Source organism: Phocoena phocoena, chromosome X (genome assembly GCF_963924675.1).
Source record: "Phocoena phocoena chromosome X, mPhoPho1.1, whole genome shotgun sequence".
NCBI classification, from domain to species: Eukaryota; Metazoa; Chordata; class Mammalia; order Artiodactyla; family Phocoenidae; genus Phocoena; species Phocoena phocoena.
The window spans coordinates 60,950,036-61,091,239 of NC_089240.1; the positions used below are offsets into that span (position 1 = coordinate 60,950,036).

The 141,204-nt window shown below is 49.3% G+C and overlaps 8 protein-coding genes across 8 annotated transcripts; all 8 read right to left on the reverse strand.

Moving 5' to 3' along the window:
• Window positions 1-9,536: 9,536 nt before the first annotated feature.
• Window positions 9,537-13,386, reverse strand: LOC136142137 (uncharacterized protein CXorf49 homolog). Its single transcript, XM_065900185.1, is given in 5 exon segments — window positions 9,537-9,632; window positions 9,769-9,778; window positions 10,686-10,741; window positions 12,104-12,330; window positions 12,333-13,386. Coding segments are annotated over 5 exon segments (1,443 nt in total).
• Window positions 13,387-22,647: 9,261 nt separating this feature from the next.
• LOC136142138 (uncharacterized protein CXorf49 homolog) lies at window positions 22,648-28,603 on the reverse strand. Its single transcript, XM_065900186.1, has 7 exons — window positions 28,579-28,603; window positions 26,405-26,772; window positions 24,842-25,819; window positions 24,179-24,335; window positions 23,574-23,650; window positions 23,271-23,316; window positions 22,648-22,688 (listed from the first exon to the last, which is right to left on the reverse strand). The coding sequence occupies exons 1-7, from the start codon at window positions 28,601-28,603 to the stop codon at window positions 22,648-22,650; spliced, it is 1,692 nt and encodes a 563-aa protein (XP_065756258.1).
• Window positions 28,604-36,015: 7,412 nt separating this feature from the next.
• On the reverse strand, window positions 36,016-39,860 carry LOC136142139 (uncharacterized protein CXorf49 homolog). Its single transcript, XM_065900187.1, has 5 exons — window positions 38,373-39,860; window positions 37,557-37,713; window positions 36,951-37,027; window positions 36,639-36,684; window positions 36,016-36,056 (listed from the first exon to the last, which is right to left on the reverse strand). The coding sequence occupies exons 1-5, from the start codon at window positions 39,858-39,860 to the stop codon at window positions 36,016-36,018; spliced, it is 1,809 nt and encodes a 602-aa protein (XP_065756259.1).
• A 9,065-nt stretch (window positions 39,861-48,925) lies between these two features.
• LOC136142140 (uncharacterized protein CXorf49 homolog) lies at window positions 48,926-52,975 on the reverse strand. The gene is made up of 4 exons (XM_065900188.1): window positions 51,488-52,975; window positions 50,668-50,824; window positions 50,062-50,138; window positions 48,926-49,021 (listed from the first exon to the last, which is right to left on the reverse strand). The coding sequence occupies exons 1-4, from the start codon at window positions 52,973-52,975 to the stop codon at window positions 48,926-48,928; spliced, it is 1,818 nt and encodes a 605-aa protein (XP_065756260.1).
• A 10,819-nt stretch (window positions 52,976-63,794) lies between these two features.
• On the reverse strand, window positions 63,795-67,645 carry LOC136142142 (uncharacterized protein CXorf49 homolog). The gene is made up of 5 exons (XM_065900189.1): window positions 66,167-67,645; window positions 65,332-65,488; window positions 64,727-64,803; window positions 64,415-64,460; window positions 63,795-63,835 (listed from the first exon to the last, which is right to left on the reverse strand). The coding sequence occupies exons 1-5, from the start codon at window positions 67,643-67,645 to the stop codon at window positions 63,795-63,797; spliced, it is 1,800 nt and encodes a 599-aa protein (XP_065756261.1).
• A 10,630-nt stretch (window positions 67,646-78,275) lies between these two features.
• Window positions 78,276-84,214, reverse strand: LOC136142143 (uncharacterized protein CXorf49 homolog). The gene is made up of 6 exons (XM_065900190.1): window positions 84,190-84,214; window positions 80,830-82,388; window positions 80,018-80,174; window positions 79,412-79,488; window positions 78,476-78,517; window positions 78,276-78,371 (listed from the first exon to the last, which is right to left on the reverse strand). The coding sequence occupies exons 1-6, from the start codon at window positions 84,212-84,214 to the stop codon at window positions 78,276-78,278; spliced, it is 1,956 nt and encodes a 651-aa protein (XP_065756262.1).
• Window positions 84,215-92,922: 8,708 nt separating this feature from the next.
• LOC136142144 (uncharacterized protein CXorf49 homolog) lies at window positions 92,923-98,890 on the reverse strand. The gene is made up of 6 exons (XM_065900191.1): window positions 98,866-98,890; window positions 95,505-97,063; window positions 94,665-94,821; window positions 94,059-94,135; window positions 93,123-93,164; window positions 92,923-93,018 (listed from the first exon to the last, which is right to left on the reverse strand). Exons 1-6 carry the CDS (start codon window positions 98,888-98,890, stop codon window positions 92,923-92,925), a joined length of 1,956 nt encoding a protein of 651 aa, XP_065756263.1.
• An 8,772-nt stretch (window positions 98,891-107,662) lies between these two features.
• Window positions 107,663-111,532, reverse strand: LOC136142145 (uncharacterized protein CXorf49 homolog). The gene is given in 5 exon segments (XM_065900193.1): window positions 107,663-107,758; window positions 107,863-107,904; window positions 108,794-108,870; window positions 109,399-109,555; window positions 110,243-111,532. Coding segments are annotated over 5 exon segments (1,662 nt in total).
• Window positions 111,533-141,204: the final 29,672 nt, after the last annotated feature.

Here is a 141,204-nt window from a genome sequence, read left to right on the forward strand (position 1 = left end):
TAGTTTTGGAAGTCTTAGCCACAGCAATCAGAGAAGAAAAAGAAATAAAAGGAATCCAAATTGGAAACGAAGAGGTAAAACTGTCACTGTTTGCAGATGACATAATACTATACATAGGAAATCCTAAAGATGCCACCAGAAAACTACTAGAGCTAATCAATGAATTTGGTAAAGTTGCAGGATATAAAATTAATGCACAGAAATCTTTTGCATTCCTATACACTAACAATAATAGGTCAGAAAGAGAAATGAATGAAACAATCCCATTCATCACTGCAACAAAAAGAACAAAATACCGAGGAATAAACCTACCTTAGGAGGTATAAGACATATACTCAGGGCATCCCTGGTGGCGCAGTGGTTAAGAATCCACCTGCTAATGCAGGGGACATGGGTTCGAGCCCTGATACGGGAAGATCCCACATGCCACGGAGCAACTAAGCCTGTGCACCACAACTACTGAGCCTGCACTCTTGAGCCTGCATGCCACACTACTGAAGCCCGCGCACCTACAACCCATGATCCACAAGAAGAGAAGCCCCGCTCTCAGCAACTAGAGAAAACCCACATGCAGCACCGAAGACCAAATGCAGCCAAAAATTAAATAAATGAATAAATAAATAAATTTATTTAACAAAACAAACAAGACATATACTCAGAAAACTATAAGACACTGTTGAAAGAAATCACAGATGACACAAACAGATGGAGTGACATACCATGTTCCTGGATTGGAAGAATCAATATTGTGAAAACGACTATTCTAATCAAAGCAATCTACAGATTCAATGCAATCCCTGTCAAATTACCAGTGACAATTTTTTACAGAACTAGAACCAAAAACTTTAAAGTTTGTATGGAGACAAAAAAAAATCGCAAATAGCCAAAGCAATCTTCAGGGAAAAAAATAAAAAAGTAGCTGGAGGAATCGGACTCCCTGACTTCAGACTATATTGCAAAGCTACAGTAATCAAGACAATATGGTACTGGCACAAAAACAGAAATATAGATGAATGCAACAGGATAGAAAGCCCAGAGATAAACCCACGCACCTATGGTCAACTAATCTATCACAAAGGAGGCAAGGATATACAATGGAGAAAAGACATTCTCTTCAATAAGTGGTGCTGGGAAAACTGGACAGCCACATGTAAGAGAATGAAATTAGAATACTCCTTAACACCATACACAGAAATAAACTCAAAATGGATTAAAGACCTAAATGTAAGACTGGGCTTTATAAAACTCTTAGAGGAAAATATAGGAAGAACACTCTTTGACATAAGTCACAGCAAGATCTTTTTTGACCCACTTCCTACAGTAATGGAAAGAAAAACAAAAATAAACAAATGGGGGCTTTCCTGGTGGCGCAGTGGTTGAGAGTCCACCTGCCAATGCAGGGGACACAGGTTTATGCCTCGGTCCGGGAAGATCCCACATTCTGCTGAGGGGCTGGGCCCGTGAGCCATGACTGCTGGGCCTGCGTGTCCAGAGCCTGTGCTCTGCAATGGGAGAGGCCACAACAGTGAGAGGCCCATGTACCACAAAATAATAATAATAATAAATAAATAAATAAACAAATGGGACCTAATGAAACGTAAAGCCTTTTGCACAGCAAAGGAACTATAAACAAGACCAAAAGACAACCCTCAGAATGGGAGAAAATATTTGCAAAGGAATCAACAGACAAACGATTAATCTCCAAAATATAAACAGCTCATGCAGCTCAATATAATAAATAAAATCCAGTCAAAAAATGGGCAGAAGACCCAAATAGACATTTCTCCAAAGAAGACATACAGATGGCCAAGAAGCACATAAAAGCTGCTCAGGGGCTTCCCTGGTGGCGCAGTGGCTGAGGCTCTGCCTGCCGATGCAGGGGACACGGGTTCGTGCCCTGGTCCGGGAAGATCCCACGTGCCATGGAGTAGCTGGGCCTGTGGGCCATGGCCACTGGGCCTGTGCATCCAGAGCCTGTGCTCCATGGTGGGAGAGGCCACAACAGTGAGAGGCCTGCGTACCACAAAAAAAAAAAAAAAAAAAAGCTGCTCAACATCACTAATTATTAGGTAAATGCAAATCAAAACTACAATGAGATATCACCTCACAGTGGTTAGAATGGGCATCATCAGAAAATCTACAAACAATAAATTCTGGAGAGGGTGTGGGAAAAGAGAACCCTCTTGCACTGTTGGTGGGAATATAAATTGATACAACCACTATGGAGAACAGTATGGAGGTTCCTTAAAAAACTAAAAATAGAATTACCATATGACCCAGCAATCCCACCACTGGGCATATACTCAAAGAAAACCATAATTCAAAAAGACACATGCACCCCAATGTTCATTGCAGCACTATTTACAATAGCCAGGTAATGGAAACAACCTAAATGTCCATCGACAGATGAATGGATAAAGAAGTTGTGGTACATATATACAATGGAATATTACTCAACCATAAAAAGGAATGAATTGGGTCATTTGTAGAGTTAGATGGCCATAGAGACTGTCACACAGAGTGGAGTAAGTCAGAAAGAGAAAAAAGATATTATATATTAAGGCATATATGTGGAATCTAGAAAAATGGTATAGATGAACCAGTTTACAAGGCAGAAATAGACACAGAGATGTAGGGAACAAATGTATGGACAGCAAGGGGGGAAAGTGGGGGTGGGGGTGGGGGATGGGATGAATTGGGAGATTGGGATTGACATATATACACTAATATGTATAAAATAGATACCTAACAAGAACCTGCTGTATAGCACAGGGAACTCCACTTCACTGTACAGTAGAAACTAACACAACATTGTAAAACAACTATACCCCAATAAAAAAATAAGAAAGAAAAAATAAAGAAGCAGTGAAAACCACAAAAAAATGTCAGTGGACAAAATCCTCCAATCAAAAGACATCAGGTTGGATTGGATTTTAAAAATAAGTAAATAGAAACAAGACCCATCTTTATGCTGCCTATAAGAGACTCAACTCAGAATGAGAGACACACACAGACTAAATGTGAGGGGATCGAAAAAAATATTCCATGCAAATGGCCACAACAAGAAAGCTGTGGTAGAAATACACATATCAAAGTAGACTTTAAAACAATGTCTATAATAAAAGACAAAGAAAGGCATCATATAATGATAAAGGTGTCAATAGAAGAAGAGGTTACAACATTCATAAACACATATGCACCTAATATAAGAGCACATAAATATATAAAGCAGGCCTTCCCTGGTGGCGCAGTGGTTGACAGTCCACCTGCCGATGCAGGGGACACGGGTTTGTGCCCCGGTCCGGGAGGATCCCACATGCCGCAGAGCGGCTGGGTCCATGAGCCATGGCGGCTGAGCCTGCGCGTCCGGAACCTGTGCTCCGCAACGGGAGGGGCCACAGCAGTGAGAGGCCCACGTACCGGAAAAAAAAAAAAAAAAAATATATATATATATATACACATATATATAAAGCAAATATTAACAGAAATAAAGGGAGAAATTGACAATAATACAATAATAACAGCGGACGTAAACAACACACATACATCAGTGGACAGATCATCCACACAGAAAATCATTAAAGAAACAGTGGCCTTAAATGACACATTTGATCAGTGAACTTAATAAATATCTATAGGACATCGCATCCAAAAACAGCAGAATACACATTCCTTTCAAGTGCACATGGATTATTCTCCAGGATAGAGCACATACTAGGCCACAAAAGAAGTCTCAACAAATTTAAGAAGATAGAAATTATATCTAGCACTTTTTCTGATCACGATGGTATAAAACTAGAAATCAATTACAGGAAGAAAAATTGGAAAAACACAAACACATAGAGACTAAACAACATACTGCTAAAAAAAAACAATTGGTCAATGAAAAACTCAAAGAGGAAATCAGAAAATACCTTGAGAAAAATGAAAATTAAAAACACCTTTCCAAAATCCACGGGATGCAGCAAAAGCAGTTCTAAGAGGGAAGTTTATAGAGATACATACATGCCTCAAGAAACAAGAAAAATCTCAAATAAACAACCTAACTTCCATCTAAAGGAATTAGAAAAAGAACAAACAAAGCCCAGCAGAAGGAATGAAGTAATAAATTTCAGAGCAGAAATAAATAAAATAGATACCAAAAAAAAAAAAAGAAACAATCAATGAAACCAAGAGTTGGGGTCTTTTTTTAAGGTAAACAAAATTGATAGGACTTTAGCCAGACTCCTTAAGAAAAAAAGAGAGAGGACCCAAATAAAGAAAATAAGAAATGAAATAGGAGAAATTGCAACCAACATCAGAGAAATACAAATGATCATAAGAGAACAGTATGAAAACTTATATGCCACGAAATTGGACAACCTAGAAGAAATGGATAAATTCCTAGAAACATACAATCTTCCAAGACTTAATCGGGAAAAAATAGATAATCTGAACAAACTGATTACTACTACTGAAATTGAATCAGTAATCAAAAAGCACCCAGCAAACAAAATTCGAGGACCAGACAGCTGCACAGGGAAATTTTACCAAGCATACAAAAAGGGAACCCTCCTGCACTGTTGGTGGGAATGTAAATTAATACAGCCACTATGGAGAACAGTATGGAGGTTCCTTAAGAAACTAAAAATAGAACTACTGTATGACCCAGCCATCCCACTATTGGGCATACACCCTGAGAAAACCATAGTTCAAAAAGAGACACATACCACAATGTTCATTGCAGCACTATTTACAATAGCCAGGACATAGAAGCATCCTAAATGTCCATTGACAGATGAATGGATAAAGAAGATGTGGCACATATATACAATGCAATATTACTCAGCCATAAAAGGAAACGAAATTGAGTTTTTTGTAGTGAGGTAGATAGACCTAGAGTCTGTCATACAGAGTGAAGTAAGTCAGAAAGAGAAAAATAAATACCGTATGCTAACACATGTATATGGAATCTAAATATATATATATATATATATATATATATATATATATATATATATAGTACTGATGAACCTAGTGACAGGGCAGGAATAAAGACGTAGACATAGAGAATGGACTTGAGGACACAGCGGGAGGGAGAATCTGGGGCAAAGTGAGAGTAGCATCAACATATATACACTACCAAATATAAGATACTTAGCTAGTGGGAAGCAGTGTCATAGCACAGTGAGATCAGCTTGGTGCTTTGTGACCACCTAGAGGGGTGGGATAAGGATGATTGGAGGGATGCTTAAGAGGGAGCAGATATGGGGATGTATGTGTGCATGTGGCTGATTCACTCTGTTGTGTGACAAAGGCTAGTGCAGTATTGTGAACTAGTTATACTCCAATAAAAGTCTATTTAAAAAAAGAGTTAATAACTATCCTTCTCCAACTACTCCAAATAATTGAAAGGAGGGAACACTCCCAAATTCATTCTACAAGACCAAGATTACCCTGACATGAAAACTAGACAAGGACTCTACAAGAAAAGAAAATTTTAGGCCAATATGATGAATACAGATGCCAAAATCCTCAACAAAATATTAGCAAACTGAATTCACAATATATAAAAAGGATGATACACTATATGATCAAGTACAATTTATTCCAGGAATGCAAGGATGGTTCAATACTCACAAATCAATCAGTGTAGTATACCACATTAACAAAATGAAAGATAAAGTCACATCACCTCAATAGATGCAGAAAAAAACATTTGACAAAATTCAACACCCACTCGTGATAAAAACTCTCAACAAAGTTGGTATAGATGGAACATATCTCAGCACAATAAGGGCCATTTATGACAAGCCCACAAATGACATTGTATACAATGGAGAAAAACTGAAAGCTTTTCCTCTAAAGTCAGGAACAATACAATGATGCCCACTCTCAAATTTCTATTTAATATAGTATTGTCCTAGACACAGTAATCAACAAGAAAAATAAATTAATGGCATCAAATTTTGAAGGGAAGAAGTAAAACTGTCACTATTTGCAGGTGACATAATACTATATATGGAATACCCTAAAGTCTGCACCAAAGGGAAAAAAAACTATTAGAAGTGATAACTGAATTCAGTAAAGTTACAGGATACAAGATTAATATACAGAAATCTGCTGCTTTTCTATACATAATAATGAACTATCAGAGAGAGAAAGCAAGAAAACAATCCCATTTACAATCGCATCAGAAAGCATAAAATACCTAAAAATAAACTTAACCATGGAACCACCAATACAACCAAAATAAAAAACATTTTCACCAGCCTCAGAATTGCTTCATGCTCTTTGGTAGTTTAACCCCTTGTCTAAACCCCCAGACCCAGGCAACCACCAATCTGTTTTCTGTCCCTGTAGTTTGGCCTTCTCAAGAATGTGAAGTAAATGGGATCAGGCAGTATGTGGACTTATCCATTTGGATTCCTACACAGAAAAAGACATATAGGGGACTTCTGGATGTGCAATGTAATTTTCTATCACCTGGGTATAATTACATGGGTTGTTCCGTTCATAATTACTTGTCAGATTGACAGCCTATGCTCTCTATGATGTGTATATGTATAGTGTCTTTTATCTTTGGAAGGGTTATTTTATTAAATAGCAAATGGAAATCCTTTAACAGAAAGTGAATGATCGTCGTAAAAGTCAGGGTGGCAGATACCTCAAGAGGACTAGGGAGGGGGAAGTGATTGGCTTTGAACCAAAGGGAGGTCCAAAACTACTGGTCTGTCCTCCATCTGCATCTGAGCGGTACTTACCAGGACTTCAACACTGCACAAGCACAGGAGGCACCAAGCACACTGCAGTCATTTGAATGCCGCACACTGGAATCATGCAGGGACAGCCCACATGGCAACCCAGGCAGCCCCAATGTGCCTGGCCGGACCCGGCCAATGCAGGTGAGAGTCTTCCCACCTTAATTCAGCTGAGTATCAGCCTTTACCCCCTGTTGCCATGCAAGGTAACATATAAGCCAACAGCAGAAATTAGGATTAGGACACCTTTGGGCATGATTACTCTGCCCACCACACCCAGCTCCTTCCCCAGGGCACACCTACACCTAACTTCTTTGGTTTCTTTTGTTGTTTTGTTTGGGTTTTTCTTGCAGTACGTGGGCCTCTCACTGTCGTGGCCTCTCCCGTTGCAGAGCACAGGCTCCGGACACGCAGGCTCAGCAGCCATGGCTCACAGGCCCAGCCGCTCCGCGGCATGTGGGATCTTCCCGGACTGGGGCACGAACCCGTGTCCCCTGCATCGGCAGGTGGACTCTCAACCACTGCGCCACCAGGGAAGCCCCCACCTACCTTCTTTGTTTGTGTCAGTTTCCCCCAAGAGTCCAGAGAGAGCAGTGGGACTCTGGTTGGGATGGCGCTGGTGCGGAGTGGGTGGGGTGGGGAGGGGGCATCTTCCCAGTAATTGGGCAGGGAGCAGAATCAGGCAGGATGGGGCCTAGGGCTCTCCAGGTCAGCTGCCACTGTCTCCCAGGCTGGAGAAGGGGCTTAAGGGGAAAGGCAAATGGGGTGAACTGAATGAGGGCGGGGTTCTGACCTCCTCCTACCCACGGGGGCCCAGATGTATGACCTGCCACTATTCCCTCTGGAACTGGAAAGCTCAGGGCCAAGCCACAGCCTGTGATATACATGTTTCCAGCAACATTTTTCTGCGGTAGTTGGTCAGAACACGGAACAGGGAGATTGTGTGCTCAGTGGAGGGAAGGGAGGCAGGGAAAACCAAGGGTTGAGGTCACGCCCTCCCATGTCACCTCCCTTTCAACAAGCTTCTCTATTTCCTCACCCTGGTGACCACATCCCCGTGACACCCTCTGCTGACAGGTGGCGCTGGTGCTGGTGCTGGACTTCCCCCGGGACACAAGTTGCCTGCACATCTCGGTGGGCAGAAACCTCAGCTGGAATGTCTCTGCCAAACTTTGTCACTCAGACAGCAGCGAGATGTCCTACACCACCAAGCAATAACCACTGGATCAGGTTCAGGCTCAAAGCTGTAAACTAAGCAGTCAAGCCCACCTTCTCCAGGGAAGGGTGTGAGTGGAAGGATAGAGTCACAGGACGTTCTTTTCTGACCCTGCGGTCTGTGACTGTCCCATCCCACATGTCGACCTGAGCTCATGCCATGGACTCTGGAAGGGAGTCGGTGAGAATATGGGGGAAAGGTGGACCCAAGTGCTCCCCATTGTCCAGGTGCAGTCACTCCTTACTTCCCATCCCCACTGCACCCATCCTGCCCCTGTCCCGGATAGCTCATGTTGGGTGGCCTCATATATGGGTCCCCTGATTCTAAGATGAGCTACTCTGAGGAGCCACCCTTCCCAATCTCATTCCAGCCACACCCACAGGAGTTGTCAGACATCATAGGATCACAGAGTAGGATCGAGAGCCACCTCCAGCGAATCCAGCATTTCGAGCATCCCGACACCCTGTCGTGGGGTTTGGTGACTTCTGCATCATCCCCCTCCCATGTTTTGGGAATTTAACGACAACCCTTGAACAAAACAGATCCGACCCTTGCTTTTGCTCATTCAATGCCTTCCAGAACCTGGACCAGCCTCTACTCCCTTTACTCCCTGAATCACATCTTTCTCCCTCAAGGGAGATTACCCCTGATTACATTTATTCACACACAGGGACACACAGTCACCAACCTTGAATGGCCAATCTACCATCATACCCCCTTTTGTGTAGTAAAACACCGGTCTTTCGGGAAGGGTGTCAGGCAGAACCACCCTTGCCTCACTCAAACACAAATCTGTCCCTCTGAGTCTCAGGCTGGTACAGCCCTGGGTCCTGGCTGAGGGAAGGAAGTGCTCCCCAACCTCGAGTGAGGGGGAAATCGAACATGGAGTTCAGACTCAATCTCGTGTGTCCTAAAGAGGCGGTCTGGGAGATTGAGCTGGGACACGGAAATATCATTTCCAGGAAAATCTGTGTCATGGGGCTGGTGGAAGAGTATTTGACGGGGACCATGCAACAACACACACCGACTAACCACACTTGCCATAGAACCTGACGGGCCAATTTCCACTCAAGGGTGTACAGACGACCTGGCTGGAGGAGGGTGGTCAGCTGGCTACGGCAGGCAGGATGTGAATGCTTCCAGATTGGAGCTCCGGAAGGGGGTCATGAGTTCCTGCTGATGGGGAGGGTGAATGGCAGAGATGAATGGGAACCGCCAGACCCCAGAGGAGGAGGGGTGTTTGGAGAGAACTAGAAGAGGGCCTTCGGGGGAAACGGAGGACGTGCCAATGTGGCCAGGCAGAGCACACACAGGACCCAGACCTGTGGCACTCCGCTGGCTTGTCTGCAGGGATGGTAGCAGAGGCTGGCTCAGAGTCCCCACCACAGGATGTCAGAGATACCACTCTGGAAAAGGATCTGACCTGGAGCAGTGCCCTGCCCCAGACCCCTACCCCGACCCCGACCCCGACCGCGACCCCTCCAGAGAGAAGGGAGAACACAGAATATGAGAGGTACTTTAATTGTAAACAGCTGTGAAACTAGGGGGCAGAGGAGGCAAAACAAGGGGGAGAGGAAGTCCTAGCTGAGGCAGAACAGGAGGGAACGAGCTTGGCCACAGCTCCAGGGCCCCAAAGGTACCAGCTGCTCCTCTTGCAGGAGGACGCTGGGCTCAACCTGTGAAACAGCAGAGTCAGGGAAGAGCCTCAAGCCAGGGCCAGCCCGCAGCCCTGCTGAACAGCCAGGACTGTGGGAAGGGGTACGGTGTGTGTAACACTCACTTCAAAGGGTCTGCGACTTGTCAGCCAGGTACTGCATGGCGGCTGCAACAGGGACAGGCATTACCAGGCGCTCCAGACACAGGGATATAGAAGCCTGTCCCCCATCCCCCTGAGGAACCGCCTAGCCCTGAAACCTGAAACCCCTCCAGACCTGATGCAAAGAGCTCTGGGCCTGATCACTCCCTACCACCCAAATTGAATGTGGAACCGGTTCCTAAAGGGAAACAAAGTGTGCCAGCAGCTCTCATGCTGTGGGCCATGCCACAACCACTCAGAACTTGTCACACACACAAACAAACAATCCAACAAGAACCTTAGAAGCCACACCAAGCAGCAGTTCAACGGAAAACTCAACGAGGCATCTCTAAAAGTCCTATCAGAAGGACATTCCCTAGGACTGGTCTGGTTGTCAAAGTGTGCCTGCAGTCCAGACAGTACTTTGCTATTTGTACACACGCCCAGCTGTACATGCACAACCAGCTCCAGGGGGAGGCCTGAGAGGTTCTCCTCCCCACAGGGATGATCGTCCCTGCCAGGCCCACTGCACCTGCAGCCCACCCCCACGGCAGGTGCCCACCCGGTTTCTGCACTAAGACACCACTCTCCGGCCCTGGTTCCTCATACCAAGTTGCTCCTTAAGTTCGTCTACTTCTCTCTTTAGCTCGAGACACTAGGCCAGCAGACAGAGGAGGAAGAGAAATGATAAGTATACTCTGGCCTCCTCTCTCCTCCACCTTCTCCTCTGCCCCGGGCTCTCCACCCCAAAGCCGGGTGGTTAGACTGGCCTCAGCAGAAAGGAGGTGGGCTCCCTCCGTGGGGTACGTGATGGGGGCAGGGGAGGCGGAGCCCACACATGTCAGCTGAACTTGGACCCAGATCCCACCCTCGAGTTTGGGCCTGCATTTCCAGGATGCAGAGGAAGCATTATCCAAGGACAGCAGGGCATTACCAGTGGCTGCTGCTGCGTTTCCGGTCTTGGGGGATGGTCAAGTGGCTCCCGGTCACCTGAGAGGGAAAGGACACACAATCCAGCTTCCCAGGCTCCCAGTGAGGTGGAAAGGTCCAAGCGGGCTCTAAAGTGAGGTGAGGCAGCACCACCCTCTGCTGGCAACCAGCCGCCCCTGCTCTCCCCAGCGGCCGGAGCCTTGTCTCTGGGCCTGCCTCCCCTGTTCCCCGGGGGCAGCCATTTCGCCATTGTGGTCCCCAAACAATGGGGCTCTGGATTCGACCCTCCCAGAGATGAAGCCACAGCCAGCACGTGGGAGAGCAATGTGGCCGAACAGGACTTAACAGAAAACGCTGTTCCCCTGCAAGTCTACAACCAGAACAGCTGTTTGGGGCACTGCCACCGATCACCCTGGTCACACAAACCCCATACAGAGGATGATGTGGCTCAAGGCCAGCCCTGCCAGCACACCGTCTCCTGTGGGGGAAGCTGCCTGGGAGCAAGGCTGTGCCCCCAGCCGAGACAGAGGCAGAGGTTTCTGTCCTCAACCCCTCTTCCCTCCCCTCATATCGAACCCACGACACTAACCTGAGGGGGCAGGACCCCTGGGCATGACTTCTTCCCGGTTCAGGGCCAAGGGTTCTGAGTTTCCTGGATCTTGGGGGTTTCGGGTGTTGACGTCGCCACTGCTGGCTTTTTTACGATGAATGCGCAGACAAGATGTCCCTGGCCTGTGAGTTAGCAGCTGAAACAAAAATTTCTCACCGATTTGGACTAAGGAAGTGTGTGTGTGTGTGTGTGTGTGTGTGTGAGAGAGAGAGAGAGAGAGAGAGAGAGGGAGAGAGATGGAGAGAGAGAGACAGAGAGAGACAGAGAGAGAGACAGAGAATTGTGTGATTCGGGCAAGGGTGAGGCAGGGAATTTGGAAGGGAATTGAAAGGCTGATCTCATTAGCACTTTCTCCCTCTGTCAGACCCAGGCCAGCAGGCAGAGCTGATCTAGGCACAACAGTGGGACACTGAGAAAGCCCAGGCCCCCTGCAAGGAAGGTCTGCGGAACAGCTAGGAAGTAGGATTCGGGAAGCTGGTGAGTCTAAATACTGAGGGTTTCCGGGGAAGCTTTTAAGGGATCCCCCGACCCAATTCAGCTACCAGCCCTCCCTTCCATCCCAGCCCAAGTCTCTCAGAGGAGGCTGGAAAGAGGCCAAGGATGGAGAACCGGGCCCAGGACACCCGAAGTGCTACCTTAATGTTTGTCCCTAGGAAAAGGAGCCCGATGTGGCATCGTAATGACCCAGTGACCGAGGGGCACCCAATGCTGACCTCTGAGGAGTGGACAGAGGCAGCATGGGTGAAGACGTCTGCCCTGGGTGCTGTGGGGGGAGGAAGAGTGGGGAGAGAGGAGGAGCATGGCCTTTTCACCGGGCCCTTTGGGGCTGGGTCTCTATTTGGGTCCTTATCTTCTCCCGCCACCGCCTCAGACTCCCTTGTCCACCTGACCACGGATTTCTTCCCAGCGCCGCTGTGCTTGGACTGTTTGGTTTCCGAAAGGACTAAGGTATAACTCTTGGGTCTCCCAGGCTGTGGAATACCAGAGATTGGGGGGAAGGTGGCCGGTTCCACGGGAGTTGCACAGATTCGTGCCCCCGGGAACGGAAGGTTCCCCCCAGGGCAAGTTTGGATGCTCCCCCGACGGATTTCTTCTCCTGGGCTCCGTTCTTCCTAGGAGTGACCCACGGCAAGCCACCTGCAGCAGCAGCAGAAGCAGAAGCAGCAGCAGCAGCAGCAGCAGCTCCCGGGTAGCTGGGCTTGCTGCCCCCCTTCCCCCACAGCACGCTCTGCATTTTCTTAGGGGAAGAGATGCCCTGCTCCCCCACGCCCTGCCTTTCCACAACCGAAGAGAGTCCTCGCGGAGCCGACGACAGGGAAGAGCCTGTCACGTGAAGGAAATTCTCCCTGGCTTGGAACTTCGAGTGTCTGGGAGTGTCCCTGGGATCCTCGGGTCTGCCGGGCTTGGCCTGGCCTCCCCCTCTGGGGTAAGTGCTCACCGTCATCAGCTGTGTCTCACAGAATTCATCTGAGGACTCGGAGTCGGATAGCAGCCAGGCCAGGCCTTCTGCGGAGCGCCGCTGGCGATCCGCATCCATGTTTAACCTACGCTTAGTACCTCTCTTAGGGTTCCCCAAGTCCCGGCCCGCTTCTGGCCCACCGAGGTAAAAAGGGCTGGCTAGAGCCGTTGGTGCCTTCCCATAGCTCTGGTCGGGCGCTCCTCGACCGTCGGGAACCTCCACGAGGTGCAGTGTCCACACGGTGGACACTTTGAAGGCACTGGAGCTCCACGGGGACGGGTACCTGCGGACGCCCGGCACGTCCTGGTCGGTCAGCTGCTGCAGGTTGGCCTCCTCGGCCTCCTCAGACTCCTCGATCAGGTCCAGGAGGTCCCTCATGTGGTCATCTGGGGAGCCAGGTCCGCCTTCGCGGCCCCACAGCACCGGCCCTCGCGCTTCCAGCATCTCCTGCTTCGACTGGAAGCCCTCGGGGTCAGGGAAGCTGCCTCCGCCCTCGCCGCTCCGAGGCTCCCCAGGCTCGGGCCCTGGGTCGGGTCCCCGCGGGATTGCGGGGCTGGCCACGCGGACGCTGGCCCGCTCCCTGACCTTTGGGCGGACACGCCTTCTCCACACAGGCACCTCATCCGGGGAGCTCATGTCGCGACCTGGGCGGCCCCGGAACCGGGTCGACGGTCTATGGCCCGAGTCGCGGTTGCGGTCACGGTGGGATAGGCGTGCGGCGCTCAGAAGGCAGCGTCAGCCACCTCACGCGCCGCACTAGCTCGCCTCAAAAGAAAGGTCGTGCCACTTTCAGCGCACCTCCCACGCCCGCGCAGCAGCCTCCTCATTGGTCCGGCCCCCGCCAACCAGCGGGTGCCTTGTTCGCCCGTCCCCTTGAGGCCTAACCAATGGGGTCGAGGGCCTCCGCTCCATTCCTCCCATACCTTCCTTCTGCTCCTTCCCATTCATACTCCTCTGTCTTCAGTCACCTCTCTCTCCTGCATCCTGCTCTGGCTGACGCCCTGGAGAGTCCTGGGGTGTCTGCACCCCTCTTGCCTGCGGAACTCAAAGGCCCAGTTTTCTGGGTCTGCACCTGAGAAGCTGGCCATGCTGGAGAAGTTTCAGAGCAGGGGAGATTGGGTGCACTGTAAATCTGCAATCCTCCTCCTCGAGCCGGCCCGCGATGGTGCCTGCCCGTTTGTGGATACCGCCCTCTTCCACTTCTCCCAGTGACATTTTAAGTCATGGTGTGCTATTTCAAATATGTTAAAATGGATAAGGAAGGATATAGCAAAATCTCCTGCATGCACCATCACCCTAGGAAACATTACCAGTGGATTCAGTGGAAGCCTCCGTCTTCCCTCTCACCATTTCCATTCCCTTCCTCCCTCCCCCAGAGAGAGACTCCCAGAACAACTTCTCACCTTCTCCACTCTCTTCGTCCCTGTGGCTCTCCAACCTCCTCTTCCTCTGCATCCCATACGTCTCCAATGATGTCACTAATCTCTGCTTTAGCCCCCTACGTTCACCAGAATCCAATACTGGTTTTGACCTACTCTCTTGGCCTGGGGTGGGAGCCAGTGTCAGAGGTTTCTCTTGGCTTTCCCCACCGTGATAGCTCTTATCCCACAGAGCAGTGACCCAATGTGGAAGTCGTTGCTCCAACTGCCAAGTGTATCACTTATCATTATCACCTTGGGGACTGCAGTAATGACCGTTATTTTGGTCCAGGGACCCATTCAGCTCACTGTGAACCGGTCTCCATTCCCAACTCCTTTTAATATCAGGGCCTCATAAGCCCCATTCTAATGAGGCCCCATCACGACACTTTGGGCCTCCTGGATCAATGTCAGCTCAGATCCTGTGTCCAGTAGTAGTAGAAGTGTCTGGGTCTTTTTCTAGCCTCGGGGTACAGTCACCTGAGAAATGGCAGTCATTCTCTTTAGGGACGGTCATAACCCACTGCCTTTTTTCTTGATCCTTCCTCCTCAGGACTCATCCACCTCTTCAGTGGGGCCAGTCTCTGAATTGGCTCAGGACCGGGAACTGAGCAGGAGACTGTGGCTTTGTAGCGGGATGATGGCCCTCCTTCTCTTGCATTCTTGCCTTTTGCTGGCTGTAGTTGCCCCTAGGGAGCCATGCTATCTGAGCCATCTTCTCAGCTTTCTGCCGGTCAAGCAGGCACTCTTGACTGCCCTTCTGACCTTGCTGGTCGTTACTGGAAATGTGGTCTGCTGGCATCTCTTGGTTAAGAGCTGCCCTCTGCCCTCTATTATGTCAGAATTCGTTGGCTCCCATGGGTGGTAATGAGCCCAGGTCGGGACCACTTTCCTTCCATCATTGGCATTGGCCTCCAGAGGGGACTAACCACCAAATTTCTAGTGATACTGGGGCCCCTCTCACCAGAACACTCCTGATGGCTTTGGTGTCCTCTCAGCCCTACAGTGGGACATGTGTCCTACAGTGGGATGTGTCCTCTCAGCCCTACAGTGGGACATAACCATGAGGCCATGTGACTGGCCTCACCTTTTCTGTCCGTACTAGCATGTTTGCATCACTCAAACTTTTTGTTCCTTCCTCTGCCATCTGCCAATCCAAGGCAGGCATTTCCACTTCTCTGCTTATGGGCCATAACTTTCTCAAAGTTTCAAAGGGCCAGTCTGGCAGTGAATTTCCTCCATCTCCGGGAGTCCTTGCCCGTGTGTTAAATCCCATGGCATGAGAAAGTGCCTCCGCTCTGTAAAACTTGCTTATCCTCTCTTATATTCCTGTCCACTTGATCCAGCACCCTCAAAATCCAATCCCAGGGATACTGCCCTGCTCCTGCCAGTACAGGCTTGTTATTTCTTGGTGTATAATTTCTTTTTCCCCTTATCAGGCTCGGCATATCCCAGTGAGTTTATGGAGAAGAGATGAGGGTTTCCCTGGGAGAGGCATCTGTCACTTTGTGGGGGAGCGGACTCTGTAGCATCTACCAGCACAGGGCATGTGTTAGCTGTTGCTGGGGAAGGAAGGGCCACCCTGCAAGCTTTGAGGCCTCAGGACGTTTGGATCTGATAAGCCAACGTTTGGAGACATCCATGCCAATATACCCGGCCTACATTTCAGAGTCTGAAGTTTCTCCACAAAGGGCCCTGACCTTCCCATAACAGGCCTGTGTTTGTCAAGGATGTATACATCTCTGGAGTTCTGCACTTATTGTTATCGCATAATGTGTGAGCTACTCAGCTGTCTCTGCAGGAGGCAAGGGCATTTTGTAAGCCACCAAGAAAACCCCATGAATCTTACTCTTGGCCCTTAACTGTTTGGTAATGTCCCTTAGTTTCTCATTATGTCTTTGCAGGGCGCCAGTATAACAGTGATGAACAGCCGCCTCTGCCCTCCCTATAGACATAGTGCCCTCCCTACCCTTCAAAAGCCTGAATCATCTCACAGGCCAGAAGTAGGACCCTCCACTGGGATATTTTTCAAGGTACGTATGGATAAAACCTTAAGGAATCAGGAGGTAACCTTGTGCTAGAGATTATCCATGCCCCACATAACACTCAAAATGGTACACTCTTTGTCATTTGCGCAGTGAGTGAGCTGGTCCATAAACCCCGTCTTATAGCTAACTTCTCAGACCACTCCTGGTACCACTTTTGTTAGTTTGGGTCCTCCAAAAATACGGACACCGAGGCACGATTGGACATGGACGAACATGATGGGAGAATGGCATGTGAAGGATAAAGGAGAAGGAGCAGGATTGAGTCTTCTTCTTCAGGGTGCGATGCGGGTCTGACGTCTGTAAGAGAGACGTGGGGGAAAGGAGGGTCAGATAAGAAGAATCTCTGATGCAGTTTCGTTCTAACACTAAACTTTCGTTCAGTTTAGTTTGGTTTGTTCAGGCTCATGTGGAGTCCCCAACCTACAGCTGCCATTTAGAGGAGTCCCTGTCCTGCAGCAGTATGCCCCTGCCATGCTCAGTCACTGGCTGGGAGCTACCCAGAGGATGTGGGATCTTGGCACAAACAATAGTGGTGCCAGAGAAGTGGCAGCTGGCACTTGCCAATCTACTATGTTCCCTGCAGTGGATCGGAGGGGCATGTTTCTATGGCCACCACGAGGAAGCAGAAGTCCAAGATGACTAACATTTCCGTTTTGAGTGACTTTGTGGTGGGGAGCATAAGGACACAGGAAGTAAAGAAAGATTGGGAGGGAAATGATGGGATTTTGGATACATTAAGGTTGTGTTTCTTATAGGACATGCAGGTGGAATGCACTTAGAAATTTGGTTCTGGAACACCAGTGAGGGGTCAAAGCTAGAGAGAGATACAGATTTGGGAGTCATTCATTCCCTCAGTAAACTTTTATAGCAGTGTTTTTTCAAATGTCACCATAACCTTAGAAGTTCCTTGCATGGAAGCTCCAATTCCTTTCCCTTCACCCTCCTCAGAAGTAACCTCTATCCTTTGTCTTCATCATTCCCTTCCTTTTCTTTAGTTATTTTCTACATAGGTTCATATTCCTAGCAACGTTGGTTTAGCTGCATCCTTTATGGTCTTTATGTAAATGGAATCATTTGTGTTGTTTCTGACTTCTCCCGTGTGATACTGTGTAACTGAGATTCATCCCTGTTGTCGCATGTGGCAGGCAATTGTTCATTTTCATTGCTGTACACTCTTCCACCAAATGAATATACAGTAGACTCTCATTATCATGATAGTTATTTGCAGTCTATAAAGTTGCCATGAACACTGAATTAGGCAATCCTGAAACGTTGCTCCTAAGGGAAATATAATTTCAAGTTCCTACCATCCGCTGGTCACAACATTTTCATCGACTGATCGCTGTGTAATCGTTTCATGTGTGTTTCTGTCTAATGGCACTCTATTTAATACAAATATTATTGATTCATTCACATTGACCTCACAGCCAACAGCATTCTAAATCATGCCTGAGCAAGGTTTATGTAACACACATATTTTCTTGAGTGTACGTCATAGTCATTTTGCACTCAAGAACACTAGACGATACTTCAGCACTAAGCTTGGAGGCCATCTTTAATTATGAAATCACCAACAAAGAAGCACAAAAATGCAAACTATGTGGCACCAAATAAATCATGAAAAGGACACTTGCTTGCAGTCTGAGACTGAAACCAGAAGGCAGAGCGTCACCTTGTTTGACCTCAGTTGGAGCATATTCCACCAACTCAAATTTTTCACAGCTCTCTCAAAGGAGGAGGAAAGCACTCTGGTACTGATTTGTGGTTAAAAATGAATTTCAGCAAATAGGGGAATTTGCATGTACGGAATCTACAAATAACAAGAATCAACTGTATCTCAACCTATGTATGCATTCTGCTGTCAATGGGTAATTTGGGTTGTTTCTATTTGGGCACATACTATTCATAGTGCTAGTATAAACACTCTGGCGCATGTTTCCTGGTGCCCACGTACAAGAGCCTTCCAGGGCAGAGCTTTCCAACTTTTGGACCTGGGACTTTGAGGCCTTCATCTCCAGAGACAGCCAGACAGCAGCCCCTGGACCGCTTGGTTCTGGCCCTGAACAACTTTGTCATCTGACTCCTGTATGCCATACAATCATCATTTTCTGTGTGAGCCATAGAATAAAATGGCTGGGAAGCTGTGTTCCAGTGCTCATACTTAGGACTGAACTTGTCATCTCATAGGGAAAGAAGATTTCCAACGTTACTAGATCATGCCAGATTTTTTACAATGCGGTCATGCTAATTTCTACTCCTATCAACAGTGTTTAAGTGTTCCACATCCTCATCAACATTTGATATTTACAAAGTACAAAATTGTTGTCAATCTTGTGATAGTGAAATGGTGTCTCATTGTAGATTTAATTTGCAATTTCTTGATTAGTAATAATATTGAGCAGCTTTTCATATGCTTGGCCTTGGGGATTTTCTTGTCTATGAGGTGTTCATTTAGTGTCTTTTGCCCATTTTCCCCTTGGGTTGTTTACATTTTTATTTGTGGAAGTTATTTAGGTATCCTATACTTTAATTCTTTGATGATTTCATGTTATGTAAATATCTTCTAGTATTTAGCTTGCCTTCACTCTTTTTATCATACCTTTTAATGAACAAAAGCACTTCTTTTTAATTTTTCACAGCACTTTATTATGAAAAGTTCCATACAAGAAGATCACGGGACTTCCCTGGTGGCACAGTGGTTAAGAATCTGCCTGCCAATGTAGGGGACACGAGTTCGATCCCTGATCCCAGAAGATCCCATATGCCACGGAGCAACTAAGCCTGTGCGGCACAGCTACTGGAGCCTGTGCTCTAGAGCCTGCGTGCCACAACTGCTGAAGCTTGCGTGCCTAGAGCCCATGCTCCACAACAGGAGAAGCCACTGCAATGAGAAGCCCACGCACTGCAACGAAGAGTAGCCCCTGCTAACCGCAACTAGAGAAAGCCCGCGCGCAGCAACAGAGTCCCAGCGCAGCCAAAAAAAAAAATAAATAAATAAAACTTTAAAAGAAAGAAGAAAATCACAAGATGATCCGGGGAAGTTGAGGGGGTACTTGCTGATCATGGACCATCTTCGCTCTCACCTGATGACCTTGCTTCTCATTTCATTGAGAGTATACAGGCAATCAGAAACAAACTTCCCTCATTCATAAATATTTTTCTCTATTTTGGATCATTGCTATCAGCATACAAGTATGTTGTGGTTTCTCCCAATTAAAGAAAACCTTCTTTTGATTCCAATTTCCCTTCAAGCTACACCATTTTTCTCTGCTCACCTTCACATAAAAACTCCTTAAGAGTCGATGTATACTTGCTGTCTCAAATTCCTCTCTTCGCATTCACTCTTTCTCTCCTTTCCATTTAACAATTCTCTATTGAGGGCTTACAAGGTACTGTTCTAACACATGGTGCTACATCACTGAGAAAAACTGATGACGTTCCTTCCCTCAAGAGCTTACATTTCTGTCATAGGCCTATTGGCAATATTTTCTCAATCTTCAACCATGTCCATTCCTTTGTTGTTGGAAATCATTTTCCTGGACACAGGTTCAATCTTTATTGGTTGCCTAGAGTGTTGCTCCTAGAACACTCCTTTACCAAACCCCTAAGTGGGATCTTCTGCTTCCTAGAATTAATGTCTTCATTGTTCTTGGTTTACCACAGTGTTTTGATGGGACTCATTCTCCGGGTACCATGGGTGATAATTTCTTTTAAGACTTTGCATGAACAAATATTACCTTTAATATTACCTTTAATTTCATGCTTATTTGATAGCTGATATATAATTTCAGGCTGAAAAGTTTTCTGACTTTCAATGTCACTTTTGAGAATGCTGGTACTACTTTGCATGCCATTATGATTCCCAAGCCTTTATGTATGACACATTTAATTTTTTTAGTTATATATATTTTGATTTATTACATAGTAAAATAAACTTTTTTGTTTTCAGTACCATGAGTTTTAACACATGGAGAGAGTTGTGTAACTATCACCACAATCAGGATACAAAAGAGTTCCATCAGCCCCCAAATCTCCCTCATTCTGCTGCTTTGTAGTCAAACCATCTCCCCCATCCCAAACCTCTGATAACTGGTGATCTGTTTCCCATCCCTATAGTTTTACCTTTTCCAACTATTATACAAACACAATGACACAGTATGTAACATTTTGAGACTGGCTTCTTTCATTAAGCCTAATGCGTTCACGATTCAATCAAGTTGTTGCATGTATCAAGAGTTCCTTCCTTTGTATTGTTAAAAAATGTTTCATTTATACATGTATGGTTTTATTCGTTCATCTGTTGAATAACATCTTGATTGCTTTCAGTTTGGGGTGACTTTGAATAAGGTTTCTATTAACATTCTATTAACAATCATGTTAACATTCTATTCACATCCATAGTGTGCACTGGGAAGCGAGTTCCTGTGATGGCTGTCTCCAGCCTGTAGTTAGCTTCACTCTCCCCAGAGTGTCTGCAGGGACACATGACCTGGAATGACTGTCTCTACTGGTCAGAGGCAGGTCCAAGGTCTAAGCTAGCTCTGTTTCCTCGAAGTGCACACACACTCATTGGTAATGGCCTCAGCTCAGTGGGGAGCAGTGCCGGAGCAAGAGGGGCTAGAACATAAGCCTGCTACAGGCTGGGTGGGGCACTGGGTACATTCTAGGAATCGAGCCAGAGGCCTGGGCAGCAATCAAGCCCACCTTCTCCAGGGAGGGGTTTGAGGGGAAGGATTAAGTCCCACGAACGTTCTTTTCTGACCCTGAGGTCTGTGACTGTCCCATCCCACCTGTGGTCTGTCCACCTGAGCTCATGCCATGGACTCTGGAAGGGAGTCAGGGTGAGAATATGGGGGAAGGGTGGACCCAAGTGCTCCCCATTGTCCAGGTGCAGTCACTCCTTACTTCCCATCATCACTGCGCCCATCCTGCCCCTGTCCCGGGTAGCTCATGTTGGGTGGCCTCATATATGGGTCCCCTGATTCTAAGATGAGCTACTCTGAGGAGCCACCCTTCCCAATCTCATTCCATCCACACCCACAGTAGTTGTCAGACATCATAGGATCACAGAGTAGGATCGAGAGCCACCTCCAGCGAATCCAGCATTCCGAGTATCCCGACACCCTGTCGTGGGGTTTGGTGACTTCTGCATCATCCCCCTCCCATGTTTTGGGAATTTAACGACAAGCCTTGAACAAAACAGATCAGACCCTTGCTTTTGTTCATTCGATGCCTTCCAGAACCTGGACCAGCCTCTACTCCCTTTACTCCCTGAATCACATCTTTCTCCCTCAAGGGAGATTACCCCTGATTACATTTATTCACACACAGGGACACACAGTCACCAACCTTGAATGGCCAATCTACCATCATACCCCCTTTTGTGTAGTAAAACACCGGTCTTTCGGGAAGTGTGTCAGGCAGAACCACCCTTGCCTCACTCAAACACAAATCTGTCCCTCTGAGTCTCAGGCTGGTACAGCCCTGGGTCCTGGCTGAGGGAAGTGCTCCACAACCTCGAGTGAGGGAGAAATCGAACATGGAGTTCAGACTCAATCTCGTGTGTCCTAAAGAGGCGGTCTGGGAGATTGAGCTGGGACACGGAAATATCATTTCCAGGAAAATCTGTGTCATGGGGCTGGTGGAAGAGTATTTGACGGGGACCATGCAACAACACACACCGACTAACCACACTTGCCATAGAACCTGACGGGCCAATTTCCACTCAAGGGTGTACAGACGACCCGGCTGGAGGAGGGTGGTCAGCTGGCTACGGCAGGCAGGATGTGAATGCTTCCAGATTGGAGCTCTGGAAGGCGGTCATGAGTTCCTGCTGATGGGAAGGGTGAATGGCAGAGATGAATGGGAACCGCCAGACCCCAGAGGAGGAGGGGGGTTTGGAGAGAACTAGAAGAGGGCCTTCGGGGGAAACAGAGGACGTGCCAATGTGGCCAGGCAGAGTACACAGAGGACCCAGATATTTGGCACTCCGCTGGCTTGTCTGCAGGGATGGTAGTAGAGGCTGTCCCAGAGTCCCCACCACAGGATGTCAGAGATACCGTTCTGGAAAAGGCTCTGACGTGGAGCAGCGACCCGCCCCGGCCCCCTACCCCGACCCTGACCCCGACCCCTCCAGAGAGAAGGCAGAACACAGAATGTGAGAGGTACTTTAATTGGAAACTGCTGTGAAACTGGGGCAGGGCAGGGACAAAACAGGGGTAGAGGAAGCCCTAGCTGAGGCAGAACAGGAGGGAACGAGCTTGGCCACAGCTCCAGGGCCCCAAAGGTACCAGCTGCTCCTCTTGCAGGAAGACGCTGGGCTCAACCTGTGAAACAGCAGAATCAGGGAAGAGCCTCAAGCCAGGGCCAGGCCCCAGCCCTGCTCAACAGCCAGGACTGTGGGAAGGGGTGCGGTGTGTGTAACACTCACTTCAAAGGGTCTGCAACTTGTCAGCCAGGTACTGCATGGCGGCTGCAACAGGGACAGGCATTAGCAGGTGCTCCAGACAGAGGGATACAGAAGCCTGTCCCCCATCCCCGTGAGGAACCGCCTAGCCCTGAAACCTGAAACCCCTCCAGACCCCATGCAAAGAGCTCTGGGCCTGATCACTCCCCACCACCCAAATTGAATGTGGAACCGGTTCCTAAAGAGAAACAATCTGTGCCAGCAGCTCTCATGCTGTGGGCCGTGCCACAACCACTCAGAACTTGTCACACACACAAACAAACAATCCAACAAGAACCTTAGGAGCCACACCAAGCAGCAGTTCAAGGGAAAAATCAATGAGGCATCTCTAAAAGTCCTATCAGAAGGACATTCCCTAGGACTGGTCTGGTTGTCGAAGTGTGCATGCAGTCCAGAAAGTACTTTGCTATTTGTACACACGCCCAGTTGTACATGCAGAACCGGCTCCAGGGCCAGGCCTGAGAGGTTTTCCTCCCCACAGGGATGTTGGTCCTTGCCAGGCCCACTGCCCCTGCAGCCCACCCGCACCCCAGGTGCCCACCCGGCTTCTGCACTAAGACACCACTCTCCGGCCCTGGTTCCTCATACCAAGTTGCTCCTTAAGTTCGTCTACTTCTCTCTTTAGCTCGAGACACTAGGCCAGGAGACAGAGGAGGAAGAGAAATGATTAGTATATGCTGGCCTCCTCTCTCCTCCCTTTCTCCTCTCCCCCGGGCCCTCCACCCCAAAGCCGGGTGGTTGGACTGGTCTCAGCAGAAAGGAGGTGGGCTCCCTCCGTGGGGTACGTGATGGGAGCAGGGGAGGGGGAGCCCACACATGTCAGCTGAACTTGGACCCAGATCCCACCCTCAAGTTTGGGCCTGCATTTCCAGGATGCAGAGGAAGCATTACCCAAGGACAGCAGGGCATTCCCAGTGGCTGCTGCTGCGTTTCCGGTCTTGGGGGATGGTCAAGTGGCTCCCGGTCACCTGAGAGGGAAAGGACACACAATCCAGCTTCCCAGGCTCCCAGTGAGGTGGAAAGGGCCAAGCGGGCTCTAAAGTGAGGTGAGGCAGCACCATCCTCTGCTGGCAACCAGCCGCCCCTGCTCTGCCCAGCGGCCGGAACCTTGTCTCTGGGCCTGCCTCCCCTGTTCCCCGGGGGCAGCCATTTCGCCATTGTGGTCCCCAAAAATGCGGCTCTGGATTCGACCCTCCCAGAGCTGCAGCCACAGCCAGCACTTGGGAGAGCAATGTGGCCGAACAGGACTTAACAGAAAAGGCTGTTCCCCTGCAAGTCTACACCCGGAACAGCTGTTTGGGGCACTGCCACCGATCACCCCGGCCGCACAAACCCCACACAGAGGATGATGTGGCTCAAGGCCAGCCCTGCCAGCACCCCGTCTCCTGTGGGAGAAGCTGCCTGGGTGCAAGTCTGTGCCCCCAGCCGAGACAGAGGCAGAGGTTTCTGTCCTCAACCCCTCTTCCCTCCCCTCCACTCAAACCCACGACAGTCACCTGAGGGGGCAGGGCCCTTGTGCACGACTTCTCCCTGGTTCAGGGCCAAGGGTTCTGAGTTTCCTGGATCTTGGGGGCCTCTGGTGTTGACGTCGCCACTGCTGGCTTTTCTACGATGCATGCGCAGACAAGATATCCCTGGCCTGTGAGTTAGCAGCTGAAACAAAAATTTCTCACCGATTTGGACTAAGGAAGTGTGTGTGTGTGTGTGTGTGTGTGTGTGTGTGTGTGTGTGTGAGTGTGTAAGAGAGAGAGAGAGAGAGAGAGAGAGAGAGAGAGAGGCAGAGACAGAGATACAGAGAGAGAGGCAGAGACAGAGAGAGACAGACAGAGCGAGAGAGAGGCAGGGAGAGAGAGAGAGAGAGTTGTGTGATTCAGGCCAGGGTAAGGCAGGGAATTGGGAAGGGAATTGAAAGGCTGATCTCGTTAGCACTTTCTCCCTCTGTCAGCCCCAGGCCAGCAGGCAGAGCTGATCTAGGGACAACAGTGGGACACTGAGAAAGCGCAGGAGCCCGATCTGGCATCGTAATGACCCAGTGACCGAGGGGCACCCAATGCTGACCACTGAGGGGTGGACAGAGGCAGCATGGATGAAGACGTGTGCCCTGGAAGCTGTGTGGGGGGGGGAAGAGTGGGGAGAGAGGAGGAGCATGGCCTACTCACCTGGCCCTTTGGGGCTGGGTCTCTATTTGGGTCCTTATCTTCTCCCGCCACCGCCTCAGACTCCCTTGCCCAACTGACCACGGATTTCTTCCCAGCGCCGCTGTGCTTGGACTGTTTGGTTCCCGAAAGGACTAAGGTATAACTCTTGGGTCTCCCAGGCTGCGGAATACCAGAGATTGGGGGGAAGGTGGCCGGTTCCACGGGAGTTGCCGAGATTCGCTGCCCCCGGGAACGGAAGGTTCCCCCCAGGGCAAGTTTGGATGCTCCCCCGACGGATTTCTTCTCCTGGGCTCCGTTCTTCCTAGGAGTGACCTGCGGCAGGCCACCTGCAGCAGCAGCAGAAGCAGAAGCAGCAGCAGCAGCAGCAGCAGCTTCCGGGTAGCTGGGCTTGCTGCCCCCCTTCCCCCACAGCACGCTCTGCGTTTTCTTAGGGGAAGAGATGCCCTGCTCTCCCACGCCCTGCCTTTCCACAACCGAAGAGAGTCCTCGCGGAGCCGACGACAGGGAAGAGCCTGTCACGTGAAGGAAATTCTCCCTGGCTTGGAACTTCGAGTGTCTGGGAGTGTCCCCGGGATCCTCGGGTCTGCTGGGCTTGGCCTGGCCTCCTCCTCTGGGGTAAGTGCTCACCGTCATCAGCTGTGTCTCACTGAATTCATCTGAGGACTCGGAGTCGGACAGCAGCCAGGCCAGGCCTTCTGCGGAGCGCCGCTGGCGATCCGCAGCCACGTTCAACCTACGCTTAGTGCCTCTCTTAGGGTTCCCCAAGGCCCGGCCCGCTTCAGGCCTATCGAGGTGGAGAGGGCCGGCTGGAGCCGTCGGCGCCTGCCCACAGCTCCGGCCGGGCGCTCCTCGACTGACGGGACCTGCCATGAGGCGCATTATCCACACGGTGGACTCTTTGAAGGCAGTGGAGCTCTCCGGGGACGGGTATCTGCGGGCGCCCAGCACGTCCTGGTCGGTCAGCTGCTGCAGGTTGGCCTCCTCGGCATCCTCAGACTCCTCGATCAGGTCCAGGAGGTCCCTCGTGTGGTAATCTGGGGAGCCAGGTCCGCCTTGGCGGCCCCACAGCACCGGCCCTCCCGCTTCCAGCATCTCCCGCTCAGACTGGAAGCCCTCAGGATCCGGGTATCTGTGGACGCCCAGCACGTCCTGGTTGGTCAGCTGCTGCAGGTTGGCCTCCTCAGACTCCTCGATCAGGTCCAGGAGGTCCCTCGTGTGGTCATCTGGGGAGCCAGGTCCGCCTTCACTGCCCCACAGCACCGGCCCTCCCGCTTCCAGCATCTCCCACTCAGACTGGAAGCCCTCGGGGTCCGGGTATCTGCGGACGCCCAGCATGTCCTGGTCGGTCAGCTGCTGCAGGTTGGCCTCCTCAGACTCCTCGATCAGGTCCAGGAGGTCCCTCGTGTGGTAATCTGGGGAGCCAGTTCCGCCTTCGCGGGCCCACAGCACCGGCCCTCCCGCTTCCAGCATCTCCCGCTCAGACTCGAAGCCCTCGGGGTCCGGGTATCTGCGGACGCCCAGCACGTGCTGGTCGGTCAGCTGCTGCAGGTTGGCCTCCTCGGCCTCCTCAGACTCCTCGATCAGGTCCAGGAGGTCCCTCGTGTGGTCATCTGGGGAGCCAGGTCCGCCTTCGCTGCCCCATAGCACAGGCCCTCGCGCTTCCAGCATCTCCCGCTTCGACTGGAAGCCCTCGGGGTCCGGGAAGCTGCCTCCGCCCTCGCCGCTCCGCGGCTCCCCAGGTTCGGGGCCTGGGTCGGGTCCCCGAGGGATTGCGGGGCTGGTCACGCGGACGCTGGCCCGCTCCCTGACTTTTGGGCGGACACGCCTTCTCCACACAGACACCTCATCCGGGGAGCTCATGTCGCGACCTGGGCGGCCCCGGAACCGGGGCGACGGTCGATGGCCCGAGTCGCAGTCGCGGTCAGGGCGGGCTAGGGGGGAGGCGCTCAGAGGGCAGTGTCATCCACCTGACGCGCCGCACGAGCTCGCCTCAAAAGAAAGGACGTGCCACTTTCAGCGCGCCTCCCACGCCCGCGCAGCAGCCTCCTCATTGGTCCGGCCCCCGCCAACCAGTGGGTGCCTTGTTCGCCCGCCCCTTTGAGGCCTAACCAATGGGGTCGAGGGCCTCTGGTTTGCTCGCAAGCCCGTGGGCGGTCCGGGCAGTTGGCTGGTGAAGAGGATGGTGGGAGTGCCTCCCTCTCTCAAGCCTCTGGGCCCGCCTCCTCCTGTCCCGCCTCCCCTTTCCGGTTAGAGTCACAGCTGTGAGCCTCCGTTTCCCATGTGTAGAGGGGGTCGAGGGCGTCGGGGAGTGAGGGCGCCGGGCTCCAGGGGTGGTGAGGATGAAACGTCAAGATGGAGGCGCTGGATGCCTAGCACGCGCCGAAAGCATTTGCCAGCCTCCCTTCCACCGCAAGCCTTACGACCCAACAGGAGAATGGGCACAGGAGTCCCGCAGTCAGTGATCAGGGGTCGGCCAGAGAGCAAAGGGATTGTATTTTCGTTCTGTAAGGTCTCTGTCTCAACTGCTCCATCTAATGTGGCTCAGCAGACGTTATTGGCAGGCGGGTTTGGCGCATAGACTTGGGGTTGGCCTCGCTCCATCAGACCTTCGCTCTCTCTGAGGCAAATTCAAAGAAGAGGAAATCGCAGTGGCCAGTTACACCCCAAAAGATGCTCCCCACCGCTGATCCTGGAGATGTGAACTAAAACCACGAATCGGGTTTCACACACTAGGTTGACAACCTTCAAAGAGCTTAACCATTCCGAGGGTGGGAGAGGTTAGGAGCAAACCCCTGTGGTGGTGGAGCAAAGGACCCATTTGGGAGGTAATTTGGGAGAATCCATCGAAAGCAACTTAGTGCCGGCCCGGACTCTGTGCCTGGCACTCTTCTAAGCGCTGGGCATAAATAATAATGCATCCGCGTGACACGCCTTTACCTATAGTACCAACTATTACTGGCCTCTTACCGGTGAGGAAACAGGCACTGAGAGGTTCGGCCACTGGCCCAAGGTCATTCGGCTCGTGGGGATCAGCGGCTGGATTGAAACCAATCAATCTGACTCCAGAGTCCTTGCTTTTAGCCTAAGATCTTTAAAAGGAAGATAAAAAGAATCTATTTCCTCTATACTCCTACAAGTCCGCTGCCTGGTACTTCTTCCGGAGACACGCTGGTACCTGTAGTGTACAAGAACACATGCACAAGGGTGTTGGTAATGGGAACTACTGGGAACACTCCAAATTCCCGTCAGTAAGGAAATGGATGGATGAATGCAACGTGGCTTAGCATCCAGTAGCATAAAGCGTGGCAGTCCAACGGAATGCATCAGGCCATTCTCACAGCTTTCGAAAGCATCCGCCTGACTTCAAACTGCAAGTTGCAGAACGATGGCTTTGGATTCACATTTGTAAGTTAAATCACTTGCGTGCGTGGGCACACGCACACACACCAGTCAATCCTATGTAATATATGAGAATTCATTTAAGTATATGTACAAGTATGTTTCAAAGTTTTGAAGGACGCACAACCAAGGCCTACCAGTTGTGATGGCGGTGGGTGTGGATAGCCAGGTGTCTCTCAATTTTTCTTGGAACTGTCAGTTCTCAGCTTCCCTGAGCTGAGCAGTACTGATGTCTGGGGAGTGGTGCCTCCCTTGGTTTCTATACCGCCCATGGGTGTTAGAATTTCCCTTGTTTGCCACCCAAGTCCTACTCTGACACCGCTCCATTCCTCCCATACCTTCCTTCTGCTCCTTCCTGTTCATACTCCTCTGTTTTCAGTCACCTCTCTCTCCTGCATCCTGCTCTGACTGATGCCCTGGAGAGTCCTGGGGTGTCTGCACCCCTCTTGCCTGCGGAACTCAAAGGCCCAGTTTTCTGGGTCTGCACCTGAGAAGCTGGCCATGGTGGAGAAGTTTCAGAGCAGGGGAGATTGGGTGCACCGTAAATCTGCAATCCTCCTCCTCGAGCCGGCCCGCGATGGTGCTTTCCTGTTTGTGGTTACCGCCCTCTTCCACTTCTCCCAGTGACATTTTAAGTCATGGTGTGCTATTTCAAATATGTTAAAATGGATAAGGAAGGATATAGCAAAATCTCCTGCATGCACCATCACCCTAGGAAACATTAGCAGTGGATTCAGTGGAAGCCTCCGTCTTCCCTCTCACCATTTCCATTCCCTTCCTCCCTCCCCGAGAGAGAGACTCCCAGAACTTCTTCTCACCTTCTCCACTCTCTTCGTCCCTGTGGCTCTCCTACCTCCTCTTCCCCTGCATCCCATACGTCTCCAGTGATGTCACTAATCTCTGCTTTAGCCCCCTACGCTCACCAGGAACCAATAGTGGCTTTGACTTACTCTCTTGGCCTGGGGTGGGAGCCAGTGTCAGAGGTTCCTCTTGGCTTTCCCCACCGGGATAGCTCTTATCCCACAGAGCAGTGACCCAATGTGGAAGTCATTGATCCAACTGCCAAGTGTATCACTTATCATTATCAGCTTGGGGACTGGAGAAATGACCGCTATTTTGGTTCAGGGACCCATTCAGCTCACTGTGAACTGGTCTCCATTCCCAACTCCTTTTAATATCAGGGCCTCATAAGCCCCATTCTAATGGGGCCCCATCATGACACGTTGGGCCTCCTGGATCAATGTCAGCTCAGATCCTGTGTCCAGTAGTAGTAAAAGTGTCTGGGTCTTTTTCTAGCCTCAGGGTACAGTCACCTGAGAAATGGCAGTCATTCTCTTTATGGACGGTCATAACCCACTGCCTTGTTTCTGGATCCTTCCTCCTCAGGACTCATCCACCTCTTCAGTGGGGCCGGTCTCTGAATTGGCTCAGGACCGGGAACTGAGCAGGAGACTGTGGCTTTGTAGCGGGATGATGGCCCTCCTTCTCTTGCATTCTTGCCTTTTGCTGGCTGTAGTTGCCCCTAGGGAGCCATGCTGTCTGAGCCATCTTCTCAGCTTTCTGCCAGTCAAGCAGGCACTCTTGACTGCCCCTCTGACCTTGCTGGTCGTTACTGGAAATGTGGTCTGCTGGCATCTCTTGGTTAAGAGCTGCCCTCTGCCCTCTATTATGTCAGAATTCGTTGGCTCCCATGGGTGGTAATGAGCCCAGGTCGGGACCACTTTCCTTCCATCATTGGCATTGGCCTCCCGAGGGGAGCAACCAGCAAACTTCTAGTGATACTGGGGCCCCTCTCACCAGAACACTCCTGATGGCTTTGGTGTCCTCTCAGCCCTACAGTGGGACATGTGTCCTACAGTGGGATGTGTCCTCTCAGCCCTACAGTGGGACATAACCATGAGGCCATGTGACTGGCCTCACCTTTTCTGTCCATCCTAGCATCACTCAACCTTTTTGTTCCTTCCTCTACCATCTGCCAATCCAAGGCAGGCATTTCCACTTCTCTGCTTATGGGCCATCACTTTCTCAAAGTTTCAAAGGGCCAGTCTGGCAGTGAATTTCCTCCATCTCCGGGAGTCCTTGCCCGTGTGTTAAATCCCATGGCATGAGAAAGCGCCTCCGCTCAGTAAAACTTGCTTATCCTCTCGTATATTCCTGTCCACTTGATCCAGCACCCTCAAAATCCAATCCCAGTGATACTGCCCTGCTCCTGCCAGTACGGCTTGTTATTTCTTGGTGTATAATTTCTTTTTCCCCTTATCAGGCTCGGCATATCCCAGTGAGTTTATGGAGAAGAGATGAGGGTTTCCCTGGGAGAGGCGTCTGTCACTTTGTGGGGGAGCGGACTCTGTAGCATCTACCAGCACAGGGCATGTGTTAGCTGTTGCTGGGGAAGGATGGGCCACCCTGCAAGTTTTGAAGCCTCAGGACGTTTGGATCTGATAAGCCAACGTTTGGAGACATCCATGCCAATATACCCGGCCTACATTTCAGAGTCTGAAGTTTTTCCAAAAAGGGCCCTGACCTTCCCATAACAGGCCTGTGTTTGTCAAGGATGTATACATCTGTGGAGTTCTGCACTTATTGTTATCGCATAATGTGTGAGCTACTCAGCTGTCTCTGCAGGAGGCAAGGGCATTTTGTAAGCCACCAAGAAAACCCCATGAATCTTACACTTGGCCCTTAACTGTTTGGTAATGTCCCTTAGTTTCTCATTATGTCTTTGCAGGGTGCCAGTATAACAGTGATGAACAGCCGCCTCTGCCCTCCCTATAGACATAGTGCCCTCCCTACCCTTCAAAGGCCTGAATCATCTCACAGGCCACAAGTAAGACCCTCCACTGGGATATTTTTCAAGGTACGTATGGATACAACCTTAAGGAATCAGGAGGTAACCTTGTGCTAGAGATTATCCATGCCCCACATAACACTCAAAATGGTACGCTCTTTGTCATTTGGGCAGTGAGTGAGCTGGTCCATAAACCCCGTCTTATAGCTAACTTCTCAGACCACTCCTGGTACCACTTTTGTTAGTTTGGGTCCTCCAAAAATACGGACACCGAGGCATGATTGGACATGGACGAACATGATGGGAGAATGGCATGTGAAGGATAAAGGAGAAGGAGCAGGAATGAGTCTTCTTCTTCAGGGTGTGATGCGGGTCTGACGTCTGTAAGAGAGACGTGGGGGAAAGGAGGGTCAGATAAGAAGAATCTCTGATGCAGTTTCGTTCTAACACTAAACTTTCGTTCAGTTTAGTTTGGTTTGTTCAGGCTCATGTGGAGTCCCCAACCTACAGCTGCCATTTAGAGGAGTCCCTGTCCTGCAGCAGTATGCCCCTGCCATGCTCAGTCACTGGCTGGGAGCTACCCAGAGGATGTGGGATCTTGGCACAAACAATGGTGGTGCCAGAGAAGTGGCAGCTGGCACTTGCCAATCTACTATGTTCCCTGCAGTGGATTGGAGGGGCATGTTTCTATGGCCACCACGAGGAAGTAGAAGTCAAAGAGGACTAACATTTCCGTTTTGAGTGACTTTGTGGTGGGGAGCATAAGGACACAGGAAGTAAAGAAAGATTGGGAGGGAAATGATGGGATTTTGGATACATTAAGGATGTGTTTCTTATAGGACATGCAGGTGGAATTAGCCAGAATGCACTTAGAAATTTGGTTCTGGAACACCAGTGAGGGGTCAAAGCTGGAGAGGGATACAGATATGGGAGTCATTCATTCCCTCAGTAAACTTTTATAGCAGTGTTTTTTCAAATGTCACCATAACCTTAGAAGTTCCTTGCATGCAAGCTCCAATTCCTTTCCCTTCACCCTCCTCAGAAGTAACCTCTATCCTTTGTCTTCATCATTCCCTTCCTTTTCTTTAGTTATTTTCTACATAGGTTCATATTCCTAACAACGTTGGTTTTGCTGCATCCTTTGGTCTTTATGTAAATGGAATCATCTGTGTTGTTTCTGACTTCTCCCGTGTGATACTGTGTAACTGAGATTCATCCCTGTTGTCGCACGTGGCAGGCAATTGTTCATTTTCATTGCTGTACACTCTTCCACCAAATGAATATACAGTAGACTCTCATTATCATGATAGTTATTTGCAGTCTATAAAGTTGCCATGAACACTGAATTAGGCAATCCTGAAACATTGCTGCTAAGGGAAATATAATTTCAAGTTCCTACCATCCGCTGGTCACAACATTTTCATCGACTGATTGCTGCGTAATCATGTTTCATGTGTGTTTCTGTGTAAAGGGACTCCTAACCGCAACTAGAGAAAGCCCGCGCGCAGCAACAGAGTCCCAGCGCAGCCAAATAAGTAAATAAATAAATAAAACTTTAAAAGAAAGAAGAAGATCACAAGATGATCCGGGGAAGTTGAGGGGGTACTTGCTGATCATGGACCACCTTCGCTCTCACCTGATGACCTTGCTTCCCATTTCATTGAGAGTATACAGGCAATCAGAAACAAACTTCCCTCATTCATAAATATTTTTCTCTATTTTGGATCATTCCTATCAGCATACAAGTATGTTGTCGTTTCTCCCAATTAAAGAAAACCTTCTTTTGATTCCAATTTCCCTTCAAGCTACACCATTTTTCTCTGCTCACCTTCACATAAAAACTCCTTAAGAGTCGATGTATACTTGCTGTCTCAAATTCCTCTCTTCGCCTTCACTCTTTCTCTCCTTTCCATTTAACAATTCTCTATTGAGGGCTTACAAGGTACTGTTCTAACACATGGTGCTACATCACTGAGAAAAACTGATGACGTTCCTTCCCTCAAGAGCTTACATTTCTGTCATAGGCCAATTGGCAATATTTTCTCAATCTTCAACTATGTCCATTCCTTTGTTGTTGGAAATCATTTTCCTGGACACAGGTTCAATCTTTATTGGTTGCCTAGAGTGTTGCTCCTAGAACACTCCTTTACCAAACCCCTAAGTGGGATCTTCTGCTTCCTAGAATTAATGTCTTCATTGTTCTTGGTTTACCACAGTGTTTTGATGGGACTCATTCTCCGGGTACCATGGGTGATAATTTCTTTTAAGACTTTGCATGAACAAATATTACCTTTAATATTACCTTTAATTTCATGCTTATTTGATAGCTGATATATAATTTCAGGCTGAAAAGGTTTCTGACTTTCAATGTCACTTTTGAGAATGCTGGTACTATTTTGCATGCTATTATGATTCCCAAGCCTTTATGTATGACACATTTAATTTTTTTAGTTATATATATTTTGATTTATTACATAGTAAAATTAACTTTTTTGTTTTCAGTACCATGAGTTTTAGCACATGGACTGAGTTGTGTAACTATCACCACAATCAGGATACAAAAGAGTTCCATCAGCCCCCAAATCTCCCTCATTCTGCTGCTTTGTAGTCAAACCATCTCCCCCATCCCAAACCTCTGATAACTGGTGATCTGTTTCCCATCCCTATAGTTTTACCTTTTCCAACTATTATACAAACACAGTGACACAGTATGTAACATTTTGAGACTGGCTTCTTTCATTTAGCATAATGCATTCGCGATTCATCCAAGTTGTTGCATGTATCAAGAGTTCCTTCCTTTGTATTGTTAGAAAATGTTTCATTTATATGTATGGTTTTATTCGTTCATCTGTTGAATAACATCTTGATTGCTTTCAGTTTGGGGTGACTTTGAATAAGGTTTCTATTAACATTCTATTAGCAATCATGTTAACATTCTATTCACATCCATAGTGTGCAGTGGGAAGCGAGTTCCTGTGATGGCTGTCTCCAGCCTGTAGTTAGCTTCACTCTCCCCAGAGTGTCTGCAGGGACACATGACCTGGAATGACTGTCTCTACTGGTCAGAGGCAGGTCCAAGGTCTAAGCTAGCTCTGTTTCCTCGAAGTGCACACACACTCATTGGTAATGGCCTCAGCTCAGTGGGGAGCAGTGCCGGAGCAAGAGGGGCTAGAACATAAGCCTGGTACAGGCTGGGTGGGGCACTGGGTACATTCTAGGAATCAAGCCAGAGGCCTGGGCAGCAATCAAGCCCACCTTCTCCAGGGAGGGGTTTGAGGGGAAGGATTAAGTCCCACGAACGTTCTTTTCTGACCCTGAGGTCTGTGACTGTCCCATCCCACCTGTGGTCTGTCCACCTGAGCTCATGCCATGGACTCTGGAAGGGAGTCAGGGTGAGAATATGGGGGAAGGGTGGACCCAAGTGCTCCCCATTGTCCAGGTGCAGTCACTCCTTACTTCCCATCGTCACTGCACCCATCCTGCCCCTGTCCCGGGTAGCTCATGTTGGGTGGCCTCATATATGGGTCCCCTGATTCTAAGATGAGCTACTCTGAGGAGCCACCCTTCCCATTCTCATTCCATCCACACCCACAGTAGTTGTCAGACATCATAGGATCACAGAGTAGGATCGAGAGCCACCTCCAGCGAATCCAACATTTCGAGCATCCCGACACCCTGTCGTGGGGTTTGGTGACTTCTGCATCATCCCCCTCCCATGTTTTGGGAATTTAACGACAAGCCTTGAACAAAACAGATCCGACTCTTGCTTTTGTTCATTCGATGCCTTCCAGAACCTGGACCAGCCTCTACTCCCTTTACTCCCTGAATCACATCTTTCTCCCTCAAGGGAGATTACCCCTGATTACATTTATTCACACACAGGGACACACAGTCACCAACCTTGAATGGCCAATCTACCATCATACACGCTTTTGTGTAGTAAAACACTGGTCTTTCGGGAAGGCTGTCAGGCAGAACCACCCTTGCCTCACTCAAACACAAATCTGTCCCTCTGAGTCTCAGGCTGGTACAGCCCTGGGTCCTGGTTGAGGGAAGGAAGTGCTCCCCAACCTCGAGTGAGGGGGAAATCGAACATGGAGTTCAGACTCAATCTCGTGTGTTCTAAAAAGGCAATCTGTGAGATTGAGCTGGGACACGGAAATATCATTTCCAGGAAAATCTGTGTCATGGGGCTGGTGGAAGAGTATTTGACGGGGACCATGCAACAACACACACCGACTAACCACACTTGCCATAGAACCTGACGGGCCAATTTCCACTCAAGGGTGTACAGACGACCCGGCTGGAGGACGGTGGTCAGCTGGCTACGGCAGGCAGGATGTGAATGCTTCCAGATTGGAGCTCTGGAAGGCGGTCATGAGTTCCTGCTGATGGGAAGGGTGAATGGCAGAGATGAATGGGAACCGCCAGACCCCAGAGGAGGAGGGGGGTTTGGAGAGAACTAGAAGAGGGCCTTCGGGGGAAACGGAGGACGTGCCAATGTGGCCAGGCAGAGCACACACAGGACCCAGACCTGTGGCACTCCGCTGGCTTGTCTGCAGGGATGGTAGCAGAGGCTGGCCCAGAGTCCCCACCACAGGATGCCAGAGATACCGTTCTGGAAAAGGCTCTGAAGTGGAGCAGCGCCCCGCCCCAGGCCCCTACCCCGACCCCGACCCCTACCCCTCCAGAGAGAAGGCAGAACACACAATATGAGAGGTACTTTAATTGGAAACTGCTGTGAAACTGGGGCGGGGCGGGGGCAAAACAAGGGGGAGAGGAAGCCCTAGGTGAGGCAGCACAGGAGCGAACGAGCTTGGCCACAGCTCCAGGGCCCCAAAGGTACCAGCTGCTCCTCTTGCAGGAAGACGCTGGGCTCAACATGTGAAACAGCAGAGTCAGGGAAGAGCCTCAAGCCTGGGCCAGCCCTCAGTCCTGCTCAACAGCCAGGACTGTGGGAAGGGGTACGGTGTGTGTAACACTCACTTCAAAGGGTCTGCGACTTGTCAGCCAGGTACTGCATGGCGGCTGCAACAGGGACAGGCATTACCAGGCGCTCCAGACACAGGGATATAGAAGCCTGTCCCCCATCCCCCTGAGGAACCGCCTAGCCCTGAAGCCTTAAACCCCTCCAGACCTGATGCAAAGAGCTCTGGGCCTGATCACTCCCTAACACCCAAATTGAATGTGGAACCGGTTCCTAAAGGGAAACAAAGTGTGCCACCAGCTCTCATGCTGTGGGCCGTGCCACAACCACTCAGAAGTTGTCACACACACAAACAAACAATCCAACAAGAACCTTAGAAGCCACACCAAGCAGCAGTTCAAGGGAAAAATCAACGAGGCATCTCTAAAAGTCCTATCAGAAGGACATTCCCTAGGACTGGTCTGGTTGTCAAAGTGTGCATGCAGTCCAGACAGTACTTTGCTATTTGTACACACGCCTAGCTGTACATGCACAGCCAGCTCCAGGGCGAGGCCTGAGAGGTTCTCCTCCCCACAGGGATGATCGTCCCTGCCAGGCCCACCGCACCTGCAGCCCACCCCCACCCCAGGTGCCCACCCGGGTTCTGCACTAAGACACCGCTCTCCGGCCCTGGTTCCTCATACCAAGTTGCTCCTTAAGTTCGTCTACTTCTCTCTTTAGCTCGAGACACTAGGCCAGCAGACAGAGGAGGAAGAGAAATGATTAGTATACTCTGGCCTCCTCTCTCCTCCACCTTCTCCACTCCCCCGGGCCCTCCACCCCAAAGCCGGGTGGTTAGACTGGCAAGGGCTCCTCAGTGGAAAGAAGGTGGGCTCCCTCCGTGGGGTACGTGATGGGGGCAGGGGAGGGGTCGCCCACACATGTCAGCTGAACTTGGACCCAGATCCCACCCTCGAGTTTGGGCCTGCATTTCCAGGATGCAGAGGAAGCATTACCCAAGGACAGCAGGGCGTTCCCAGTGGCTGCTGCTGCGTTTCCGGTCTTGGGGGATGGTCAAGTGGCTCCCGGTCACCTGAGAGGGAAAGGACACACAATCCAGCTTCCCAGGCTCCCAGTGAGGTGGAAAGGGCCAAGGGGGCTCTAAAGTGAGGTGAGGCAGCACCACCCTCTGCTGGCAACCAGCCGCCCCTGCTCTCCCCAGCGGCTGGAACCTTGTCTCTGGGCCTGCCTCCCCTGTTCCCCGGGGGCAGCCATTTCGCCATTGTGGTCCCCAAACAATGTGGCTCTGGATTCGACCCTCCCAGAGCTGCAGCCACAGCCAGCACTTGGGAGAGCAATGTGGCCGAACAGGACTTAACAGAAAAGGCTGTTCCCCTGCAAGTCTACACCCGGAACAGCTGTTTGGGGCACTGCCACCGTTCACCCCGGACGCATAAATCCCACACAGAGGATGATGTGGCTCAAGGCCAGCCCTGCCAGCACCCCGTCTCCTGTGGGAGAAGCTGCCTGGGAGCAAGGCTGTGCCCCCAGCTGAGACAGAGGCAGAGGTTTCTGTCCTCAACCCCTCTTCCCTCCCCTCATATCAAACCCACGACACTCACCTGAGGGGGCAGGCCCCCTGGGCATGACTTCTCCCCGGTTCAGGGCCAAGGGTTCTGAGTTTCCTGGATCTTGGGGGCTTCGGGTGTTGACGTCGCCACTGCTGGCTTTTCTACGATGCATGCGCAGACAAGATGTCCCTGGCCTGTGAGTTAGCAGCTGAAACAAAAATTTCTCACCGATTTGGACTAAGGATGTGTGTGTGTGTGTGTGTGTGTGTGTGTGTGTATGTGTGTGTGTGTGTGGGAGAGAGCGAGAGAGGGAGAGAGAGTGAGAGGGAGAGAGATGTGTGATTCCCGCCAGGGTGAGGCAGGGAATTGGGAAGGGAATTGAAAGGCTGATCTCATTAGCACTTTCACCCTCTGTCATCCCCAGGCCAGCAGGCAGAGCTGATCTAGGGACAACAGTGGGACACTGAGAAAGCCCAGGCCCCCTGCAAGGAAGGTCTGGGGAACAGCTAGGAAGGAGGATTCGGGAAGCTAGTGAGTCTAAATGCTGAGGCTTTCCGGGGAAGCTTTTAAGGGATCCCCCTACCCAATTCAGCTACCAGCCCTCCCTTCCATCCCAGCCCAAGTCTCTCAGAGGAGGCTGGAAAGAGGCCAAGGGTGGAGAACCGGGCCCAGGATACCCGAAGTGCTACCTTAATGTTTGTCCCTAGGAAAAGGAGCCCGATCTGGCATCGTAATGACCCAGTGACCGAGGGGCACCCAATGCTGACCTCTGAGGAGTGGACAGAGGCAGCATGGGTGAAGACGTGTGCCCTGGGTGCTGTGGGGGTGGGGAAGAGTGGGGAGAGAGGAGGAGCATGGCCTACTCACCTGGCCCTTTGGGGCTGGGTCTCTATTTGTGTCCTTATCTTCTTCCGACACCGCCTCAGACTCCCTTGCCCAACTGACCACGGATTTCTTCCCAGCGCCGCTGTGCTTGGACTGTTTGGTTCCCGAAAGGAGTAAGGTATAACTCTTGGGTCTCCCAGGCTGCGGAATACCAGAGATTGGGGGGAAGGTGGCCGGTTCCACGGGAGTTGCCGAGATTCGCTGCCCCCGGGAACGGAAGGTTCCCCCCAGGGCAAGTTTGGATGCTCCCCCGACGGATTTCTTCTCCTGGGCTCCGTTCTTCCTAGGAGTGACCCGCGGCAGGCCACCTGCAGCAGCAGCAGAAGCAGAAGCAGAAGCAGCAGCAGCAGCAGCAGCAGCTCCCGGGTAGCTGGGCTTGCTGCCCCCCTTCCCCCACAGCACGCTCTGCATTTTCTTAGGGGAAGAGATGCCCTGCTCTCCCACGCCCTGCCTTTCCACAACCGAAGAGAGTCCTCGCGGAGCCGACGACAGGGAAGAGCCTGTCACGTGAAGGAAATTCTCCCTGGCTTGGAACTTCGAGTGTCTGGGAGTGTCCCCGGGATCCTCGGGTCTGCTGGGCTTGGCCTGGCCTCCTCCTCTGGGGTAAGTGCTCACCGTCATCAGCTGTGTCTCACTGAATTCATCTGAGGACTCGGAGTCGGACAGCAGCCAGGTCAGGCCTTCCGCGGAGCGCCGCTGGCGATCCGCAGCCACGTTCAACCTACGCTTAGTGCCTCTCTTAGGGTTCCCCAAGGCTCGGCACGCTTCAGGCCCACTGAACTGGAGAGGGCTGGCTGGAGCCGTCGGCGCCTCCCCACAGCTCTGGCCGGGCTCTCCTCGACCGCCGGGAACTTCCTCGTAGCTCAGTGTCAACACGGTGGACTCTTCGAAGGCGGTGGAGCTCTCCGGGGTCGGGTATCTGCGGACGCCCAGCGCGTCCTGGTCGGTCTGCTGCTGCAGGTTGGCTTCCTTGGCCTCCTCAGACTCCTCGATCAGGTCCAGGAGGTCCCTCGCGTGGACATCTGGGGAGCCAGGTCCGCCTTCGTGGCCCCACAGCACCGGCCCTCGCGCTTCCAGCATCTCCCGCTCAGACTCGAAGCCCTCGGGGTCCGGGTATCTGCGGACGCCCAGCACATCCTGGTCGGTCAGCTGCTGCAGGTTGGCCTCCTCGGCCTCCTCAGACTCCTCGATCAGGTCCAGGAGGTCCCTCGCGTGGTCATCTGGGGAGCCAGGTCCGCCTTCGCAGCCCCACAGCACAGGCCCTCGCGCTTCCAGCATCTCCCGCTTCGACCGGGAGCCCTCGGGGTCCAGGGAGCGGCCTCCGCCCTCGCCGCTCCGCGGCTCCCCAGGCTTGGGACCTGGTTCGGGTCCCCGCGGGACTGCGGGGCCGGCCGCGCGGACGCCGGCCCGCTCCCTGCCCTTTGGGCGGACACGCCTTCTCCACACAGACACCTCATCCGGGGAGCTCATGTCACGACCCGGGCGGCCCCGGAACCGGGGCGACGGTCGATGGCCCGAGTCGCGGTCGCGGTCACGGCGGTGTAGGCGTGCGGCGCTCAGAAGGCAGCGTCAGCCACCTCACGCGCCGCACGAGCTCGCCTCAAAAGAAAGGACGCGCCACTTTCAGCGCGCCTCCCACGGCCCCGCAGCAGCCTCCTCATTGGTCAGGCCCCCGCCAACCAGCGGGCGCCTTGTTCGCCCGCCCCCTCGAAGCCTAACCAATGGGGTCGAGGGCCTCTGGTTTGCTCGCAAGCCCGTGGGCGGTCCGGGCAGTTGGCTGGTGAAGGGGATGGTGGGAGTGCTTCCCTCTGTCAAGCCTCTGGGCCCGCCTCCTCCTGTCCGGCCTCCCCTTTCCGGTTAGAGTCACAGCTGTGAGTCTCCGGTTCCCATCTATACAGGGGGTCGAGGGCGTCAGGGAGTGAGGGTGCTGGGATCCAGGGGTGGTGAGGATGAAACGTCAAGATGGAGGCGCTGGATGCCTAGCACGCGCCGAAAGCATTTGCCAGCCTCCCTTCCACCGCAAGCCTTACGACCCAACAGTAGAATGGGCACAGGAGTCCCGCAGTCAGTGATCTGGGGTCGGCCAGAGAGCAAAGGGATCGTATTTTCGTTCTGTAAGGTCTCTGTCTCAACTGCTCCATCAAATGTGGCTCAGCAGACATTATTGGCAGGCGGGTTTGCCGGATAGACTTGGGGTTGGCCTCGCTCCATCAGCCCTTCGCCCTCTCTGAGGCAAATTCAAAGAAGAGGAAATCGCAGTGGCCAGTTACGCCCCAAAAGATGCTCCCCACCGCTGATCCTGGAGATGTGAACTAAAACCACGAATCGGGTTTCACACACTAGGTTGACAGCCTTCAAAGAGCTTAACCATTCCGAGGGTGGGAGAGCTTAGGAGCAAACCCCTGTGGCGGTGGTGCAAGAGACGCATTTGGGAGGTAATTTGGCAGAATCCATTGCAAGCAACTTAGTGCTGGCACGGACTCTGTGCCTGGCACGGACTCTGTGCCTGGCACTCTTCTAAGCGCTGGGCATAAATAATAATGCATCCGCGTGACACGCCTTTAACTATAGTACCAACTATTACTGGCCTCTTACCGGTGAGGAAACAGGCACTGAGAGGTTCGGCCACTGGCCCAAGGTCATTCGGCTCGTGGGGATCAGCGGCAGGATTGAAACCAATCAATCTGACTCCAGAGTCCTTGCTTTTAGCCCAAGATCTTTAAAAGGAAGGAAAAAAGAATCTATTTCCTCTATGCTCCTGCAAGTCCGCTGCCTGGTACTTCTTCCGGAGACACGCTGGTACCTGTAGTGTACAAGAACACATGCACAAGGGTGTTGGTGACGGGAAAAACTGGGAACACTCCAAATTCCCGTCAGTAAGGAAATGGATGAATGCAACGTGGCTTAGCATCCAGTAGCATAAAGCGTGGCAGTCCAACGGAATGCATCAGGCCATTCTCACAGCTTTCGAAAGCATCCGCCTGACTTCAAACTGCAAGTTGCAGAACGATGGCTTTGGATTCACATTTGTAAGTTAAATCACTTGCGTGCGTGGGCACACGCACACACACCAGTCAATCCTATGTAATATATGAGAATTCATTTAAGTATATGTACAAGTATGTTTCAAAGTTTTGAAGGACGCACAACCAAGGCCTACCAGTTGTGATGGCGGTGGGTGTGGATAGCCAGGTGTCTCTCAATTTTTCTTGGAACTGTCAGTTCTCAGCTCCCCTGAGCTGAGCAGTACTGATGTCTGGGGAGTGGTGCCTCCCTTGGTTTCTATACGGCCCATGGGTGTTAGAATTTCCCTTGTCTGCCACCCAACTCCTACTCTGACACCGCTCCATTCCTCCCATACCTTCCTTCTGCTCCTTCCCGTTCATACTCCTCTTTCTTCAGTCTCTCTCTCCTGCATCCTGCTCTGGCTGACCTCCTGGAGAGTCCTGTGGTGTCTGAACCCCTGTTGCCTGTGGAACTCAAAGGCACAGTTTTCTGGGTCTGCACCTGAGAAGCTGGCCATGCTGGGGAAGTTTCAGAGCAGGGGAGATTGGGTGCACTGTAAATCTGCAATCCTCCTCCTCGAGCCTGCCCCCGATGGTGCCTGCCCGTTTGTGGATACCGCCCGCTTCCACTTCTCCCAGTGACTTTTTAAGTCATGGTGTGCTCTTTCAGATATGTTAAAATGGATAAGGAAGGATATAGCAAAATCTCCTGCATCCACCAGCACCCTAGGAAACATTAGCAGTGGATTCAGTGGAAGCCTCCATCTCCCCTCTCACCATTTCCATTCCCTTCCTCCCTCCCTCAGAGAGAGACTCCCGGAACTTCTTCTCACCTTCTCCACTCTCTTCGTCCCTGTGGCTCTCCTACCTCCTCTTCCCCTGCATCCCATACGTCTCCAATGATGTCACTAATCTCTGCTTTAGCCCCCTATGCTCACCAGGATCCAATACTGGTTTTGACTTACTCTCTTGGCCTGGGGTGGGAGCCAGTGTCAGAGGTTCCTCTTGGCTTTCCCCACCGGGATAGCTCTTACCCCACAGAGCAGTGACCCAATGTGGAAGTCATTGCTCCAACTGCCAAGTGTATCACTTATCATTATCAGCTTGGGGACTGGAGAAATGACCGCTATTTTGGTCCAGGGACCCCTTCAGCTCACTGTGAACTGGTCTCCTTTTAATGTCAGGGCCTCATAAGCCCCATTCTAATGAGGCCCCATCACGACACTTTGGGCCTCCTGGATCAATGTCAGCTCAGATCCTGTGTCCAGTAGTAGTAGAAGTGTCTGGGTCTTTTTCTAGCCTCGGGGTACAGTCACCTGAGAAATGGCAGTCATTCTCTTTAGGGACGGTCATAACCCACTGCCTTTTTTCTGGATCCTTCCTCCTCAGGACTCATCCACCTCTTCAGTGGGGCCGGTCTCTGAATTGGCTCAGGACCAGGAACTGAGCAGGAGACTGTGGCTTTGTAGCGGGATGATGGCCCTCCTTCTCTTGCATTCTTGCCTTTTGCTGGCTGTAGTTGCCCCTAGGGAGCCATGCTGTCTGAGCCATCTTCTCAGCTTTCTGCCGGTCAAGCAGGCACTCTTGACTGCCCCTCTGACCTTGCTGGTCGTTACTGGAAATGTGGTCTGCTGGCATCTCTTGGTTAAGAGCTGCCCTCTGCCCTCTATTATGTCAGAATTCGTTGGCTCCCATGGGTGGTAATGAGCCCAGGTCGGGACCACTTTCCTTCCATCATTGGCATTGGCCTGCAGAGGGGAGCAACCAGCAAACTTCTAGTGATGCTGGGGCCCCTGTCACCAGAATACTCCTGATGGCTTTGGTGAGTGATGTGTCCCCTCAGCCCTACAGTGGGACATAACCATGAGGCCATGTGACTGGCCTCACCTTTTCTGTCCGTTCTAGCATGTCTGCATCACTCAACCTTTTTGTTCCTTCCTCTGCCATCTGCCAATCCAAGGCAGGCATTTCCACTTCTCTGCTTATGGGCCATCACTTTCTCAAAGTTTCAAAGGGCCAGTCTGGCGGTGAATTTCCTCCATCTCCGGGAGTCCTTGCCCGTGTGTTAAATCCCATGGCATGAGAAAGTGCCTCCGCTCAGTAAAACTTGCTTATCCACTCTTATATTCCTGTCCACTTGATCCAGCACCCTCAAAATCCAATCCCAGGGATACTGCCCTGCTCCTGCCAGTACAGGCTTGTTATTTCTTGGTGTATAATTTCTTTTTCCCCTCATCAGACTCGGCATATCCCAGTGAGTTTATGGAGAAGAGATGAGGGTTTCCCTGGGAAAGGCCTCAGTCACTTTGTTGGGGAGCAGACCGTGTATCATCTACCAGCACAGGGCATGTGTTAGCTGTTGCTGGGGAAGGAAGGGCCACCCTGCAAGCTTTGAGGCCTCAGGACGTTTGGATCTGATAAGCCAAAGTTTGGAGACATCCATGCCAATATACCCGGCCTACATTTCAGAGTCTGAAGTTTCTCCACAAAGGGCCCTGACCTTCCCATAACAGGCCTGTGTTTGTCAAGGATGTGTACATCTCTGGAGTTCTGCACTTATTGTTATCACATAATGTGTGAGCTACTCAGCTGTCTCTGCAGGAGGCAAGGGCATTTTGTAAGCCACCAAGTAAACCCCATGAATCTTACACTTGGCCCTTAACTGTTTGGTAATGTCCCTTAGTTTCTCATTATGTCTTTGCAGGGCGCCAGTATAACAGTGATGAACAGCCGCCTCTGCCCTCCCTACCATTCAAAGGCCTGAATCATCTCACAGGCCACAAGTAAGACCCTCCACTGGGATATTTTTCAAGGTACGTATGGATACAACCTTAAGGAATCAGGAGGTAACCTTGTGCTAGAGATTATCCATGCCCCACATAACACTCAAAATGGTACACTCTTTGTCATTTGCGCAGTGAGTGAGCTGGTCCATAAACCCCATCTTATAGCTAACTTCTCAGACCACTCCTGGTACCACTTTTGTTAGTTTGGGGCCTCCAAAAATACGGACACCAAGGCATGATTGGACATGGACGAACATGATGGGAGAATGGCATGTGAAGGATAAAGGAGAAGGAGCAGGAATGAGTCTTCTTCTTCAGGGTGCGATGCGGGTCTGATGTCTGTAAGAGAGACGTGCGGGAAAGGAGGGTCAGATAAGAAGAATCTCAGATGCAGTTTCGTTCTAACACTAAACTTTCGTTCAGTTTAGTTTGGTTTGTTCAGGCTCATGTGGAGTCCCCAACCTACAGCTGCCATTTAGAGGAGTCCCTGTCCTGAAGCAGTATGCCCCTGCCATGCTCAGTCACTGGCTGGGAGCTACCCAGAGGATGTGGGATCTTGGCACAAACAATGGTGGTGCCAGAGAAGTGGCAGCTGGCACTTGCCAATCTACTATGTTCCCTGCAGTGGATCGGAGGGGCATGTTTCTATGGCCACCACGAGGAAGCAGAAGTCCAAGATGACTAACATTTCCGTTTTGAGTGACTTTGTGGTGGGGAGCATAAGGACACAGGAAGTAAAGAAAGATTGGGAGGGAAATGATGGGATTTTGGATACATTAAGTTTGTGTTTCTTATAGGACATGCAGGTGGAATTAGCCAGAATGCACTTAGAAATTTGGTTCTGGAACACCAGTGAGGGGTCAAAGCTGGAGAAGGATACAGATATGGGAGTCATTCATTCCCTCAGTAAACTTTTATAGCAGTGTTTTTTCAAATGTCACCATAACCTTAGAAGTTCCTTGCATGCAAGCTCCAATTCCTTTCCCTTCACCCTCCTCAGAAGTAACCTCTATCCTTTGTCTTCATCATTCCCTTCCTTTTCTTTAGTTATTTTCTACATAGGTTCATATTCCTAACAACGTTGGTTTTGCTGCATCCTTTGGTCTTTATGTAAATGGAATCATCTGTGTTGTTTCTGACTTCTCCCGTGTGATACTGTGTAACTGAGATTCATCCCTGTTGTCGCACGTGGCAGGCAATTGTTCATTTTCATTGCTGTACACTCTTCCACCAAATGAATATACAGTAGACTCTCATTATCATGATAGTTATTTGCAGTCTATAAAGTTGCCATGAACACTGAATTAGGCAATCCTGAAACATTGCTGCTAAGGGAAATATAATTTCAAGTTCCTACCATCCGCTGGTCACAACATTTTCATCGACTGATTGCTGCGTAATCATGTTTCATGTGTGTTTCTGTGTAAAGGCACTCCTAACCGCAACTAGAGAAAGCCCGCGCGCAGCAACAGAGTCCCAGCGCAGCCAAATAAGTAAATAAATAAATAAAACTTTAAAAGAAAGAAGAAGATCACAAGATGATCCGGGGTAGTTGAGGGGGTACTTGCTGATCATGGACCATCTTCGCTCTCACCTGATGACCTTGCTTCCCATTTCATTGAGAGTATACAGGCAATCAGAAACAAACTTCCCGCATTCATAAATATTTTTCTCTATTTTGGATCATTCCTATCAGCATACAGGTATGTTGTCGTTTCTCCCAATTAAAGAAAACCTTCTTTTGATTCCAATTTCCCTTCAAGCTACACCATTTTTCTCTGCTCACCTTCACATAAAAACTCCTTAAGAGTCGATGTATACTTGCTGTCTAAAATTCCTCTCTTCGCATTCACTCTTTCTCTCCTTTCCATTTAACAATTCTCTATTGAGGGCTTACAAGGTACTGTTCTAACACATGGTGCTACATCACTGAGAAAAACTGATGACGTTCCTTCCCTCAAGAGCTTACATTTCTGTCATAGGCCTATTGGCAATATTTTCTCAATCTTCAACTATGTCCATTCCTTTGTTGTTGGAAATCATTTTCCTGGACACAGGTTCAATCTTTATTGGTTGCCTAGAGTGTTGCTCCTAGAACACTCCTTTACCAAACCCCTAAGTGGGATCTTCTGCTTCCTAGAATTAATGTCTTCATTGTTCTTGGTTTACCACAGTGTTTTGATGGGACTCATTCTCCGGGTACCATGGGTGATAATTTCTTTTAAGACTTTGCATGAACAAATATTACCTTTAATATTACCCTTAATTTCATGCTTATTTGATAGCTGATATATAATTTCAGGCTGAAAAGGTTTCTGACTTTCAATGTCACTTTTGAGAATGCTGGTACTATTTTGCATGCTATTATGATTCCCAAGCCTTTATGTATGACACATTTAATTTTTTTAGTTATATATATTTTGATTTATTACATAGTAAAATTAACTTTTTTGTTTTCAGTACCATGAGTTTTAGCACATGGACTGAGTTGTGTAACTATCACCACAATCAGGATACAAAAGAGTTCCATCAGCCCCCAAATCTCCCTCATTCTGCTGCTTTGTAGTCAAACCATCTCCCCCATCCCAAACCTCTGATAACTGGTGATCTGTTTCCCATCCCTATAGTTTTACCTTTTCCAACTATTATACAAACACAGTGACACAGTATGTAACATTTTGAGACTGGCTTCTTTCATTTAGCATAATGCATTCGCGATTCATCCAAGTTGTTGCATGTATCAAGAGTTCCTTCCTTTGTATTGTTAAAAAATGTTTCATTTATATGTATGGTTTTATTCGTTCATCTGTTGAATAACATCTTGATTGCTTTCAGTTTGGGGTGACTTTGAATAAGGTTTCTATTAACATTCTATTAACAATCATGTTAACATTCTATTCACATCCATAGTGTGCACTGGGAAGCGAGTTCCTGTGATGGCTGTCTCCAGCCTGTAGTTAGCTTCACTCTCTCCAGAGTGTCTGCAGGGACACATGACCTGGAATGACTGTCTCTACTGGTCAGAGGCAGGTCCAAGGTCTAAGCTAGCTCTGTTTCCTCGAAGTGCACACACACTCATTGGTAATGGCCTCAGCTCAGTGGGGAGCAGTGCCGGAGCAAGAGGGGCTAGAACATAAGCCTGGTACAGGCTGGGTGGGGCACTGGGTACATTCTAGGAATCAAGCCAGAGGCCTGGGCAGCAATCAAGCCCACCTTCTCCAGGGAGGGGTTTGAGGGGAAGGATTAAGTCCCACAAACGTTCTTTTCTGACCCTGAGGTCTGTGACTGTCCCATCCCACCTGTGGTCTGTCCACCTGAGCTCATGCCATGGGCTCTGGAAGGGAGCCAGGGTGAGAATATGGGGGAAGGGTGGACCCAAGTGCTCCCCATTGTCCAGGTGCAGTCACTCCTTACTTCCCATCGTCACTGCGCCCATCCTGCCCCTGTCCCGGGTAGCTCATGTTGGGTGGCCTCATATATGGGTCCCCTGATTCTAAGATGAGCTACTCTGAGGAGCCACCCTTCCCAATCTCATTCCATCCACACCCACAGTAGTTGTCAGACATCATAGGATCACAGAGTAGGATCGAGAGCCACCTCCAGCGAATCCAGCATTTCGAGCATCCCGACACCCTTTCGTGGGGTTTGCTGACTTCTGCATCATCCCCCTCCCATGTTTTGGGAATTTAACGACAAGCCTTGAACAAAACAGATCCGACCCTTGCTTTTGTTCATTCGATGCCTTCCAGAACCTGGACCAGCCTCTACTCCCTTTACTCCCTGAATCACATCTTTCTCCCTCAAGGGAGATTACCCCTGATTACATTTATTCACACACAGGGGCACACAGTCACCAACCTTGAATGGCCAATCTACCATCATACCCCCTTTTGTGTAGTAAAACACCGGTCTTTCGGGAAGGGTGTCAGGCAGAACCACCCTTGCCTCACTCAAACACAAATCTGTCCCTCTGAGTCTCAGGCTGGTACAGCCCTGGGTCCTGGCTGAGGGAAAGAAGTGCTCCCCAACCTCGAGTGAGGGGGAAATCGAACATGGAGTTCAGACTCAATCTCGTGTGTCCTAAAGAGGCGGTCTGGGAGATTGAGCTGGGACACGGAAATATCATTTCCAGGAAAATCTGTGTCATGGGGCTGGTGGAAGAGTATTTGACGGGGACCATGCAACAACACACACCGACTAACCACACTTGCCATAGAACCTGACGGGCCAATTTCCACTCAAGGGTGTACAGACGACCCGGCTGGAGGAGGGTGGTCAGCTGGCTACGGCAGGCAGGATGTGAATGCTTCCAGATTGGAGCTCTGGAAGGCGGTCATGAGTTCCTGCTGATGGGAAGGGTGAATGGCAGAGATGAATGGGAACCGCCAGACCCCAGAGGAGGAGGGGGGTTTGGAGAGAACTAGAAGAGGGCCTTCGGGGGAAACGGAGGACGTGCCAATGTGGCCAGGCAGAGCACACACAGGACCCAGACCTGTGGCACTCCGCTGGCTTGTCTGCAGGGATGGTAGCAGAGGCTGGCCCAGAGTCCCCACCACAGGATGTCAGAGATACCGTTCTGGAAAAGGCTCTGACGTGGAGCAGCGCCCCGTCCCAGGCCCCTACCCCGACCCCGACCCCTACCCCTCCAGAGAGAAGGCAGAACACAGAATATGAGAGGTACTTTAATTGGAAACTGCTGTGAAACTGGGGCGGGGCGGGGGCAAAACAAGGGGGAGAGGAAGCCCTAGGTGAGGCAGCACAGGAGCGAACGAGCTTGGCCACAGCTCCAGGGCCCCAAAGGTACCAGCTGCTCCTCTTGCAGGAAGATGCTGGGCTCAACCTGTGAAACAGCAGAGTCAGGGAAGAGCCTCAAGCCTGGGCCAGCCCTCAGTCCTGCTCAACAGCCAGGACTGTGGGAAGGGGTACGGTGTGTGTAACACTCACTTCAAAGGGTCTGTGACTTGTCAGCCAGGTACTGCATGGCGGCTGCAACAGGGACAGGCATTAGCAGGTGCTCCAGACAGAGGGATATAGAAGCCTGTCCCCCATCCCCGTGACGAACCGCCTAGCCCTGAAACCTGAAACCCCTCCAGACCCCATGCAAAGAGCTCTGGGCCTGATCACTCCCCACCACCGAAATTGAATGTGGAACTGATTCCTAAAGCGAAACAAAATGTGCCAGCAGCTCTCATGCTGTGGGCCGTGCCACAACCACTCAGAACTTGTCACACACACAAACAAACAATCCAACAAGAACCTTAGAAGCCACACCAAGCAGCAGTTCAAGGGAAAAATCAACGAGGCATCTCTAAAAGTCCTATCAGAAGGACATTCCCTAGGACTGGTCTGGTTGTCAAAGTGTGCATGCAGTCCAGACAGTACTTTGCTATTTGTACACACGCCTAGCTGTACATGCACAGCCAGCTCCAGGGCGAGGCCTGAGAGGTTCTCCTCCCCACAGGGATGATCGTCCCTGCCAGGCCCACCGCACCTGCAGCCCACCCCCACCCCAGGTGCCCACCCGGGTTCTGCACTAAGACACCGCTCTCCGGCCCTGGTTCCTCATACCAAGTTGCTCCTTAAGTTCGTCCACTTCTCTCTTTAGCTCGAGACACTAGGCCAGCAGACAGAGGAGGAAGAGAAATGATTAGTATACTCTGGCCTCCTCTCTCCTCCACCTTCTCCACTCCCCCGGGCCCTCCACCCCAAAGCCGGGTGGTTAGACTGGCAAGGGCTCCTCAGTGGAAAGAAGGTGGGCTCCCTCCGTGGGGTACGTGATGGGGGCAGGGGAGGGGTCGCCCACACATGTCAGCTGAACTTGGACCCAGATCCCACCCTCGAGTTTGGGCCTGCATTTCCAGGATGCAGAGGAAGCATTACCCAAGGACAGCAGGGCGTTCCCAGTGGCTGCTGCTGCGTTTCCGGTCTTGGGGGATGGTCAAGTGGCTCCCGGTCACCTGAGAGGGAAAGGACACACAATCCAGCTTCCCAGGCTCCCAGTGAGGTGGAAAGGGCCAAGGGGGCTCTAAAGTGAGGTGAGGCAGCACCACCCTCTGCTGGCAACCAGCCGCCCCTGCTCTCCCCAGCGGCTGGAACCTTGTCTCTGGGCCTGCCTCCCCTGTTCCCCGGGGGCAGCCATTTCGCCATTGTGGTCCCCAAACAATGTGGCTCTGGATTCGACCCTCCCAGAGCTGCAGCCACAGCCAGCACTTGGGAGAGCAATGTGGCCGAACAGGACTTAACAGAAAAGGCTGTTCCCCTGCAAGTCTACACCCGGAACAGCTGTTTGGGGCACTGCCACCGTTCACCCCGGACGCATAAATCCCACACAGAGGATGATGTGGCTCAAGGCCAGCCCTGCCAGCACCCCGTCTCCTGTGGGAGAAGCTGCCTGGGAGCAAGGCTGTGCCCCCAGCTGAGACAGAGGCAGAGGTTTCTGTCCTCAACCCCTCTTCCCTCCCCTCATATCAAACCCACGACACTCACCTGAGGGGGCAGGCCCCCTGGGCATGACTTCTCCCCGGTTCAGGGCCAAGGGTTCTGAGTTTCCTGGATCTTGGGGGCTTCGGGTGTTGACGTCGCCACTGCTGGCTTTTCTACGATGCATGCGCAGACAAGATGTCCCTGGCCTGTGAGTTAGCAGCTGAAACAAAAATTTCTCACCGATTTGGACTAAGGATGTGTGTGTGTGTGTGTGTGTGTGTGTGTGTGTGTGTATGTGTGTGTGTGTGTGGGAGAGAGCGAGAGAGGGAGAGAGAGTGAGAGGGAGAGAGATGTGTGATTCCCGCCAGGGTGAGGCAGGGAATTGGGAAGGGAATTGAAAGGCTGATCTCATTAGCACTTTCACCCTCTGTCATCCCCAGGCCAGCAGGCAGAGCTGATCTAGGGACAACAGTGGGACACTGAGAAAGCCCAGGCCCCCTGCAAGGAAGGTCTGGGGAACAGCTAGGAAGGAGGATTCGGGAAGCTAGTGAGTCTAAATGCTGAGGCTTTCCGGGGAAGCTTTTAAGGGATCCCCCTACCCAATTCAGCTACCAGCCCTCCCTTCCATCCCAGCCCAAGTCTCTCAGAGGAGGCTGGAAAGAGGCCAAGGGTGGAGAACCGGGCCCAGGATACCCGAAGTGCTACCTTAATGTTTGTCCCTAGGAAAAGGAGCCCGATCTGGCATCGTAATGACCCAGTGACCGAGGGGCACCCAATGCTGACCTCTGAGGAGTGGACAGAGGCAGCATGGGTGAAGACGTGTGCCCTGGGTGCTGTGGGGGTGGGGAAGAGTGGGGAGAGAGGAGGAGCATGGCCTACTCACCTGGCCCTTTGGGGCTGGGTCTCTATTTGTGTCCTTATCTTCTCCCGCCACCGCCTCAGACTCCCTTGCCCAACTGACCACGGATTTCTTCCCAGCGCAGCTGTGCTTGGACTGTTTGGTTCCCGAAAGGAGTAAGGTATAACTCTTGGGTCTCCCAGGCTGCGGAATACCAGAGATTGGGGGGAAGGTGGCCGGTTCCACGGGAGTTGCCGAGATTCGCTGCCCCCGGGAACGGAAGGTTCCCCCCAGGGCAAGTTTGGATGCTCCCCCGACGGATTTCTTCTCCTGGGCTCCGTTCTTCCTAGGAGTGACCCGCGGCAGGCCACCTGCAGCAGCAGCAGAAGCAGAAGCAGAAGCAGCAGCAGCAGCAGCAGCAGCTCCCGGGTAGCTGGGCTTGCTGCCCCCCTTCCCCCACAGCACGCTCTGCATTTTCTTAGGGGAAGAGATGCCCTGCTCTCCCACGCCCTGCCTTTCCACAACCGAAGAGAGTCCTCGCGGAGCCGACGACAGGGAAGAGCCTGTCACGTGAAGGAAATTCTCCCTGGCTTGGAACTTCGAGTGTCTGGGAGTGTCCCCGGGATCCTCGGGTCTGCTGGGCTTGGCCTGGCCTCCTCCTCTGGGGTAAGTGCTCACCGTCATCAGCTGTGTCTCACTGAATTCATCTGAGGACTCGGAGTCGGACAGCAGCCAGGTCAGGCCTTCCGCGGAGCGCCGCTGGCGATCCGCAGCCACGTTCAACCTACGCTTAGTGCCTCTCTTAGGGTTCCCCAAGGCTCGGCACGCTTCAGGCCCACTGAACTGGAGAGGGCTGGCTGGAGCCGTCGGCGCCTCCCCACAGCTCTGGCCGGGCTCTCCTCGACCGCCGGGAACTTCCTCGTAGCTCAGTGTCAACACGGTGGACTCTTCGAAGGCGGTGGAGCTCTCCGGGGTCGGGTATCTGCGGACGCCCAGCGCGTCCTGGTCGGTCTGCTGCTGCAGGTTGGCTTCCTTGGCCTCCTCAGACTCCTCGATCAGGTCCAGGAGGTCCCTCGCGTGGACATCTGGGGAGCCAGGTCCGCCTTCGTGGCCCCACAGCACCGGCCCTCGCGCTTCCAGCATCTCCCGCTCAGACTCGAAGCCCTCGGGGTCCGGGTATCTGCGGACGCCCAGCACATCCTGGTCGGTCAGCTGCTGCAGGTTGGCCTCCTCGGCCTCCTCAGACTCCTCGATCAGGTCCAGGAGGTCCCTCGCGTGGTCATCTGGGGAGCCAGGTCCGCCTTCGCAGCCCCACAGCACAGGCCCTCGCGCTTCCAGCATCTCCCGCTTCGACCGGGAGCCCTCGGGGTCCAGGGAGCGGCCTCCGCCCTCGCCGCTCCGCGGCTCCCCAGGCTTGGGACCTGGTTCGGGTCCCCGCGGGACTGCGGGGCCGGCCGCGCGGACGCCGGCCCGCTCCCTGCCCTTTGGGCGGACACGCCTTCTCCACACAGACACCTCATCCGGGGAGCTCATGTCACGACCCGGGCGGCCCCGGAACCGGGGCGACGGTCGATGGCCCGAGTCGCGGTCGCGGTCACGGCGGTGTAGGCGTGCGGCGCTCAGAAGGCAGCGTCAGCCACCTCACGCGCCGCACGAGCTCGCCTCAAAAGAAAGGACGCGCCACTTTCAGCGCGCCTCCCACGGCCCCGCAGCAGCCTCCTCATTGGTCAGGCCCCCGCCAACCAGCGGGCGCCTTGTTCGCCCGCCCCCTCGAAGCCTAACCAATGGGGTCGAGGGCCTCTGGTTTGCTCGCAAGCCCGTGGGCGGTCCGGGCAGTTGGCTGGTGAAGGGGATGGTGGGAGTGCTTCCCTCTGTCAAGCCTCTGGGCCCGCCTCCTCCTGTCCGGCCTCCCCTTTCCGGTTAGAGTCACAGCTGTGAGTCTCCGGTTCCCATCTATACAGGGGGTCGAGGGCGTCAGGGAGTGAGGGTGCTGGGATCCAGGGGTGGTGAGGATGAAACGTCAAGATGGAGGCGCTGGATGCCTAGCACACGCCGAAAGCATTTGCCAGCCTCCCTTCCACCGCAAGCCTTACGACCCAACAGTAGAATGGGCACAGGAGTCCCGCAGTCAGTGATCTGGGGTCGGCCAGAGAGCAAAGGGATCGTATTTTCGTTCTGTAAGGTCTCTGTCTCAACTGCTCCATCAAATGTGGCTCAGCAGACATTATTGGCAGGCGGGTTTGCCGGATAGACTTGGGGTTGGCCTCGCTCCATCAGCCCTTCGCCCTCTCTGAGGCAAATTCAAAGAAGAGGAAATCGCAGTGGCCAGTTACGCCCCAAAAGATGCTCCCCACCGCTGATCCTGGAGATGTGAACTAAAACCACGAATCGGGTTTCACACACTAGGTTGACAGCCTTCAAAGAGCTTAACCATTCCGAGGGTGGGAGAGCTTAGGAGCAAACCCCTGTGGCGGTGGTGCAAGAGACGCATTTGGGAGGTAATTTGGCAGAATCCATTGCAAGCAACTTAGTGCTGGCACGGACTCTGTGCCTGGCACGGACTCTGTGCCTGGCACTCTTCTAAGCGCTGGGCATAAATAATAATGCATCCGCGTGACACGCCTTTAACTATAGTACCAACTATTACTGGCCTCTTACCGGTGAGGAAACAGGCACTGAGAGGTTCGGCCACTGGCCCAAGGTCATTCGGCTCGTGGGGATCAGCGGCAGGATTGAAACCAATCAATCTGACTCCAGAGTCCTTGCTTTTAGCCCAAGATCTTTAAAAGGAAGGAAAAAAGAATCTATTTCCTCTATGCTCCTGCAAGTCCGCTGCCTGGTACTTCTTCCGGAGACACGCTGGTACCTGTAGTGTACAAGAACACATGCACAAGGGTGTTGGTGACGGGAAAAACTGGGAACACTCCAAATTCCCGTCAGTAAGGAAATGGATGAATGCAACGTGGCTTAGCATCCAGTAGCATAAAGCGTGGCAGTCCAACGGAATGCATCAGGCCATTCTCACAGCTTTCGAAAGCATCCGCCTGACTTCAAACTGCAAGTTGCAGAACGATGGCTTTGGATTCACATTTGTAAGTTAAATCACTTGCGTGCGTGGGCACACGCACACACACCAGTCAATCCTATGTAATATATGAGAATTCATTTAAGTATATGTACAAGTATGTTTCAAAGTTTTGAAGGACGCACAACCAAGGCCTACCAGTTGTGATGGCGGTGGGTGTGGATAGCCAGGTGTCTCTCAATTTTTCTTGGAACTGTCAGTTCTCAGCTCCCCTGAGCTGAGCAGTACTGATGTCTGGGGAGTGGTGCCTCCCTTGGTTTCTATACGGCCCATGGGTGTTAGAATTTCCCTTGTCTGCCACCCAACTCCTACTCTGACACCGCTCCATTCCTCCCATACCTTCCTTCTGCTCCTTCCCGTTCATACTCCTCTTTCTTCAGTCTCTCTCTCCTGCATCCTGCTCTGGCTGACCTCCTGGAGAGTCCTGTGGTGTCTGAACCCCTGTTGCCTGTGGAACTCAAAGGCCCAGTTTTCTGGGTCTGCACCTGAGAAGCTGGCCATGCTGGGGAAGTTTCAGAGCAGGGGAGATTGGGTGCACTGTAAATCTGCAATCCTCCTCCTCAAGCCTGCCCCCGATGGTGCCTGCCCGTTTGTGGATACCGCCCGCTTCCACTTCTCCCAGTGACTTTTTAAGTCATGGTGTGCTCTTTCAGATATGTTAAAATGGATAAGGAAGGATATAGCAAAATCTCCTGCATCCACCAGCACCCTAGGAAACATTAGCAGTGGATTCAGTGGAAGCCTCCGTCTTCCCTCTCACCATTTCCATTCCCTTCCTCCCTCCCCCAGAGAGAGACTCCCAGAACTTCTTCTCACCTTCTCCACTCTCTTCGTCCCTGTGGCTCTCCTACCTCCTCTTCCCCTGCATCCCATACGTCTCCAATGATGTCACTAATCTCTGCTTTAGCCCCCTATGCTCACCAGGATCCAATACTGGTTTTGACTTACTCTCTTGGCCTGGGGTGGGAGCCAGTGTCAGAGGTTCCTCTTGGCTTTCCCCACCGGGATAGCTCTTACCCCACAGAGCAGTGACCCAATGTGGAAGTCATTGCTCCAACTGCCAAGTGTATCACTTATCATTATCAGCTTGGGGACTGGAGAAATGACCGCTATTTTGGTCCAGGGACCCCTTCAGCTCAGTGTGAACTGGTCTCCTTTTAATGTCAGGGCCTCATAAGCCCCATTCTAATGAGGCCCCATCACGACACTTTGGGCCTCCTGGATCAATGTCAGCTCAGATCCTGTGTCCAGTAGTAGTAGAAGTGTCTGGGTCTTTTTCTAGCCTCGGGGTACAGTCACCTGAGAAATGGCAGTCATTCTCTTTAGGGACGGTCATAACCCACTGCCTTTTTTCTGGATCCTTCCTCCTCAGGACTCATCCACCTCTTCAGTGGGGCCGGTCTCTGAATTGCCTCAGGACCAGGAACTGAGCAGGAGACTGTGGCTTTGTAGCGGGATGATGGCCCTCCTTCTCTTGCATTCTTGCCTTTTGCTGGCTGTAGTTGCCCCTAGGGAGCCATGCTGTCTGAGCCATCTTCTCAGCTTTCTGCCAGTCAAGCAGGCACTCTTGACTGCCCCTCTGACCTTGCTGGTCGTTACTGGAAATTTGGTCTGCTGGCATCTCTTGGTTAAGAGCTGCCCTCTGCCCTCTATTATGTCAGAATTCGTTGGCTCCCATGTGTGGTAATGAGCCCAGGTCGGGACCACTTTCCTTCCATCATTGGCATTGGCCTGCAGAGGGGAGCAACCAGCAAACTTCTAGTGATGCTGGGGCCCCTCTCACCAGAACACTCCTGATGGCTTTGGTGAGTGATGTGTCCCCTCAGCCCTACAGTGGGACATAACCATGAGGCCATGTGACTGGCCTCACCTTTTCTGTCCGTTCTAGCATGTCTGCATCACTCAACCTTTTTGTTCCTTCCTCTGCCATCTGCCAATCCAAGGCAGGCATTTCCACTTCTCTGCTTATGGGCCATCACTTTCTCAAAGTTTCAAAGGGCCAGTCTGGCGGTGAATTTCCTCCATCTCCGGGAGTCCTTGCCCGTGTGTTAAATCCCATGGCATGAGAAAGTGCCTCCGCTCAGTAAAACTTGCTTATCCACTCTTATATTCCTGTCCACTTGATCCAGCACCCTCAAAATCCAATCCCAGGGATACTGCCCTGCTCCTGCCAGTACAGGCTTGTTATTTCTTGGTGTATAATTTCTTTTTCCCCTTATCAGGCTCGGCATATCCCAGTGAGTTTATGGAGAAGAGATGAGGGTTTCCCTGGAAGAGGCATCTGTCACTTTGTGGGGGAGCAGACTGTGTATCATCTACCAGCACAGGGCATGTGTTAGCTGTTGCTGGGGAAGGAAGGGCCACCCTGCAAGCTTTGAGGCCTCAGGACGTTTGGATCTGATAAGCCAAAGTTTGGAGACATCCATGCCAATATACCCGGCCTACATTTCAGAGTCTGAAGTTTCTCCACAAAGGGCCCTGACCTTCCCATAACAGGCCTGTGTTTGTCAAGGATGTGTACATCTCTGGAGTTCTGCACTTATTGTTATCACATAATGTGTGAGCTACTCAGCTGTCTCTGCAGGAGGCAAGGGCATTTTGTAAGCCACCAAGAAAACCCCATGAATCTTACACTTGGCCCTTAACTGTTTGGTAATGTCCCTTAGTTTCTCATTATGTCTTTGCAGGGCGCCAGTATAACAGTGATGAACAGCCGCCTCTGCCCTCCCTACCATTCAAAGGCCTGAATCATCTCACAGGCCACAAGTAAGACCCTCCACTGGGATATTTTTCAAGGTACGTATGGATACAACCTTAAGGAATCAGGAGGTAACCTTGTGCTAGAGATTATCCATGCCCCACATAACACTCAAAATGGTACACTCTTTGTCATTTGCGCAGTGAGTGAGCTGGTCCATAAACCCCATCTTATAGCTAACTTCTCAGACCACTCCTGGTACCACTTTTGTTAGTTTGGGGCCTCCAAAAATACGGACACCAAGGCATGATTGGACATGGACGAACATGATGGGAGAATGGCATGTGAAGGATAAAGGAGAAGGAGCAGGAATGAGTCTTCTTCTTCAGGGTGCGATGCGGGTCTGATGTCTGTAAGAGAGACGTGGGGGAAAGGAGGGTCAGATAAGAAGAATCTCAGATGCAGTTTCGTTCTAACACTAAACTTTCGTTCAGTTTAGTTTGGTTTGTTCAGGCTCATGTGGAGTCCCCAACCTACAGATGCCATTTAGAGGAGTCCCTGTCCTGCAGCAGTATGCCCCTGCCATGCTCAGTCACTGGCTGGGAGCTACCCAGAGGATGTGGGATCTTGGCACAAACAATGGTGGTGCCAGAGAAGTGGCAGCTGGCACTTGCCAATCTACTATGTTACCTGCAGTGGATCGGAGGGGCATGTTTCTATGGCCACCACGAGGAAGCAGAAGTCCAAGATGACTAACATTTCCGTTTTGAGTGACTTTGTGGTGGGGAGCATAAGGACACAGGAAGTAAAGAAAGATTGGGAGGGAAATGATGGGATTTTGGATACATTAAGTTTGTGTTTCTTATAGGACATGCAGGTGGAATTAGCCAGAATGCACTTAGAAATTTGGTTCTGGAACACCAGTGAGGGGTCAAAGGTGGAGAGGGATACAGATATGGGAGTCATTCATTCCCTCAGTAAACTTTTATAGCAGTGTTTTTTCAAATGTCACCATAACCTTAGAAGTTCCTTGCATGCAAGCTCCAATTCCTTTCCCTTCACCCTCCTCAGAAGTAACCTCTATCCTTTGTCTTCATCATTCCCTTCCTTTTCTTTAGTTATTTTCTACATAGGTTCATATTCCTAACAACGTTGGTTTTGCTGCATCCTTTGGTCTTTATGTAAATGGAATCATCTGTGTTGTTTCTGACTTCTCCCGTGTGATACTGTGTAACTGAGATTCATCCCTGTTGTCGCACGTGGCAGGCAATTGTTCATTTTCATTGCTGTACATTCTTCCACCAAATGAATATACAGTAGACTCTCATTATCATGATAGTTATTTGCAGTCTATAAAGTTGCCATGAACACTGAATTAGGCAATACTGAAACATTGCTCCTAAGGGAAATATAATTTCAAGTTCCTACCATCCACTGGTCACAACATTTTCATCGACTGATCGCTGCGTAATCGTTTCATGTGTGTTTGTGTTTAATGGCACTCTCTTTAATACAAATATTATTGATTCATTAACATTGACCTCACAGCCAACAGCATTATAAGTCATGCCTGAGCAAGGTTTATGTAACACACATATTTTCTTGAGTGCACGTCATAGTCATTTTGCACTCAAGAACACTAGACAATACTTCAGCACTAAGCTTGGAGGCCATCTTTAATTATGAAATCACCAACAAAGAAGCAGAAAAATGCAAACTATGTGGCACCAAATAAATCTTGAAAATGACACTTGCTTGCAGTCTGAGACTGAAACCAGAAGGCAGAGCGTCACCTTGTTTGACCTCAGTTGGGAACATATTCCACCAAGTCAAATTTTTCCCAGCTCTCTCGAATGAGGAGGAAAGCACTCTGGTACTGATTTGTGGTTAAAAATGAATTTTAGCAAATAGGGGAATTTGCAAGTATGGAATCTACAAATAAGAAGAATCAACTGTATCTCAACCTATGTATCCATTCTACTGTCAATGGGTAATTTGGGTTGTTTCCATTTGGGCAGATATTATTCATAGTGCTACTATAAACACTCTGGCGCATGTTTCCTGGTGCCCACGTACAAGAGCCTTCCAGGGCAGAGCTTTCCTACTTTTGGACCTGGGACTTTGAGGCCTTCATCTCCAGAAACAGCCAGACAGCAGCCCCTGGACCGCTTGGTTCTGGCCCTGAACAACTTTGTCATCTGACTCCTGTATGCCATACAATCATCATTTTCTGTGTGAGCCATAGAATAAAATGGCTAGGAAGCTGTGTTCCAGTGCTCATACTTAGGACTGAACTTGTCATCTCATAGGGAAAGAAGATTTCCAACGTTACTAGATCATGCCAGATTTTTTACAATGCGGTCATGCTAATTTCTACTCCTATCAACAGTGTTTAAGTGTTCCACATCCTCATCAACATTTGATATTTACAAAGTACAAAATTGTTGTCAATCTTGTGATAGTGAAATGGTGTCTCATTGTAGACTTAATTTGCAATTTCTTGATTAGTAATAATGTTAGTAATAATATTGAGCAACTTTTCATGTGCTTGGCCTTGGGGATTTTCTTGTCTATGAGGGGTTCATTTAGTGTCTTTTGCCCATTTTCCCCTTGGGTTGTTTGCATATTTATTTGTGGAAGTTCTTTATGTATTGTATACTTTAGTTCTCTGATGATTTCATGTTACATAAATATCTTCTAGTTTGTAGCTTGCCTTCACTCTTTTTATCATACATTTTAATGAACAAAAGCACTTCTTTTTAATTTTTCACAGCACTTTATTATGAAAAATTCCATACAAGAAGATCACGGGACTTCCCTGGTGGCACAGTGGTTAAGAATCTGCCTGCCAATGGAGAGGACACGGGTTCGATCCCTGGTCCCAGAAGATCCCATATGCCACGGAGCAACTAAGCCTGTGCGGCACAGCTACTGGAGCCTGTGCTCTAGAGCCTGCGTGCCACAACTGCTGACGCCTGCGTGCCTAGAGCCCATGCTCCACAAGAGAAGCCACTGCAATGAGAAGCCCACGCACCGCAACGAAGAGTAGCCCCTGCTAACCGCAACTAGAGAAAGCCCGCGCGCAGCAACAGAGTCCCAGCGCAGCCAAAAAAATAAATAAATAAATAAATAAAACTTTAAAAGAAAGAAGAAGATCACAAGATGATCCGGGGAAGTTGAGGGGGTACTTGCTGATCATGGACCATCTTCGCTCTCACCTGATGACCTTGCTTCCCATTTCATTGAGAATATACAGGCAATCAGAAACAAACTTCCCTCATTCATAAATATTTTTCTCTATTTTGGATCATTCCTATCAGCATACAAGTATGTTGTCGTTTCTCCCAATTAAAGAAAACCTTCTTTTGATTCCAATTTCCCTTCAAGCTACACCATTTTTCTCTGCTCACCTTCACATAAAAACTCCTTAAGAGTCGATGTATACTTGCTGTCTCAAATTCCTCTCTTCGCATTCACTCTTTCTCTCCTTTCCATTTAACAATTCTCTATTGAGGGCTTACAAGGTACTGTTCTAACACATGGTGCTACATCACTGAGAAAAACTGATGACGTTCCTTCCCTCAAGAGCTTACATTTCTGTCATAGGCCAATTGGCAATATTTTCTCAATCTTCAACTATGTCCATTCCTTTGTTGCTGGAAATCATTTTCCTGGACACAGGTTCAATCTTTATTGGTTGCCTAGAGTGTTGCTCCTAGAACACTCCTTTACCAAACCCCTAAGTGGGATCTTCTGCTTCCTAGAATTAATGTCTTCATTGTTCTTGGTTTACCACAGTGTTTTGATGGGACTCATTCTCCGGGTACCATGGGTGATAATTTCTTTTAAGACTTTGCATGAACAAATATTACCTTTAATATTACCTTTAATTTCATGCTTATTTGATAGCTGATATATAATTTCAGGCTGAAAAGGTTTCTGACTTTCAATGTCACTTTTGAGAATGCTGGTACTATTTTGTATGCTATTATGATTCCCAAGCCTTTATGTATGACACATTTAATTTTTTTAGTTATATATATTTTGATTTATTACATAGTAAAATTAACTTTTTTGTTTTCAGTACCATGAGTTTTAACACATGGACAGAGTTGTGTAACTATCACCACAATCAGGATACAAAAGAGTTCCATCAGCCCCCAAATCTCCCTCATTCTGCTGCTTTGTAGTCAAACCATCTCCCCCATCCCACACCTCTGATAACTGGTGATCTGTTTCCCATCCCTATAGTTTTACCTTTTCCAACTATTATACAAACACAGTGACACAGTATGTAACATTTTGAGACTGGCTTCTTTCATTTAGCATAATGCATTCGCGATTCATCCAAGTTGTTGCATGTATCAAGAGTTCCTTCCTTTGTATTGTTAAAAAATGTTTCATTTATATGTATGGTTTTATTCGTTCATCTGTTGAATAACATCTTGATTGCTTTCAGTTTGGGGTGACTTTGAATAAGGTTTCTATTAACATTCTATTAACAATCATGTTAACATTCTATTCACATCCATAGTGTGCACTGGGAAGCGAGTTCCTGTGATGGCTGTCTCCAGCCTGTAGTTAGCTTCACTCTCTCCAGAGTGTCTGCAGGGACACATGACCTGGAATGACTGTCTCTACTGGTCAGAGGCAGGTCCAAGGTCTAAGCTAGCTCTGTTTCCTCGAAGTGCACACACACTCATTGGTAATGGCCTCAGCTCAGTGGGGAGCAGTGCCGGAGCAAGAGGGGCTAGAACATAAGCCTGCTACAGGCTGGGTGGGGCACTGGGTACATTCTAGGAATCGAGCCAGAGGCCTGGGCAGCAATCAAGCCCACCTTCTCCAGGGAGGGGTTTGAGGGGAAGGATTAAGTCCCACAAACGTTCTTTTCTGACCCTGAGGTCTGTGACTGTCCCATCCCACCTGTGGTCTGTCCACCTGAGCTCATGCCATGGACTCTGGAAGGGAGCCAGGGTGAGAATATGGGGGAAGGGTGGACCCAAGTGCTCCCCATTGTCCAGGTGCAGTCACTCCTTACTTCCCATCGTCACTGCGCCCATCCTGCCCCTGTCCCGGGTAGCTCATGTTGGGTGGCCTCATATATGGGTCCCCTGATTCTAAGATGAGCTACTCTGAGGAGCCACCCTTCCCAATCTCATTCCATCCACACCCACAGTAGTTGTTAGACATCATAGGATCACAGAGTAGGATCGAGAGCCACCTCCAGCGAATCAAGCATTTCGAGCATCCCGACACCCTTTCGTGGGGTTTGCTGACTTCTGCATCATCCCCCTCCCATGTTTTGGGAATTTAACGACAACCCTTGAACAAAACAGATCCGACCCTTGCTTTTGCTCATTCGATGCCTTCCAGAACCTGGACCACCCTCTACTCCCTTTACTCCCTGAATCACATCTTTCTCCCTCAAGGGAGATTACCCCTGATTACATTTATTCACACACAGGGACACACAGTCGCCGACCTTGAATGGCCAATCTACCATCATACCCCCTTTTGTGTAGTAAAACACCGGTCTTTCGGGAAGGGTGTCAGGCAGAACCACCCTTGCCTCACTCAAACACAAATCTGTCCCTCTGAGTCTCAGGCTGGTACAGCCCTGGGTCCTGGCTGAGGGAAGGAAGTGCTCCCCAACCTCGAGTGAGGAGGAAATCGAACATGGAGTTCAGACTCAATCTCGTGTGTCCTAAAGAGGCAGTCTGGGAGATTGAGCTGGGACACGGAAATATCATTTCCAGGAAAATCTCTGTCATGGGGCTGGTGGAAGAATATTTGACGGGGACCATGCAACAACACAGACCGACTAACCACACTTGCCATAGAACCTGACGGGCCAATTTCCACTCAAGGGTGTACAGACGACCCGGCTGGAGGACGGTGGTCAGCTGGCTACGGCAGGCAGGATGTGAATGCTTCCAGATTGGAGCTCTGGAAGGCGGTCATGAGTTCTTGCGGATGGGAAGGGTGAATGGCAGAGATGAATGGGAACCGCCAGACCCCAGAGGAGGAGGGGGGTTTGGAGAGAACTAGAAGAGGGCCTTCGGGGGAAACGGAGGACGTGCCAATGTGGCCAGGCAGAGCACACACAGGACCCAGACCTGTGGCACTCCGCTGGCTTGTCTGCAGGGATGGTAGCAGAGGCTGGCCCAGAGTCCCCACCACAGGGTGCCAGAGATACCGTTCTGGAAAAGGCTCTGACGTGGAGCAGCGCCCCGCCCCAGGCCCCTACCCCGACCCCGACCCCTACCCCTCCAGAGAGAAGGCAGAACACACAATATGAGAGGTACTTTAATCCGAAACTGCTGTGAAACTGGGGCGGGGCGGGGGCAAAACAAGGCGGAGAGGAAGCCCTAGGTGAGGCAGCACAGGAGCGAACGAGCTTGGCCACAGCTCCAGGGCCCCAAAGGTACCAGCTGCTCCTCTTGCAGGAAGACGCTGGGCTCAACCTGTGAAACAGCAGGGTCAGGGAAGAGCCTCAAGCCAGGGCCAGCCCCCAGCCCTGCTCAACAGCCAGGACTGTGGGAAGGGGTACGGTGTGTGTAACACTCACTTCAAAGGGTCTGCGACTTGTCAGCCAGGTACTGCATGGCGGCTGCAACAGGGACAGGCATTAGCAGGTGCTCCAGACAGAGGGATATAGAAGCCTGTCCCCCATCCCCGTGACGAACCGCCTAGCCCTGAAACCTGAAACCCCTCCAGACCCCATGCAAAGAGCTCTGGGCCTGATCACTCCCCACCACCCAAATTGAATGTGGAACCGATTCCTAAAGCGAAAAAAAATGTGCCAGCAGCTCTCATGCTGTGGGCCGTGCCACAACCACTCAGAACTTGTCACACACACAAACAAACAATCCAACAAGAACCTTAGAAGCCACACCAAGCAGGAGTTCAAGGGAAAACTCAACGAGGCATCTCTAAAAGTCCTATCAGGACATTCCCTAGGACTGGTCTGGTTGTCGAAGTGTGCATGCAGTCCAGACAGTACTTTCCTATTTGTACACACGCCTAGCTGTACATGCACAGCCAGCTCCAGGGCGAGGCCTGAGAGGTTCTCCTCCCCACAGGGATGATCGTCCCTGCCAGGCCCACCGCACCTGCAGCCCACCCCCACCCCAGGTGCCCACCCGGTTTCTGCACTAAGACACCGCTCTCCGGCCCTGATTCCTCATACCAAGTTGCTCCTTAAGTTCGTCTACTTCTCTCTTAAGCTCGAGACACTAGGCCAGCAGACAGAGGGGGAAGAGAAATGATTAGTATACTCTGGCCTCCTCTCTCCTCCACCTTCCCGACTCCCCCGGGCCCTCCACCCCAAAGCCAGGTGGTTAGACTGGCAAGGGCTCCTCAGTAGAAAGAAGGTGGGCTCCCTCCGTGGGGTACGTGATGGGGGCAGGGGAGGGGTCGCCCACACATGTCAGCTGAACTTGGACCCAGATCCCACCCTCGAGTTTGGGCCTGCATTTCCAGGATGCAGAGGAAGCATTACCCAAGGACAGCAGGGCGTTCCCAGTGGCTGCTGCTGCGTTTCCGGTCTTGGGGGATGGTCAAGTGGCTCCCGGTCACCTGAGAGGGAAAGGACACACAATCCAGCTTCCCAGGCTCCCAGTGAGGTGGAAAGGGCCAAGGGGGCTCTAAAGTGAGGTGAGGCAGCACCACCCTCTGCTGGCAACCAGCCGCCCCTGCTCTCCCCAGCGGCTGGAACCTTGTCTCTGGGCCTGCCTCCCCTGTTCCCCGGGGGCAGCCATTTCGCCATTGTGGTCCCCAAACAATGTGGCTCTGGATTCGACCCTCCCAGAGCTGCAGCCACAGCCAGCACTTGGGAGAGCAACGTGGCCGAACAGGACTTAACAGAAAAGGCTGTTCCTCTGCAAGTCTACACCCGGAGCAGCTGTTTGGGGCACTGCCACCGATCGCCCCGGTCGCACAAACCCCATAAGAGGATGATGTGGCTCAAGGCCAGCCCTGCCAGCACCCTGTCTCCTGTGGGAGAAGCTGCCTGGGAGCAAGGCTGTGCCCCCAGCCGAGACAGAGGCAGAGGTTTCTGTCCTCAACCCCTCTTCCCTCCCCTCATATCAAACCCACGACACTCACCTGAGGAGGCAGGACCCCTGGGCATGACTTCTCCCCGGTTCAGGGCCAAGGGTTCTGAGTGTCCTGGATCTTGGGGGCTTCGGGTGTTGACGTCGCCACTGCTGGCTTTTCTACGATGCATGCGCAGACAAGATGTCCCTGGCCTGTGAGTTAGCAGCTGAAACAAAAATTTCTCACCGATTTGGACTAAGGAAGTGTGTGTGTGTGTGTGTGTGTGTGTGTGTATGTGTGTGTGTGTGTGTGTATGTGTGTGTGGGGGCGGGGAGAGAGAGAGAGAGGGAGAGAGAGTGAGAGAGAGAGAGATGTGTGATTCCCGCCAGGGTGAGGCAGGGAATTGGGAAGGGAATTGAAAGGCTGATCTCATTAGCACTTTCACCCTCTGTCATCCCCAGGCCAGCAGGCAGAGCTGATCTAGGGACAACAGTGGGACACTGAGAAAGCCCAGGCCCCCTGCAAGGAAGGTCTGGGGAACAGCTAGGAAGGAGGATTCGGGAAGCTAGTGAGTCTAAATGCTGAGGCTTTCCGGGGAAGCTTTTAAGGGATCCCCCTACCCAATTCAGCTACCAGCCCTCCCTTCCATCCCAGCCCAAGTCTCTCAGAGGAGGCTGGAAAGAGGCCAAGGGTGGAGAACCGGGCCCAGGACACCCGAAGTGCTACCTTAATGTTTGTCCCTAGGAAAAGGAGCCCGACCTGGCATCGTAATGACCCAGTGACCGAGGGGCACCCAATGCTGACCTCTGAGGAGTGGACAGAGGCAGCATGGGTGAAGACGTGTGCCCTGGGTGCTGTGGGGGTGGGGAAGAGTGGGGAGAGAGGAGGAGCATGGCCTACTCACCTGGCCCTTTGGGGCTGGGTCTCTATTTGGGTCCTTATCTTCTCCCGCCACCGCCTCAGACTCCCTTGTCCACCTGACCACGGATTTCTTCCCAGCGCCGCTGTGCTTGGACTGTTTGGTTCCCGAAAGGACTAAGGTATAACTCTTGGGTCTCCCAGGCTGCGGAATACCAGAGATTGGGGGGAAGGTGGCCGGTTCCACGGGAGTTGCCGAGATTCGCTGCCCCCGGGAACGGAATGTTCCCCCCAGGGCAAGTTTGGATGCTCCCCCGACGGATTTCTTCTCCTGGGCTCCGTTCTTCCTAGGAGTGACCCGCGGCAGGCCACCTGCAGCAGCAGCAGAAGCAGAAGCAGAAGCAGCAGCAGCAGCAGCAGCAGCTCCCGGGTAGCTGGGCTTGCTGCCCCCCTTCCCCCACAGCACGCTCTGCATTTTCTTAGGGGAAGAGATGCCCTGCTCTCCCACGCCCTGCCTTTCCACAACCGAAGAGAGTCCTCGCGGAGTCGACGACAGGGAAGAGCCTGTCACGTGAAGGAAATTCTCCCTGGCTTGGAACTTCGAGTGTCTGGGAGTGTCCCCGGGATCCTCGGGTCTGCTGGGCTTGGCCTGGCCTCCTCCTCTGGGGTAAGTGCTCACCGTCATCAGCTGTGTCTCACTGAATTCATCTGAGGACTCGGAGTCGGACAGCAGCCAGGTCAGGCCTTCCGCGGAGCGCCGCTGGCGATCCGCAGCCACGTTCAACCTACGCTTAGTGCCTCTCTTAGGGTTCCCCAAGGCCCGGCCCGCTTCAGGCCCACTGAGGTGGAGAGGGCTGGCTGGAGCCGTCGGCGCCTCCCCACAGCTCTGGCCGGGCTCTCCTCGACCGCCGGGAACTTCCTCGAAGCTCAGTGTCAACACGGTGGACTCTTCGAAGGCAGTGGAGCTCTCCGGGGTCGGGTATCTGCGGACGCCCAGCGCGTCCTGGTCGGTCAGCTGCTGCAGGTTGGCCTCCTCGGCCTCCTCAGACTCCTCGATCAGGTCCAGGAGGTCCCTCGCGTGGACATCTGGGGAGCCAGGTCCGCCTTCGCGGCCCCACAGCACCGGCCCTCGCGCTTCCAGCATCTCCGGCTCAGACTCGAAGCCCTCGGGGTCCGGGTATCTGCGGACGCCCAGCACATCCTGGTCGGTCAGCTGCTGCAGGTTGGCCTCCTCAGACTCCTCGATCAGGTCCAGGAGGTCCCTCGCGTGGTCATCTGGGGAGCCAGGTCCGCCTTCGCGGCCCCACAGCACAGGCCCTCGCGCTTCCAGCATCTCCCGCTTCGACCGGGAGCCCTCGGGGTCCAGGGAGCGGCCTCTGCCCTCTCCGCTCCGCGGCTCCCCAGGCTTGGGACCTGGTTCGGGTCCCCGCGGGACTGCGGGGCCGGCCGCGCGGACGCCGGCCCGCTCCCTGCCCTTTGGGCGGACACGCCTTCTCCACACAGACACCTCATCCGGGGAGCTCATGTCACGACCCGGGCGGCCCCGGAACCGGGGCGACGGTCGATGGCCCGAGTCGCGGTCGCGGTCACGGCGGGCTAGGCTTGCGGAGCTCAGCAGGCAGCGTCAGCCACCTCAGGCGCCGCACGAGCTCGCCTCAAAAGAAAGGACGCGCCACTTTCAGCGCACCTCCCACGGCCCCGCAGCAGCCTCCTCATTGGTCAGGCCCCCGCCAACTAGCGGGTGCCTTGTTTGCCCGCCCCCTCGAAGCCTAACCAATGGGGTCGAGGGCCTCTGGTTTGCTCGCAAGCCCGTGGGCGGTCCGGGCAGTTGGCTGGTGAAGGGGATGGTGGGAGTGCTTCCCTCTGTCAAGCCTCTGGGCCCGCCTCCTCCTGTCCGGCCTCCCCATTCCGGTTAGAGTCACAGCTGTGAGTCTCCGGTTCCCATCTATACAGGGGGTCGAGGGCGTCAGGGAGTGAGGACGCCGGGCTCCACGGGTGGTGAGGATGAAACGTCAAGATGGAGGCGCTGGATGCCTAGCACACGCCGAAAGCATTTGCCAGCCTCCCTTCCACCGCAAGCCTTACGACCCAACAGGAGAATGGGCACAGGAGTCCCGCAGTCAGTGATCTGGGGTCGGCCAGAGAGCAAAGGGATCGTATTTTCGTTCTGTAAGGTCTCTGTCTCAACTGCTCCATCAAATGTGGCTCAGCAGACGTTATTGGCAGGCGGGTTTGCCGGATAGACTTGGGGTTGGCCTCGCTCCATCAGCCCTTCGCCCTCTCTGAGGCAAATTCAAAGAAGAGGAAATCGCAGTGGCCAGTTACGCCCCAAAAGATGCTCCCCACCGCTGATCCTGGAGATGTGAACTAAAACCACGAATCGGGTTTCACACACTAGGTTGACAACCTTCAAGGAGCTTAACCATTCCGAGGGTGGGAGAGCTTAGGAGCAAAGTCCTGTGGCCGTGGTGCAAGAGACGCATTTGGGAGGTAATTTGGGAGAATCCATCGAAAGCAACTTAGTGCTGGCACGGACTCTGTGCCTGGCACTCTTCTAAGCGCTGGGCATAAATAATAATGCATCCGCGTGACACGCCTTTACCTATAGTACCAACTATTACTGGCCTCTTACCGGTGAGGAAACAGGCACTGAGAGGTTCGGCCACTGGCCCAAGGTCATTCGGCTCGTGGGGATCAGCGGCAGGATTGAAACCAATCAATCTGACTCCAGAGTCCTTGCTTTTAGCCCAAGATCTTTAAAAGGAAGATAAAAAGAATCTATTTCCTCTATGCTCCTGCAAGTCCGCTGCCTGGTACTTCTTCCGGAGACACGCTGGTACCTGTAGTGTACAAGAACACATGCACAAGGGTGTTGGTGATGGTTAAAACTGGGAACACTCCAAATTCCCGTCAGTAAGGAAATGGACGAATGCAACGTGGCTTAGCATCCAGTAGCATAAAGCGTGGCAGTCTAACGGAATGCATCAGGCCATTCTCACACCTTTTGAAAGCATCCGCCTGACTTCGAACTGCAAGTTGCAGAACGATGGCTTTGGATTCACATTTGTAAGTTAAATCACTTGCGTGCGTGGGCACACACACACACACCAGTCAGTCCTATGTAATATATGAGAATTCATTTAAGTATATGTACAAGTATGTTGTAAAGTATTGAAGGACGCACAACCAAGGCCTACCAGTTGTGATGGCGGTGGGTGTGGATAGCCAGGTGTCTTCAATTTTTCCTGGAACTGTCAGTTCTCAGCTCCCCTGAGCTGAGCAGTACTGATGTCTGGGGAGTGGTGCCTCCCTTGGTTTCTATACGGCCCATGGGTGTTAGAATTTCCCTTGTCTGCCACCCAACTCCTACTCTGACACCGCTCCATTCCTCCCATACCTTACTTCTGCTCCTTCCCGTTCATACTCCTCTGTCTTCAGTCACCTCTCTCTCCTGCATCCTGCTCTGGCTGACGTCCTGGGGTGTCTGAACCCCTCTTGCCTGTGGAACTCAAAGGCCCAGTTTTCTGGGTCTGCACCTGAGAAGCTGGCCATGCTGGGGAAGTTTCAGAGCAGGGGAGATTGGGTGCACTGTAAATCTGCAATCCTCCTCCTCGAGCCTGCCCCCGATGGTGCCTGCCCGTTTGTGGATACCGCCCGCTTCCACTTCTCCCAGTGACTTTTTAAGTCATGGTGTGCTCTTTCAGATATGTTAAAATGGATAAGGAAGGATATAGCAAAATCTCCTGCATCCACCAGCACCCTAGGAAACATTAGCAGTGGATTCAGTGGAAGCCTCCGTCTTCCCTCTCACCATTTCCATTCCCTTCCTCCCTCCCCCAGAGAGAGACTCCCGGAACTTCTTCTCACCTTCTCCACTCTCTTCGTCCCTGTGGCTCTCCTACCTCCTCTTCACCTGCATCCCATACATCTCCAATGATGTCACTAATCTCTGCTTTAGCCCCCTATGCTCACCAGGATCCAATACTGGTTTTGACTTACTCTCTTGGCCTGGGGTGGGAGCCAGTGTCAGAGGTTCCTCTTGGCTTTCCCCACCGGGATAGCTCTTACCCCACAGAGCAGTGACCCAATGTGGAAGTCATTGCTCCAACTGCCAAGTGTATCACTTATCATTATCAGCTTGGGGACTGGAGAAATGACCGCTATTTTGGTCCAGGGACCCCTTCAGCTCACTGTGAACTGGTCTCCTTTTAATGTCAGGGCCTCATAAGCCCCATTCTAATGAGGCCCCATCACGACACTTTGGGCCTCCTGGATCAATGTCAGCTCAGATCCTGTGTCCAGTAGTAGTAGAAGTGTCTGGGTCTTTTTCTAGCCTCGGGGTACAGTCACCTGAGAAATGGCAGTCATTCTCTTTAGGGACGGTCATAACCCACTGCCTTTTTTCTGGATCCTTCCTCCTCAGGTCTCATCCACCTCTTCAGTGGGGCCGGTCTCTGAATTGGCTCAGGACCAGGAACTGAGCAGGAGACTGTGGCTTTGTAGCGGGATGATGGCCCTCCTTCTCTTGCATTCTTGCCTTTTGCTGGCTGTAGTTGCCCCTAGGGAGCCATGCTGTCTGAGCCATTTTCTCAGCTTTCTGCCGGTCAAGCAGGCACTCTTGACTGCCCCTCTGACCTTGCTGGTCGTTACTGGAAATGTGGTCTGCTGGCATCTCTTGGTTAAGAGCTGCCCTCTGCCCTCTATTATGTCAGAATTCGTTGGCTCCCATGGGTGGTAATGAGCCCAGGTCGGGAGCACTCTCCTTCCATCATTGGCATTGGCCTCCAGAGGGGAGCAACCAGCAAACTTCTGGTGATGCTGGGGCCCCTCTCACCAGAACACTCCTGATGGCTTTGGTGAGTGATGTGTCCTCTCAGCCCTACAGTGGGACATAACCATGAGGCCATGTGACTGGCCTCACCTTTTCTGTCCGTTCTAGCATGTCTGCATCACTCAACCTTTTTGTTCCTTCCTCTGCCATCTGCCAATCCAAGGCAGTCATTTCCACTTCTCTGCTTATGGGCCATCACTTTCTCAAAGTTTCAAAGGGCCAGTCTGGCAGTGAATTTCCTCCATCTCCGGGAGTCCTTGCCCGTGTGTTAAATCCCATGGCATGAGAAAGTGCCTCCGCTCAGTAAAACTTGCTTATCCACTCTTATATTCCTGTCCACTTGATCCAGCACCCTCAAAATCCAATCCCAGGGATACTGCCCTGCTCCTGCCAGTACAGGCTTGTTATTTCTTGGTGTATAATTTCTTTTTCCCCTCATCAGGCTCGGCATATCCCAGTGAGTTTATGGAGAAGAGATGAGGGTTTCCCTGGGAAAGGCGTCTGTCACTTTGTGGGGGAGCAGACCGTGTATCATCTACCAGCACAGGGCATGTGTTAGCTGTTGCTGGGGAAGGAAGGGCCACCCTGCAAGCTTTGAGGCCTCAGGACGTTTGGATCTGATAAGCCAACGTTTGGAGACATCCATGCCAATATACCCGGCCTACATTTCAGAGTCTGAAGTTTCTCCACAAAGGGCCCTGACCTTCCCATAACAGGCCTGTGTTTGTCAAGGATGTGTACATCTCTGGAGTTCTGCACTTATTGTTATCACATAATGTGTGAGCTACTCAGCTGTCTCTGCAGGAGGCAAGGGCATTTTGTAAGCCACCAAGAAAACCCCATGAATCTTACACTTGGCCCTTAACTGTTTGGTAATGTCCCTTAGTTTCTCATTATGTCTTTGCAGGGCGCCAGTATAACAGTGATGAACAGCCGCCTCTGCCCTCCCTATAGACATAGTGCCCTCCCTACCATTCAAAGGCCTGAATCATCTCACAGGCCACAAGTAAGACCCTCCACTGGGATATTTTTCAAGGTACGTATGGATAAAACCTTAAGGAATCAGGAGGTAACCTTGTGCTAGAGATTATCCATGCCCCACATAACACTCAAAATGGTACACTCTTTGTCATTTGGGCAGTGAGTGAGCTGGTCCATAAACCCCATCTTATAGCTAACTTCTCAGACCACTCCTGGTACCACTTTTGTTAGTTTGGGTCCTCCAAAAATACGGACACCAAGGCATGATTGGACATGGACGAACATGATGGGAGAATGGCATGTGAAGGATAAAGCAGAAGGAGCAGGAATGAGTCTTCTTCTTCAGGGTGCGATGCGGGTCTGATGTCTGTAAGAGAGACGTGGGGGAAAGGAGGGTCAGATAAGAAGAATCTCTGATGCAGTTTCGTTCTAACACTAAACTTTCGTTCAGTTTAGTTTGGTTTGTTCAGGCTCATGTGGAGTCCCCAACCTACAGCTGCCATTTAGAGGAGTCCCTGTCCTGCAGCAGTATGCCCCTGCCATGCTCAGTCACTGGCTGGGAGCTACCCAGAGGATGTGGGATCTTGGCACAAACAATGGTGGTGCCAGAGAAGTGGCAGCTGGCACTTGCCAATCTACTATGTTCCCTGCAGTGGATCGGAGGGGCATGTTTCTATGGCCACCATGAGGAAGCAGAAGTCCAAGATGACTAACATTTCCGTTTTGAGTGACTTTGTGGTGGGGAGCATAAGGACACAGGAAGTAAAGAAAGATTGGGAGGGAAATGATGGGATTTTGGATACATTAAGGTTGTGTTTCTTATAGGACATGCAGGTGGAAGTAGCCAGAATGCACTTAGAAATTTGGTTCTGGAACACCAGTGAGGGGTCAAAGGTGGAGAGGGATACAGATATGGGAGTCATTCATTCCCTCAGTAAACTTTTATAGCAGTGTTTTTTCAAATGTCACCATAACCTTAGAAGTTCCTTGCATGCAAGCTCCAATTCCTTTCCCTTCACCCTCCTCAGAAGTAACCTCTATCCTTTGTCTTCATCATTCCCTTCCTTTTCTTTAGTTATTTTCTACATAGGTTCATATTCCTAACAACGTTGGTTTTGCTGCATCCTTTGGTCTTTATGTAAATGGAATCATCTGTGTTGTTTCTGACTTCTCCCGTGTGATACTGTGTAACTGAGATTCATCCCTTTTGTCACATGTGGCATGCAATTGTTCATTTTCATTGCTGTACACTCTTCCACCAAATGAATATACAGTAGACTCTCATTATCATGATAGTTATTTGCAGTCTATAAAGTTGCCATGAACACTGAATTAGGCAATCCTGAAACATTGCTCCTAAGGGAAATATAATTTCAAGTTCCTACCATCCGCTGGTCACAACATTTTCATTGACTGATCGCTGCGTAATCATGTTTCATGTGTGTTTCTGTGTAAAGGCACTCTATTTAATACAAATATTATTGATTCATTAACATTGACCTCACACCCAACAGCACTATAAATCATGCCTGAGCAAGGTTTATGTAACACACATATTTTCTTGAGTGCACGTCATAGTCATTTTGCACTCAAGAACACTAGACAATACTTCAGCACTAAGCTTGGAGGCCATCTTTAATTATGAAATCACCAACAAAGAAGCAGAAAAATGCAAACTATGTGGCACCAAATAAATCATGAAAAGGACACTTGCTTGCAGTCTGAGACTGAAACCAGAAGGCAGAGCGTCACCTTGTTTGACCTCAGTTGGGAACATATTCCACCAACTCAAATTTTTCACAGCTCTCTCGAATGAGGAAGAAAGCACTCTAGTACTGATTTGTGGTTAAAAATGAATTTTAGCTAATAGGGGAATTTGCAAGTATGGAATCTACAAATAAGAAGAATCAACTGTATCTCAACCTATGTATCCATTCTACTGTCAATGGGTAATTTGGGTTGTTTCCATTTGGGCAGATATTATTCATAGTGCTACTATAAACATTCTGGCGCATGTTTCCTGGTGCCCACGTACAAGAGCCTTCCAGGGCAGAGCTTTCCAACTTTTGGACCTGGGACTTTGAGGCCTTCATCTCCAGAGACAGCCAGACAGCAGCCCCTGGACCGCTTGGTTCTGGCCCTGAACAACTTTGTCATCTGACTGCTGTATGCCATACAATCATCATTTTCTGTGTGAGCCATAGAATAAAATGGCTGGCAAGCTGTGTTCCAGTGCTCATACTTAGGACTGAACTTGTCATCTCATAGGGAAAGAAGATTTCCAACATTACTAGATCATGCCAGATTTCTTACAATGCGGTCATGCTAATTTCTACTCCTATCAACAGTGTTTAAGTGTTCCACATCCTCATCAACATTTGATATTTACAAAGTACAAAATTGTTGTCAATCTTGTGATAGTGAAATGGTGTCTCATTGTAGATTTAATTTGCAATTTCTTGATTAGTAATAATATTAGTAATAATATTGAGCAGCTTTTCATGTGCTTGGCCTTGGGGATTTTCTTGTCTATGAGGGGTTCATTTAGTGTCTTTTGCCCATTTTCCCCTTGGGTTGTTTGCATATTTATTTGTGGAAGTTCTTTATGTATTCTATACTTTAATTCTCTGATGATTTCATGTTACGTAAATATCTTCTAGTTTTTAGCTTGCCTTCACTCTTTTTATCATACCTTTTAATGAACAAAAGCACTTCTTTTTAATTTTTCACAGCACGTTATTATGAAAAATTCCATACAAGAAGATCACGGGACTTCCCTGGTGGCACAGTGGTTAAGAATCTGCCTGCCAATGGAGGGGACACAGGTTCGATCCCTGGTCCCAGAAGATCCCATATGCCACGGAGCAACTAAGCCTGTGCGGCACAGCTACTGGAGCCTGTGCTCTAGAGCCTGCGTGCCACAACTGCTGACGCCTGCGTGCCTAGAGCCCATGCTCCACAACAAGAGAAGCCACTGCAATGAGAAGCCCGTGCACCGCAACGAAGAGTAGCCCCTGCTAACCGCAACTAGAGAAAGCCCGCGCGCAGCAACAGAGTCCCAGCGCAGCCAAAAAAAAAATAAATAAATAAAACTTTAAAAGAAAGAAGAAAATCACAAGATGATCCGGGGAAGTTGAGGGGGTACTTGCTGATCATGGACCATCTTCGCTCTCACCTGATGACCTTGCTTCCCATTTCATTGAGAGTATACAGGCAATCAGAAACAAACTTCCCTCATTCATAAATATTTTTCTCTATTTTGGATCATTCCTATCAGCATACAAGTATGTTGTCGTTTCTCCCAATTAAAGAAAACCTTCTTTTGATTCCAATTTCCCTTCAAGCTACACCATTTTTCTCTGCTCACCTTCACATAAAAGCTCCTTAAGAGTCGATGTATACTTGCTGTCTCAAATTCCTCTCTTCGCATTCGCTCTTTCTCTCCTTTCCATTTAACAATTCTCTATTGAGGGCTTACAAGGTACTGTTCTAACACATGGTGCTGTTCTAACACATGGTGCTACATCACTGAGAAAAACTGATGACGTTCCTTCCCTCAAGAGCTTACATTTCTGTCATAGGCCAATTGGCAATATTTTCTCAATCTTCAACTATGTCCATTCCTTTGTTGTTGGAAATCATTTTCCTGGACACAGGTTCAATCTTTATTGGTTGCCTAGAGTGTTGCTCCTAGAACACTCCTTTACCAAACCTCTAAGTGGGATCTTCTGCTTCCTAGAATTAATGTCTTCATTGTTCTTGGTTTACCACAGTGTTTTGATGGGACTCATTCTCCGGGTACCATGGGTGATAATTTCTTTTAAGACTTTGCATGAACAAATATTACCTTTAATATCACCTTTAATTTCATGCTTATTTGATAGCTGATATATAATTTCAGGCTGAAAAGGTTTCTGACTTTCAATGTCACTTTTGAGAATGCTGGTACTATTTTGCATGCCATTATGATTCCTAAGCCTTTATGTATGACACATTTAATTTTTTTAGTTATATATATTTTGATTTATTATATAGTAAAATTAACTTTTTTGTTTTCAGTACCATGAGTTTTAGCACATGGACTGAGTTGTGTAACTATCACCACAATCAGGATACAAAACAGTTCCATCAGCCCCCAAATCTCCCTCATTCTGCTGCTTTGTAGTCAAACCATCTCCCCCATCCCACACCTCTGATAACTGGTGATCTGTTTCCCATCCCTATAGTTTTACCTTTTCCAACTATTATACAAACACAGTGACACAGTATGTAACATTTTGAGACTGGCTTCTTTCATTTAGCATAATGCATTCGCGATTCATCCAAGTTGTTGCATGTATCAAGAGTTCCTTCCTTTGTATTGTTAAAAAATGTTTCATTTATATGTATGGTTTTATTCGTTCATCTGTTGAATAACATCTTGATTGCTTTCAGTTTGGGGTGACTTTGAATAAGGTTTCTATTAACATTCTATTAGCAATCATGTTAACATTCTATTCACATCCATAGTGTGCACTGGGAAGCGAGTTCCTGTGATGGCTGTCTATAGCCTGTAGTTAGCTTCACGCTCTCCAGAGTGTCTGCAGGGACACATGACCTGGAATGACTGTCTCTACTGGTCAGAGGCAGGTCCAAGGTCTAAGCTAGCTCTGTTTCCTCGAAGTGCACACACACTCATTGGTAATGGCCTCAGCTCAGTGGGGAGCAGTGCCGGAGCAAGAGGGGCTAGAACATAAGCCTGGTACAGGCTGGGTGGGGCACTGGGTACATTCTAGGAATCGAGCCAGAGGCCTGGGCAGCAATCCAGCCCACCTTCTCCAGGGAGGGGTTTGAGGGGAAGGATTAAGTCCCACGAACGTTCTTTTCTGACCCTGAGGTCTGTGACTGTCCCATCCCACCTGTGGTCTGTCCACCTGAGCTCATGCCATGGACTCTGGAAGGGAGTCAGGGTGAGAATATGGGGGAAGGTTGGACCCAAGTGCTCTCCATTGTCCAGGTGCAGTCACTCCTTACTTCCCATCGTCACTGCGCCCATCCTGCCCCTGTCCCGGGTAGCTCATGTTGGGTGGCCTCATATATGGGTCACCTGATTCTAAGATGAGCTACTCTGAGGAGCCACCCTTCCCATTCTCATTCCATCCACACCCACAGTAGTTGTCAGACATCATAGGATCACAGAGTAGGATCGAGAGCCACCTCCAGCGAATCCAACATTTCGAGCATCCTGACACCCTGTCGTGGGGTTTGGTGACTTCTGCATCATCCCCCTCCCATGTTTTGGGAATTTAACGACAAGCCTTGAACAGAACAGATCCGACCCTTGCTTTTGTTCATTCGATGCCTTCCAGAACCTGGACCAGCCTCTACTCCCTTTACTCCCTGAATCACATCTTTCTCCCTCAAGGGAGATTACCCCTGATTACATTTATTCACACACAGGGACACACAGTCACCAACCTTGAATGGCCAATCTACCATCATACCCCCTTTTGTGTAGTAAAACACCGGTCTTTCGGGAAGGGTGTCAGGCAGAACCACCCTTGCCTCACTCAAACACAAATCTGTCCCTCTGAGTCTCAGGCTGGTACAGCCCTGGGTCCTGGCTGAGGGAAGGAAGTGCTCCCCAACCTCGAGTGAGGGGGAAATCGAACATGGAGTTCAGACTCAATCTCGTGTGTCCTAAAGAGGCAATCTGGGAGATTGAGCTGGGACACGGAAATATCATTTCCAGGAAAATCTGTGTCATGGGGCTGGTGGAAGAGTATTTGACGGGGACCATGCAACAACACAGACCGACTAACCACACTTGCCATAGAACCTGACGGGCCAATTTCCACTCAAGGGTGTACAGACGACCCGGCTGGAGGAGGGTCGTCAGCTGGCTACGGCAGGCAGGATGTGAATGCTTCCAGATTGGAGCTCTGGAAGGCGGTCATGAGTTCCTGCTGATGGGAAGGGTGAATGGCAGAGATGAATGGGAACCGCCAGACCCCAGAGGAGGAGGGGGGTTTGGAGAGAACTAGAAGAGGGCCTTCGGGGGAAACGGAGGACGTGCCAATGTGGCCAGGCAGAGCACACACAGGACCCAGACCTGTGGCACTCCGCTGGCTTGTCTGCAGGGATGGTAGCAGAGGCTGGCCCAGAGTCCCCACCACAGGATGTCAGAGATACCGTTCTGGAAAAGGCTCTGACGTGGAGCAGCGCCCCGCTCCAGGCCCCTACCCCGACCCCAACCCCTACCCCTCCAGAGAGAAGGCAGAACACAGAATATGAGAGGTACTTTAATCGGAAACTGCTGTGAAACTGGGGCGGGGCGGGGGCAAAACAAGGCGGAGAGGAAGCCCTAGGTGAGGCAGCACAGGAGCGAACGAGCTTGGCCACAGCTCCAGGGCCCCAAAGGTACCAGCTGCTCCTCTTGCAGGAAGACGCTGGGCTCAACCTGTGAAACAGCAGAGTCAGGGAAGAGCCTCAAGCCAGGGCCAGCCCCCAGCCCTGCTCAACAGCCAGGACTGTGGGAAGGGGTGCGGTGTGTGTAACACTCACTTCAAAGGGTCTGCGACTTGTCAGCCAGGTACTGCATGGCGGCTGCAACAGGGACAGGCATTAGCAGGTGCTCCAGACAGAGGGATATAGAAGCCTGTCCCCCATCCCCGTGACGAACCGCCTAGCCCTGAAACCTGAAACCCCTCCAGACCCCATGCAAAGAGCTCTGGGCCTGATCACTCCCCACCACCCAAATTGAATGTGGAACCGATTCCTAAAGCAAAACAAAATGTGCCAGCAGCTCTCATGCTGTGGGCCGTGCCACAACCACTCAGAACTTGTCACACACACAAACAAACAATCCAACAAGAACCTTAGAAGCCACACCAAGCAGCAGTTCAAGGGAAAAATCAACGAGGCATCTCTAAAAGTCCTATCAGAAGGACATTCCCTAGGACTGGTCTGGTTGTCAAAGTGTGCATGCAGTCCAGACAGTACTTTGCTATTTGTACACACGCCTAGCTGTACATGCACAGCCAGCTCCAGGGCGAGGCCTGAGAGGTTCTCCTCCCCACAGGGATGATCGTCCCTGCCAGGCCCACCGCACCTGCAGCCCACCCCCACCCCTGGTGCCCACCCGGGTTCTGCACTAAGACACCGCTCTCCGGCCCTGGTTCCTCATACCAAGTTGCTCCTTAAGTTCGTCTACTTCTCTCTTTAGCTCGAGACACTAGGCCAGCAGACAGAGGAGGAAGAGAAATGATTAGTATACTCTGGCCTCCTCTCTCCTCCACCTTCTCCACTCCCCCGGGCCCTCCACCCCAAAGCCGGGTGGTTAGACTGGCAAGGGCTCCTCAGTAGAAAGAAGGTGGGCTCCCTCCGTGGGGTACGTGATGGGGGCAGGGGAGGGGTCGCCCACACATGTCAGCTGAACTTGGACCCAGATCCCACCCTCGAGTTTGGGCCTGCATTTCCAGGATGCAGAGGAAGCATTACCCAAGGACAGCAGGGCGTTCCCAGTGGCTGCTGCTGCGTTTCAGGTCTTGGAGGATGGTCAAGTGGCTCCCGGTCACCTGAGAGGGAAAGGACACACAATCCAGCTTCCCAGGCTCCCAGTGAGGTGGAAAGGGCCAAGGGGGCTCTAAAGTGAGGTGAGGCAGCACCACCCTCTGCTGGCAACCAGCCGCCCCTGCTCTCCCCAGCGGCTGGAACCTTGTCTCTGGGCCTGCCTCCCCTGTTCCCCGGGGTCAGCCATTTCGCCATTGTGGTCCCCAAACAATGTGGCTCTGGATTCGACCCTCCCAGAGCTGCAGCCACAGCCAGCACTTGGGAGAGCAACGTGGCCGAACAGGACTTAACAGAAAAGGCTGTTCCCCTGCAAGTCTACACCCGGAGCAGCTGTTTGGGGCACTGCCACCGATCGCCCCGGTCGCACAAACCCCACACAGAGGATGATGTGGCTCAAGGCCAGCCCTGCCAGCACCCCGTCTCCTGTGGGAGAAGCTGCCTGGGAGCAAGGCTGTGCCCCCAGCCGAGACAGAGGCAGAGGTTTCTGTCCTCAACCCCTCTTCCCTCCCCTCATATCAAACCCACGACACTCACCTGAGGGGGCAGGGCCCCTGGGCATGACTTCTCCCCGGTTCAGGGCCAAGGGTTCTGAGTTTCCTGGATCTTGGGGGCTTCGGGTGTTGACGTCGCCACTGCTGGCTTTTCTACGATGCATGCGCAGACAAGATGTCCCTGGCCTGTGAGTTAGCAGCTGAAACAAAAATTTCTCACCGATTTGGACTAAGGATGTGTGTGTGTGTGTGTGTGTGTGTGTATGTGTGTGTGTGTGTGTGGGAGAGAGAGAGAGAGGGAGAGAGAGTGAGAGAGAGAGAGATGTGTGATTCCCGCCAGGGTGAGGCAGGGAATTGGGAAGGGAATTGAAAGGCTGATCTCATTAGCACTTTCACCCTCTGTCATCCCCAGGCCAGCAGGCAGAGCTGATCTAGGGACAACAGTGGGACACTGAGAAAGCCCAGGCCCCCTGCAAGGAAGGTCTGGGGAACAGCTAGGAAGGAGGATTCGGGAAGCTGGTGAGTCTAAATGCTGAGGCTTTCCGGGGAAGCTTTTAAGGGATCCCCCGACCCAGTTCAGCTACCAGCCCTCCCTTCCATCCCAGCCCAAGTCTCTCAGAGGAGGCTGGAAAGAGGCCAAGGGTGGAGAACCGGGCCCAGGATACCGGAAGTGCTACCTTAATGTTTGTCCCTAGGAAAAGGAGCCCGATGTGGCATCGTAATGACCCAGTGACCGAGGGGCACCCAATGCTGACCTCTGAGGAGTGGACAGAGGCAGCATGGGTGAAGACGTGTGCCCTGGGTGCTGTGGGGGGGGGGAAGAGTGGGGAGAGAGGAGGAGCATGGCCTACTCACCTGGCCCTTTGGGGCTGGGTCTCCATTTGGGTCCTTATCTTCTTCCGACACCGCCTCAGACTCCCTTGCCCAACTGACCACGGATTTCTTCCCAGCGCCGCTGTGCTTGGACTGTTTGGTTCCCGAAAGGACTAAGGTATAACTCTTGGGTCTCCCAGGCTGTGGAATACCAGAGATTGGGGGGAAGGTGGCCGGTTCCACGGGAGTTGCCGAGATTCGCTGCCCCCGGGAACGGAAGGTTCCCCCCAGGGCACGTTTGCATGTTCCCCCGACGGATTTCTTCTCCTGGGCTCCGTTCTTCCTAGGAGTGACCCGCGGCAGGCCACCTGCAGCAGCAGCAGAAGCAGAAGCAGAAGCAGCAGCAGCAGCAGCAGCAGCTCCCGGGTAGCTGGGCTTGCTGCCCCCCTTCCCCCACAGCACGCTCTGCATTTTCTTAGGGGAAGAGATGCCCTGCTCTCCCACGCCCTGCCTTTCCACAACCGAAGAGAGTCCTCGCGGAGCCGACGACAGGGAAGAGCCTGTCACGTGAAGGAAATTCTCCCTGGCTTGGAACTTCGAGTGTCTGGGAGTGTCCCCGGGATCCTCGGGTCTGCTGGGCTTGGCCTGGCCTCCTCCTCTGGGATAAGTGCTCACCGTCATCAGCTGTGTCTCACTGAATTCATCTGAGGACTCGGAGTCGGACAGCAGCCAGGTCAGGCCTTCCGCGGAGCGCCGCTGGCGATCCGCAGCCACGTTCAACCTACGCTTAGTGCCTCTCTTAGGGTTCCCCAAGGCCCGGCCCGCTTCAGGCCCACTGAGGTGGAGAGGGCTGGCTGGAGCCGTCGGCGCCTCCCCACAGCTCTGGCCGGGCTCTCCTCGACCGCCGGGAACTTCCTCGAAGCTCAGTGTCAACAAGGTGGACTCTTCGAAGGCAGTGGAGCTCTCCGGGGTCGGGTATCTGCGGACGCCCAGCGCGTCCTGGTCGGTCAGCTGCTGCAGGTTGGCCTCCTCGGCCTCCTCAGACTCCTCGATCAGGTCCAGGAGGTCCCTCGCGTGGTCATCTGGGGAGCCAGGTCCGCCTTCGCGGCCCCACAGCACCGGCCCTCGCGCTTCCAGCATCTCCGGCTCAGACTCGAAGCCCTCGGGGTCCGGGTATCTGCGGACGCCCAGCACATCCTGGTCGGTCAGCTGCTGCAGGTTGGCCTCCTCGGCCTCCTCAGACTCCTCGATCAGGTCCAGGAGGTCCCTCGCGTGGTCATCTGGGGAGCCAGGTCCGCCTTCGCGGCCCCACAGCACAGGCCCTCGCGCTTCCAGCATCTCCCGCTTCGACTGGAAGCACTCGGGGTCCAGGAAGCGGCCTCCGCCCTCGCCGCTCCGCGGCTCCCCAGGCTTGGGATCTGGGTCGGGTCCCCGCGGGACTGCGGGGCCGGCCGCGCGGACGTCGGCCCGCTCCCTGCCCTTTGGGCGGACACGCCTTCTCCACACAGACACCTCATCCGGGGAGCTCATGTCACGACCCGGGCGGCCCCGGAACCGGGGCGACGGTCGATGGCCCGAGTCGCGGTCGCGGTCACGGCGGGCTAGGCATGCGGCGCTCAGAAGGCTACGTCAGCCACCTCACGCGCCGCACGAGCTCGCCTCAAAAGAAAGGACGCGCCACTTTCAGCGCGCCTCCCACGGCCCCGCAGCAGCCTCCTCATTGGTCAGGCCCCCGCCAACCAGCGGGCGCCTTGTTCGCCCGCCCCCTCGAAGCCTAACCAATGGGGTCGAGGGCCTCTGGTTTGCTCGCAAGCCCGTGGGCGGTCCGGGCAGTTGGCTGGTGAAGGGGATGGTGGGAGTGCTTCCCTCTGTCAAGCCTCTGGGCCCGCCTCCTCCTGTCCGGCCTCCCCTTTCCGGTTAGAGTCACAGCTGTGAGTCTCCGGTTCCCATCTATACAGGGGGTCGAGGGCGTCGGGGAGTGAGGGCACCGGGCTCCAGGGTGGTGAGGATGAAACGTCAAGATGGAGGCGCTGGATGCCTAGCACGCGCCGAAAGCATTTGCCAGCCTCCCTTCCACCGCAAGCCTTACGACCCAACAGGAGAATGGGCACAGGAGTCCCGCAGTCAGTGATCGGGGGTCGGCCAGAGAGCAAAGGGATCGTATTTTCGTTCTGTAAGGTCTCTGTCTCAACTGCTCCATCAAATGTGGCTCAGCAGACATTATTGGCAGGCGGGTTTGCCGGATAGACTTGGGGTTGGCCTCGCTCCATCAGCCCTTCGCCCTCTCTGAGGCAAATTCAAAGAAGAGGAAATCGCAGTGGCCAGTTACGCCCCAAAAGATGCTCCCCACCGCTGATCCTGGAGATGTGAACTAAAACCACGAATCGGGTTTCACACACTAGGTTGACAGCCTTCAAAGAGCTTAACCATTCCGAGGGTGGGAGAGCTTAGGAGCAAACCCCTGTGGCGGTGGTGCAAGAGACGCATTTGGGAGGTAATTTGGCAGAATCCATTGAAAGCAACTTAGTGCTGGCACGGACTCTGTGCCTGGCACTCTTCTAAGCGCTGGGCATAAATAATAATGCATCCGCATGACACGCCTTTAACTATAGTACCAACTATTACTGGCCTCTTACCGGTGAGGAAACAGGCACTGAGAGGTTCGGCCACTGGCCCAAGGTCAATCGGCTCGTGGGGATCAGCGGCAGGATTGAAACCAATCAATCTGACTCCAGAGTCCTTGCTTTTAGCCCAAGATCTTTAAAAGGAAGGAAAAAAGAATCTATTTCCTCTATGCTCCTGCAAGTCCGCTGCCTGGTACTTCTTCCGGAGACACGCTGGTACCTGTAGTGTACGAGAACACATGCACAAGGGTGTTGGTGACGGGAAAAACTGGGAACACTCCAAATTCCCGTCAGTAAGGAAATGGATGAATGCAACGTGGCTTAGCATCCAGTAGCATAAAGCGTGGCAGTCTAACGGAATGCATCAGGCCATTCTCACAGCTTTCGAAAGCATCCGCCTGACTTCAAACTGCAAGTTGCAGAACGATGGCTTTGGATTCACATTTGTAAGTTAAATCACTTGCGTGCGTGGGCACACGCACACACACCAGTCAATCCTATGTAATATATGAGAATTCATTTAAGTATATGTACAAGTATGTTTCAAAGTTTTGAAGGACGCACAACCAAGGCCTACCAGTTGTGATGGCGGTGGGTGTGGATAGCCAGGTGTCTCTCAATTTTTCTTGGAACTGTCAGTTCTCAGCTCCCCTGAGCTGAGCAGTACTGATGTCTGGGGAGTGGTGCCTCCCTTGGTTTCTATACCGCCCATGGGTGTTAGAATTTCCCTTGTCTGCCACCCAACTCCTACTCTGACACCGCTCCATTCCTCCCATACCTTCCTTCTGCTCCTTCCCGTTCATACTCCTCTGTCTTCAGTCACCTCTCTCTCCTGCATCCTGCTCTGGCTGACGTCCTGGGGTGTCTGAACCCCTCTTGCCTGTGGAACTCAAAGGCCCAGTTTTCTGGGTCTGCACCTGAGAAGCTGGCCATGCTGGGGAAGTTTCAGAGCAGGGGAGATTGGGTGCACTGTAAATCTGCAATCCTCCTCCTCGAGCCTGCCCCCGATGGTGCCTGCCCGTTTGTGGATACCGCCCGCTTCCACTTCTCCCAGTGACTTTTAAGTCATGGTGTGCTCTTTCAGATATGTTAAAATGGATAAGGAAGGATATAGCAAAATCTCCTGCATCCACCAGCACCCTAGGAAACATTAGCAGTGGATTCAGTGGAAGCCTCCGTCTTCCCTCTCACCATTTCCATTCCCTTCCTCCCTCCCCCAGAGAGAGACTCCCGGAACTTCTTCTCACCTTCTCCACTCTCTTCGTCCCTGTGGCTCTCCTACCTCCTCTTCCCCTGCATCCCATACGTCTCCAATGATGTCACTAATCTCTGCTTTAGCCCCCTATGCTCACCAGGATCCAATACTGGTTTTGACTTACTCTCTTGGCCTGGGGTGGGAGCCAGTGTCAGAGGTTCCTCTTGGCTTTCCCCACCGGGATAGCTCTTACCCCACAGAGCAGTGACCCAATGTGGAAGTCATTGCTCAACTGCCAAGTGTATCACTTATCATTATCAGCTTGGGGACTGGAGAAATGACCGCTATTTTGGTCCAGGGACCCCTTCAGCTCACTGTGAACTGGTCTCCTTTTAATGTCAGGGCCTCATAAGCCCCATTCTAATGAGGCCCCATCACGACACTTTGGGCCTCCTGGATCAATGTCAGCTCAGATCCTGTGTCCAGTAGTAGTAGAAGTGTCTGGGTCTTTTTCTAGCCTCGGGGTACAGTCACCTGAGAAATGGCAGTCATTCTCTTTAGGGACGGTCATAACCCACTGCCTTTTTTCTGGATCCTTCCTCCTCAGGACTCATCCACCTCTTCAGTGGGGCCAGTCTCTGAATTGGCTCAGGACCAGGAACTGAGCAGGAGACTGTGGCTTTGTAGCAGGATGATGGCCCTCCTTCTCTTGCATTCTTGCCTTTTGCTGGCTGTAGTTGCCCCTAGGGAGCCATGCTGTCTGAGCCATCTTCTCAGCTTTCTGCCGGTCAAGCAGGCACTCTTGACTGCCCCTCTGACCTTGCTGGTCGTTACTGGAAATGTGGTCTGCTGGCATCTCTTGGTTAAGAGCTGCCCTCTGCCCTCTATTATGTCAGAATTCGTTGGCTCCCATGGGTGGTAATGAGCCCAGGTCGGGACCACTTTCCTTCCATCATTGGCATTGGCCTGCAGAGGGGAGCAACCAGCAAACTTCTAGTGATGCTGGGGCCCCTCTCACCAGAACACTCCTGATGGCTTTGGTGAGTGATTTGTCCTCACAGCCCTACAGTGGGACATAACCATGAGGCCATGTGACTGGCCTCACCTTTTCTGTCCGTTCTAGCATGTCTGCATCACTCAACCTTTTTGTTCCTTCCTCTGCCATCTGCCAATCCAAGGCAGGCATTTCCACTTCTCTGCTTATGGGCCATCACTTTCTCAAAGTTTCAAAGCGCCAGTCTGGCGGTGAATTTCCTCCATCTCCGGGAGTCCTTGCCCGTGTGTTAAATCCCATGGCATGAGAAAGCGCCTCCGCTCAGTAAAACTTGCTTATCCACTCTTATATTCCTGTCCACTTGATCCAGCACCCTCAAAATCCAATCCCAGGGATACTGCCCTGCTCCTGCCAGTACAGGCTTGTTATTTCTTGGGGTATAATTTCTTCTTCCCCTTATCAGGCTCGGCATATCCCAGTGAGTTTATGGAGAAGAGATGAGGGTTTCCCTGGGAGAGGCATCTGTCACTTTGTGGGGGAGCGGACTCTGTAGCATCTACCAGCACAGGGCATGTGTTAGCTGTTGCTGGGGAAGGAAGGGCCACCCTGCAAGCTTTGAGGCCTCAGGACGTTTGGATCTGATAAGCCAACGTTTGGAGACATCCATGCCAATATACCCGGCCTACATTTCAGAGTCTGAAGTTTCTCCACAAAGGGCCCTGACCTTCCCATAACAGGCCTGTGTTTGTCAAGGATGTGTACATCTCTGGAGTTCTGCACTTATTGTTATCACATAATGTGTGAGCTACTCAGCTGTCTCTGCAGGAGGCAAGGGCATTTTGTAAGCCACCAAGAAAACCCCATGAATCTTACACTTGGCCCTTAACTGTTTGGTAATGTCCCTTAGTTTCTCATTATGTCTTTGCAGGGCGCCAGTATAACAGTGATGAACAGCCGCCTCTGCCCTCCCTATAGACATAGTGCCCTCCCTACCATTCAAAGGCCTGAATCATCTCACAGGCCACAAGTAAGACCCTCCACTGGGATATTTTTCAAGGTACGTATGGATAAAACCTTAAGGAATCAGGAGGTAACCTTGTGCTAGAGATTATCCATGCCCCACATAACACTCAAAATGGTACACTCTTTGTCATTTGGGCAGTGAGTGAACTGGTCCATAAACCCCGTCTTATAGCTAACTTCTCAGACCACTCCTGGTACCACTTTTGTTAGTTTGTGTCCTCCAAAAATACGGACACCAAGGCATGATTGGACATGGACGAACATGATGGGAGAATGGCATGTGAAGGATAAAGGAGAAGGAGCAGGAATGAGTCTTCTTCTTCAGGGTGCGATGCGGGTCTGACGTCTGTAAGAGAGACGTGGGGGAAAGGAGGGTCAGATAAGAAGAATCTCTGATGCAGTTTCGTTCTAACACTAAACTTTCGTTCAGTTTAGTTTGGTTTGTTCAGGCTCATGTGGAGTCCCCAACCTACAGCTGCCATTTAGAGGAGTCCCTGTCCTGCAGCAGTATGCCCCTGCCATGCTCAGTCACTGGCTGGGAGCTACCCAGAGGATGTGGGATCTTGGCACAAACAATGGTGGTGCCAGAGAAGTGGCAGCTGGCACTTGCCAATCTACTATGTTCCCTGCAGTGGATCGGAGGGGCATGTTTCTATGGCCACCACGAGGAAGCAGAAGTCAAAGATGACTAACATTTCCGTTTTGGGTGAATTTGTGGTGGGGGGCATAAGGACACAGGAAGTAAAGAAAGATTGGGAGGGAAATGATGGGATTTTGGATACATTAAGGTTGTGTTTCTTATAGGACATGCAGGTGGATTCAGCCAGAATGCACTTAGAAAGTTGGTTCTGGAACACCAGTGAGGGGTCAAAGGTGGAGAGGGATACAGATATGGGAGTCATTCATTCCCTCAGTAAACTTTTATAGCAGTGTTATTTCAAATGTCACCATAACCTTAGAAGTTCCTTGCATGCAAGCTCCAATTCCTTTCCCTTCACCCTCCTCAGAAGTAACCTCTATCCTTTGTCTTCATCATTCCCTTCCTTTTCTTTAGTTATTTTCTACATAGGTTGATATTCCTAACAACGTTGGTTTTGCTGCATCCTTTGGTCTTTATGTAAATGGAATCATCTGTGTTGTTTCTGACTTCTCCCGTGTGATACTGTGTAACTGAGATTCATCCGTGTTGTCGCATGTGGCAGGCAATTGTTCATTTTCATTGCTGTACACTCTTCCACCAAATGAATATACAGTAGACTCTCATTATCATGATAGTTATTTGCAGTCTATAAAGTTGCCATGAACACTGAATTAGGCAATCCTGAAACATTGCTCCTAAGGGAAATATAATTTCAAGTTCCTACCATCCGCTGGTCACAACATTTTCATCGACTGATCGCTGCGTAATCGTTTCATGTGTGTTTGTGTTTAATGGCACTCTATTTAATACAAATATTATTGATTCATTAACATTGACCTCACAGCCAACAGCATTATAAATCATGCCTGAGCAAGGTTTATGTAACACACATATTTTCTTGAGTGCACGTCATAGTCATTTTGCACTCAAGAACACTAGACAATACTTCAGCACTAAGCTTGGAGGCCATCTTTAATTATGAAATCACCAACAAAGAAGCAGAAAAATGCAAACTATGTGGCACCAAATAAATCTTGAAAAGGACACTTGCTTGCAGTCTGAGACTGAAACCAGAAGGCAGAGCGTCCCCTTGTTTGACCTCAGTTGGGAACATATTCCACCAACTCAAATTTTTCACAGCTCTCTCACATGAGGAGGAAAGCACTCTGGTACTGATTTGTGGTTAAAAATGAATTTTAGCAAATACGGGAATTTGCAAGTATGGAATCTACAAATAAGAAGAATCAACTGTATCTCAACCTATGTATCCATTCTACTGTCAATGGGTAATTTGGGTTGTTTCCATTTGGGCAGATATTATTCATAGTGCTACTATAAACATTCTGGCGCATGTTTCCTGGTGCCCACGTACAAGAGCCTTCCAGGGCAGAGCTTTCCAACTTTTGGACCTGGGACTTTGAGGCCTTCATCTCCAGAGACAGCCAGACAGCAGCCCCTGGACCGCTTGGTTCTGGCCCTGAACAACTTTGTCATCTGACTCCTGTATGCTATACAATCATCATTTTCTGTGTGAGCCATAGAATAAAATGGCTGGGAAGCTGTGTTCCAGTGCTCATACTTAGGACTGAGCTTGTCATCTCATAGGGAAAGATTTCCAACATTACTAGATCTTGCCAGATTTTTTACAATGTGGTCATGCTAATTTCTACTCCTACCAACAGTGTTTAAGTGTTCCACATCCTCATCAACATTTGTTATTTATAAAGTACAAAATTGTTGTCAATCTTGTGATAGTGAAATGGTGTCTCATTGTAGATTTAATTTGCAATTTCTTGATAAGTAATAATATTAGTAATAATATTGAGCAGCTTTTCATGTGCTTGGCTTTGGGGATTTTCTTGTCTATGAGGGGTTCCTTTAGTGTCTTTTGCCCATTTTCCCCTTGGGTTGTTTGCATATTTATTTGTGGAAGTTCTTTATGTATTGTATACTTTAGTTCTCTGATGATTTCATGTTACATAAATATCTTCTAGTTTTTAGCTTGCCTTCCCTCTTTTTATCATACCTTTTAATGAACAAAAGCACTTCTTTTTAATTTTTCACAGCACTTTATTATGAAAAATTCCATACAAGAAGATCACGGGACTTCCCTGGTGGCACAGTGGTTAAGAATCTGCCTGCCAATGGAGAGGACACGGGTTCGATCCCTGGTCCCAGAAGATCCCATATGCCACGGAGCAACTAAGCCTGTGCGGCACAGCTACTGGAGCCTGTGCTCTAGAGCCTGCGTGCCACAACTGCTGACGCCTGCGTGCCTAGAGCCCATGCTCCACAACAAGAGAAGCCACTGCAATTAGAAGCCCGCGCACCGCAACGAAGAGTAGACCCTGCTAACCGCAACTAGAGAAATCCCGCGCGCAGCAACAGAGTCCCAGCGCAGCCAAAAAAATAAATAAATAAATAAAACTTTAAAAGAAAGAAGAAGATCACAAGATGATCCGGGGAAGTTGAGGGGGTACTTGCTGATCACGGACCATCTTCGCTCTCACCTGATGACCTTGCTTCCCATTTCATTGAGAGTATACAGGCAATCAGAAACAAACTTCCCTCATTCATAAATATATTTCTCTATTTTGGATCATTCCTATCAGCATACAAGTATGTTGTGGTTTCTCCCAATTAAAGAAAACCTTCTTTTGATTCCAATTTCCCTTCAAGCTACACCATTTTTCTCTGCTCACCTTCACATAAAAACTCCTTAAGAGTCGATGTATACTTGCTGTCTCAAATTCCTCTCTTCGCATTCACTCTTTCTCTCCTTTCCATTTAACAATTCTCTATTGAGGGCTTACAAGGTACTGTTCTAACACATGGTGCTACATCACTGAGAAAAACTGATGACGTTCCTTCCCTCAAGAGCTTACATTTCTGTCATAGGCCTATTGGCAATATTTTCTCAATCTTCAACTATGTCCATTCCTTTGTTGTTGGAAATCATTTTCCTGGACACAGGTTCAACCTTTATTGGTTGCCTAGAGTGTTGCTCCTAGAACACTCCTTTACCAAACCCCTAAGTGGGATCTTCTGCTTCCTAGAACTAATGTCTTCATTGTTCTTGGTTTACCACAGTGTTTTGATGGGACTCATTCTCCGGGTACCATGGGTGATAATTTCTTTTAAGACTTTGCATGAACAAATATTACCTTTAATATTACCTTTAATTTCATGCTTATTTGATAGCTGATATATAATTTCAGGCTGAAAAGGTTTCTGACTTTCAATGTCACTTTTGAGAATGCTGGTACTATTTTGCATGCCATTGTGATTCCCAAGCCTTTATGTATGACACATTTAATTTTTTTAGTTATATATATTTTGATTTATTACATAGTAAAATTAACTTTTTTGTTTTCAGTACCATGAGTTTTAACACATGGACAGAGTTGTGTAACTATCACCACAATCAGGATACAAAACAGTTCCATCAGCCCCCAAATCTCCCTCATTCTGCTGCTTTGTAGTCAAACCACCTCCCCCATCCCAAACCTCTGATAACTGGTGATCTGTTTCCCATCCCTATAGTTTTACCTTTTCCAACTATTATACAAACACAGTGACACAGTATGTAACATTTTGAGACTGGCTTCTTTCATTTAGCATAATGCATTCGCGATTCATCCAAGTTGTTGCATGTATCAAGAGTTCCTTCCTTTGTATTGTTAAAAAATGTTTCATTTCTATGTATGGTTTTATTCGTTCATCTGTTGAATAACATCTTGATTGCTTTCAGTTTGGGGTGACTTTGAATAAGGTTTCTATTAACATTCTATTAACAATCATGTTAACATTCTATTCACATCCATAGTGTGCACTGGGAAGCGAGTTCCTGTGATGGCTGTCTCCAGCCTGTAGTTAGCTTCACTCTCTCCAGAGTGTCTGCAGGGACACATGACCTGGAATGACTGTCTCTACTGGTCAGAGGCAGGTCCAAGGTCTAAGCTAGCTCTGTTTCCTCGAAATGCACACACACTCATTGGTAATGGCCTCAGCTCAGTGGGGAGCAGTGCCGGAGCAAGAGGGGCTAGAACATAAGCCTGGTACAGGCTGGGTGGGGCACTGGGTACATTCTAGGAATCGAGCCAGAGGCCTGGGCAGCAATCAAGCCCACCTTCTCCAGGGAGGGGTTTGAGGGGAAGGATTAAGTCCCACGAACGTTCTTTTCTGACCCTGAGGTCTGTGACTGTCCCATCCCACCTGTGGTCTGTCCACCTGAGCTCATGCCATGGACTCTGGAAGGGAGCCAGGGTGAGAATATGGGGGAAGGGTGGACCCAAGTGCTCCCCATTGTCCAGGTGCAGTCACTCCTTACTTCCCATCGTCACTGCGCCCATCCTGCCCCTGTCCCGGGTAGCTCATGTTGGGTGGCCTCATATATGGGTCCCCTGATTCTAAGATGAGCTACTCTGAGGAGCCACCCTTCCCAATCTCATTCCATCCACACCCACAGTAGTTGTCAGACATCATAGGATCACAGAGTAGGATCGAGAGCCACCTCCAGCGAATCCAGCATTTCGAGCATCCCGACACCCTTTCGTGGGGTTTGCTGACTTCTGCATCATCCCCCTCCCATGTTTTGGGAATTTAACGACAACCCTTGAACAAAACAGATCCGACCCTTGCTTTTGTTCATTCGATGCCTTCCAGAACCTGGACCAGCCTCTACTCCCTTTACTCCCTGAATCACATCTTTCTCCCTCAAGGGAGATTACCCCTGATTACATTTATTCACACACAGGGACACACAGTCGCCGACCTTGAATGGCCAATCTACCATCATACCCCCTTTTGTGTAGTAAAACACCGGTCTTTCGGGAAGGGTGTCAGGCAGAACCACCCTTGCCTCACTCAAACACAAATCTGTCCCTCTGAGTCTCAGGCTGGTACAGCCCTGGGTCCTGGCTGAGGGAAGGAAGTGCTCCCCAACCTCGAGTGAGGGGGAAATCGAACATGGAGTTCAGACTCAATCTCATGTGTCCTAAAGAGGCAGTCTGGGAGATTGAGCTGGGACACGGAAATATCATTTCCAGGAAAATCTCTGTCATGGGGCTGGTGGAAGAGTATTTGACGGGGACCATGCAACAACACAGACCGACTAACCACACTTGCCATAGAACCTGACGGGCCAATTTCCACTCAAGGGTGTACAGACGACCCGGCTGGAGGAGGGTGGTCAGCTGGCTACGGCAGGCAGGATGTGAATGCTTCCAGATTGGAGCTCTGGAAGGCGGTCATGAGTTCCTGCTGATGGGAAGGGTGAATGGCAGAGATGAATGGGAACCGCCAGACCCCAGAGGAGGAGGGGGGTTTGGAGAGAACTAGAAGAGGGCCTTCGGGGGAAACGGAGGACGTGCCAATGTGGCCAGGCAGAGCACACACAGGACCCAGACCTGTGGCACTCCGCTGGCTTGTCTGCAGGGATGGTAGCAGAGGCTGGCCCAGAGCCCCACCACAGGATGTCAGAGATACCGTTCTGGAAAAGGCTCTGACGTGGAGCAGCGCCCCGCCCCAGGCCCCTACCCCGACCCCGACCCCTACCCCTCCAGAGAGAAGGCAGAACACAGAATATGAGAGGTACTTTAATCCGAAACTGCTGTGAAACTGGGGCGGGGCGGGGGCAAAACAAGGGGGAGAGGAAGCCCTAGGTGAGGCAGCACAGGAGCGAACGAGCTTGGCCACAGCTCCAGGGCCCCAAAGGTACCAGCTGCTCCTCTTGCAGGAAGACGCTGGGCTCAACCTGTGAAACAGCAGAGTCAGGGAAGAGCCTCAAGCCAGGGCCAGCCCCCAGCCCTGCTCAACAGCCAGGACTGTGGGAAGGGGTACGGTGTGTGTAACACTCACTTCAAAGGGTCTGCGACTTGTCAGCCAGGTACTGCATGGCGGCTGCAACAGGGACAGGCATTAGCAGGTGCTCCAGACAGAGGGATACAGAAGCCTGTCCCCCATCCCCGTGACGAACCGCCTAGCCCTGAAACCTGAAACCCCTCCAGACCCCATGCAAAGAGCTCTGGGCCTGATCACTCCCCACCACCCAAATTGAATGTGGAACCGATTCCTAAAGCAAAACAAAATGTGCCAGCAGCTCTCATGCTGTGGGCCGTGCCACAACCACTCAGAACTTGTCACACACACAAACAAACAATCCAACAAGAACCTTAGAAGCCACACCAAGCAGCAGTTCAAGGGAAAAATCAACGAGGCATCTCTAAAAGTCCTATCAGAAGGACATTCCCTAGGACTGGTCTGGTTGTCAAAGTGTGCATGCAGTCCAGACAGTACTTTGCTATTTGTACACACGCCTAGCTGTACATGCACAGCCAGCTACAGGGCGAGGCCTGAGAGGTTCTCCTCCCCACAGGGATGATCGTCCCTGCCAGGCCCACCGCACCTGCAGCCCACTCCCACCCCAGGTGCCCACCCGGGTTCTGCACTAAGACACCGCTCTCCGGCCCTGGTTCCTCATACCAAGTTGCTCCTTAAGTTCGTCTACTTCTCTCTTTAGCTCGAGACACTAGGCCAGCAGACAGAGGAGGAAGAGAAATGATTAGTATACTCTGGCCTCCTCTCTCCTCCACCTTCTCCACTCCCCCGGGCCCTCCACCCCAAAGCCGGGTGGTTAGACTGGCAAGGGCTCCTCAGTAGAAAGAAGGTGGGCTCCCTCCGTGGGGTACGTGATGGGGGCAGGGGAGGGGTCGCCCACACATGTCAGCTGAACTTGGACCCAGATCCCACCCTCGAGTTTGGGCCTGCATTTCCAGGATGCAGAGGAAGCATTACCCAAGGACAGCAGGGCGTTCCCAGTGGCTGCTGCTGCGTTTCAGGTCTTGGGGGATGGTCAAATGGCTCCCGGTCACCTGAGAGGGAAAGGACACACAATCCAGCTTCCCAGGCTCCCAGTGAGGTGGAAAGGGCCAAGCGGGCTCTAAAGTGAGGTGAGGCAGCACCACCCTCTGCTGGCAACCAGCCGCCCCTGCTCTCCCCAGCGGCTGGAACCTTGTCTCTGGGCCTGCCTCCCCTGTTCCCCGGGGGCAGCCATTTCGCCATTGTGGTCCCCAAACAATGTGGCTCTGGATTCGACCCTCCCAGAGCTGCAGCCACAGCCAGCACTTGGGAGAGCAACGTGGCCGAACAGGACTTAACAGAAAAGGCTGTTCCCCTGCAAGTCTACACCCGGAGCAGCTGTTTGGGGCACTGCCACCGATCGCCCCGGTCGCACAAACCCCACACAGAGGATGATGTGGCTCAAGGCCAGCCCTGCCAGCACCCCGTCTCCTGTGGGAGAAGCTGCCTGGGAGCAAGGCTGTGCCCCCAGCTGAGACAGAGGCAGAGGTTTCTGTCCTCAACCCCTCTTCCCTCCCCTCATATCAAACCCACGACACTCACCTGAGGGGGCAGGGCCCCTGGGCATGACTTCTCCCCGGTTCAGGGCCAAGGGTTCTGAGTGTCCTGGATCTTGGGGGCTTCGGGTGTTGACGTCGCCACTGCTGGCTTTTCTACGATGCATGCGCAGACAAGATGTCCCTGGCCTGTGAGTTAGCAGCTGAAACAAAAATTTCTCACCGATTTGGACTAAGGAAGTGTGTGTGTGTGTGTGTGTGTGTGTGTGTGTGTGTGTATGTGTGTGTGTGTGTGTATGTGTGTGTGTGGAGGGGGGGGGAGAGAGAGGGAGAGAGAGTGAGAGAGAGAGAGATGTGTGATTCCCGCCAGGGTGAGGCAGGGAATTGGGAAGGGAATTGAAAGGCTGATCTCATTAGCACTTTCACCCTCTGTCATCCCCAGGCCAGCAGGCAGAGCTGATCTAGGGACAACAGTGGGACACTGAGAAAGCCCAGGCCCCCTGCAAGGAAGGTCTGGGGAACAGCTAGGAAGGAGGATTCGGGAAGCTGGTGAGTCTAAATGCTGAGGCTTTCCGGGGAAGCTTTTAAGGGATCCCCCTACCCGATTCAGCTACCAGCCCTCCCTTCCATCCCAGCCCAAGTCTCTCAGAGGAGGCTGGAAAGAGGCCAAGGGTGGAGAACCGGGCCCAGGACACCCGAAGTGCTACCTTAATGTTTGTCCCTAGGAAAAGGAGCCCGATGTGGCATCGTAATGACCCAGTGACCGAGGGGCACCCAATGCTGACCTCTGAGGAGTGGACAGAGGCAGCATGGGTGAAGACGTGTGCCCTGGGTGCTGTGGGAGGGGGGGAAGAGTGGGGAGAGAGGAGGAGCATGGCCTACTCACCTGGCCCTTTGGGGCTGGGTCTCCATTTGGGTCCTTATCTTCTCCCGCCACCGCCTCAGACTCCCTTGCCCAACTGACCACGGATTTCTTCCCAGCGCCGCTGTGCTTGGACTGTTTGGTTCCCGAAAGGAGTAAGGTATAACTCTTGGGTCTCCCAGGCTGCGGAATACCAGAGATTGGGGGGAAGGTGGCCGGTTCCACGGGAGTTGCCGAGATTCGCTGCCCCCGGGAACGGAAGGTTCCCCCCAGGGCACGTTTGCATGTTCCCCCGACGGATTTCTTCTCCTGGGCTCCGTTCTTCCTAGGAGTGACCCGCGGCAGGCCACCTGCAGCAGCAGCAGAAGCAGAAGCAGCAGCAGCAGCAGCAGCAGCAGCAGCTCCCGGGTAGCTGGGCTTGCTGCCCCCCTTCCCCCACAGCACGCTCTGCATTTTCTTAGGGGAAGAGATGCCCTGCTCTCCCACGCCCTGCCTTTCCACAACCGAAGAGAGTCCTCGCGGAGCCGACGACAGGGAAGAGCCTGTCACGTGAAGGAAATTCTCCCTGGCTTGGAACTTCGAGTGTCTGGGAGTGTCCCCGGGATCCTCGGGTCTGCTGGGCTTGGCCTGGCCTCCTCCTCTGGGATAAGTGCTCACCGTCATCAGCTGTGTCTCACTGAATTCATCTGAGGACTCGGAGTCGGACAGCAGCCAGGTCAGGCCTTCCGCGGAGCGCCGCTGGCGATCCGCAGCCACGTTCAACCTACGCTTAGTGCCTCTCTTAGGGTTCCCCAAGGCCCGGCCCGCTTCAGGCCCACTGAGGTGGAGAGGGCTGGCTGGAGCCGTCGGCGCCTCCCCACAGCTCTGGCCGGGCTCTCCTCGACCGCCGGGAACTTCCTCGAAGCTCAGTGTCAACACGGTGGACTCTTCGAAGGCAGTGGAGCTCTCCGGGGTCGGGTATCTGCGGACGCCCAGCGCGTCCTGGTCGGTCAGCTGCTGCAGGTTGGCCTCCTCGGCCTCCTCAGACTCCTCGATCAGGTCCAGGAGGTCCCTCGCGTGGTCATCTGGGGAGCCAGGTCCGCCTTCGCGGCCCCACAGCACCGGCCCTCGCGCTTCCAGCATCTCCGGCTCAGACTCGAAGCCCTCGGGGTCCGGGTATCTGCGGACGCCCAGCACATCCTGGTCGGTCAGCTGCTGCAGGTTGGCCTCCTCGGCCTCCTCAGACTCCTCGATCAGGTCCAGGAGGTCCCTCGCGTGGTCATCTGGGGAGCCAGGTCCGCCTTCGCGGCCCCACAGCACAGGCCCTCGCGCTTCCAGCATCTCCCGCTTCGACTGGAAGCCCTCGGGGTCCAGGAAGCGGCCTCCGCCCTCGCCGCTCCGCGGCTCCCCAGGCTTGGGATCTGGATCGGGTCCCCGCGGGACTGCGGGGCCGGCCGCGCGGACGCCGGCCCACTCCCTGCCCTTTGGGCGGACACGCCTTCTCCACACAGACACCTCATCCGGGGAGCTCATGTCACGACCCGGGCGGCCCCGGAACCGGGGCGACGGTCGTTGGCCCGAGTCGCGGTCGCGGTCACGGCGGGCTAGGCGTGCGGCGCTCAGAAGGCTGCGTCAGCTACCTCGTGCGCCGCACGAGCTCGCCTGAAAAGAAAGGACGCGCCACTTTCAGCGCGCCTCCCACGGCCCCGCAGCAGCCTCCTCATTGGTCAGGCCCCCACCAACCAGCGGGCGCCTTGTTCGCCCGCCCCCTCGAAGCCTAACCAATGGGGTCGAGGGCCTCTGGTTTGTTCGCAAGTCCGTGGGCGGTCGGGGCAGTTGGTTGGTGAAGGGGATGGTGGGAGTGCGTCCCTCTGTCAAGCCTCTGGGCCCGCCTCCTCCTGTCCGGCCTCCCCTTTCCGGTTAGAGTCACAGCTGTGAGTCTCCGGTTCCCATCTATACAAGGGGTCGAGGGCGTCGGGGAGTGAGGGCGCCGGGCTCCAGGGGTGGTGAGGATGAAACGTCAAGATGGAGGCGCTGGATGCCTAGCCCGCGCCGAAAGCCTTTGCCAGCCTCCCTTCCACCACAAGCCTAACGACCCAACAGGAGAATGGGCACAGGAGTCCCGCAGTCAGTGATCGGGGGTCGGCCAGAGAGCAAAGGGATCGTATTTTCGTTCTGTAAGGTCTCTGTCTCAACTGCTCCATCAAATGTGGCTCAGCAGACATTATTGGCAGGCGGGTTTGCCGGATAGACTTGGGGTTGGCCTCGCTCCATCAGCCCTTCGCCCTCTCTGAGGCAAATTCAAAGAAGAGGAAATCGCAGTGGCCAGTTACGCCCCAAAAGATGCTCCCCACCGCTGATCCTGGAGATGTGAACTAAAACCACGAATCGGGTTTCACACACTAGGTTGACAGCCTTCAAAGAGCTTAACCATTCCGAGGGTGGGAGAGGTTAGGAGCAAACCCCTATGGCGGTGGTGCAAGAGACTCATTTGGGAGGTAAGTTGGCAGAATCCATTGAAAGCAATTTAGTACTGGCACGGACTCTGTGCCTGGCACTCTTCTAAGCGCTGGGCATAAATAATAATGCATCCGCGTGACACGCCTTTAACTATAGTACCAACTATTACTGGCCTCTTACCGGTGAGGAAACAGGCACTGAGAGGTTCGGCCACTGGCCCAAGGTCATTCGGCTCGTGGGGATCAGCGGCAGGATTGAAACCAATCAATCTGACTCCAGAGTCCTTGCTTTTAGCCCAAGATCTTTAAAAGGAAGGAAAAAAGAATCTATTTCCTCTATGCTCCTGCAAGTCCGCTGCCTGGTACTTCTTCCGGAGACACGCTGGTACCTGTAGTGTACAAGAACACATGCACAAGGGTGTTGGTGACGGGAAAAACTGGGAACACTCCAAATTCCCGTCAGTAAGGAAATGGATGAATGCAACGTGGCTTAGCATCCAGTAGCATAAAGCGTGGCAGTCCAACGGAATGCATCAGGCCATTCTCACAGCTTTCGAAAGCATCCGCCTGACTTCAAACTGCAAGTTGCAGAACGATGGCTTTGGATTCACATTTGTAAGTTAAATCACTTGCGTGCGTGGGCACACGCACACACACCAGTCAATCCTATGTAATATATGAGAATTCATTTAAGTATATGTACAAGTATGTTTTAAAGTTTTGAAGGACGCACAACCAAGGCCTACCAGTTGTGATGGTGGTGGGTGTGGATAGCCAGGTGTCTCTCAATTTTTCTTGGAACTGTCAGTTCTCAGCTCCCCTGAGCTGAGCAGTACTGATGTCTGGGGAGTGGTGCCTCCCTTGGTTTCTATACCGCCCATGGGTGTTAGAATTTCCCTTGTCTGCCACCCAACTCCTACTCTGACACCGCTCCATTCCTCCCATACCTTCCTTCTGCTCCTTCCCGTTCATACTCCTCTGTCTTCAGTCACCTCTCTCTCCTGCATCCTGCTCTGGCTGACGTCCTGGGGTGTCTGAACCCCTCTTGCCTGTGGAACTCAAAGGCCCAGTTTTCTGGGTCTGCACCTGAGAAGCTGGCCATGCTGGGGAAGTTTCAGAGCAGGGGAGATTGGGTGCACTGTAAATCTGCAATCCTCCTCCTCGAGCCTGCCCCCGATGGTGCCTGCCCGTTTGTGGATACCGCCCGCTTCCACTTCTCCCAGTGACTTTTAAGTCATGGTGTGCTCTTTCAGATATGTTAAAATGGATAAGGAAGGATATAGCAAAATCTCCTGCATCCACCAGCACCCTAGGAAACATTAGCAGTGGATTCAGTGGAAGCCTCCGTCTCCCCTCTCACCATTTCCACTCCTTTCCTCCCTCCCCCAGAGAGAGACTCCCGGAACTTCTTCTCACCTTCTCCACTCTCTTCGTCCCTGTGGCTCTCCTAGCTCCTCTTCCCCTGCATCCCATACATCTCCAATGATGTCACTAATCTCTGCTTTAGCCCCCTATGCTCACCAGGATCCAATACTGGTTTTGACTTACTCTCTTGGCCTGGGGTGGGAGCCAGTGTCAGAGGTTCCTCTTGGCTTTCCCCACCGGGATAGCTCTTACCCCACAGAGCAGTGACCCAATGTGGAAGTCATTGCTCCAACTGCCAAGTGTATCACTTATCATTATCAGCTTGGGGACTGGAGAAATGACCGCTATTTTGGTCCAGGGACCCCTTCAGCTCACTGTGAACCGGTCTCTATTCCCAACTGCTTTTAATGTCAGGGCCTCATAAGCCCCATTCTAATGAGGCCCCATCACGACACTTTGGGCCTCCTGGATCAATGTCAGCTCAGATCCTGTGTCCAGTAGTAGTAGAAGTGTCTGGGTCTTTTTCTAGCCTCGGGGTACAGTCACCTGAGAAATGGCAGTCATTCTCTTTAGGGACGGTCATAACCCACTGCCTTTTTTCTGGATCCTTCCTCCTCAGGACTCATCCACCTCTTCAGTGGGGCCAGTCTCTGAATTGGCTCAGGACCAGGAACTGAGCAGGAGACTGTGGCTTTGTAGCAGGATGATGGCCCTCCTTCTCTTGCATTCTTGCCTTTTGCTGGCTGTAGTTGCCCCTAGGGAGCCATGCTGTCTGAGCCATCTTCTCAGCTTTCTGCCGGTCAAGCAGGCACTCTTGACTGCCCCTCTGACCTTGCTGGTCGTTACTGGAAATGTGGTCTGCTGGCATCTCTTGGTTAAGAGCTGCCCTCTGCCCTCTATTATGTCAGAATTCGTTGGCTCCCATGGGTGGTAATGAGCCCAGGTCGGGACCACTTTCCTTCCATCATTGGCATTGGCCTGCAGAGGGGAGCAACCAGCAAACTTCTAGTGATGCTGGGGCCCCTCTCACCAGAACACTCCTGATGGCTTTGGTGTCCTGTCAGCCCTACAGTGGGACATGTGTCCTACAGTGGGATGTGTCCTCTCAGCCCTACAGTGGGACATAACCATGAGGCCATGTGACTGGCCTCACCTTTTCTGTCCGTTCTAGCATGTCTGCATCACTCAACCTTTTTGTTCCTTCCTCTGCCATCTGCCAATCCAAGGCAGGCATTTCCACTTCTCTGCTTATGGGCCATCACTTTCTCAAAGTTTCAAAGGGCCAGTCTGGCGGTCAATTTCCTCCATCTCCGGGAGTCCTTGCCCGTGTGTTAAATCCCATGGCATGAGAAAGCGCCTCCGCTCAGTAAAACTTGCTTATCCACTCTTATATTCCTGTCCACTTGATCCAGCACCCTCAAAATCCAATCCCAGGGATACTGCCCTGCTCCTGCCAGTACAGGCTTGTTATTTCTTGGTGTATAATTTCATTTTCCCCTTATGAGGCTCGGCATATCCCAGTGAGTTTATGGAGAAGAGATGAGGGTTTCCCTGGGAGAGGCGTCTGTCACTTTGTGGGGGAGCAGACTCTGTAGCATCTACCAGCACAGGGCATGTGTTAGCTGTTGCTGGGGAAGGAAGGGCCACCCTGCAAGCTTTGAGGCCTCAGGACGTTTGGATCTGATAAGCCAACGTTTGGAGACATCCATGCCAATATACCCGGCCTACATTTCAGAGTCTGAAGTTTTTCCAAAAAGGGCCCTGACCTTCCCATAACAGGCCTGTGTTTGTCAAGGATGTGTACATCTCTGGAGTTCTGCACTTACTGTTATCACATAATGTGTGAGCTACTCAGCTGTCTCTGCAGGAGGCAAGGGCATTTTGTAAGCCACCAAGAAAACCCCATGAATCTTACACTTGGCCCTTAACTGTTTGGTAATGTCCCTTAGTTTCTCATTATGTCTTTGCAGGGCGCCAGTATAACAGTGATGAACAGCCGCCTCTGCCCTCCCTATAGACATAGTGCCCTCCCTACCATTCAAAGTCCTGCATCATCTCACAGGCCACAAGTAAGACCCTCCACTGGGATATTTTTCAAGGTACGTATGGATAAAACCTTAAGGAATCAGGAGGTAACCTTGTGCTAGAGATTATCCATGCCCCACATAACACTCAAAATGGTACGCTCTTTGTCATTTGGGCAGTGAGTGAGCTGGTCCATAAACCCCATCTTATAGCTAACTTCTCAGACCACTCCTGGTACCACTTTTGTTAGTTTGTGTCCTCCAAAAATACGGACACCAAGGCATGATTGGACATGGACGAACATGATGGGAGAATGGCATGTGAAGGATAAAGCAGAAGGAGCAGGAATGAGTCTTCTTCTTCAGGGTGCGATGCGGGTCTGACGTCTGTAAGAGAGATGTGGGGGAAAGGAGGGTCAGATAAGAACAATCTCAGATGCAGTTTCATTCTAACACTAAACTTTCGTTCAGTTTAGTTTGGTTTGTTCACGCTCATGTGGAGTCCCCAACCTACAGCTGCCATTTAGAGGAGTCCCTGTCCTGCAGCAGTATGCCCCTGCCATGCTCAGTCACTGGCTGGGAGCTACCCAGAGGATGTTGGATCTTGGCACAAACAATGGTGGTGCCAGAGAAGTGGCAGCTGGCACTTGCCAATCTACTATGTTCCCTGCAGTGGATCGGAGGGGCATGTTTCTATGGCCACCACGAGGAAGCAGAAGTCCAAGATGACTAACATTTCCGTTTTGAGTGACTTTGTGGTGGGGAGCATAAGGACACAGGAAGTAAAGGAAGATTGGGAGGGAAATGATGGGATATTGGATACATTAAGGTTGTGTTTCTTATAGGACATGCAGGTGGAATTAGCCAGAATGCACTTAGAAATTTGGTTCTGGAACACCAGTGAGGGGTCAAAGCTGGAGAGGGATACAGATATGGGAGTCATTCATTGCCTCAGTAAACTTTTATAGCAGTGTTTTTTCAAATGTCACCATAACCTTAGAAGTTCCTTCCATGGAAGCTCCAATTCCATTCCCTTCACCCTCCTCAGAAGTAACCTCTATCCTTTGTCTTCATCATTCCTTTCCTTTTCTTTAGTTATTTTCTACATAGGTTCATATTCCTAACAACGTTGGTTTTGCTGCATCCTTTGTTCTTTATGTAAATGGAATCATCTGTGTTGTTTCTGACTTCTCCCCTGTGATACTGTGTAACTGAGATTCATCCCTTTTGTCACATGTGGCAGGCAATTGTTCATTTTCATTGTTGTACACTCTTCCACCAAATGAATATACAGTAGACTCTCATTATCATGATAGTTATTTGCAGTCTATAAAGTTGCCATGAACACTGAATTAGGCAATACTGAAACATTGCTCCTAAGGGAAATATAATTTCAAGTTCCTACCATCCGCTGGTCACAACATTTTCATCGACTGATCGCTGTGTAATCATGTTTCATGTGTGTTTCTGTGTAAAGGCACTCTATTTAATACAAATATTATTGATTCATTAACATTGACCTCACAGCCAACGGCATTATAAATCATGCCTGAGCAAGGTTTATGTAACACAGATATTTTCTTGAGTGCACGTCATAGTCATTTTGCACTCAAGAGCACTAGACAATACTTCAGCACTAAGCTTGGAGGCCATCTTTAATTAGGAAATCACCAACAAAGAAGCACAAAAATGCAAACTATGTGGCCCCAAATAAATCATGAAAAGGACACTTGCTTGCAGTCTGAGACTGAAACCAAAAGGCACAGCGTCACCTTGTTTGACCTCAGCTGGGAACATATTCCACCAACTCAAATTTCTCACAGCTCTCTCGAATGAGGAGGAAAGCACTCTGGTACTGATTTGTGGTTAAAAATGAATTTTAGCAAATAGGGGAATTTGCAAGTATGGAATCTACAAATAAGAAGAATCAACTGTATCTCAACCTATGTACCCATTCTACTGTCAATGGGTAATTTGGGTTGTTTCCATTTGGGCAGATATTATTCATAGTGCTACTATAAACATTCTGGTGCATGTTTCCTGGTGCCCGCGTACAAGAGCCTTCCAGGGCAGAGCTTTCCAACTTTTGGACCTGGGACTTTGAGGCCTTCATCTCCAGAGACAGCCAGACAGCAGCCCCTGGACCGCTTGGTTCTGGCCCTGAACAACTTTGTCATCTGACTCCTGTATGCTATACAATCATTATTTTCTGTGTGAGCCATAGAATAAATTGGCTGGGAAGCTGTGTTCCAGTGCTCATACTTAGGACTGAACTTGTCATCTCATAGGGAAAGAAGATTTCCAACATTACTAGATCATGCCAGATTTTTTACAATGTGGTCATGCTAATTTCTACTCCTACCAGCAGTGTTTAAGTGTTCCACATCCTCATCAACATTTGATATTAACAAAGTACAAAATCGTTGTCAATCTTGTGATAGTGAAATGGTGTCTCATTGTAGATTTAATTTGCAATTTCTTGATTAGTAATAATATTAGTAATAATATTGAGCAGCTTTTCATATGCTTGGCCTTGGGGATTTTCTTGTCTATATGAGGTGTTTATTTAGTGTCTTTTGCCCATTTTCCCCTTGGGTTGTTTGCATATTTATTTGTGGAAGTTCTTTATGTATTCTATATTTTAATTCTTTGATGATTTCATGTTTTGTAAGTATCTTCTAGTTTTTAGCTTGCCTTCACTCTTTTTATCATACCTTTTAATGAACAAAAGCACTTCTTTTTAATTTTTCACAGCACTTTATTACGAAAAGTTCCATACAAGAAGATCACGGGACTTCCCTGGTGGCACAGTGGTTAAGAATCTGCCTGCCAATGTAGGGGACACGGGTTCGATCCCTGGTCCCAGAAGATCCCATATGCCACGGAGCAACTAAGCCTGTGTGGCACAGCTACTGGAGCCTGTGCTCTAGAGCCTGCGTGCCACCACTGCTGACGCCTGCGTGCCTAGAGCCCATGCTCCACAACAAGAGAAGCCACTGCAATGAGAAGCCCGTGCACCACAACGAAGAGCAGCCCCTGCTAAGCGCAACTAGGGAAAGCTTGCGCGCAGCAACAGAGGCCCATTGCACCCCAAAAAAATAAATAAAAAACATTTTAAAAGAAAGAAGAAGATCACAAGATGATCCGGGGAAGTTGAGGGGGTACTTGCTGATCATGGACCACCTTCGCTCTCACTTGATGACCTTGCTTCCCATTTCATTGAGAGTATACAGGCAATCAGAAACAAACTTCCCTCATTCATAAATATTTTTCTCTATTTTGGATCATTCCTATCAGCATACAAGTATGTTGTCGTTTCTCCCAATTAAAGAAAACCTTCTTTTGATTCCAATTTCCCTTCAAGCTACACCATTTTTCTCTGCTCACCTTCACATAAAAACTCCTTAAGAGTCGGTGTATACTTGCTGTCTCAAATTCCTCTCTTCTCGTTCACTCTTTCTCTCCTTTCCACTTAACAATTCTCTATTGAGGGCTTACAAGGCACTGTTCTAACACATGGTGCTGTTCTAACACATGGTGCTACATCACTGAGAAAAACAGATGACGTTCCTTCCCTCAAGAGCTTACATTTCTGTCATAGGCCTATTGGCAATATTTTCTCAATCTTCAACCATGTCCATTCCTTTGTTGTTGGAAATCACTTTCCTGGACCCAGTTTCAATCTTTATTGGTTGCCTAGAGTGTTGCTCCTAGAACACTCCTTTACCAAACCCCTAAGTGGGATCTTCTGCTTCCTAGAACTAATGTCTTCATTGTTCTTGGTTTACCACAGTGTTTTGATGGGACTCATTCTCCAGGTACCATGGGTGATAATTTCTTTTAAGACTTTGCATGAACAAATATTATATTTAATATTACCTTTAATTTCATGCTTATTTGATAGCTGTTATATAATTTCAGGCTGAAAAGTTTTCTGACTTTCAATGTCACTTTTGAGAATGCTGGTACTATGTTGCATGCCGTTATGATTCCCAAGCCTTTATGTATGACACATTTAATTTTTTTAGTTACATATATATTTGATTTATTACATAGTAAAAGTAACTTTTTTGTTTTCAGTACCATGAGTTTTAACACATGGACAGAGTTGTGTAACTATCACCACAATCAGGATACAAAAGAGTTCCATCAGCCCCCAAATCTCCCTCATTCTGCTGCTTTGTAGTCAAACCATCTCCCTCATCCCAAACCTCTGATAACTGGTGATCTGTTTCCCATCCCTATAGTTTTACCTTTTCCAACTATTATACAAACACAGTGACACAGTATGTAACATTTTGAGACTGGCTTCTTTCATTTAGCATAATGCATTCGCGATTCATCCAAGTTGTTGCATGTATCAAGAGTTCCTTCCTTTGTATTGTTAAAAAATGTTTCATTTATAGATGTATGGTTTTATTCGTTCATCTGTTGAATAACATCTTGATTGCTTTCAGTTTGGGGTGACTATGAATAAGGTTTCTATTAACATTCTATAAACATTCTATTCACATCCATAATGTGCACTGGGAAGCGAGTTCCTGTGGTGGCTGTCTCCAGCCTGTAGTTAGCTTCACGCTCTCCAGAGTGTCTGCAGGGACACATGACCTGGAATGACTGTCTCTACTGGTCAGAGGCAGGTCCAAGGTCTAAGCTAGCTCTGTTTCCTCGAAGTGCACACACACTCATTGGTAATGGCCTCAGCTCAGTGGGGAACAGTGCCGGAGCAAGAGGGGCTAGAACATAAGCCTGCTACAGGCTGGGTGGGGTACTGGGTACATTCTAGGAATCGAGCCAGAGGCCTGGGCAGCAATCAAGCCCACCTTCTCCAGGGAGGGGTTTGAGGGGAAGGATTAAGTCCCATGAACATTCTTTTCTGACCCAGAGGTCTGTGACTGTCCCATCCCACCTGTGGTCTGTCCACCTGAGCTTATGCCATGGACTCTGGAAGGGAGTCAGGGTGAGAATATGGGGGAAGGGTGGACCCAAGTGCTCCTCATTGTCCAGGTGCAGTCACTCCTTACTTCCCGTCCTCACTGTGCCCATCCGCCCCTGTCCCGGATAGCTCATGTTGGGTGGCCTCATATATGGGTCACCTGATTCTAAGATGAGCTACTCTGAGGAGCCACCCTTCCCAATCTCATTCCATCCACACCCACAGTAGTTGTCAGACATCATAGGATCACAGAGTAGGATCGAGAGCCACCTCCAGCGAATCCAACATTCCGAGTATCCCGACACTCTGTCGTGGGGTTTGGTGACTTCTGCATCATCCCCCTCCCATGTTTTGGGAATTTAACGACAACCCTTGAACAAAACAGATCCGACCCTTGCTTTTGCTCATTCGATGCCTTCCAGAACCTGGACCAGCCTCTACTCCCTTTACTCCCTGAATCACATCTTTCTCCCTCAAGGGAGATTACCCCTGATTACATTTATTCACATACAGGGACACACAGTCACCAACCTTGAATGGCCAATCTACCATCATACCCCCTTTTGTGTAGTAAAACACCGGTCTTTCGGGAAGGGTGTCAGGCAGAACCACCCTTGCCTCACTCAAACACAAATCTGTCCCTCTGAGTCTCAGGCTGGTACAGCCCTGGGTCCTGGCTGAGGGAAGGAAGTGCTCCCCTACCTCGAGTGAGGGGGAAATCGAACATGGAGTTCAGACTCAATCTCCTGTGTCCTAAAGAGGCAGTCTGGGAGATTGAGCTGGGACACTGAAATATCATTTCCAGGAAAATCTGTGTCATGGGGCTGGTGGAAGAGTATTTGACGGGGACCATGCAACAACACAGACCGACTAACCACACTTGCCATAGAACCTGACGGGCCAATTTCCACTCAAGGGTGTACAGATGACCCGGCTGGAGGAGGGTGGTCAGCTGGCTAGGACAGGGAGGATGTGAATGCTTCCAGATTGGAGCTCTGGAAGGGGGTCATGAGTTCCTGCTGATGGGAAGGGTGAGTTGCAGAGATGAATGGGAACTTCCAGACCCCAAAGGCGGGGGGTGGGGTTTGGAGAGAACTAGAAGAGGGCCTTCGGGGGAAAGGGAGGACGTGCCAATGTGGCCAGGCAGAGCACACACAGGACCCAGACCTGGGGCACTCCGCTGGCTTGACTGCAGGGATGGTAGCAGAGGCTGGCCCAGAGTCCCCACCACAGGATGTCAGAGATAGCGTTCTGGAAAAGGCTCTGATGTGGAGCAGCGCCCCGCCCCAGGCCCCTACCCCGACCCCGACCCCTACCCCTCCAGAGAGAAGGCAGAACACAGAATATGAGAGGTACTTTAATTGGAAACTGCTGTGAAACTGGGGCGGGGCGGGGGCAAAAGAAGGGGGAGAGGAAGCCCTAGGTGAGGCAGAACAGGAGCGAACGAGCTTGGCCACAGCTCAAGGGCCCCAAAGGTACCAGCTGCTCCTCTTGCAGGAAGACGCTGGGCTCAACCTGTGAAACAGCAGAGTCAGGGAAGAGCCTCAAGCCAGGGCCAGCCCCCAGCCCTGCTCAACAGCCAGGACTGTGGGAAGGGGTATGGTGTGTGTAACACTCACTTCAAAGGGTCTGCGACTTGTCAGCCAGGTACTGCATGGCGGCTGCAACAGGGACAGGCATTAGCAGGTGCTCCAGACAGAGGTATATAGAAGCCTGTCCCCCATCCCCGTGACGAACCGCCTAGCCCTGAAACCTGAAACCCCTCCAGACCCCATGCAAAGAGCTCTGGGCCTGATCACTCCCCACCACCCAAACTGAATGTGGAACCGGTTCCTAAAGGGAAACAAAATGTGCCAGCAGCTCTCATGCTGTGGGCCGTGCCACAACCACTCAGAACTTGTCACACACACAAACAATCCAGCAAGAACCTTAGAAGCCACACCAAGCAGCGGTTCAATGGAAAACTCAACGAGGTATCTCTAAAAGTCCTATCAGAAGGACATTCCCTAGGACTGGTCTCGTTCTCAAAGTGTGCATGCAGTCCAGACAGTACTTTGTTATTTGTACACACGCCCAGTTGTACATGCACAGCCAGCTCCAGGGCCAGTCCTGAGAGGTTCTCCTCCCCACAGGGATGTTGGTCCCTGCCAGGCCGACTGAACCTGCAGCCCACCCCACCCCAGGTGCCCACCTGGGTTCTGCACTATGACACTGCTCTCCGGCCCTGGTTCCTCATACCAAGTTGCTCCTTAAGTTCGTGTACTTCTCTCTCTAGCTCGAGACACTAGGCCAGCAGACAGAGGAGGAAGAGAAATGATTAGTATACTCTGGCCTCCTCTCTCCTCCACCTTCTCCTCTCCCCTTGGCCCTTCACCCCAAAGCCGGGGGGCCTGACTGGCAAGGGCTCCTCAGTGGAAAGGAGGTGGGCTCCCTCCGTGGGGTACGTGATGGGGGCAGGGGAGGGGTCGCCTACACATGTCAGCTGAACTTGGACCCAGACCCCACCCTCGAGTTTGGGTCTGCATTTCCAGGATGCAGAGGAAGCATTACCCAAGGACAGCAGGGCGTTCCCAGTGGCTGCTGCTGCGTTTCAGGTCTTGGGGGATGGTCAAGTGGCTCCCGGTCACCTGAGAGGGAAAGGACACACAATCCAGCTTCCCAGGCTCCTAGTGAGGTGGAAAGGGCCAAGGGGGCTCTAAAGAGAGGTGAGGCAGCACCACCCTCTGCTGGCCACCAGCCGCCCCTGCTCTGCCCAGCAGCGGGAACCTTGCCTCTGGGCCTGCTTCTCCTGTTCCCCAGGGGCAGCCATTTCGCCATTGTGGTCCCTAAACATGTGGCCCTGGATTCGACCCTCCCAGAGCTGCAGCCACAGCCAGCACTTGGGAGAGCAATGTGGCCGAACAGGACTTAACAGAAAAGGCTGTTCCCCTGCAAGTCTACACCCGGAACAGCTGTTTGGGGCACTGCCACCGTTCACCCCGGACGCATAAATCCCACACAGAGGATGATGTGGCTCAAGGCCAGCCCTGCCAGCACCCCGTCTCCTGTGGGAGAAGCTGCCTGGGAGCAAGGCTGTGCACCCAGCACAGACAGAGGCAGAGGTTTCTGTCCTCAACCCCTCTTCCCTCCGCTCATATCAAACCCACGACACTCACCTGAGGGTGCAGGCCCCCTGGGCATGACTTGTCCCTGGTTCAGGTCCAGGGGCTCTGAGTTTCCTGGATCTTGGGGGCCTCTGGTGTTGACGTCTCCACTGCTGGCTTTTCTACGATGCATGCGCAGACAAGATGTCCCTGGCCTGTGAGTTAGTAGCTGAAACAAAAATTTCTCACCGATTTGGACTAAGGAAGTGTGTGTGTGTGTGTGTGTGTGTGTGTGTGTGTGTGTATGTGTGTGTGTGTGTGTGTATGTGTGTGTGGGGGGCGGGGAGAGAGAGAGAGAGGGAGAGAGAGTGAGAGAGAGAGAGATGTGTGATTCCCGCCAGGGTGAGGCAGGGAATTGGGAAGGGAATTGAAAGGCTGATCTCATTAGCACTTTCACCCTCTGTCATCCCCAGGCCAGCAGGCAGAGCTGATCTAGGGACAACAGTGGGACACTGAGAAAGCCCAGGCCCCCTGCAAGGAAGGTCTGGGGAACAGCTAGGAAGGAGGATTCGGGAAGCTGGTGAGTCTAAATGCTGAGGCTTTCCGGGGAAGCTTTTAAGGGATCCCCCTACCCAATTCAGCTACCAGCCCTCCCTTCCATCCCAGCCCAAGTCTCTCAGAGGAGGCTGGAAAGAGGCCAAGGGTGGAGAACTGGGCCCAGGACACCCGAAGTGCTACCTTAATGTTTGTCCCTAGGAAAAGGAGCCCGATCTGGCATCGTAATGACCCAGTGACCGAGGGGCAAACAATGCTGACCTCTGAGGAGTGGACAGAGGCAGCATGGGTGAAGACGTGTGCCCTGGGTGCTGTGGGGGGGGGGAAGAGTGGGGAGAGAGGAGGAGCATGGCCTACTCACTTGGCCCTTTGGGGCTGGGTCTGTATTTGTGTCCTTATCTTCTCCCGCCACCGCCTCAGACTCCCTTGCCCAACTGACCACGGATTTCTTCCCAGCGCCGCTGTGCTTGGACTGTTTGGTTCCCGAAAGGACTAAGGTATAACTCTTGGGTCTCCCAGGCTGCGGAATACCAGAGATTGGGGGGAAGGTGGCCGGTTCCACGGGAGTTGCCGAGATTCGCTGCCCCCGGGAATGGAAGGTTCCCCCCAGGGCACGTTTGCATGCTCCCCCGACGGATTTCTTCTCCTGGGCTCCGTTCTTCCTAGGAGTGACCCGCGGCAGGCCACCTGCAGCAGCAGCAGAAGCAGAAGCAGCAGCAGCAGCAGCAGCAGCAGCAGCTCCCGGGTAGCTGGGCTTGCTGCCCCCCTTCCCCCACAGCACGCTCTGCATTTTCTTAGGGGAAGAGATGCCCTGCTCTCCCACGCCCTGCCTTTCCACAACCGAAGAGAGTCCTCGCGGAGCCGACGACAGGGAAGAGCCTGTCACGTGAAGGAAATTCTCCCTGGCTTGGAACTTCGAGTGTCTGGGAGTGTCCCCGGGATCCTCGGGTCTGCTGGGCTTGGCCTGGCCTCCTCCTCTGGGATAAGTGCTCACCGTCATCAGCTGTGTCTCACTGAATTCATCTGAGGACTCGGAGTCGGACAGCAGCCAGGTCAGGCCTTCCGCGGAGCGCCGCTGGCGATCCGCAGCCACGTTCAACCTACGCTTAGTGCCTCTCTTAGGGTTCCCCAAGGCCCGGCCCGCTTCAGGCCTCCCGAGGTGGAGAGGGACGGCTGGAGCCGTCGGCCCTTACCCACAGCTCAGGCCGGGCACTCCTGGACCGCCGGGACCCGCCTCAAGGCGCAGTGTCCACACGGTGGACACTTCGAAGGCGGTGGAGCTCTCCGGGGATGGGTATCTGTGGAAGCCCAGCGCGTCCTGGTCGGTCAGCTGCTGCAGGTTGGCCTCCTTGGCCTCCTCAGACTCCTCGATCAGGTCCAGGAGGTCCCTCTTGTGGTCAGCTGGGGAGCCAGGTCGGCCTTCGCGGCCGCACGGCACCGGCCCTCGCGCTTCCAGCATCTCCCGCTCAGACTGGAAGCCCTCGGGGTCCGGGAAGTCGCCTGCGCCCTCGCCGTTCCGCGGTTCCCCAGGCTCGGGGCCTGGGTCGGGTCCCCGTGGGACTGCATGGCCGGTTGGGCTGACGCCGGCCCGCTCCCTGCCCTTTGGGCCGAAACGCATTCCCCACACAGACACCTCATCCGGGGAGCTCATGTCGTGACCCGGGCGGCCCCGGAAGCGGGGCGACGGTCGATGGCCCGAGTCGCGGTCGCGGTCACCGCAGGTCAGGCGGGCGGCGCTCAGACGGCAGCGTCATCCACCTCACGCGCCGCACGAGCTCGCCTCAAAAGAAAGGACGTGCCACTTTCAGTGCGCCACCCACGCACGCGCCACGGCCTCCGCATTGGTCCGACCTTGCCAACCAGCGGGTGCCTTGTTCGCCCGCCCCCTCGAGGCCTAACCAATGGGGTCGAGGGCCTCTGATTTGCTCGCAAGCCCGTGGGCGGTCCGGGCAGTTGGCTGGTGAAGGGAATGGTGGGAGTGCTTCCCTCTGTCAAGCCTCTGGGCCCGCCTCCTCCTGTCCCGCCTCCCCTTTCCCGTTAGAGACACAGCTCTGAGCCTCCATTTCCCATCTATACAGGGGTTCGAGGGGGTCGGGGAGTGAGGGCGCCGGGTTCCAGGGGTGGTGAGGATGAAACGTCAAGATGGAGGCGCTGGATGCCTAGCACGCACCGAAAGCATTTGCCAGCCTCCCTTCCACCGCAAGCCTTATGACCCAACAGGAGAATGGGCACAGGAGTCCCGCAGTCAGTGATCAGGGGTCGGCCAGAGAGCAAAGGGATCGTATTTTCGTTCTGTAAGGTCTGTCTCAACTGCTCCATCAAATGTGGCTCAGCAGACGTTATTGGCAGGCGGGTTTGCCGGATAGACTTGGGGTTGGCCTCGCTCCATCAGCCCTTCGCCCTCTCTGAGGCAAATTCAAAGAAGAGGAAATCGCAGTGGCCAGTTACACCCCGAAAGATGCTCCCCACCGCTGATCCTGGAGATGTGAACTAAAACCACGAATCGGGTTTCACACACTAGGTTGACAACCTTCAAAGAGCTTAACCATTCCGAGGGTGGGAGAGTTTAGGAGCAAACCCCTGTGGCGGTGGTGCAAGAGACGCATTTGGGAGGTAATTTGGCAGAATCCATCGAAAGGAACTTAGTGCCGGCACGGCCTCTGTGCCTGGCACTCTTCTAAGCGCTGGGCATAAATAATAATGCATCCGCGTGACACGCCGATTACTATAGTACCAACTATTACTGGCCTCTTACCGGTGAGGAAACAGGCACTGAGAGGTTCGGCCACTGGCCCAAGGTCATTCGGCTCGTGGGGATCAGCGGCAGGATTGAAACCAAACAATCCGACTCCAGAGTCCTTGCTTTTAGCCCAAGATCTTTAAAAGGAAGGAAAAAAGAATCTATTTCCTCTATGCTCCTGCAAGTCCGCTGCCTGGTACTTCTTCTGGAGACACGCTGGTACCTGTAGTGTACAAGAACACATGCACAAGGGTGTTGGTGATGGTTAAAACTGGGAACACTCCAAATTCCCGTCAGTAAGGAAATGGACGAATGCAACGTGGCTTAGCATCCAGTAGCATAAAGCGTGGCAGTCTAACGGAATGCATCAGGCCATTCTCACACCTTTTGAAAGCATCCGCCTGACTTCGAACTGCAAGTTGCAGAACGATGGCTTTGGATTCACATTTGTAAGTTAAATCACTTGCGTGCGTGGGCACACACACACACACCAGTCAGTCCTATGTAATATATGAGAATTCATTTAAGTATATGTACAAGTATGTTGCAAAGTATTGAAGGACGCACAACCAAGGCCTACCAGTTGTGATGGCGGTGGGTGTGGATAGCCAGGTGTCTCTCAATTTTTCTTGGAACTGTCAGTTCTCAGCTTCCCTGAGCTGAGCAGTACTGATGTCTGGGGAGTGGTGCCTCCCTTGGTTTCTATACGGCCCATGGGTGTTAGAATTTCCCTTGTCTGCCACCCAACTCCTACCCTGACACCGCTCCATTCCTCCCATACCTTCCTTCTGCTCCTTCCCGTTCATACTCCTCTGACTTCAGTCACCTCTCTCTCCTGCATCCTGCTCTGGCTGACCTCCTGGAGAGTCCTGGGGTGTCTGAACCCCTCTTGCCTGTGGAACTCAAAGGCCCAGTTTTCTGGGTCTGCACCTGAGAAGCTGGCCATGCTGGAGAAGTTTCAGAGCAGGGGAGATTGGGTGCACTGTAAATCTGCAATCCTCCTCCTCGAGCCTGCCCCCGATGGTGCCTGCCCGTTTGTGGATACCGCCCGCTTCCACTTCTCCCAGTGACTTTTTAAGTCATCATGAGCTCTTTCAAAGATGTTAAAATGGATAAGGAAGGATATAGCAAAATCTCCTGCATCCACCAGCACCCTAGGAAACATTAGCAGTGGATTCAGTGGAAGCCTCCATCTTCCCTCTCACCATTTCCATTCCCTTCCTCCCTCCCCCAGCGAGAGACCCCCGGAACAACTTCTCACCTTCTCCACTCTCTTCGTCCCTGTGGCTCTCCTACCTCCTCTTCCCCTGCATCCCATACATCTCCGATGATGTCACTAATCTCTGCTTTAGCCCCCTATGCTCACCAGGATCCAATACTGGTTTTGACTTACTCTCTTGGCCTGGGGTGGGAGCCAGTGTCAGAGGTTCCTCTTGGCTTTCCCCACCGTGATATCTCTTACGCTGAAGAGCAGTGATCCAATGTGGAAGTCACTGCTCCAACTGCCAAGTGTATAACTTATCATTATCAGCTTGGGGACTGGAGAAATGACCGCTATTTTGGTCCAGGGACCCATTCAGCTCACTGTGAACCAGTCTCTATTCCCAACTCGTTTTAATGTCAGGGCCTCATAAGCCCCATTCTAATGAGGCCCCATCACGACACTTTGGGCCTCCTGGATCAATGTCAGCTCAGATCCTGTGTCCAGTAGTAGTAGAAGTGTCTGGGTCTTTTTCTAGCCTCAGGGTACAGTCACCTGAGAAATGGCAGTCATTCTCTTTAGGGACGGTCATAACCCACTGCCTTGTTTCTGGATCCTTCCTCCTCAAGACTCATCCACCTCTTCAGTGGGGCCGGTCTCTGAATTGGCTCAGGACCAGGAACTGAGCAGGAGACTGTGGCTTTGTAGCGGGATGATGGCCCTCCTTCTCTTGCATTCTTGCCTTTTGCTGGCTGTAGTTGCCCCTAGGGAGCCATGCTGTCTGAGCCATCTTCTCAGCTTTCTGCCGGTCAAGCAGGCACTCTTGACTGCCCCTCTGACCTTGCTGGTCGTTACTGGAAATGTGGTCTGCTGGCATCTCTTGGTTAAGAGCTGCCCTCTGCCCTCTATTATGTCAGAATTCGTTGGCTCCCATGGGTGGTAATGAGCCCAGGTCGGGACCACTTTCCTTCCATCATTGGCATCGGCCTGCAGAGGGGTGCAACCAGCAAACTTCTAGTGATGCTGGGGCCCCTCTCACCAGAACACTCCTGATGGCTTTGGTGTCCTCTCAGCCCTACAGTGGGACATAACCATGAGGCCATGTGACTGGCCTCACCTTTTCTGTCCGTTCTAGCATGTCTGCATCACTCAACCTTTTTGTTCCTTCCTCTGCCATCTGCCAATCCAAGGCAGGCATTTCCACTTCTCTGCTTATGGGCCATCACTTTCTCAAAGGTTCAACGGGCCAGTCTGGCAGTGAATTTCCTCCATCTCCGGGAGTCCTTGCCCGTGTGTTAAATCCCACGGCTTGAGAAAGCGCCTCCGCTCAGTAAAACTTGCTTATCCACTCTTATATTCCTGTCCACTTGATCCAGCACCCTCAAAACTCAATCCCAGTGATACTGCTCTGCTCCTGCCAGTACAGTCTTGTTATTTCTTGGTGTATAATTTCTTTTTACCCTTATCAGGCTCGGCATATCCCAGTGCGTTTATGGAGAAGAGATGAGGGTTTCCCTGGGAGAGGCCTCTGTCACTTTGTGGGGGAGCAGACTGTGTAGCATCTACCAGCACAGGGCATGTGTTAGCTGTTGCTGGGGAAGGAAGGGCCACCCTGCAAGCTTTGAGGCCTCAGGACGTTTGGATCTGATAAACCAACGTTTGGAGACATCCATGCCAGTATACCCGGCCTACATTTCAGAGTCTGAAGTTTTTCCAAAAAGGGCCCTGACCTTCTCATAACAGGCCTGTGTTTGTCAAGGATGTATAAATCTCTGGAGTTCTGCACTTATTGTTATCACATAATGTGTGAGCTACTCAGCTGTCTCTGCAGGAGGCAAGGGCATTTTGTAAGCCACCAAGAAAACCCCATGAATCTTATACTTGGCCCTTAACTGTTTGGTAATGTCCCTTAGTTTCTCATTATGTCTTTGCAGGGCGCCAGTATAACAGTGATGAACAGCCGCCTCTGCCCTCCCTATAGACATAGTGCCCTCCCTACCATTCAAAGTCCTGCATCATCTCACAGGCCACAAGTAAGACCCTCCACTGGGATATTTTTCAAGGTACGTATGGATAAAACCTTAAGGAATCAGGAGGTAACCTTGTGCTAGAGATTATCCATGCCCCACATAACACTCAAAATGGTACGCTCTTTGTCATTTGGGCAGTGAGTGAGCTGGTCCATAAACCCCATCTTATAGCTAACTTCTCAGACCACTCCTGGTACCACTTTTGTTAGTTTGGGCTCTCCAAAAATACGGACACCAAGGCATGATTGGACATGAACGAACATGATGGGAGAGTGGCATGTGAAGGATAAAGGAGAAGGAGCAGGAATGAGTCTTCTTCTTCAGGGTGCGATGCGGGTCTGACGTCTGTAAGAGAGACGTGGGGGAAAGGAGGGTCAGATAAGAACAATCTCAGATGCAGTTTCGTTCTAACACTAAACTTTCGTTCAGTTTATTTTGGTTTGTTCACGCTCATGTGGAGTCCCCAACCTACAGCTGCCATTTAGAGGAGTCCCTATCCTGCAGCAGTATGCCCCTGCCATGCTCAGTCACTGGCTGGGAGCTACCCAGAGGTTGTGGGATCTTGGCACAAACAATGGTGGTGCCAGAGAAGTGGCAGCTGGCACTTGCCAATCTACTATGTTCCCTGCAGTGGATCGGAGGGACATGTTTCTATGGCCACCACGAGGAAGCAGAAGTCAAAGATGACTAACATTTCCGTTTTGAGTGACTTTGTGGTGGGGGGCATAAGGACACAGGAAGTAAAGAAAGATTGGGAGGGAAATGATGGGATTTTGGATACATTAAGGTTGTGTTTCTTATAGGACATGCAAGTGGAATTAGCCAGAATGCACTTAGAAATTTGGTTCTGGAACACCAGTGAGGGGTCAAAGCTGGAGAGGGATACAGATATGGGAGTCATTCATTCCCTCAGTAAACTTTTATAGCAGTGTTTTTTCAAATGTCACCATAACCTTAGAAGTTCCTTGCATGCAAGCTCCAATTCCATTCCCTTCACCTTCCTCAGAAGTAACCTCTATCCTTTGTCTTCATCATTCCCTTCCTTTTCTTTAGTTATTTTCTACATAGGTTCATATTCCTAACAACGTTGGTTTTGTTGCATCCTTTGGTCTTTATGTAAATGGAATCATCTGTGTTGTTTCTGACTTCTCCCGTGTGATACTGTGTAACTGAGATTCATCCCTGTTGTCGCATGTGGCAGGCAATTGTTCATTTTCATTGCTGTACACTGTTCCACCAAATGAATGTACAGTAGACTCTCATTATCATGATAGTTATTTGCAGTCTATAAAGTTGCCATGAACACTGAATTAGGCAATCCTGAAACATTTCTCCTAAGGGAAATATAATTTCAAGTTCCTACCATCCGCTGGTCACAACATTTTCATCGACTGATCGCTGCGTAATCATGTTTCATGTGTGTTTCTGTGTAAAGGCACTCTATTTAATACAAATATTGTTGATTCATTAACATTGACCTCACAGCCAACAGCATTATAAATCATGCCTGAGCAAGGTTTATGTAACACAGATATTTTCTTGAGTGCACGTCATAGTCATTTTGCACTCAAGAACACTAGACAATACTTCAGCACTAAGCTTGGAGGCCATCTTTAATTAGGAAATCACCAACAAAGAAGCACAAAAATGCAAACTATGTGGCCCCAAATAAATCATGAAAAGGACACTTGCTTGCAGTCTGAGACTGAAACCAGAAGGCAGAGCGTCACCTTGTTTGACCTCAGCTGGGAACATATTCCACCAACTCAAATTTCTCACAGCTCTCTCGAATGAGGAGGAAAGCACTCTGGTACTGATTTGTGGTTAAAAATGAATTTTAGCAAATAGGGGAATTTGCAAGTATGGAATCTACAAATAAGAAGAATCAACTGTATCTCAACCTATGTACCCATTCTACTGTCAATGGGTAATTTGGGTTGTTTCCATTTGGGCAGATATTATTCATAGTGCTACTATAAACATTCTGGCGCATGTTTCCTGGTGCCCATGTACAAGAGCCTTCCAGGGCAGAGCTTTCCAACTTTTGGACCTGGGACTTTGAGACCTTCATCTCCAGAGACAGCCAGACAGCAGCCCCTGGACCGCTTGGTTCTGGCCCTGAACAACTTTGTCATCTGACTCCTGTATGCCATACAATCATCATTTTGTGTGTGAGCCATAGAATAAAATGGCTGGGAAGCTGTGTTCCAGTGCTCATACTTAGGACTGAACTTGTCATCTCATAGGGAAAGAAGATTTCCAACATTACTAGATCATGCCAGATTTTTTACAATGTGGTCATGCTAATTTCTACTCCTACCAGCAGTGTTTAAGTGTTCCACATCCTCATCAACATTTGATATTAACAAAGTACAAAATTGTTGTCAATCTTGTGATAGTGAAATGGTGTCTCGTAGATTTAATTTGCAATTTCTTGATTAGTAATAATATTAGTAATAATATTGAGCAGCTTTTCATATGCTTGGCCTTGGGGATTTTCTTGTCTATATGAGGTGTTCATTTAGTGTCTTTTGCCCATTTTCCCCTTGGGTTGTTTGCATATTTATTTGTGGAAGTTCTTTATGTATTCTATACTTTAATTCTCTGATGAGTTCATGTTACGTAAATATCTTCTAGTTTTTAGCTTGCCTTCCCTCTTTTTATCATACCTTTTAATGAACAAAAGCACTTCTTTTTAATTTTTCACAGCACTTTATTACGAAAAGTTCCATACAAGAAGATCACGGGACTTCCCTGGTGGCACAGTGGTTAAGAATCTGCCTGCCAATGTAGGGGACACGGGTTCGATCCCTGGTCCCAGAAGATCCCATATGCCACGGAGCAACTAAGCCTGTGCGGCACAGCTACTGGAGCCTGTGCTCTAGAGCCTGCGTGCCACAACTGCTGAAGCTTGCGTGCCTAGAGCCCATGCTCCACAACAGGAGAAGCCACTGCAATGAGAAGCCCACGCACCGCAACGTAGAGTAGCCCCTGCTAACCGCAACTAGAGAAAGCCCGCGCACAGCAACAGAGTCCCAGCACAGCCAAAAAAAAAATAAATAAATAAAACTTTAAAAGAAAGAAGAAGATCACAAGATGATCCGGGGAAGTTGAGGGGGTACTTGCTGATCATGGACCACCTTCACTCTCACTTGACGACCTTGCTTCCCATTTCATTGAGAGTATACAGGCAATCAGAAACAAACTTCCCTCTTTCATAAGTATTTTTCTCTATTTTGGATCATTCCTATCAGCATACAAGTATGTTGTCGTTTCTCCCAATTAAAGAAAACCTTCTTTTGATTCCAATTTCCCTTCAAGCTACACCATTTTTCTCTGCTCACCTTCACATAAAAACTCCTTAAGAGTCGGTGTATACTTGCTGTCTCAAATTCCTCTCTTCTCGTTCACTCTTTCTCTCCTTTCCACTTAAGAATTCTGTATTGAGGGCTTACAAGGCACTGTTCTAACACATGGTGCTGTTCTAACACATGGTTCTACATCACTGAGAAAAACAGATGACGTTCCTTCCCTCAAGAGCTTACATTTCTGTCATAGGCCTATTGGCAATATTTTCTCAATCTTCAACCATGTCCATTCCTTTGTTGTTGGAAATCACTTTCCTGGACCCAGTTTCAATCTTTATTGGTTGCCTAGAGTGTTGCTCCTAGAACACTCCTTTACCAAACCCTAAAGTGGGATCTTCTGCTTCCTAGAACTAATGTCTTCATTGTTCTTGGTTTACCACAGTGTTTTGATGGGACTCATTCTCCAGGTACCATGGGTGATAATTTCTTTTAAGACTTTGCATGAACAAATATTACCTTTAATATTACCTTTAATTTCATGCTTATTTGATAGCTGATATATAATTTCAGGCTGAAAAGTTTTCTGACTTTCAATGTCACTTTTGAGAATGCTGGTACTATTTTGCATGCCATTATGATTCCCAAGCCTTTATTTATGACACATTTAATTTTTTTAGTTATATATATATTTGATTTATTACATAGTAAAATTAACTTTTTTGTTTTCAGTACCATGAGTTTTAACACATGGACAGAGTTGTGTAACTATCACCACAATCAGGATACAAAAGAGTTCCATCAGCCCCCAAATCTCCCTCATTCTGCTGCTTTGTAGTCAAACCATCTCCCTCATCCCAAACCTCTGATAACTGGTGATCTGTTTCCCATCCCTATAGTTTTACCTTTTCCAACTATTATACAAACACAATGACACAGTATGTAACATTTTGAGACTGGCTTCTTTCATTTAGCCTAATGCGTTCGCGATTCATCCAAGTTGTTGCATGTATCAAGAGTTCCTTCCTTTGTATTGTTAAAAAATGTTTCATTTATACATGTATGGTTTTATTCGTTCATCTGTTGAGTAACATCGTGATTGCTTTCAGTTTGGGTTTAATACGGTTTGTATTAACATTCATGTGGAATTTTTTGTAAACATAAGTTTTCAGTCCTGTAAGGCAAGTACCGAGGCATGGAATTGCTGGGTCGTATTGTAGTTGTATGTTTACCTTTTGAAGAAATTGGCAAGCTGTTTTCCAGAGTGCCTGTACAATTTTGCATTCCCTTTATCAATATATAGATGTTTCAATTTCTCTGCAAACTCATCGGTACTTGGTATCATCACTGTTTTTAATTTTAGTCATTCAAATAGGGTTAAAGTGGTATCTCATTGTGCTTTTAATTTGTATTTTCCTAATAGCTAACAGTGTTGAACATCTTTTCAGGTGCTTATTTGGCATCCTTATATCTTCTTCAGTGGAGTGCCTGTACATGTCCTCTGCCCATTTTTAAAATGAGCACTTTATTTTCTTATAGTGGAGTTTTGAGAGTTCTTTGTATATTCTGTTTATGGTTGTAATTTACAGATATTTCCTCCCATTCTACAGCTGCCTTTTCATTCTTTTAACAGGGTATTTGTCAGAAAAAGTGTATAATTTTATTGAAATCCAATTTAACAAATTTTTCCTGGTGTTCCTTACAGACTAGCCTTTTGGTGTTATTTCTAAGAATTCTTTACCTAACCTCAGGTCATGATGATTTTCCCTTATGTTTTCTTCTAAAAAATGTATATTCATATGTTTTACGTTCTCATCCATGGTCTATTATGAGTTAAATTTTGAATGAGGTGCAATATTTAGGTTCAGGCTCTTTTTTTTTTCTTTTTTCATACAGATACCCCAAAATTGCAATACCATTTGTGAAAAGACTATGCTTTCTAAATTGAATTTATTTTGCGCCTTTATGAAAAATTAGTTGGCATGAGTGACATCAGCAAAAATGGTGAAATAGATACCTCCAAGGGCCAGTCCCTCTACAGGAACATCAAAAAATCAAGCAAGAAGTACAAGAGTCTACTTTGTCAGAATTCTTTACAACAGTCAAAGTTTACAGCAGGCAAACAAATGTAAAACTATAAAAAGACAACTTAAATGTGGTAGGAAACCTTTGTAGTTGTCCTCACCCTGTGCCCCTCACTAGCTTGGTGGCAATTTGAAGACTGCAGCCCACATTTTCAGTATGGGACTCTTATCCTTGGCTCCCAAGGGAGAAGAGCAGACTAATTCTCAAAGAATTCTGTTTGTCCTGGTCTATATAGGGGCTAACTGAAGGACTGATATACCTTATTCAGAGCTAGCTCAGGGTATCCACAGCCACCTGGGGCAACAGAATATGGTCGAGGCCTTTGATAGCGTGCTGAAGGTCAGGGGGGAAAAGCTGGGGACAGAGGGATATTAGGGCATTCAAAAGCACTCAAGTTTACCGGGGAATTTAGAAAGCAGTGTGCATGTCTGGATCAGAATGCATCCCTAGAAAAGTCCTGAGAATACCCTAAGCTTTTACCCTGGTTGATCTATAGGCTCAGCACAAGCAGATAAGAGAGTTTTAAAAGGCCTCGTTAAGCACTGAAGGAGTGCCACAGAACAGAGCCAATGAGAGTTTTTGTTGTTGTTGTTGTTTCTTTTTCTTCTTCCTTTTCTTCCTTCCTTCCTTCCTTCCTTCCTTCCTTCTCTCTTCATCCTCCTCCTTCTTCTTCCCCTTCTCCTTCTTCTTCTCCTCCTTCTCCTTGTCTTTTGCCTCTTCTCTCCCCCCTTCCCTCCATCCCTCCTTCCTGGCATTCAAGGGTATCTCTGTCAAAACACTAGCTTACCACAAGCTACAGAATCACACAGCACACATGACAAAGAATACAGACTTTACAAAAATAGTTTAGAAGTCATTAAATAAACAAGCAGTGATATAAAACATCAAGGGGGGAAAACCCTCAGAAGGGAAAGAATATGATTTATGACATTACCACATTATAATATTCAAAATGTCTAGTTTTCAATAAAAATATTAAGTATGCAAAGAAATAAAATATTATGGCTAATTCATAGAAGAAATCAACAGAAACTGTCCTTGAAGAAGCACAGACTTTGGATCTACTAGACAGACATTTAAAATCAATTGTCTTAAATATGCTCAAAGAGAGAGGATCTTCAAGATGGTGGAAGAGTAACACGTGGAGATCACCTTCCTCAACACAAATACATGTACATGTGGAACAACTCCTATAGAACACCTACTGAACGCTGGCAGAAGACCTCAGACTTCCCAAAAAGCAAGAAACTCCCCACGTACCTGGTTAGGGCAAAAGAAAAAACAGACAAAAGAATAGGAATGGGACCTGCACCAGTGGGAGGGAGCTGTGAAGGAGGAAAGGTTTCCACACACTAGGAAGCCCCTTCATGGGTGGAGACTGTGGTTGGCGGAGGGGGGAAGCTTCAGAGCCATGGAGGAGAGCCCAGCAGCAGGGTTGTGGAGGGCAAAGCGTAGAGATTCCCGCATAGAGGATCGGTGCCGACCAGCACTCACCAGCCCGAGAGGCTTGTCTGCTCACCCGCCGGGGCAGGCGGGGGCTGGTAGCTGAGGCTCAGGCTTCGGTCAGATCGCAGGGAGAGGACTGGTGGCGTGAACACAGCCTGAAGGGGTTAGTGCACCACAGCTAGCCTGGAGGGAGTCCAGGGAAAAAGTCTGGAGCTGCCGAAGAAGCAAAAGACTTTTTCTTCCCTCTTTGTTTCTTGGTGCACGAAGAGAGGGTATTAAGAGCCCTGCTTAAAGGAGCTCCAGAGATGGGCGCAAGTTGCGGCTATCAGCGTAGACCCCAGAGACGGGCATGAGATGCTAAGGCTGCTACTGCAGCCACCAAGAAGCCTGTGTGCAAGCACAGGTCACTCTCCATACCTCCCCTCCTGGGAACCTGTGCAGCCTGCCACTGCCACGGTCCCGTGATCCAGGGAAAACTTCCCTGGGAGAACACACGACATGCCTCAGGCTGGTGCAACGTCACGCCAGCCTCTGCTGCCGCAGGCTTGCCCCACACTCCATACCCCTCCCTCCCCCCGGCCTGAGTGACCCAGAGCCCACGAATCAGCTGCTCCTTTAACTGCGTCCTGTCTGAGTGAAGAACAGACGCCCTCAGGTGACCTACATGCAGAGGCACGTCCAAATCCAAAACTCAACCCCAGGAGCTGTGAGAACAAATAGAAAGGGAAATTTCTCCCAGCAGCCTCAGGAGCAGTGGATTAAATCTCCACAATCAACTTGATGTATCCTGCATCTGTGGAATAGCTGAATAGACAATGATTCATCACATATTGAGTAGGTGGACCCTTTGCAAGCAACGATATATATATATTTTTTCCCTTTTTCTCTTTTTGTGAGTGTGTATGTGTATGCTTCTGTGTGTGATTTTGCCTGTATAGCTTTGCTTTTACCATTTGTCCTAGCGTTCTGTCTGTCCGTTTTTGTTTGTTTTCTTAGTATACTTTTTAGTGCTTGTTATCATTAGTGGATTTGGTTTTTGGTTTGGTTGCTCTGTCCTTTCTTACTTTTTCTTTTATTACTTAAAATTTTTTTTTAGTAACTACTTTTATTTTTTATTTTTATAACTTTATTTTATTTTATCTTCTTTCTTTCTTTTTTTCCTTTCTCCCTTTTATTCTGAGCCGTGTGCTCCAGCCAGGTGTCAGAGCTGTGGCTCTGATGTGGGACAGACAAGTTCAGGACACTGGTCCAAAAGAGGCCTCCCAGCTCCACGTAATATCAAACAGCAAAAATCTCCCAGAGATCTCAATCTCAACGGCAAGACCCAGCTTCACTCAATGACCAGCCAGCTACAGTGCTGGACACCCTATGTGAGACAACTAGCAAGACAGGAACACAACCCCATCCATTAGCAGAGACGCTGCCTAAAATAATAATAAGGCCACAGACACCCCAAAATACACCACCAGACGTGGACCTGCCCACCAGAAAGACAAGATCCAGCCTCAGCCACCAGAACACAGACACTAGTCCCCGCCACCAGGAAGCCTACAAAATCCACGGAACCAACCTTAGCCACTGGGGACAGACACCAAAAACAATGGGAACTACAAACCTGAAGCCTGCAAAAAGGAGACCCCAAACACAGTACGTTAAGCAAAATGAGAAGACAGAGAAACTCACAGCAGACGAAGGAGCAAGGCAAACAGCCACCAGACCTAACAAATGAAGAGGAAATAGGCAGTCTACCTGAAAAAGAATTCAGAATAATGATAGTAAAAATGAACAAAAATCTTGGAAATGGAATGGAGAAAAGTTAAACAAGGACCTTGAAGAACTAAAGAGCAAACAAACCAACATGAACATCACAATAAATGAAATTAAAAATTCTCTAGGAGGGATCAATAGCAGAATAACTGAGGCAGAAGAACGAATAAGTTACCTGGAAGATAAAATAGTGGAAATAGCTACTGCAGAGTAGAATAAAGAAAAAAGAATGAAAAGGATTGAGGACATTCTCAGAGACCTCTGGGACAATATTAAATGCACCAACATTCGAATTATAGGGGTCCCAGAAGAAGAAGAGAAACAGAAAGGGACTGAGAAAGTATTTGAAGAGATTATAGTTGAAAATCTCTCTAATATGGGAAAGGAAATAGTTTATCAAGTCCAGGAAGCACAGAGAGTCCCATACAGGAAAAATCCAAGGAGAAACATGCCAAGACACATATTAACCAAACTATCAAATTAAATACAAAGAAAACATATTAAAAGCAGCAAGGGAAAAACAACAAATAACGCACAAGTGAATCACGATAAGGTGAAGAGCTGATCTTTCAGCAGAAACTCTGCAAGCCAGAAGGGAGTGGCAGGAAATATTTAAAGTGATGAAGGAGAAAAACCTACAACCAAGATTACTCTAAACAGGAAGGATCTCATTCAGAGTTCATGGAGAAATTAAAACCTTTAGAGACAAGCAACAGCTGAGAGAGTTCAGCACCACCAAATCAGCTTTACAACAAATGCTAAAGGAAGTTCTCTAGGCAGAAAATACAATAGAAGGAAAAGACCTACAATAACAAACCCAAAACAATTAAGAAAATGGTAATAGGAACATACATGTCGATAATTACTTTAAATGTAAATGGAGTAAATGTTCCAAGCAAGACTGGCTGAATGGATACAAAAACAAGGCCTGTATATATGGTGTCTAGCAGAGACCCACTTCAGACCTAGGGACACATACAGACAGAAAGTGAGGGGATGGAAAAAGATATTCCATGCAAATGGAAATTAAAAGAAAGCTAGAGAAGCAATTCTCACATCAGACAAAATCAACTTTAAAACAAAGACTATTACAAGAGACAAAAAATGACACTACATAATGATCAAGGGATCAATCCAAGGAGAAAATATAACAGTTGTAAATATATAGGCACCCAATATAGGAGCACCGCAATACATAAGGCAAACACTAAATCCATAAAAGGGGAAACCGACAGTAACACAATCATATTAAGGGACATTTACACCCCACTTTCACCAATGGACAGATCATCCAAAATGAAAATAAATAAGGAAACACAAGCTTTAAATGATACATTAAACAAGATGGACTTAATTGATATTTATAGGACATTCCATCCAAAAACAACAGACTACACATTCTTCTCAAGGGCTCATGTAACATTCTCCAGGATAGATCATATCTTGGGTCACAAATCAAGCCTTGGTAAAATTAAGAAAATTGAAATTGTATCAATTGTTTTATATGATTTCAACTACAACACTTTTCCGACTACAACGCTATGAGACTAGATATCAATTACAGGTAAAAATCTGTAAAAAATACAAACACATGGAGGCTAAACAATACACTTTATAACCAAGAGATCACTAAAGAAATCAAGGAGGAAATTTAAAAATACCTAGAAACAAATGACAATGAAAACACAATGATGCAAAACCTATGGGATGCAGCAAAAGCAGTTCTAAGAGGGAACGTTATAGCTATACAATCCTACCTTAACAAACAAGAAACATCTCAAATAAACAACCTAACCGTACACCTAAAGCAATTAGAGAAAGAAGAACAAAAAAACCCCAAAGTTACCAGAAGGAAAGAAATCATAAAGATCAGATCAAAAATAAATGAAAAAAAAATGAAGGAAATGATAGCAAAGATCAATAAAACTAAAAGCTGGTTCTTTGAGAAGATAAACAAAATCGATAAACCATTAGCCAGACTCATCAAGAAAAAAAGGGAGAAGACTCAAATCAATAGGATTAGAAATGAAAAAGAAGTAACAACTGACACTGCAGAATTAAAAACGACCATGAGAGATTACTGCAAGCAACTATATGCCAATAAAAGGGACAAACTGGAAAAAATGGGCAAATTCTTAGAAATGCTCAACATTCTGAGACTGAACCAGGAAGAAATAGAAAATATGAACAGACCAATCATAAGCACTGTAATTGAAACTGTGATTAAAAATCTTCCAACAAACAAAAGCCCTGGACCAGATGGCTTCACAGGTGAATTCTATCAAATATTTAGAGAAGAGCTAACATTGATCCTTCTCAAACTCTTCCAAAATATAGCAGAGGGAGGAACACTCCCAAACTCATTCTATGAGGCCACAATCACCCTGATACCAAAACCAGACAAAGATGTAACAAAGAAAGAAAACTACAGGCCAATATCACTAATGAACATAGATGCAAAAATCCTCAACAAAATACTAGCAAACAGAATCCAACAGCATATTAAAAGGATCATACACCATGATCAAGTGGGGTTTATCCCAGGAATGCAGGGATAAACCCCAATATATGCAAATCAATCAATATGATACACCATATTAACAAATTGAAGGAGAAAATCCATATGGTCATTTCAATAGATGCAGAGAAAGCTTTCAACAAAATTCAACACCCATTTATGATAAAAGCCCTTCAGAAAGTAGACATAGAAGGAACTTACCTCAACATAATAAAGGCCATATATGACAAACCCACAACCAACATTGTCCTCAATGCTGAAAAACTGAAACCATTTCCACTAAGATCAGGATCAAGACAAGGTTGCCCACTCTCACCACTATTGTTCAACATAGTCTTGGAAGTTTGAGCCACAGCAATCAGAGAAGAAAAAGAAATAAACGGAATCCAAATTGGAAGAGGAGAAGTAAAGCTGTCACTGTTTGAAGATGACGTGATACTATACATAGAAAATCCCAAAGATGCTACCAGAAAACTACTAGAGCTAATCAATGAATTTGGTAAAGTAGCAGGATAGAAAATTAATGCACAGAAATCTATGGCATTCCTATACACTAATGATGAAAAATCTGAAAGTGAAATTAAGAAAGCACTCCCATTCTCCATTGCAACAAAAAGAATAAAATATCTAGGAATAAACCTACCTAAGGAGACAAAAGACCTGTATGCAGAAAACTCTAAGACACTGATGAAAGAAATTAAAGATGATACAAACAGATGGAGAGATATGACATGTTCATGGATTGGAAGAATCAACATTGTGAAAATGACTCTACTACCCAAAGCAATCTACAGATGCAATGCAATCCTTATCAAACTACCACTCTCCTTTTTCACAGAACTAGAACAAAAAATTTTACAATTTGTATGGAAACACAAAAGACCCCGAATAGCCAAAGCAACCTTGAGAAAGAAAAATGGAGCTGGAGGAATCAGGCTCCTGAACTTCAGACTATACTACAAAGCTACAGTAATCAAGACAGTATGGTGCTGGCACAAAAACAAATATAGATAAATGGATCTGGATAGAAAGCCCAGAGATAAACACATGCACATATGGTAACCCTATCTTTGATAAAGGAGGCAAGAATATACAGTGGGGAAAAGACAGCCTCTTCAATAAGTGGTGCTGGGAAAACAGGACAGCTACCTGTAAAAGAATGAAATTAGAACACTCCCTAACACCATAAACAAAAATAAGCTCAAAATGTACTAAAGCCCTAAAAGTAAGGCCAGACACTATCAAACTCTTAGAGGAAAACATAGGCAGAAGACTCTATGACATAAATCGCAGCAAGATTCTTTTTGACCCACCTCCTAGAGAAATGGAAATAAAAACAAAAATAAACAAATGGGACCTAATGAAACTTAAAAGTTTTGCACAACAAAGGAAACCATAAACAAGAAGAAAAGACAACCCTCAGAATGGGAGAAAATATTTGCAAATGAAGCAACTAGCAGAGGATTAATCTCCAAAATTTACAAGCAGCTGATGCAGCTCAATATGAAAAAAACAAACAAAGCAATCCAGAAATGGACCCAAGACCTAAACAGACATTTCTCCAAAGAAGATATACAGATTGCCAACAAACAAATGAAAGAATGTTCAACATCATTCATCATTAGAGATATTCAAATCAAAACTACAATGAGATATCATCTCACACTGGTCAGAATAGCCATCATCAAAAAATCTAGAAACAAAAAATGCTGGAGGGGGTGTGGAGAAAATGGAACACGCTTGCACTGATGGTGGGAATATAAACTGATTCAGCCACTATGGAGAACAGTATGGAGGTTCCTTAAAAAAGTAAAAATAGAACTACCATATGACCCAGCAATCCCACTACTGGGCATATACCCTGAGAAAACCATGATTCAAAAAGAGTCATGTACCACAGTGTTCATTGCAGCTCTATTTACAATAGCCAGGACATGGAAGCAACCTAAGTGTCCATCAACAGATGAACAGTAAAGAAGATGTGGCACATATATACAATGGAATATTACTCAGCAATAAAAATATATGAAATTGAGTTATTTTTAATGAGGTGGATGGACCTAGAGTCTGTCATAGAGTGAAGTAAGTCAGAAAGCGAAAAACAAATACCACATCCTAACACATATATATGGAATCTAAAGAAAAAAAATATCGTCAAGAAGAATCTAGGAGCGAGACAGGAATAAAGACAGCGACCTACTAGAGCATGGACTTGAGGATAGGGGAGGGGGAAGGGTATGCTGGGAAAAAATGAGAGCGTGGCATGGACATATATACTACCAAATGTAAAATAGGTAGCTATTGGGAAGCTGGTGCATAGCACAGGGAGATTAGCTCGGTGCTTTGTGACCACCTGGAGGGGTGGGGTTGGGCGGGTGGGAGGGAGGGAGATGCAAGATGGAAGAGATATGGAGTCATATGTATATGTATAATTCACTTTGATTCACTTTGTTATAAAGCAGAAACTAACACACCACTGTAAAGCCATTATACTCCAATAAAGATGTTAAAAAAAAAAAAGAAGAAGGCTTACATTAAGGACCATCATCAAGAAAAACGTATCCTACTGTTCATTCATAGGGTTAACAGGATGATAGATTCCAAAGTAAATTTTATCATGTAATCTAATGCTGTTCTTTAAATCTGGCTTTGGGAAAGAAGGCATTGTCGGTAATTCTGGGCAGATATTGTTGGGTCTTACATAAGGAAGAGGAACAGGACTCTAGGTGCTGAAGGGATTGTGGGGAAGTTATTACTGCTTGATGCTACAATACGCTTAGGTGAAATAAATTGGGTAATAAATTTAATTCATAATGACAGCTTGGTCCTAAATTATTTTATGTCTACAAAACACTAAAACTCCTACCTGAAAAGTAAAAAAAAAAAAATTCAGCCAATCTTCCTAAACATAAATAAGATCCTTACTTGAACAAAAAGAAAAATGCTCAAAGAGCTAAATAAAACCAGGAGAACAATGTATGAACAAATAAATAATATCAATAAAGAATCAAAAATTATAAAAAGGAGTTAAAGCACAATTTTGGAACTGAAAGTGCAATAACTGAAAAAAAACTCACTAGAGGGTTTCAATAGTAGTTTTGAGTAGGCAAATTAAACAATCACTGAACCTGAAGGTTGGTTAAATAAAATTATCCAGTCTAAAGAGCAGAGAGAAAGAAAAAGACACACACACAAAAAGAACAGAGCCGGAGACCTGTGGAACACCATAAAACACACCAACATACACATACTGGGAAATCCATAAGGAAAGGAGAAAGAAAAGGGGCAGGAAGAACATTTGAAGAAAGAATTGTTGGGGGAGCAATCAAAATGGCAGAGCAGGAGGACACAGAACTCACACCCCCACACAAAAACATATCAAAAATACATCCACATGTGGAACAATTCTCACTTTAAACTAACTGGAAACTGGCAGAAAGACTCCCGTACAACCAAGACTGTTATAAAAATCCCCACATATCATGTAGGCAGGGAAGAAAAGCAATCAAGTCAGAGCCTGCATCCCCGGCAGGGGACTAAGAGGAAAAGGGGTAATACATGGATGGAGACCCACCCTGGGGAATGAGCAATGAGAGCCACAGATTGGGTACCCCAGTCCTGAGGTTGTACACAGGGAAAACAAGCTCCCTTAGCTGGTTGGAGGACGGCTAGGACTTATAGTAGAGCTGTGGGAATCCTGGGCTCAACTCATAAGGAGCATGTGTGCTGGCTTGCCCCCAAGGCAGGGTGGAGAGGGCAGAGAGAGGACTGTTCTAGTCCTCTAGAGCAGCCCCCCTAGGAGGGGCTACTGGGTTTCCTGAGATTGCCTTGGCAAATGCCCCAGCCTGAGCTGAGTGAACACTCCAGCCCCGTGTACTGGATCTAGAGCTGCCATGACTGGGGAGAAAAGTCAACCATGGGATGGAGAGGCGACCTGGCCCCAGGTAGGAGCCTGCAGTGGCAGTGGCCATTGTTGACACTTATTCAAGCAGCACATCAAAAGCAGCCCAGAACTCTGACGGCAGCTGTTCCACTACAGCTCATGCACTGATACATGCTGAGAGTCAATGAGGTCCTCACCTGCACTGTAGTGTGGCTCCACAACAAGGTGGAAGAGGCAGAGTTTGGGAGCAGTGATTGGCTGTGAGGGACAAAGGGGACTTGCACCCCAGGCTGTGTCTGAGCAGAGCAAGGGAAACAATTGTGGGTGCCTGTATAGGCAGTATATAGGAGACAGATCAGACCTCTGTCTGAAGCTAACATGAGTTGAGAGCACATAAGAGCCCCTGTTGCTTCAGCACTACTCACTCTGGGGCAAGGATCCTGGTGCTGGGAGAGGGAAAAACACACACTTAAAGGGAACAGAGCCAGTTCAGGTCTGACTCTCAGGGTTTCTGCTCCAGGAACTTAAGATCAGATTATGCCCCCAATAGGGCAGTGATGGCCACTGAGAAGAGGAGAAGTCCTGCCTCACATCCAGCTCCAGCTCTAGCCCCTCTATCTCCAGCCCCATCTCCCTACCAATGTGATAGTTGCCAGCACACCCTGAGGAAAGATGTGACTTTTGTCCACATCAAATGCAGCTCTCTCACTAAAGGCATTGAGCACATGTGGTCCATATAGGGATGCTCCCACATAAGAACACCCCTTCAAGACCACAATAGGCAACTGTTTCACCTAAATTCATAGAGGCAGAGAAAATTAAACAAAATGAAAAGGCAGAGGAACTGCTCTCAATTGAAAGAGCAAGAGAAAAACTCTCAAAAATAATGAAACAGAAATAAACAACTTACCAGATAAAGAATTCAAAAAATTGGTAATAAAAATGTTAACTGAATTAGGGAAGAGAATAGGTGAACACAGTGAAAAATTTAACAAAGAATAAGAAAATATAAAAAAGATACAATGAATTCAATAACTGAAATAAAAAACATATAGAAGGACTGAATAGCAGATTAAGTGATACAGAGGAATGCATAAGTGATCTGGAAGACAGAATAATGGAAATCACCCAATCAGAACAACAAAAAGAAAAACAAAATTTAAAAAATGAAAGCAGTTTAAGAGATCTCTGGGATAACATTAAGCATGCCAACATTCGCGTTATAGGTGTCCCAGAAGGAGAAGAGAGAGAGAAGGAAATCAAAAATGTATTTGAAGAAATTATGGCTGAAAAATTCTCAAACCTGAAGAAGGAAGCAGATATCCAGGTACAGGACTAACAGAGGGTCCCAAACAAAATTAACCCAAACACCCACACCAAGACAATAGTTCTTCTAGTACCATTTCAAATAGGAGTGACAAGAGTGGACATCCTTGGGAATTGCCTGGTGGTCCAGTGGTAGGACTTGACACTTTCACTGCTGAGGCCCAAGTTCAATCCCTGGTTGGGGAACTAAGATCCCACAAGCTGCGTGGCACAACCAAAAGAAAAAAAGAAGAGTGAACATCTTTGTCTAGTTCCAGAACTTTGGGAGAAAGCATTTAGTTTGTTTACCATTAAGTATGATCTTAGATGTAGGTTTTTTATAGATGCCCTTTATCAGGCTGACAAAGTTCAGCTCTATTCTTAGTTTGCTGAGAGCTTTTATCTTAAATGATGTTGAATTTTGTCAAAGGCTTCTTCTACATCAATTGACACTTCCTGGGATAAACTACATATGAACTATATTTTTCTTTTTAGATGTTGCTATATCAATTTACTAATTTGCTAATTTTTATCAGTTTACTAATTTTTTTTTTTTGGTACGCGGGCCTCTCACTGTTGTGGCCTCTCCTGTTGTGGAGCACAGGCTCCGGACACGCAGGTTCAGGGGCCATGGCTCACGGGCCTAGCCGCTCTGTGGCATGTGGGATCTTCCCGGAACGGGGCACGAACCCATGTCCCCTGCATTGGCAGGCGACTCTCAACCACTGCGCCACCAGGGAAGCCCCTATCAGTTTACTAATTTAGTATCAATTTACTAGTACTTCTGATGGTTTATGCAATTATGTTCATGAGAGTTATTGGTCTATAGTTTCTTTCTTGCTTAATTCTTTTTGCACTGTTGTTGAATAGTTTTGTTATCAGGGTAATGCGAGTCTCATAAAGTGAGTTGGGGAGTGTTCCTTCCTATTCTATTCTATTTGGGGGAAGAGGTATTGTAGAATTGGTGTTAAATCTTTAAATGTATAGTGGAATTTGCCAGTGAAACCATCTGGGCCTGGAGATATCTTTTTTAAGAAGGTAATTAACTATGAATTCAATTTCTTTAAAGGACTATTCAAATTATCTACTTCATATTGGTTGAATTTTGGTAATTTGTGGCTTTAAAAGAATCGGTCCATTTCACCTAAGTTGTTGAATTTGTGCATACATTTAGTTGTTTGTAGTACTATATCTTTCCCTATTTGCCCATTGATAGAGCCTTTTCTAAATTCCAGAGAATTGGAAATATCTCAATAAGGTGAATTCTTTATGATGTGCATTTTTCTGTATACTTAGTGTGTAATAAGTAAATTTGACTGGGCTTTGTCCTCAGTTCCTAGGAGATAACCTCTAAACCCTTGTAATTTCCCAAGAGATAGTAGTGTCTTTGTTATTCATGGTGGGCACCATGGGCCACACCTCACAGTTTATGCTAATGAGGTGACTCATGATGAGCCCCTAGATAGCGTATGCTAGTGAGATGGCTCAGAATGGGGCCTGGACATGCCAGAAAAACTAACCACATGACTAGAGAGTTGGGGCTTTGAGCCATGTTAAATCAGCCCAATTACCAGAGAAGGAAAGGTTTGGAGACTGAGTTAAACCATGTGATTCAATCTATTATGCTTACATAATGAAACCCCAATAAAAACTCTGGACACCAAAACTCTGGTGAGATTCCCTAATTGGCAGCATTCTGTGTACTGTCACACATTGATGTGCTGAGAAGGTAACACATCCTTGAGTAAGACAGAAACTTAGTATTTGGTACCCTCCCATACCCTACCCTATGCATCTCTCCCATTGGCTGGTTCTGATTTTTATCCTTTTGTTAAAATATAACTGTAATCATAGATGTAGTGTTTTCCTGTATTCTGTGAGTCATCCAGCAAATGATCAAACCTGAAGGGATAGCAGGAACCCCTGAATTTGGAGCCAGGTGGTCAGAAGTAAAGGTGGCCTGAGAATCTTCAAACTTGTGGCTGGTGTCTGAAGTGAGGACAGTCTTGCAGATGACTGTGCCCTTTACCTGTGAAGTCTGGCCTAACACCAGGTTGCCAGTGTCAGAAGTCATTGCAGTTGGTGTCAGAAAAAGTGAGATTTGCTAAAGTCTGACTCACTGAAACACATGGTTTGGGAAGGAAAAGAACGAAATGGCAGGAGAACGAGGAGACTTTGATTCCTGGATGGTTTTCTTTTTTTTTATACAGCAGGTTCTTACTAGTCATCAATTTTATACACATCAGTGTATACATATCGATCCCGATTGCCCAATTCATCACACCACCTCCCCCCCAGCTTTTCCCCTTTGGTGTCCATACGTTTGTTCTCTACATCTGTCTCTCTATTTCTGCCTTGCAAACCAGTTCATCTGTACCATTTTTCTAGGTTCCACATATATGTGTTAATATACGATATTTGTTTTTCTCTTTCTGACTTACTTCACTTTGTATGACAGTCTCTAGATCCATCCATGTCTCAACAAATGACCCAATTTCGTTCCTTTTCATGGCTGAGTAATATTTCATTGTATATATGTACCACATCTTCTTTATCCCTTCATCTGTCGATGGGTATTTAGGTTGCTTCCATGACCTGGCTACTGTAAATAGTGCTACAATGTACATTGGGGTACATGTGTCTTTCTGAATTATGGTTTTCTCTGGGTATATGCCCAGTAGTGGGATTGCTGGATCATATGGTAATTCTATTTTTGGTTTCTTAAGGAACCTCCATACTGTTCTCCATAGTGGCTGTATCAATTTACATTCCCACCAACACTGCAAGAAGGTTCCCTTTTCTCCACACCATCTCCAGCATTTGTTGTTTGTAGATTTTCTGATGATGCCCACTCTAACTGGTGTGCAGTGATACCTCATTGTAGTTTTGATTTGCATTTCTCTAATAATTAGTGATGTTGAGCAGCTTTTCATGTGCTTCTCGGCCCTCTGCATGTCTTCTTTGGAGAAATGTCTATTTAGGTCTTCTGCCCATTTTTTGATTCAGTTGTTTGTTTTTTAAATATTGAGCTGCATGAGCTGTTTATATATTTTCGAGATTGTTTGGCCATTGATTCTTTTGCAAATATTTTCTCCCATTCTGAGAGTTGTCTTTTCATCTTCTTTATGGTTTCCTTTGCTGTGCAAAAGCTTTGAAGTTTCATTAGGTCCCACTTGTTTATGTTTGTTTATACTTCCATTACTCTAGGAGGTGGATCAAAAAGATCTTGCTGTGATTTATGTCAAAGAGTGTTCTGCCTATGTTCTCCTCTAAGAGTTTTATAGTGTCCGGCCTTACACTTAGGTCTCTATTCCATTTTGAGTTTATTATTTTGTATGGTGTTAGGGAGTGTTCTAATTTCATTCTTTTACATGTAGCTGTCCAGTTTTCCCAGCACCAGTTATTGAAGAGACTGTCTTTTCTCCATTGTATATCCTTGCCTCCTTTGCCATAGATTAGTTGACCATAGGTGCATGGGTTTATCTCTGGGCTTTCTATCTTGTTCCATTGATCTATGTTTCTGTTTTTGTGCCAGTACCATATTGTCTTGATTACTGTAGCTTTGTAGTATAGTCTGAAGTCAGGGAGCCTGATTCCTCCAACTCCGTTTTTTTCCCCTCAAGACTCCTTTGGCTATTCGGGGTCTTTTGTGTCTCCATACAAATTTTAAGATTTATTGTTCTAGTTCCATAAAAAATGACATTGGTAATTTGACAGGGATTGCATTGAATCTGTAGATTGCTTTGGGTAGTATACTCATTTTCAGCATATTGATTCTTCCAATCCAAGAACATGGTATATCTCTCCATCTGTTGGTATCATCTTTAATTTCTTTCATCAGTGTTTTATAGTTTTCTGCATACATGTCTTTTGTCTCGGCAGGTAGGTTTACTCTTAGGTATTTTATTCTTTTTGTTTCAATGGTAAATGAGAGTGTTTCCTTAATTTCTCTTTCAGATTTTTCATCATTAGTGCATAGAAATGCAAGAGATTTCAATGCATTAATTTTGTATCCTGCAACTTTACCAAATTCATTGATTAACTCTAGGAGTATTCTGGTGGCATCTTTAGGATTCTCTATGTATAGTATCATGTCATCTGTAAACAGTGACAATTTTACTTCTTCTTTTCCAATTTGTATTCTTTTCATTTCTTTTTCTTCTCTGATTGCCATGGCTACGACTTCCAGAACTATGTTGAATAATACTGGTGAGAGTGGACATCCTTGTCTTGTTCCTTGCCTTAGAGGAAATGCTTTCAGTTTTTCTCCCTTGAGAATGATGTTTGCTGTGGGTTTTGTTGTATATGGCCTTTATTATGTTGAGGGAGATTCCCTCTATGCCCACTTTCTGGAGAGTTTCTATCATAAATTGGTCTTGAATTTTGTCAAAAGATTTTTCTGCATCTATATAGATGATCATATGGTTTTTATTCTTCAATTTGTTAATATGGTGTATCACATTTGTTGATTTGCATATATTGAAGAATCCTGGAAGCTGTGGGATAAATCCCACTTGATCATGGTGTATGATCCTTTTAATGTGTTGTTGGATTCTGTTTGCTAGTATTTTGTTGAGGATTTTTGCATCTATATTCATCAGTGATATTGGTCTGTTATTTTCTTTTTTTGTAGTATCTTTGTCTGGTTTTGGTATCAGCGTGATGGTGGCCTCATAGAATGAGTTTGGGAGTATTCCTTCCTCTGCAATATTTGGAAGAGTTTGAGAAAGATGGCTGTTAGCTGTTTTCTAAATGTTTGATAGAATTCACCTGTGAAGCCATCTGGTCCTGGGCTTTTGTATGTTGGAAGATTTTTAATCACAGTTTCAACTTCATTACTTGTGATTGGTCTGTTCATGTTTTCTGTTTCTTCCTGGGTCCGTCTTAGAAAGTTATACCTTTATAAGAGTTTGTCCATTTCTCCCAGGTTGTCCATTTTATTGGCATAGGGTTGCTTGCAGTAGTCTCTTAGGATGCTTTGTATTTCTGCGGTGTCTCTTGTAACGTCTCCTTTTTCATTTCTAATTTTATTGATTTGAGTCCTCTCCCTCTTTTTCTTGATGTGTCTGGCTAAAGGTTTATCAATTTTGTTTATCTTCTCAAAGAACCAGCTTTAGTTTTATTGATCTTTGCTATTGTTTTCTTTGTTTCTATTTTATTTATTGCTGCCCTGATCTTAATGATTTCTTACCTTCTTCTAACTTTGCATTTTGTTTGTTCTTCTTTCTCTAGTTCCTTTAAGTGTAACGTTAGGTTGTTTATTTGAGATTTTTCTTGTTTCTTGAGGTAGGCTTTTATAGCTATAACGTTCCCTCTTAGAACTGCTTTTGCTGCATCTCATAGGTTTTGGATCGTCGTGTTTTCATTGTCATTTGTCTCTAGGTATTTTTTGATTTCCTTTTTGATTTCTTCAGTGACCTCTTTGTTATTTAGTGACGTATTGTTTAGCCTCCATGTGTTTGTGTTTTTTTACATTTTTCCCCCTGTAATTCATTTCTAATCTCATAGCGTTGTGGTCAGAAAAGATGCTTGATATCATTTCAATTTTCTTAAATTTACTGAGGCTTGATTTGTCATCCAAGATGTGATCTATCCTGGAGAATTTTCTGTGCACACTTGAGAAGAAAGTGTAATCTGCTGTTTTTGGATGGAATGTCCTATAAATATCAATTAAGTATATCTGGTCTACTGTATCATTTAAGCTTGTGTTTCCTTATTTATTTTCATTTTGGATGATCTGTCCATTGGTGTAAGTGAGGTGTTAAAGTCCCCCACTATTATTGTGTTACTGTCAATTTCCTCTTTTATAGCTATTACCACTTGCCTTATGTATTGAAGTGCTCCTATGTTGGGTGCATATATATTTATAATTGTTATATCTTCTTCTTGGATTGATCCCTTGATAATTATGTAGTGTCCTTCCTTGTTTCTTGTAACATTCTTCATTTTAAAGTCTCTTTTATCTGATAAGAGTATTGCTACTCCAGCTTTCTTTTGATTTCCATTTGCATGGAATGTCTTTTTCCATCCCCTCACTTTCAGTCTGTGTGTGTCCCTAGGTCTGAAGTGGGTCTCTTGTAGACAGCATATATATGGGTCTTGTTTTTGTATCCATTCAGCAAGCCTGTGTCTTTTGGTTGGAGCATTTAATCCATTCACGTTTAAGGTAATTATCGATATGTATGTTCCTATAACTGTTTTCTTAATGATTTTGGGTTTGTTTTTGTAAGTCCCTTTCTTCTCTTGTGTGTCCCACTTAGAGAAGTTCTTTTAGCTTTTGTTGTAGACCTGGTTTGGTGGTCCTGAATTCTCTTAGCTTTTGCTTGTCTGTAAAGCTTTTGATTTCTCCATCGAATCTCAATCAGATCCTAACTGGGTAGAGTAATCTTGGTTGTAGGTTCTTCCCTTTCATCACTCTAAGTATACCACGCCCCCCCTCTTTCTGGCTTGTAGAGTTTCTGCTGATAAATCAGCTGTTAACCTTATGGGAGTTCCTTTGCATGTTATTTGTCATTTTTCCTTTGTTGCTTTCAATAATTTTTCTTTGTCTTTATTTTTTGCCAGTTTGTTTACTGTGTGTCTAGACATGCTTCTCCTTGGGTTTATCTTGTATGCAACTCTCTGCACTTCCTAGACTTGGGTGTCTATTTCCATTCCCATGTTAGGGACGTTTTTGACTATAATAACTTCAAATATTTTCTCTGGTCCTTTCTCTCTCTCTTCTCCTTCTGGGCCCCCTAAAATGTGAATGTTGTTGTGTTTAATGTTGTCCCAGAGGTCTCTTAGGCTGTCTTCATTTGGTTTCATTCTTTTTTCTTTATTTTGTTCTGCGGCAGTGAATTCCATCATTGTGTCTTCCAGGTCACTTATCCGTTCTTCTGCCTCAGTTATTCTACTATTGATTCCTTCTAGTGTAGTTTTCATTTCAGTTATTGTATTGTTCATCTCTGTTTGTTTGTTCTTTAATTCTTCTAGGTCTTTGTTAAATATTTCTTGCATCTTCTCAATCTGTGGATTCCATTCTTTCTCTGAGGTCCTGGATCATCTTCACTATCATTATTCTGAATTCTTTTTCTGGAAGGTTGCCTGTCTCCCCCTCATATAGTTGTTTTTCTAGGGTTTTATCTTGTTCCTTCATCTGGTACATAGACCTCTGCATTTTCATCTTTTCTATCTTTCTGTGAATTGGTTTTTGTTCCACAGGCTGCAGGATTGTGGTTCTTCTTGCTTCAGCTGTCTGCCCTCTTGTGGATAAGGCTATCTAAGTGGCTTGTGCAAATTTCCTGATGGGAGGGACTGGTGGTGGGTAGAACTGACTGTTGCTCTGGTGAGCAGAGCTCAGTAAAACTTTAATCCGCTTGACTGCTGATGGGTGGGGCTGGTTTACCTCCCTGTTGGTTCTTTGGCCTGAGGCAGCCCAACAGTGGAGCCTACCTGGGCTCTTTGGTGGGGTTAATGGCAGATTCTGGGAGGGCTCACTTCCCAGAACCTCTGCTGCCAGCGTCCCTGTCCCCACAATAAGCCACAGGCACCCCCTGCTGTGGCAGGAGACCCTCCACCACTAGCAGATAGGTCTGGTTCAGTCTCCTATGGGGTCACTGCTCCTTACCCTGGGTCCTGATGCACACACTACTTTGTGTGTGCCCTCTAGGAGTGGAGTCTTTGTTTCCCCCAGTCCTGTCAAAGTCCTGCAATCAAATCCCACTAGCCTTCAAAGTCTGATTCTCTAGGAATTCCTCCTTCTGTTGCTGGATCCCCAGGTTGGGAAGCCTGACGTGGGGCTCAGAACCTTCACTACAGTGGGTGGACTTCTATGGTATAAGTGTTCTCCAGTCTGTGAATCACCCACCCAGCAGTTATGGGATTTTATTTTACTGTGATTGCATCCCTCCTACCATCTCATTGTGGCTTCTCCTTTGTCTTTGGATGTGGGGTATCTTTTTTGGTGAGTTCCAGTGTCTTCCTGTCGATGATTGTCCAGCAGCTCGTTGTGATTCTGGTGTTCTCACAAGAGGGAGTGAGAGCACGTCCTTCTACTCCGTCATCTTGGTTCTAAACCTCCCTGGATGACTTTCTATTCACGCAAAGCAGGACACTGTAGCTGCACTGTTACTGGTTACTAAAGATAACACTTACCAATGGAATCTAGAAATGATAGACTCAATTTGCAAAGAGTTGGCTAACTAGATACAAAAGGAAACACACTACACATATGATTCTTTGGTTACTGTTATCTGTAATAATTAAAGTGAAAGTAAAAGAGAGTGCTGGGGTAGACCCTGACACTGGGCCAACCTCAGATTTTCATCAGTTTGAGCTATGATGCTAGCCTCAGAGATGCCCCCAAATGGAAAATTTTTATTAAGAAAACCAACAGGCCTCTGGTTGTCTACGACCTCTGGTCACTAAGCAAGTAGTCCAGGTAGAGGGAAGGCAAAACCAAAAATCTACTGAAAACAGGGGATATAGTGTGAAGGAATTTTCAGTTTATGGATCAGTATCATCAGCTTCCTGAAGAACCTTCATTAGAGCAGACTGTGTATTGTTACTAATATAGGGATGGTGTCTTTGCTTTGAATGCTGCAGAGTGAAAGAGCATGTTTGGGTTGATACAGGATTCACAGCTCACTATTGAACAATCACATACAGCTGTACGTGATACAGATATACAGTAGGTTATTCCAAGGAAACTGTTAGCCAGATGGACTGGATGTAAGTTGCTGTAAACCTTATTTACCCTGAGAAATGGAACTCTCTACTCTTCCTATAAGTACCAAGTGGAATATCCCAGGTGAAGTGGCTGATGTGATCAGGCAACTCATCCACTGAATACTCCCCTTACAGTATATTAATATACTGTGTATTCTGTTCTCCAACGAAACAGAACCAATAGGACATATGTGTATATGAAGAGAGAGAGAGAGAGAGAGAAAAGAGAGGGATGGCAGGGGTGAGGGGGGAGAGGGAGAGGAAGAAAAATAATTTTTAATGAATTGGCCAATGTGATTGCAGGTCTGCAGGCTGGAGACCCAGGAAATAGTTG

Excerpts from the sequence above, each read along its gene's own strand:
- LOC136142143 (XM_065900190.1), bottom strand. The coding sequence starts at position 84,214 with ATGAACGGGAAGGAGCAGAAGGAAG. Across the intron at positions 82,389-84,189 it reads CGGGAAGGAGCAGAAGGAAG|CCCGCCGTGACCGCGACCGC; the intron begins GTATGGGAGGAA and ends CCGCATGCCTAG. Across the intron at positions 78,372-78,475 it reads CAAGTCGCAGACCCTTTGAA|GTTGAGCCCAGCGTCTTCCT; the intron begins GTGAGTGTTACA and ends GCTGTTTCACAG.
- LOC136142142 (XM_065900189.1), bottom strand. The coding sequence starts at position 67,645 with ATGAGCTCCCCGGATGAGGTGTCTGTGTGGAGAAGGCGTGTCCGCCCA. Across the intron at positions 64,461-64,726 it reads GAACGCCCTGCTGTCCTTGG|TGTCTCGAGCTTAAGAGAGA; the intron begins GTAATGCTTCCT and ends CTGCTGGCCTAG. Across the intron at positions 63,836-64,414 it reads CGAACTTAAGGAGCAACTTG|CCGCCATGCAGTACCTGGCT; the intron begins GTATGAGGAATC and ends TCCCTGTTGCAG.
- LOC136142138 (XM_065900186.1), bottom strand. The coding sequence starts at position 28,603 with ATGAACAGGAAGGAGCAGAAGGAAG. Across the intron at positions 26,773-28,578 it reads CAGGAAGGAGCAGAAGGAAG|CCCGCCCTGACCGCGACTGC; the intron begins GTATGGGAGGAA and ends CCTCCCCCCTAG. Across the intron at positions 24,336-24,841 it reads ACCCAGCCCCAAAGGGCCAG|CTGCTAACTCACAGGCCAGG; the intron begins GTGAGTAGGCCA and ends TTTTTGTTTCAG.
- LOC136142144 (XM_065900191.1), bottom strand. The coding sequence starts at position 98,890 with ATGAACGGGAAGGAGCAGAAGGAAG. Across the intron at positions 94,822-95,504 it reads ACCCAGCCCCAAAGGGCCAG|CTGCTAACTCACAGGCCAGG; the intron begins GTGAGTAGGCCA and ends TTTTTGTTTCAG. Across the intron at positions 93,165-94,058 it reads GAACGCCCTGCTGTCCTTGG|CCGCCATGCAGTACCTGGCT; the intron begins GTAATGCTTCCT and ends TCCCTGTTGCAG.
- LOC136142140 (XM_065900188.1), bottom strand. The coding sequence starts at position 52,975 with ATGAGCTCCCCGGATGAGGTGTCTGTGTGGAGAAGGCGTGTCCGCCCA. Across the intron at positions 50,825-51,487 it reads ACCCAGCCCCAAAGGGCCAG|CTGCTAACTCACAGGCCAGG; the intron begins GTGAGTAGGCCA and ends TTTTTGTTTCAG. Across the intron at positions 50,139-50,667 it reads CAGGGGGCCTGCCCCCTCAG|GTGACCGGGAGCCACTTGAC; the intron begins GTGAGTGTCGTG and ends TTTCCCTCTCAG.
- LOC136142139 (XM_065900187.1), bottom strand. The coding sequence starts at position 39,860 with ATGAGCTCCCCGGATGAGGTGTCTGTGTGGAGAAGGCGTGTCCGCCCA. Across the intron at positions 37,714-38,372 it reads ACCCAGCCCCAAAGGGCCAG|CTGCTAACTCACAGGCCAGG; the intron begins GTGAGTAGGCCA and ends TTTTTGTTTCAG. Across the intron at positions 36,685-36,950 it reads GAACGCCCTGCTGTCCTTGG|TGTCTCGAGCTAAAGAGAGA; the intron begins GTAATGCTTCCT and ends CTGCTGGCCTAG.